The 116,693-nt window shown below is 39.0% G+C and overlaps 8 protein-coding genes across 12 annotated transcripts in view; 3 read left to right on the top strand and 5 right to left on the bottom strand.

Annotated features, from left to right (window-relative positions):
• Positions 1-8,886: 8,886 nt before the first annotated feature.
• Positions 8,887-10,500, top strand: LOC108676610 (THUMP domain-containing protein 1-like). Its single transcript, XM_018164719.2, has 3 exons — positions 8,887-9,196; positions 9,485-9,567; positions 9,680-10,500. Exons 1-3 carry the CDS (start codon positions 9,010-9,012, stop codon positions 10,391-10,393), a joined length of 984 nt encoding a protein of 327 aa, XP_018020208.1. The 5' UTR covers positions 8,887-9,009; the 3' UTR covers positions 10,394-10,500.
• Positions 10,501-13,680: 3,180 nt separating this feature from the next.
• LOC108676613 (stromal interaction molecule 1) lies at positions 13,681-54,973 on the bottom strand. Of its 3 annotated transcripts, none has more exons than XM_018164721.2 (15): positions 54,738-54,973; positions 35,450-35,580; positions 35,112-35,231; positions 34,625-34,737; positions 30,959-31,018; positions 28,990-29,105; positions 28,653-28,768; positions 27,254-27,349; positions 26,754-27,062; positions 25,945-26,042; positions 25,510-25,682; positions 18,218-18,604; positions 17,564-17,945; positions 16,367-16,451; positions 13,681-14,540 (listed from the first exon to the last, which is right to left on the bottom strand). In XM_018164721.2, exons 1-15 carry the CDS (start codon positions 54,880-54,882, stop codon positions 14,325-14,327), a joined length of 2,547 nt encoding a protein of 848 aa, XP_018020210.1. In that variant the 5' UTR covers positions 54,883-54,973; the 3' UTR covers positions 13,681-14,324. The 3 variants fall into 3 exon arrangements, with proteins under 3 accessions (XP_018020210.1, XP_018020213.1, XP_018020211.1); XM_018164724.2 differs by having other exon boundaries at positions 18,218-18,307; XM_018164722.2 differs by lacking the exon at positions 30,959-31,018.
• Positions 54,974-71,948: 16,975 nt separating this feature from the next.
• LOC108676614 (BUB3-interacting and GLEBS motif-containing protein ZNF207) lies at positions 71,949-84,371 on the top strand. Of its 3 annotated transcripts, XM_018164725.2 has the most exons (9): positions 71,949-72,098; positions 76,406-76,532; positions 77,311-77,641; positions 77,971-78,200; positions 78,469-78,666; positions 78,932-79,099; positions 79,660-80,029; positions 80,344-80,428; positions 81,067-83,427. In XM_018164725.2, the coding sequence occupies exons 1-9, from the start codon at positions 72,058-72,060 to the stop codon at positions 81,095-81,097; spliced, it is 1,581 nt and encodes a 526-aa protein (XP_018020214.1). In that variant the 5' UTR covers positions 71,949-72,057; the 3' UTR covers positions 81,098-83,427. The 3 variants fall into 3 exon arrangements, with proteins under 3 accessions (XP_018020214.1, XP_018020215.1, XP_047737635.1); XM_018164726.2 differs by lacking the exons at positions 80,344-80,428; positions 81,067-83,427 and adding an exon at positions 83,954-84,371; XM_047881679.1 differs by having other exon boundaries at positions 80,344-83,427.
• Positions 84,372-86,565: 2,194 nt separating this feature from the next.
• LOC108676621 (abscisic acid and environmental stress-inducible protein) lies at positions 86,566-89,709 on the bottom strand. Its single transcript, XM_018164735.2, has 4 exons — positions 89,671-89,709; positions 88,719-88,794; positions 87,001-87,429; positions 86,566-86,719 (listed from the first exon to the last, which is right to left on the bottom strand). Exons 1-4 carry the CDS (start codon positions 89,671-89,673, stop codon positions 86,679-86,681), a joined length of 549 nt encoding a protein of 182 aa, XP_018020224.1. The 5' UTR covers positions 89,674-89,709; the 3' UTR covers positions 86,566-86,678.
• Positions 89,710-93,546: 3,837 nt separating this feature from the next.
• On the bottom strand, positions 93,547-94,775 carry LOC108676620. The gene is made up of 2 exons (XM_018164734.2): positions 94,449-94,775; positions 93,547-93,738 (listed from the first exon to the last, which is right to left on the bottom strand). The coding sequence occupies exons 1-2, from the start codon at positions 94,659-94,661 to the stop codon at positions 93,592-93,594; spliced, it is 360 nt and encodes a 119-aa protein (XP_018020223.2). The 5' UTR covers positions 94,662-94,775; the 3' UTR covers positions 93,547-93,591.
• Positions 94,698-96,446, bottom strand: LOC125177546 (glycine-rich RNA-binding protein 10-like). Its single transcript, XM_047881677.1, has 5 exons — positions 96,366-96,446; positions 95,545-95,614; positions 94,974-95,015; positions 94,773-94,934; positions 94,698-94,741 (listed from the first exon to the last, which is right to left on the bottom strand). Exons 1-5 carry the CDS (start codon positions 96,366-96,368, stop codon positions 94,698-94,700), a joined length of 321 nt encoding a protein of 106 aa, XP_047737633.1. The 5' UTR covers positions 96,369-96,446.
• A 1,298-nt stretch (positions 96,447-97,744) lies between these two features.
• LOC108676619 (keratin-associated protein 21-1) lies at positions 97,745-100,792 on the bottom strand. The gene is made up of 4 exons (XM_018164733.2): positions 100,725-100,792; positions 99,508-99,583; positions 98,420-98,800; positions 97,745-97,898 (listed from the first exon to the last, which is right to left on the bottom strand). The coding sequence occupies exons 1-4, from the start codon at positions 100,758-100,760 to the stop codon at positions 97,858-97,860; spliced, it is 534 nt and encodes a 177-aa protein (XP_018020222.2). The 5' UTR covers positions 100,761-100,792; the 3' UTR covers positions 97,745-97,857.
• An 11,613-nt stretch (positions 100,793-112,405) lies between these two features.
• The window catches only part of LOC108676608, a 5,101-nt gene continuing 813 nt past the window's right edge, over positions 112,406-116,693 (top strand). The window contains exons 1-3 of the mRNA XM_018164716.2: positions 112,406-112,559; positions 112,997-113,101; positions 115,379-116,693. The exon at positions 115,379-116,693 is cut by the window's right edge and continues 813 nt beyond it. Coding sequence (XP_018020205.2) covers positions 112,406-112,559; positions 112,997-113,101; positions 115,379-116,481 — 1,362 coding nt within the window. The 3' untranslated portion in view covers positions 116,482-116,693. The remainder of the gene's footprint in view (positions 112,560-112,996; positions 113,102-115,378) is intronic.

The raw sequence follows: 116,693 nt of genomic DNA, 5'->3' as shown, positions 1-116,693 counted from the left end.
TTAGGTTAGGTTAGGTTAGGTTGGGTTAGCACTCGCCTGGAGGGGCTGGTCCGGCTGGAGCGTTCGACCCGCGGGCGTTCGACCGAGGGCTGGTTCGACGCACTGCCTAGATACGGACGGCTTGGTGGCGGATATCGCATTCGCTGCAAGGCTCCGGCGCGCTACGTCCGAGTGGTGTACAATTTTTTCGCGGTACGGCGGATGACGCTAGGCCATTCGATCGCCGGCTGTTTCTCCTGAGGGCTGATTGGTCTAATCATAGTGACAAACCAGAGATTTTTTAGAATCAGTTCATTTTTAATTTCCTCATTACCCAAGATTTGAACCAATTTCTTATATATGATGATGCTGGTATCCAGGATACTTTACTGGTCTACTTATAGGACTCAAAAATGAACTTGAGGGAGTGTCTAAAAAACTCTCTGCTTTGCCACTATGGGTCTAATTCAATTGATTCGTTCTGTCTGGTGGCTTTCGGCTGCCTATATGATTTTTCAGAAGTGTTGAACTTTGAAGGCTACGTTCCGGATGGCAGGAGTCATGATAGTCCATTACATCCAGGGCAGTGGTGGTCTTCGGCAGGCTTCCCGGCACTAACCACACTTGGAGGCATCTTAAAATCTTTGTAACGAATTTTGCAGTTAGATGCCAGGAGCATTTATAGGTGTTCACCGTGTTCAGGAGTTAAACTTCACTTTAGCTGGAGCTGGTCGTACCATTCGCCGGCTCAACGCCTCGGAGCGGGACTGGCCGGGACAGCACGGCATTTTCAAAGTTCGAGAAAGATACATAGTTCCAGAAAGATGACGTAGCAGCCGGCCGAAGCGGGCTACTGTCACGGGATCTCAGCACAAAGTACCTCTTGCCTCAACGGTTAGAACAGGTTAGGTACGTCGCGGTCGAGCACCAGGAGAACTTCTCTGGTGGCGAAAAACTAATCTGTGAACTACCGCGGTAAGACGAATTCCGCTAATTTTAAATATAGTATAGTATAGTAGTATAGTAAAGTATCTTCGGCATTAAATAAATAGGCCTGGATAGGCCTGTCGCCGATTCTTGTACTTTTCTTGACTAGACTGGCCTTACGGACGGTAGATTTAAAATCGCTTCTAGATATCAGTTGTTCCGTAGGGTACGAGGCATTTTAAGACTGAACATATGCTCATGCATGGCCTTGTCTAGTCTGTTCTTACGTCTCGTCTCTTCTTGAACGCGTTCATACTCGGAGCGTCAACAATATCTTCAGGGAGGCTGTTCCACATGTCAGTGACTCGAAGCGAGTAGAAGATATCTTCCGTTGATTTACATTCAAATCAGCAATACCGTCCCTTGTCTTACACTTCGAACTAGCATACAAGAAGAAGGCTTTCGGGTTCTTTTTCGAGTTTTTGGCAACGTCTTTTTCAAAATTTTTGACTGCGGTGCGACAAGCCTTTTTAGCTTGATTTCGAGCTCTAGCATACAGGTTATACTCAACATCGCTACGAGTTCGTAAATAACGCTTGTAGGCTTCCTTCTTTGCTTTTAGCTTTGCTTTAACCGTATTGTTCATCCACTGTGTTTTTCTGACTCCGCCGAGCTTTATCTTAGGTATATGGTTAATCTCTATTGGGTTTGCCAAAACATGTTTTCATTTACCTAATTTTATTATATAGATAACATCATGTTGTGCATAATTGTTTAATAAAGGGCTATTCAAGGTTGAGCACTTTTAGCACTGCGCCGTATGGGGCATTGACATGCCAACTACAATCTGGAGGGCCTAAGAACCACATGCGGGAGACTCTTAATGAGACCATTACCCGAGTGAAATTGGACGCCTGCACAAGCATAGTTATGTGGTACCCTGATGCTTCGTGACTGGCGATAGCTGAGACCCTCATTATCATGAGCGAATTTCCAGTTATCTACATCCAAACTACAGGATTCGTTTGAACGCTGATATTATTTTCAGAGTATTTTTATAATAATAATAATAATAACAGAGGTTTCTGCGTTCATTAGGCCGTTGGCCTGTCGCCGATTCTTAACATCGTTGAATATTCACAGCTTGTTATGGTCTCGAACACGCAACTCACTGCTTCAATTCTGCTTTGCTTAACCGCCCGGCCTCCTTGCCGATTCTGACCAGAAACTGGCGCACAGAGGGTCAGATAAGATTTGCAAATTGTAATAGGAGACGTCCTTGATGATGAGAGCCTCCGCTATCGACAGTCTCGAAGCGTCGGGGCACCACATGACGATGCTGGTGCAGGCCTCCAACGTAGCACGGGTGATGGTCTTGTTGTGGGCCTCCCGCATATGATTCTTTTGTCCTCTAGCTTGCAGATGGCATTTGAGTCTGCTGCTCAATGTCGTGCTGGTCAAACAGATGTAATTTACATTTTGGAGAAGTCTACAACGTTCTTTCAATCAAGAGAATTTGTAAATAACATTGGTCTCTTGCAGCGGTCCGGACTTTTTACATGGATTATTTTTCGTGATTAAGTTCTTTATCTTTTTGTTTTTGTAGTAAATCGAAAGTTTTATTTGGTTATTTACTGTTGCGCAGCTGATGTTATTTTTCAGAATTGAATCGAGGACTCGTTCGTCTATCACTCTATCCTATGACCGCTGTTCATTTGGTTTCGATATTAAATTCTGTTGAATCAACCTCGTGATGTGGATTCAACTGTTCGGTTTTGACGTGCGCGAAAATTTGAAATTTCTATAATAATATAATAATAATAATAATAGCGGTTTCAGCGTTTATTAGGCCATAGGCCTGTCGCCGATTCTTAACATCGCAGAACATCCACAGCTTGTTGCGGTCTCGAACTCACAACTCACCGATTCAAACTCTGCTGTGCTTAACCGCCCGGCCTCCTTGCCGATTCTGACCAGAAACTGGCGCACAGAGCTGGGATCGAACCCGCGCCTCTCTGCGCCAATCTTGGTAATCTGAACTTTAACCACTAGGCCACCCTATGTCAATAGTTTAGTTCGCATAACCGTAGTTAACAGGAATCTGCTTGCAGGTCCGGAATTCAGTTTCAAGTCACGAGCAGATGTACAGGTCTTGAACGCTCTATGTATAAGGACGCGTGTGGTGCTGATTTTGTAGCGCTGGGGACATTCGCTTTCATCGTCCAGGATCTTTCCGACGTCTGTAGGTTTCCGATAAACTTTAGTGACCAACGAACTAGTATCGTCTTGCACAAGTATGTCCTGTAAATGAAACGTGTGATTTTGCCCGCATTCATAAGTGAACGGCAAAACGGAATTGCGTTCTAAAGCCGCGTGCAGTTCAATCATGTGATCTTCGTCTCGACTCGATGACAAAGATGTCGTCAAAATATCGACAGTAAGGGTTGGGTTTAATCTGTGAATCCAATAACACACGGTTTTCGAGTTAGCACATGTAGAATTAGGCGAATGTTGGACCAAAGGGACTACCAATTGCTACACCGTTATTTGGTGATATATTTTGTTATCTAGGGTCCGGAAAGGCGATTCTGAAGTACTAAGGCGGAGGAGATCTTCAGAATCGCCTTCCAGAACCTAGCCAGCGTTAACACCAGCCACCTCCTCACCGTCCGCTGCTCCATTCCGAATATAAGGAAGTCACAACCTCAACAATATGTCGTCCCTTTCAGCCAGCAGAACTCAATATTGCCAGATGACATTTTCCCCCAGAACCATATTCAAATAGAATAGAATAGAAGTGTCGGCGTTGAAGATATAGGCCCATGGCCTGTTGCCGATTCTTGAACTTTTCGTGACTTGATTCACAAGGGATCCGGCCTTTGGAACCCGATTTTTCCATAGCTGACGATTGATTGAGACAGCTGCTGAACTTATTGCCGCTGGTCCGTAATTTGGTAGGCATTTTAAGACTGAACATATGCTCCTGCATAGCTTCGTCTACTCTGTTCTTAAAGGCGTTTTTGCAGACGCAGCATCATTACAACACTTCTCTTTAACTTCACTCCTTGTTGTTTAATTGTTTGTTTGTCTGTTATAAATCTTAAAATCGATTTAACACACATCAATCAATCCAATCGATCTGAAATTTGGCACACTTATTCAAAGTCGGAGATAATGCACGAATCAATAAACAGAATAAATAATTTTGAAAATTTAGAATTTTTTATTAAAAAATTATAAATATATTTATTTACTATTTCAAAATGAAGTGAGATCTTCATTGAACATGTGTAACATAGGATACACTGGCCTCCTAAGAAGAGTTGTCTTTAAAAAGTAATTTTTGAACGCAAATTATTTTAATTACTGTTCTTTCTCCTCAAATTTCGGAAACGTCTGATTCTCCGCGACATTCCCTGGATGTATTGTTAGCCATATTGTGACCATTTCAGCGTCTGCTAGGAGCGCTTGTAACGTTCATCGAGTCAACATCATCATGAATTTAAGAAGTCTTTTTTCGTTCATGATTAAGTAAAGTTGCAATTAGAAGAATCAATTAATTTAGCTTCCATCAGCTCGCCGCTTGACTGTACTTCTCAAGTTCTCTATATACTACGTGATTCTAATTTCTACGTCTACGAAGAATAGTATAGGTACGAAAACTACGAACCACGGGGCCGGGGGCACGGCCCAGTGCCCACTGGGTCCGTCAGTCCGTGACTCCGTGTCCGTCTAATTTTAGGTACCCGGATCACAAGTCCCTGCCTACCAGGCCAGCCCACCTTGCTTCTTCGCCCTCTGGACTCTGGAGTGGTGGAGTCTGGCTCAGTGGCTGTGGCTCTGCCCCTGCCTTTGGGCCCTGGCTCTGGCGCTCTGCTGCCTCCTTCTCATCATATACCTAGCCTAACAGGGTAACAGCGGCAGGAGATTGTGTGTTGGCCAAGGTACTACAAAATACAAATTTAGCAGTTGAAACTGAAAGCCTAGCACAGTAGCACTCAACGCTCAACTTCTCAAGCATGATTTTGAAACAGTATTGGCTAATACTCTCCCCACTCCCCAGTCCCCATGGCCCAATCCCCATTGAATTTGTAACTTGTAAGCAATGAGGCTAATATCTAATTAGGGTAAACGCGGTATATTCCGACACATTAAGGACGCATCGAGAAATGAAAAACTATAAAAAAAACGTATGCGTTACTCGAGTTCTGTTTGCTTTAAGTGACTCTCAAAACACCGCACGATGCACCAGCAACAATTGAAACGTCACAAAATGTTGCCATATTTATTTAAAAGCCTTTAGAATGCAAACCTACTGTTGTGAAATAAGTAATACTTGGCAATTCAAGCTTTACTCAAACCATGGTCAGGAAGATGTGCCAGGTGCGCGGGAATTTTTTTTGTCATTTTAACGACCTGCGCGGTGCGCCGTACAATGCTGGTAAAAAAAAATGCGCCGTGCGCCGTACTTTAGAAAGTCGACAATATACGCGAGTATACATAGTGGCAAACCAGAGCTTTTTTAGAATCAGTTCATTTTGAATTTCCTCATTTACTCAAGATTTAAACCAATTTCTTAAGTATGATAATGCTGGTATCCAGGATACTTTACTGGTCTACTTATAGGACTCAAAAATGAACTTGAGGGAGAGTCTAAAAAACTCTCTGCTTTGTCACTATGGATGCTAGTATCCAGGATACTTTACTAGTCTACTTATAGGACTCAAAAATGAACTTGAGGGAGAGTCTAAAAAACTCTCTGCTTTGCCACTATGCGAGTATATTGACTACGCGAGTCGAACTGACGCGAGTCGAACATGTCCAGGTTACTTCTGACTCTTCCGCGTTCCGCTTGCGGATACGGAACGTACAGTAATCGTACGGGATTGCGCGAACTGCAGAAGTCAAGATTAAAGAACCACACCGCAAATCATTCATTCACTAATAAGTGCTAATTGCATCAAAAACACAGGTCACAGGCACCGGAAGAAATCTATCTTAATTATAAATTTTCATTTTTATTGCAACGATGAAGGTTAATTATAGAGGCGAACAACAAACATTAATAAAAATGAAAATAGCTTCAGAGGGACACATCACACTCGAAGATCGTTCAGCGTTACTTGAAATCTACAGACGATGTTGCCATTCCATTCAGATGAAAACTGTGTCTAAATCAGAACTGTGTCGGACGGCTCCGCGGCCCGCGCCGAGTGGAATCGATGACCGTGATTTACGCGAACGCGTGCGCGAACGAAATATAAAAAGCTATATATACGCGAGAAAATTCCCCGTTTATATACATCTTCCTGAGTGTGGTACTCAAACAAATATCCGGTTACCTGAAAAGAGAGTAACCGACATTAAATACTAATCAACATAACAAATATAACAACAACAACAAACAATTAAACGGCAGATTTAAAGTCAGCATGTACGTGGTAGAAAACTTACATTACATTACGGCGGTAGTTAGAACATGTCAGCTCGACGGGTACATTGAGACTGATACGGTATAGGTATTGAAGCCTGACCATGTAACATCAGATAGTCATCTTATTATGAACTTTATTCATATAGAAATCAGGACTATATATTACAACACCTACCAAATCCCTATATTTAATAATATTCCCACACTGTGTGTGACTATATTTGGCACGTGGTGAGACGTATTCCGACCGCACTTCAAATTGTACTAATACGTAATTCCGACATCCACGTGTTTGAATTTCGATCGCTGTGTGAGCTGTATTGGAATACGACACAGCTTTGAATTAGAACACTATTGAATATTGAGCACTACTTAAGTAGGCTTTTAATTAACAGTTATTAAGCTTTTAATTAAGAAAATTTTAATTTTTTAAACGTCTACCTTATCCTTTTGAACAGGCAGTCTGCTGCATGTAGTCTGGTGTGGAAAACGTCTACCTTATCCTTTTGAACAGGCAGTCTGCTGCCTGCAACAAGAGCTTTTCAGACATTTTTAGAATCAGAAGATTCCCACTAGACAAATTAATTATCTTCTATCTAATTTTAACCAAATTGCATGATTTAGCAATAAAATTTCAAATGTGTTTAGAATTAGTTACTTTGGAGCTGCAATATTTCAGTAATGTCACTAATGTGTAGGACATTTTTAATCCTGCTTGCCACACTCAGACACAGCACTTGTCATGTTACATACTTTCTATAAAAATTATCAATTTTATGAATAGAAACTAAACTAGGTACATCTTTCTGCTTTACTATCACAATCAAAACAGTTTGGTAGTTTGTAATCATCTTGACCTCGTGGTTATTAAACATTACAAAACATAGCTTTGACCAGTATTATTCAGCTAGGAGCAGAAAGGTTAGTGCAGTTCATTCAAAGGTTAGTTCAGCAATGAGCCTGGCATTGGCAAGGTTTGCACTTTGCAGTATCTACCAAGTAGCAACTTGTGTGTCATTGATGGTACCTTACTACCTTCTGAGGCTCTGAGCTGCAACTAGAGCCTTTTGTCTATTTATCTTTATTTTTACAGCTGCAACCTGCAAGATTCCTCCATCATCCATGATGGATTACCTCCAGTGCCATCTACCTAATTGCTAATAAAATCTGGCCACAAAATTTTGAATTTATTGAGAATGTAACTATGACAGCAAAATTTTACTAATAAGTTGGAAATTCCTCATTGCAGGCTTGAAGTTAGTTACTTGGACACAAAATTTTCTGTTGTGCAGGCAATATCAATGCTGGTGTTGAAGAGAAAGTTGGATAGCTAAAAATGACCTCAATGAACCACCTCCATGATGATCTCGTCTCCAATCCTCAACTCAATTTTAAGAGCAGTCAGTAATGAATTTATCACATTAGCAGCAGTCAAAACAAATTTCTAGGCATGACTTTGATTTTAAGCAAAGTATTTATTTTCTAAGCCCTGGAAGACAGTATTCAAAATGTAACATGTGCATTCTACTTTCTTAATCAAATATATGTCAGGGTTTAATTATCATTTCAATGTTATTAGCCCACACTCAGGTCTCAGGAAGATGCAAGTTTTTGGAGAAGTTTTCCCATGGCAACCAAGCTTTCTGGAGCTAAATGACTGCACAGTTTACCCAGGATTATATCAATCTGACCAATTGGCACAGATGTTTGTGCAGATCGTTTGGCCTCGTCGGCAGCGGCTGCCAACATTGAACGTATGTACAATCACTATTACGGAAATATAGGTGCATAGATGCGTGGCTCGAGTATACGATTGCTCAGCAGCAGCTGGCACTGAACAGTATGTATGGTCACTATACGCCTAATAGTCTTGTACTGCACAGCCGCGCAGTATGAAGATATGATGTTGCAGCCTCCGCTGACGGCAGCTGCTAGCATTGAGCGTAAATACGGTCATGAATACATGAATGTTCATTCTCGCACTGCGCAAGGATATGTTTGATTGCGATCGCCCATCTGTGTTTATAACAAACATTTATTTCCTTTTCATCCATTTTTGGTACTACATGAATTGTTTCACTGATCCACTGGTATTATAGTAGGTAGTCAAGCTTATATTTGAGAGCATTATTATAGGGCGTTATTGCGTACAGAAGTCTCGTTCTCCTTTTGTAGCTGCATCAAGTGTACAACAGAGAACTTTTCAATTGTTTCTGCTCCTAGTTCGATTTCATGAAAAACCATTGGGTTCAAAGTGAGCTATGTAGAGAGTCTCGTATGAACAATAGGGCATAACTTGACGAATAAATCCAAGCACAAATTGTAGATAAAATAATTATCCTAGACATTCTTATGTACGACCTCACAATCCTACAGTTACGAGTGTAGATGTCATGTGCGCCATCAAGACTTGATTTGTGTATCCATGAAGTTTTATTCCGCCATTCCTATAATTCTCGATTCTAGGGATGTTTTCTTCATCTATTTCCACATGTATGTGCTGTTTCTTGGTTCACTGTTCAAATCCCACTAATTTCGACAGTCGCTAGATAATATTGAGAAAATAATTCATATTTTCTGAATTTTATTCTTCTTGATTTGTTCTTTTACTCTCCTGACTCCAGAAATAATAATTGATTTCAATAAACTGTTACATAAATCTCTCAAATATGGGAAAGTTCTCAAAAAGGAAGAAGAGTTTTTATTTGCCACCAAACAAGAAGCAGCGTTTAGATACCATCATAGGCAGCGTGGGGTACTTGGCTACATGCAACACACACGAGGATGTCTGTGTCAAAGAAGGCTACTCGTTGCTCAACTGCTTCGCTGACAAGTTGTACGGGCCAGAACAGATTGGTTAGTATACAACTTAACTATTTTACATGTTCTTCAACTGTCATAAGTTAATCAATAAATAATCGTGAGTATATATTTCATTTAACCCGCACTTTCTTTCCTTGCCCACAACTGATAGTTCCTTGAAGAAAATTGTTCTGTAAACAGAACGCAAATAGATTCAATTAATAAGAGTTAGGGTTTCATTTAATTATGTATGTATTGGAATTTATTGATTTTTCCTTGTAAGACTTTGGCCATAGCCGATAAAAAATTAATTTTATATTCATTCCATATCAAATTCGACAGCTGGCAGTGAAGCTCCCGAGGCAGATGAAGTACAGGATGCTGAAGTTTCCGATACCGAGGAAGATGCTGATGCCGCTTTACAGGTAGCTTTAAACTATAATGAAAATGTTGATAAATAACTATCGTTCCAATATGAGTGCGTTAATGCTATCTTTACGTGTTCCATTAATTGTTCAATCTATCCCTTCTTTGCAGAAAGAAGTCGCCAGATTGCAAACTGCATCACAGTCTGTAAACCAGAAGGGTAATGCAGTACAACGCCGTTTTCAGTCAATTCGTTGTGGTGCTGCAAACAACGTTTTCTTCCGCACCACATTAGCCGATCCTTTACCTACCCTACTCGCCGCCATGGACGACATCCTACAGACCAAATTGGCACGCACGAAGCATCTTATCCGATTGCTGCCGGTGCATGCGGTATGTAAGGCGTATCTTGACAAGATAGAAAAAGCTCTCGCTGCTCTCTGTACTGAAAAGTTTGACGGTTCACAGAAAAGCTTCTATGCGGTAATCAAAGTGATGAGCAATAGTGCCGTCAAGAAAGAAGAAGTACTGAGCGTTGTTCTGAAAGTCATGGAAGAAAATGCACCGCAATGTAAGCCAGTCTTGACAAAAGATGCTGAGGTTGCCTTAGTTGTAAGCATCATCGTCACCAACTGTTATATCGGCATAGCTCCATCATACTTGGGAGTTTACAAGAAGTATAACTTGAACGAGTTGGCTGCTCCTGCCAGTGCAGATGTTCCTGGCAATACTTCGATAAATGATCCGGTGCAGAAGGACACCTCTGATAAGGTCGTCGAGCAGGAGGGATGCGTGGAGGGCGCAGAAGACTCCGCTCACGCTGGCAATGAAAGCGAAAAAGCGAATGCAGAAAAAGACGATAGCAAGACAGTGGCAGATGAATGATGAATGTGAGAACCTCATCATTAACTCTCATGGCAATCTTCGTTTCTCAGTGTTAGCGATCTCATGTATGACATATATATAGTGTCAAAGAAACAGAATTAAACTTCTAATTGTTTTTTTCTTTCTAGTGTTAGATTGTTGAAACTAGGCGTCAGTTCCGAGTGTACGAACGCTTGTTGAAATTTTTATCCAAGCGTTACTGACGATGCTACTCTAGCATGGTACACTTCGATACCCTTGACTCAGCCATCACGTCACTAGCTGGTCTTTCAGAACTATTTTAATGCTAATCGGGGGTGATCGCACACCATGTGGATTTGAAAGATTTAACGAACGAAAAATTTTGATTTGATTTCAACAATTTGATTTGATTGCAAAGAAAATGACAAAGAAACGAAAAAGTAACTAATGTCATTTTATTTATTGCTCTTCGAAAACTAGGAAGTGACTATGTTCATAAAAACTAAATTTCTCAAGGGTAAAAGAGGCGTATTATTCTTTTCCGGCCTGAGTACTCATCGCACGGAATATCAACGTGAGAACAGTTATCGAAATCTGACAGGAATAACGAAGGCCTCGAGAAATTAAAATTTTAATGCATCATTTTACTATACGAGAGATCAGTTACTGATGTAAAAAGAAGCCAGATGAAAAGAAACATGTGAGTGCTCAACAGTAATTACAATGCGTAATTAATAAGGAGTAGAGAACAAGAACTTACACCCTGGAGCGAGAATACTAGAACTTATCTCACTCGATAGAAAGTTCTATTCCAAAACTACGTATACCAAGCTGATCTCATACATGCTTCTATACATTAGACAGCTAATTATTTCAATCAAAATTTGTGATTATATCCTCCGAATTTCTACATACTAATCCATCCCGTACTAAAGACCGGGATGTATGAATAATTCGAAGAACAATAACTTAGTACAAGAAGTGAAAGAATTAACCTTCCATGGCAAGAAGATATCACTCAAAGAAAAAAAGAAAAGCAGCTAAGGCCTCCAAAATTTAAATATTCTGAACGTACATTATTTATAACAAATTTAAATTAGAAACAAAATCCAAGATAGAGATAATTGCACTGAAACATGTCGCATGATGCATGGTTTACCGCAAAAAAAGCTCCCTAGTCGATTCCTTGCGACCAACGAAGAACATCAAAATGAAATAAGCTAAAGAAATAAATATACACAACGGCACTTTTAACGTACAATCTTAGTGAAGTAAGTTCCAGCTCACTTCCGCTACATCGCTGAAACAATTACTACATTATTTTTAAACGGATTTTTTTCCGTTTTTTATTTATTTATTTTTATTTTTTTATTTATTTTTAAACGGTCAGTTACCCTGGCAGACGTCAATTCGGTAGCGGAAGCCGCTATCCCTATTATCCCATCCACATATTCAATGACTTCTCCAGCAACAAAATAAAACTATACAAGATTCGAATAGTCACGTTTGTAGGTGATGTAGCAAGTTAAAGACAATTTAATGCATTTGCATCGAATCAAAGCATACAAACATAATCAAGCTTAAAGTGAGATTTATAAACAAAAATAGGTCGAATTTTGAGCAGTCACTGCACTTGAAAATTATTTAGACAAAATCTCTAAGAAGGAATACTTGAGAGGCGAAGATAGCGCATGAAAAATTAAATTAGAATTCACGTTTAGAGATAAATAAAAAGGCTAGTCTGTTGACGTGATACTAGATATAAGGTGAAGTATATAATTGCACCTCGTTTATATATACAATTAAGTGGAGACTCGTATTGTGGAATGGTACGGCGAATTATCATTACTTCAATAATGCCTGATTACTGGTAAAATTTGCGAGCCCAGCTAGCTAGCTCATTTTTCCACATGAAGTCTAAGTAGCAACTCCTACGTCCAGTAACTGGGGTGCGAGTTGGCGTGTACATATGATCTACAGAATCAATATATGTACAGAGACGGCCTCTTACGCTTAGTTCGGTACTGAAAAAAGAAGTGATCTACAGTGAACTAAAAAACGTAAGTCGCAGATAATGTAAGTGCAGCAACTCATTTCATTTATCATTATTTAGATTTTTACGAAAACACCATAACATCCACGAAAAAAAACCTTTAACCGCTTATGTTGTAAAATTATTTCCTATTGGGGTTGCCCCTTTTTCTGACGCTTTATTGGGTTACGCTCGTAACAATATGAACTTCACATGAAAAGCTGACGAAGAGCAAAATAACAAAGCAATAATAGTAATAATCTCTGGATCAAGGTAAATTTAAAACAACATCGAACAAATCAACTCTCAACTCTAGATTTTAAATAATGGAGATGAGCTCGTGAGGAATGGTTCGGCCTCACAGCCCTGATTGTACAGGTAGGAACACAGACTGCAACATGAGACAACTCCTGGCAACTTCATCGCATTATTACGACACAACAAAACGAACAAGCAAACGGCGACACCGCATAGGAAGCAATTATAGATCTAGGACAGAAGTAACAAGCTAATTATTTCCTTACAAAATTATATACGCATACCCACATAGCTGCAAAAACGTGATGCACTTTGCACAGCTATGGTGAATGCCAACTATGTTGTTCGACATGAAGGCAAGAAAAGTTGCTCAAGAGAACTGGAATAGCGGGCAGGAAAACTGATGCTGCAATAAAACATGCCGAGTATTAAAAGGGCGTTACAGAAAAGGAAAATGTGATAAAATTAGTGGAGAATTGATCCTACCCTCAGAACGCTTTAAAACCATATCATATTCTATGCTTTAAAATCTGTCATTAATATATTTATATCATCCAATGTTGATAATTTCTTCGCTAGAACTGACGAGGTACTTAAGCTATCAGGTGCAGGATGACTCGCTAATTCTAGAGTTAGTCAGGGGATGGCCCCACAATGGATAGCAAATAAATAATAATACTCAGGTGCATTGCCTCAATAGAGGAGCAGCTATCACCAGGGGAAGGAATGCCAGAGAGGCGGACGCCGTCGCCGCTAACTTAGACTTGCATTTGCTTTAGTGATGACTCTTCATCTCCTCAATCTTACTAAACGTGTAAAAAAAATGAAATATTTAAATAAAGGTCATGTTTTTTTCCACCTTCATTCGATACTCGATTCTAAACCAATAAATCAACTTAGGTATCTGCTCTGAAAATCTAATCTTTCTACGCTCTCTTGAACCCATCGACTTTTCTAGTTAAGTCAGCTGCCTGACGCCATCAAAAAATCAGAAAAAAATATGAGGGTACGCACATTTACACACAATATTTAATTTTTATAATAATGTTAATTTTGCTTTTTTAATTTAAATGAAAATTTTTACAACGTGAAACCCGTCCATTTTGTAGCTCCCACGAAGTCAAATTACGATTCTTCGTCGAGGTTTGCTCTCGAACAGATTTTCCTTCGACTAAATACGGAAAAAAGTGAACGGACTACGTGGAGTCCATTGAGTTATAATTAGCCAACGTAAGCCTTTTACAGATGATATCGGACAAAAGTGGGAACTCGCCTGTGTAGTGGCAGGACTCAAAACTATCTACTGGAGCTACATGACAGGCAACTTATGTGTTCAGGCAATGTTAATTGTGTATAAACATCATACCATAATATATTTAGCAAGGAAATGATAAATAACTGCACCGTTGTAACCTACAAGCTAGAGAACGGCATCCAAACGTGATAGCTCTCCACATTACTTCACAAATAAATAATACCCAACTTAGAGCAAGCGCATCCGGGTGAATAGCATGCATACTAACAGCAACACCTGAGAGCGACGATCGAGCAACGTACATAGTACCTCTGGTATAATAACAACGCTTATATAATGCAACCATAACCGCACCTAAGCCTGGTTGAGTTACATAACCATTATTTCATAATGATATTTACATGCAGGACATAAGCTAGGGCAATTCAGCTTTTTGAGCTCTTAATTTGAAAGCTTTTGCGGGTGCTGGCGAGGCGTTCGAGGAAGGACTTCTTCTTAACCCTTGCTTTAGAGGAGGGGGCGAGTTTAGGGTCTATGGGGGAGGGGAGTTGGGAGAGGGTGCGGTGGTGGGAAGGTAGGGCCCCTGCGCTGCTGAGTGCAGGGTCGCTGCTGCTACCGCTTACACCGCCAAGCTGCACCACCTGTAGCACAGATACCGTACAGTCCAGAAGCGTCTTAGCCAGATTATGTACAGCTCAAATAAAGCATGAATAAATGATCATATTTACTGAAGATTTTAGATGCAAGGAAGCAGGGATTTAAAACGGTAGAGGAGAGTATCTGAGAGTAAATTAGGGCTTAAAGTAAATGGGGGAAGTACGCATAGATAATTAGCCTAGAAAAATTATAATACACTCACCAACTCAAGGCACTTCGCCGACTGCAGAGCGTACAGAGCGGTGGTAGGGAAAACTTAACGCAATATAAAGACAAAATTGAAATTCAGTTACAGTATGAAGAGAAACCATCAAAAATCCACACCAAACCTATAAATCGTAGTGAGCCAAACTCCCATGTGATGCATCTCACGATACGGTAGGACTCGCTACTGTAAGCTACCCCATTGATAGCTGCCATCCGAAATTAGATAGGTTCATTCTTTTGTCTATCTCAGTAACGACGTCACTCACTGAACGAGATATAGCTCTCTGACCAAACGAGAAGCGTCAGTCAAGACCGAGAACTGCCGAGTATAGGTTCTTCGACTCATTCCCCTTCGAGTCGTGAGCGTAGACAAATGTGTTAAACTCACACTTCTATCTGTAATCCCATAAACTGTAAGCTGTGTTACTCTATAAATAAGTACTCTGTTGTTCTTTACTCTGTGCCTCATTTATCCTCTGATCACATAAGAAACCCGAACTAACCTCAGGCCTTTCATATAATTATTATACGTATAAGAGGTGCACCAGAGAAGCAACCTCTTACACTACAAATCCCAGACGATGAAGGCGGAATTGCTACTCTTCGCAACAGAAGCCTTATAGCGAAACGGCGTGCTGCCAAATATATGCATTTATGATGCAAACTTCAATTCTAATCATGCAGTTTATACTGCACTTTATTTTTTAGTCTACAATCCGAGAGTGCATTCTTTAGCAAGTTTTACCGGGATGAAACATTTTGCATTGGCTCGCAAAGTCAAATTTGATTTGAGCATTACGTAAATGGGAAATAGAACATATGGCTTGTTTGAACAATAATTGGCTGCAATGAAGCATTTAGTGATCCAGTCAAGGGATCAATGTTCCGAGGAAATGCAAACTAATTTCTGCGGCCACGCGTTGTGGGCCGCTTGCATGTCTTATTCCTAAATCAATGTTTGCATTTGGGACACAATATTGAATGGTATAAACGGTAAAGATATATAGATTCGACCCTGCAAGGTTGAGATGCATGTATTAGATTTTAGGTAGACAAATTGTACATAAGTTTATATAGAATTGGAATATCACATAACTTAAGACGCATGAATTTTTAATCAATTAATTCTAACGCATTCGTTTTATTTTATGTCGATTTTTTTGTGTAATGTATAAATCTCAAAATTTATGCAAACTCCCGGTGATGGCTAGAGCGGCTTTGGGAGATGTACAGGATTGATGAAAAGCCTGTGACTAAAAATGAATCCCTCCTGAACTAATAAATGCACGATTTCTTGCCCTCCTAGGCGCCCCAGGGATAAAATTTCTTCAATATTTCGCAAATTGCATTTCCTGAGCTCATACTTTCATAATAATTTATATATACATTTAAAGTAATAATTTTCTTAAAACTTTTAAGAGAATGCGCATGGGAGATGCTTTTTGGAACATCTTACTATGAAATCCCTTAAAATTTCAAGTTAAACTCTAACAGAAACATAGATGAAGCCTAAGAATTGATGCGAAGTGCCATGATAAACATGAACTAATAGACCTTTAGAAAAGATACGTAGCACAACGGAAGACATGCCACGAAGACTCACCTGGGCAACGGGGGTTAACAAATCGGACGCCGGAGACTCCTGAAGGGGGGTCGGCGAGGAGCTTGAGGGGGGCATCGTGAGGGGGCTGCAATGAGGAGGTTAGGTTATTTTAAGCAGACGGGATCCAAACAAGCGATTAGGTAACGCATCTAAACCCACCGCAGCGTTCGTGTAAAGTCAATATTTACACGTCACATCACATTAGAAAAACGACAGGATTTTTAAAAGCAGAAATTTTAAGAGGTACTTAATGATAAAAACGATTAATATGTTCATTTAAAACTCATGTTAATTCTTCACGTTCAATTAATAATTTAAGGATGAATCCGAACACGAGCAATAGCCAGGCAGTAACAATCATGAGACGTGCTCAGTTGAGCGGGCGAGCTTCTGGATCAACCAACAAGCGGGAAAATTGCAGTCGTGATTCTAAAGCGAATGCGCAACTGGTTCTCAAACTCGGCACAGTCTTAACAGTGCATAAAGTGGCATAGTTATGCAATTATACAAAACTTTTCGGAAAAAAACAAGCGCAAAGTCGACCTAAAAGTACGATAATCTCGAACCGGAAATAAAACAAACGACGAGTTAAAACTCTGTGCACCGCGGCCCTATACGGAGATTTGAATTCTACTCCCAAAGGGACGAGGCAGCGTGACAGTGGTGAAAAAAGAAGAGGAAGACAGAAACTCTAAATTAGCATGAAGGAAAGAAAAGAGAAGGGATTTCAAGAACCAGGAAAGGTACGAGAAAATAGCACAAGCCGAACCTTTAACTGGCTGAAAAGTTAATTGATTTATGAGTTCGACGAATGCTAAAAGCAAATCAGGCGACAAGTAGTAAAGCGAGCACGCCCGAACACCTTGTATTATAATCCCATTATGTTACGAGCGCAAAATGAGCTGCACACGCTTTACTTTTTGGATGGACATTTACAACACTGGACACATGGACCTTATTGGCAGCCACATTTACCAGTCAAATCACCACTGCACACAAAAGCTTTTGTGACGCACATTTACCAGTGAAACCGATCCCAAAGAAGGCACTTACGTGAGAAAAATTCTTATAGGAGCCTGTAAAAACACATGAATCCTTGGCGCTAGTAGACGCACTATCATTTTGATCAAGGTTCGGGTATGCTAATGAAAGTTCCGAAGAACAATGTGTAAGCTTAATAACCCCTATTGATCTAACCTTCCCCCCATGGAAAAGAGAGCTGTCTGGTGAGAGGGGCACTCAGGGTTATCAGAGACATTGTTGGGCGCCTCAGGTATGGAGGCGACGGGCGGTGGAGTGGTGATGACACTCGCAGCGCTCGGGATGATTCCGTTGCAGGGGGCGAGTTTGACAGAGGAGGCCTTCATGCGACGAGGTTTCCTGAGTGGAGGTCTCGCGACTCCGGCGTGGCCGTATGACGAGGACCCGTGGCTGTACGACGACGATGCGTCAGCGTGCTCGCTGCTCAGGTGCTGGTGTGAAGAGGACGAAGGCAGGCGATTCGCCGTCGTGCTGCCCACACTAGAACTCCGCGGCAGGCTGATGCTGTCTACCTCGTCTTCGCAACGACCGCCCAACTCTGTCACATCAATTCATCACTTCAAAAATCCTGAACCTAACTTTGAAAATATGTCAGATCTGCTTGAAACGCATATGTATTTTCTTTTTGCAGTATATTGGAAATTTAGGGGTAATTATCACGTATTGATATTGGAAAATAAAATTAGCTCATAACGTAGGAGGTTCCCATAAAAACAAATTAAAAATCATCATACCACAAGTATGATGGTGCGTGGTCTCTATGGTAAGCTAACACGGTACGTACAACAGCTGCGGCACTACAGGACCGACCTGTGGAGGCGGTGGCGCTGTGCTGCATCGAGAGGTTGTGTGGGGGGCAGCGCGCCAGAGCGGCCTTAAGAGCGCTGCTCCTGGTCTCTGCTGCAGAGGGAGGAGGGACAGAGTTACATGCGCGCCCCCAGGCCCCTGCACCGCCACACCACAGCTCCTGCTGTAGCTGCTGCAGTGAGGTCATGGTCGAGTAGGGGGATGAGTGTTGTAGGTTTGAGGAAGACGAAGGTGAGGTGACTGTGGTGAACAGGTTGCCCCCAGAAGAGTGAGCCCCTGCACTGCTGGAGCTTGGGGGTGCCGCTCTAGGGTCCCCCGAGCCCAGCAGCGCAGGGTAGCCTCCCATAGTCAGGAACATAAGGGCGGACTGGCTACCTAGCAGCTGGCCAACTGCTTTCGCGGCACCAGGGGGAGAGGAGGGCAGTGGGGATGAGAGGAGAGACGCTATGAAAGTGGGAAGAAATGGTGAGCAGGCAAGGGTGGAACAGAAGTGGGCAGGGCGAGGAGGTTAGGAGAAATTAAATGCAGCAGAGAGAAGAAAAGAGTGGTGGGGCACAGACGTGCAGATGTGAAAGTAGGAAAAAGTGGTGGAACAAAAGAGTGTTATTGTGGTAGTGGAATGTAATGGTTTAGCAGAACGCAATGGTTGTGGCAAGAAGTGGCGGGACGGAAGTGAGCAGGTGTGGTAGTGGATAGAAGAGGTTGAGCACAGGTGAGCGGAAGGTGGGTACACGCGTTACCGATGGTCAGAAAATAATGAAGACGCTCGTGAAGACAGCGAGGAAAGGAAGTAAAATGGATATTATGACCAACATGAAGTTTTGGTTCGGAATCATGATTGATGATGAAAAAAATATTCGATTAGAGAGGTGTCGATGAAATCGGTGTTGGGTCATTAATGTAGTGCAACAGTCCATGGAGGTGAACCGCGAGTGTAAGCAACACAAACGATGATGATATTAAAGGTAGATCGGTAATGGTACAAATCCCAACAAGTCGGTAAGTCAACAGAATGTGTGAGATACGTAAGATACTCATCAATACAGTCAAGGATCAACAATACACGCCCACAGATATCGCAATGTAATTACGTTTGTCAGTAAAATTCCGAATGCAATCAATCAAGGCAATCAAGACCACAAATATCACCCAATATGCACGGTAATACGGGATCAGTTTTAAAGGGGTTACCGATCGAAGGAACATAGTATTGAGGATACGTTGTGCAATTGAGTGAAAATAAATAAGATGAAAGAAATTAATGACAAATAAGTAATTCAGTTTTAAACACAAAAAAATGGTTGAACAGTACACAGAATACATGCCCTTCAAATAATGGAATTTCAGACGACGATGAAAGATATCAAACAAAATAGAAAGGCACAAAAAACAAAACCCAATAGAGAAAAACACAAAATCAGGAAAATATCGGGATTGCGAATGCCATGGCCTCGCGCAGGGAGGCACGACAGAGGGGACAATATGAGGGGACCATGAGGGAGTGCGACGACGTCAAGATGCACGTCATGACGAGGGATCAAGAGGGAGGACGTGTAGGCAGGTAAGTAGAGACGTGATATGAAAGAATGCACCGCAGCACGCGATGGGTCAGGGAATACGGCACCAACGAGAGTGCAGTCAAAATCACGTAGAATGTGGGTTAAGATATTAGTAGTCACACAATACAATGCATTGGATTGTAAGCGTGATAGAAGACCACACAATATAAAAAATTAAACATAATGTAGGGCACAAACGATTAGCGCGATGGGTGCCGCGCAGCAGTCAGTAAGAAGGAGGCAAATTAATTACACACATGTGATATATTGAGGCGCTCCAAATAATGTTAGGAGAAAAAGTCATGTAGTGAATAATAGTAGTGCCCCAGTGAAGCGTAACGTGTTAAGTGTAGCATGAGTGCGACGATCCGTTAAACGTTACAATGAGGAGCAATAGTCAACAAAAAAAGTACATAGACACACCAGTGAGAAGGCGGAGAGCGTGAAGCAGATAATAGGAGTAAAGAAGCCACACCAAAACGATATGTAAGAAAAGCATGCAAGGTTCGTCAGGAACCGAACCAAAAGATAGAGCCAACGAATTAGCGAATAAAAAGTAGACATTTGTACAAAACACTCATTAGAAGTGAGAATGCCATGCAGTGGAGATACCGAAAGAACGTCAAGACCCATAGAGACCAGGACGTGTTGGCAGCAGCAGGAGCGTCATCGTCGCAGACACAGCAGCAGCGGCAGCGGACGATCAGGAAGAGAAGACGACACACGTCAGTTATCAGGACAATGACATGACCACACGAGGCTGCACGACACAATCACGGTAACACAAATGCCCACAATATCAGCAAATGTGAGCGAATGAGAGACGCGCATGTGCATATGAAACGCATCCTGTCTGAGAATGATGGTAGCTCAGTTCTATCTCGTCCTTCGATTTTTGATAAAATCTTCCGTCAATCCGACAACTGCACAATAAAGTTAGTCTTCTTCGAGGCAAGAGTTGAGGTTTGCAGGAGTGCACGCAACGTATTCCACAAACACCAACGCTTGGCATCCTCTTGTCGCGTTGCCCTCTTGTCTACTCATTACGCTAATTCCAGTCCAGCGCTTACAAAAAGCGCCTACCGCCTTTCGGAAAACGCTTCCGGGTATTTTAGTCAAATTAATAAGGTTTAAAATTTGAAGCGTCAGCAGTTAACACAAGTGTGCAGCTTTAGGTGTTTTTTTCCATCATGTGAGATTAATGGCAGAATCCCAAAGATATACCTAAATTATTATGAGATTATGCATGTTTACTGAGAAATCTTTTCGAGAATTTTACATATGTGTTAAAATATATACAATGGCAGGAGACTGCAGTCACAAACCAAAAAGAATAAATAATCATACTAAAAATGATTCCAGATTAAAGCAATGTATACAAAAAATAGATATCTGTATTGACTTACTTGTTATAGTACCTTTAATCAGTGGGTCGAAGAAATTACGCATGAATGCTAAAAACTGAATTTTTTGTAAGTGGAAATAACGATAATAAATATTATTTGCAAATCAAATGAATTTGAATTTAAAAATTTTTAGACAAAGGACATTCATAAGAGCCCACGAAGAAATATCCCGATAATAAAGAAGAAATTCTTCCGATTTCGTCTTCGGCTTTTGGTTTTCAGTAGAAACAGTTGTGAATAAACGATAGGAAGAAATCCAGAGAGCATTTCAGGATAAGCTGAAACTCTAATGAAAACATAAAGAAGCAGGCAAGTGAAATGAACATAAAGCATATAGATCTCCTTGTATGCGGACGTACGAACTCGATCACTGGGAATGCAATGTACTGAACACACAACTGAACGTTACGCCACTGCTACTGCAGATAAAAGCAAAAGCTGCCTGGCCCAAAAAAAACCTGTAAGGCCATGTTTGGATTTTCTTCAAGTACTACACGTACGCCAGCTAATATTATCTGGTGACAGGCTAATCGTCTGGTCCTCGTCTTGACAGGCATGAAGATTAGGGACCGTACTACCAAAACTTGCTAAAATACACGTAGAGGACTAAAGGCCAATTTCTCCTTTGTATATATAATATAAATATAACTCAGTACTCACTGCAGTGAGTGACAGAGAGCGCATTTTATCGTCGACGAAAACGTGAAATCACGGACGGACAGACGGACATGGCGAGCACAATAGTGCATTTTTTCCACAAATGAGAAAATGCGCTAAAAATGTCGATTATTGGCTGACCGAGATACGAACTCGCAACTATTTTTGATTGTACGGCCTAGTGTTGGTATACGCGGTTCCAGTACACACATACGAACCAAAATAGCATACATATCAAAACAGAAATACGCATGTAGATATTATGAAACACAGCTTAAGCTAAATAAGTGGTCTGCAATGGTGGTATATTACACATTTTATGCAATATATGTTATTAATGTGTTCGCCACCAACAGTGCCCTACACAAGCATTGTAAAGCACGCAAGCAGTGCATGAAGCATACATTCAGAACTTTAAATGAAACTTTTTCCAAATAATGATGCACTTTCTTGAACACAGCATGAGCAGTGAGCAGATGTACGTAGAACTGATACACCTTTGTGCCGAGCCGAGCATGATTCATGATGCCCATAGAAGGCAAAAAACAGCATCGCTATTTGTAAAAGTCTAACTCGTTTCTCCTAGTGTAAGTAAAATGCACACTTAACATAAAATGTGCACTCAACACAGCCGTATACTCAAGACTACGGGCATGCAAACACAAGTTAGGAAAATGTTTGGGAAATATGTTTTTCAAGTCAGTAAAAAAAAAATTCATCAGTTTCTTTTTGTTGGACATCGTTTAAACCTGCACGACAATGTGTGTAGATATTTATACCTAAAATGATCATACAAAACCCGAATGAGTTATGGAGAAAAAAGAAAAATTTCAATTGTTTTGAAGCTTCGGACACTTGGAATTAGGGTAGAACTACTAATTGAATCCTCCAGATGCGCTGATAGAGAAAGAATTACACAAAACTGAAGTATTCCACGTGAGGTTAGTTAGAGAATTATACATGCATTCTTTTTAAACCGGCAGCGATGTTCAGTTGTGCTGCTTCTTTGTTATAAAGAAATGATAGCATTTAACCGCTTCTTTATAAGCCAAAATTATACTAACTTTCTAGATTTTTGATTAGGAAACTTTAAACTAGTGAAGACTTGGCTGTAACTTTAAAAGAAAAACAGAGAAGTTTTGTTGTAACTCATGTTAATAAACTTTAGACTACAATGATAAGCAAAAGAATTATTGACTACAACCAACACACAATCCGTGAGAAAAAGCCAAACTCTGATGTGCGCTATGAATAAAAAACAATAAAGATGCAGGTGAATAAAACAGTCGTAAGTTCTATGCGGGTGTATTGTTCAGCTCAAAACTAAAAAAAAAAAAACATTCGCCAAATACAAACAGAACAAAGCATGGATTAAAAAGCGCAGAAGCAATAAAAAGCAAAGAAATAAATTCAACTTAAAATATTCAGCGCAGACCAGATAGAAGGTTACAATAGAAGTTTTGTTGCTTTAGTCCCCCGTCTACCGCCAGCCTGTCTACATATGAAGCAGCAGCAATACACCCGCTCCATGCCACTACACTTGCAAGAGTCGCGATACTGAGAGTCGGTGCAATAAATGTTCGATGGTTATAGTGGTTCTTGGGACATCACTTGACCCGGATAGTGGAATAATTAGGACTACGCAAATGATAATTATGGTTATGATTATCATCAAATAGATATCAGGTTTTTACTAAAAGGAATCACATAATCATTGTTAGAAGAACTAAAACTTAAATGAGTTTGTGCAGCATAACAATCGCTGCTCTCTGATATTCTACAAGCATCTTCTGCGATTGATCTCGTAAAGAATAAAGACTAACTTAAATTAACCATATACAACCTTAAAACATTCGGCAAGAATTTCTACAGTGAGTAAGTTTAACTGTTAACCTAAGGCAAGATCCTTACGCACCAAACGCACAAGAAAACAAGATAAAGCTTGAGAAAGCCACGAAGGAATTTTAAATGTGTGTTTTAGATCATGCAAGTCGTACACAGAAACATAAGTTTCTGCGTGATTTAAAGGTTCAATTTTAGGGGCGAAAAAAAATAGGACTCTCGTCGTAGCCTGACTGTAAGGCGTTCCGAAGCCCAGAGTGTTCTTCATGCCAGCCCTTGTGTAAACTAATTACAAGTAATACTAATAGAGATGTAATTATGAAGTGAAGTAATAACCGCATGTACTAGAACTAGGTACACATACTCGCCAGAAAAGAAAAGTGGTACAGAATGGCCAAGTTAAAACTTTTGCCTCAGTACATAGCACAAAAAATACATATCAAATCAAACTTAACGACTAGATGGGCTTTGTTCGTTCGTTCCAGTTTTTATTTAATAGGAAACAGGCCTATTTAAAGGGCACGAGAAGAGAAACAAATTGTCTTCATCACCGTTACCAAAAGAAATTGTGAGTCGCGCTGGTTCAGGGCCTATACTGCAAAAAAAGTTATGAGATCGTAAGTTCATCAGCCAATCATTGACGGGCTTTCAAGCAAAATCTACCAATAGACAAGAAAATAGAGCGTAAGTACTTACGTTCACTTAGCGAGTTTTGAAAGTATAGCTCCTGGTCAGTATAACAACACATAACTTAGCGGCACTCGGAACGCATACATGCGGCATCACGCATACATGGACGGCACTGACGTGAATGAACAAGTTTCATTCAATGATGTTCCTAGGAGTGAACACAACCAAGAAACACATATGTTCAGTGAGTGATACTACTCTTCAGTGCTGACCTGCGATGGTTTGTATTATTATAACCTATCAGTTTAATCAGAGCGAGCACTCCACGGCGCAACTAATAAAAGCCAAGACATTGATGTTATAAATAATTAAATGAGGCGCGATACAATTCAACCGGACATAATGACTCCGTAAATAAAAAGCACATCGTTTTACAATACGACCACCAAGTCTGAAATTGATGACACAGCGTAACTCAAGAAAGCGGAAGTGTGATATTCCGTGACATTAAAATCTACTTGAGGGCGCCAATCTATTTTTTTGGGTATCTACTCAGCATCGGGAAATTCTTGAAGCACATTGTCAGGAAGAGCATTTGATCGCGATTTCTGCAGCAGGCGACTGCATGGCTTAGCTTTACTGCTGCTCTCAGGCTTGCTCGTTTTTCCTACCACCGGCGCCTTATCGACCGGACTGCTATCATCTGATCGCCTCCCGATGCTCTCACGGAACGAGTGCCCGCGTAGGCCAGCGAGCTTCATTCTCAGTTTTATTTTCTCCTTAGCAGATTTGCTCGAGTCAGAATCAGAGGAGTGTTCAGAGTCAGCGTTTGCAGCCTCCGGCGCACGACTGCCATCAATTTCAGAGGCAGCTGGCAGCTCACTGTCCGTCGTGGTTTTAGCTAAATGATCAGCAGCATTTTCAAAAGATCTACTCGAAGGAAGCATACTTTGGCCATTCTTTACGGGAGGAGCTTTAGAATTGGAAGAAACAACGGTTTTTGGATCTGGGTTCATGAGGCTACTAGTGCGCGAAAACATGCTTTTGCTAGACGGTTTTGCCCCGGACGCGTCAGGGGTGATGAGGGCAGAAGACGACTTGCTACGGGGGAATTCTGACCGCAGTCGAGTGCGCGGGTGCGGCAGAACGCGAGGATGCTGCTGCGTTGAGGAACCTACGGCAGCGGCGGCACAAGACGTACCTATGTTCGAGGCCTCGCCAGGGGCCGTGGCGGTGGTCTGGAGGCTCGTGTACGAGCCCATGACGTTGTGGAGCTCAGCCATGCGTCGGATGTTGCACTCCAGCAGACGCTCGATCTCGGACCAGCGGTCCTGCCGCTCATTCTCGTCACGCTGCACCTCTTGCATCGTCGCTCTGTGAAACATAAACTTCCTTACTACAAAATTGCATGAGAAGATAATAATAATAGTATCACTATCTTATTCAAGTAGCGATACTATGGATAATGCTCTAAGCGATACTTTTTCAATTTGCACATTTACGGAAACTGGTATCAACTTATGCTCGACAAGGTTGAAATGATATAGGATAATAGCAAAAGGAGTTGAAAATTAATCGCATGAAGATGGTTGGTGAAATGAGGCACTGTTTTATCTGACCTGGCTAGAGATCTGACCTGGCTAGAGAAATTGTCTTCTCGACGTTGTCCATCTTGCCGTGCATGAGCGAGAACAGGTTGAGGGGGTTCTTGCCCTGGGCGCGCAGCTTGTTGCACTGCACGCCATGCAATCATCATGAATAACCAAGATACATGTACAGATCATTAGCGATGTTCAGCAACAAGAGGCAAGGGTGAGCGAATGAGAAAATATGCTCAGATTTGAGTAGGTAATGGAAAATGTGAAGAGACGGGCATCAGTATGGGAATAAAGTTGATACTTTAAAATGACTGAAGAAAATTTAGCATTTTACAAATGGCACAATTTGCCCAGGTTTCGTCATTCTATGATTTTTTAATCAATAACAAGCCTGTAAACGGAGTGATATTTTTTCAGCAACAATTGACTACATCAATTAAAATTATTGCAAATTACGCACCATTCGCACATGCAACCACCGCTGAAGTTAAACTTCCTGTACGGTTAATTTTTACGACTTCTCCACGTAAATCTCCAGTAAACCCTCACTATTCCTTACGCCTCGGAGCGGGCTCACGACTCACCCAACTTCCTTCCACAAAACACTCACTATTTCACCGACTCAAGGCTCAACCCACTCCGCTGGCCTTACGCTCACCCCACTTCGTCTCACGAATCACTCACTATTTCACTGGTTCTAGGATTTAGGCTCACCTCTTTCCCGTCACTCCATCACACGAACCATTCACTATTTCACCGACTTTAGGCTCAACTATCTCCGTATGACGAATCACTCACTAATTAACTGTCTTCAGTTACCCACCACTTCGTCTCAGGAACTACTCACAATTTCATTAGCTTTAGCGAACTCTCGCTGCGCCTGCTTCCTCTTGACGTCGAGCACGTGCTTCTCCTTCTGGTACGTGACCTGGAGCCAGTGCACGAGGGAGGCGCGGTCCAGCTCGCTGCCCTGAGGCGGGGTGCCGGAGCCGCCCGTCTGGCTGTAGTCGTCGTCGCAGTATCCGCACGTGTCCACAGAGTCAGGGGCGTCCTCGCTGCTCCCCTGGCGCCCCCCGTCGTACGTGTCGTAGTCTTCCTCGTGCGTCGAACTCAGGTCAGAGATGTCGCCCATTACGCCGCTGTCCGGAGCGTCGTTCTGACATACAAATACACACTGAATTGCCTTCATGTTTTTGTAAAATTGAAAGTAGAATTGAACAAGTTTTTGAATGCGATCAAGGGGTTTTATGGAAGGGAACAGTTGATTGTTATTTTTAAGTCCCTAGCAAGAGGATTGATATTTATGTTGTCTTCAGTTCTACTCATTATTCTGATGCCGCGGCGCACCTGCGAGTCGGAAGTCAGGACCTCGGCGTGCTTGTCGCCGCCCTTAGATGAAGACTGTCTGTATTTTGCCTCCTCCAGCTGCAGCTCCTCTATTTGCTGTCAAGGAAATACAAACTATTTTGTTACACAATTACAAATGCATGGCAGCGGTCTGAACAGTTTCTCATCTCACAAGGTTTACAGACAAAAAAGCAACATTTGAACAAGTAACTGGATCGGGAACCGTTTTGGCTGTTTACAATCCGTCATCTTAGCTACAGACAGACTCAAAATATACAGAATAACCCGTAGATTGCAGGCATATTGAAAATCATTAAGGTAGAGGTATTTCTAAGAGCCCAACAATTCAGCTTCATGTCGTAATGATATTTACGTCCAAAGACTGAAAACTGGTCTGTGTGAGTTGAAGCTATGATAACAGGAGTTAGAAACATCGCTCGTTAAACTCAATTATCGCAGCCAGTTATCTATGACGGTACTACCATCTTATCTTCCTATAAGGGTCTTATCGTCAATGTGCTATAGGTCTTGCAATGATGCTAGACTGCCTCATTACAAGCGTTATTGTGCATTAGGATAAGATAGGGAGTTCAAAATAGCGCAAGTCATAGAGTCGAATATTAGCTGTGTTGCTTATTATTCTTGATCGAACGCAACTTAATATTTTCGCGGCAGAAATTGGCATTTCTCAAACCAGCACAAGAAAGTATGAACTATTATAGGATATATTCACTCCTACAAATTTTTCACAATTTTTCATATAAAAAGTAAAATCTTACCTTTGGAATTTATTAAATACGGTCGCTTTGCGAATTTTTTTTTATAATTTAAATTCAAGCATACAAATTTAAAAGGCAACTATCTAACTTCTATAAGTCCTATAGGTATAGTTTGATTTCAGGTTAAATTAATCAATTAAATTGATATTGTGACATCGATCTTGCAAAAATGCGGAAAATGTGTCAATTTCATGATCAAAATCAAAACTTTCACTTAAAAGCTTATATTTAATTTTTTGGGCACGGTAGGGGGCGATACTACTATGTACGAAACCATGGTCACTGGATTCGTGATTGGCTGAAGCATGAAACGTAACCTCAAAAAAGAACCGAAGGCCGTTTAGGGTATTTTTTGAAGATTTCAAGTGAACATTTATGGTAAGTTGCCCGCGCGAAATTTTTAAATAAATACAATGAGTACAGTGAGCGTAGTGAATGCAGGGAGCCCGCGACAACATACATACAACATACAAACAACATATATACAACAACATACAGACAACAACATAAATACATGCAACAACAGACATACAGACAACAACATACAGACCACAACATACATGCAACATAATACAACATACTGGATCCTTCTCGTGCTGGCGGACCATGTACGAGCTCACCATGATGAGACGTGTGTGGTAGCTGCGCATTTTGTGGTTGCGGTGGATGATGTAACCAAGACCCAGTAAAATGACGGTCACTAGCCCGGCGATCAGAAGGTCTTTGTTGCGGCTCACTGCCCATATAATGAACGCCATATCATTTCTGCAACTACATAGTGCTTCCTATTAGATGTGCCAATAAACGAGTCAGTCAATATCAACATTTGCAACGATACACAATGTGCGTCTCTACCTTTAAAATTTATTTGCCTTGTTGAATTATTCAAGTCTTCAGTACCATGGAGAAACAAATTATTACTAATATTCTAAAGGAAAGTATAATGAGTGAAGAGACCTTTGGGTGGCCCGAAGAGCACGGCATCCATAGCCTTGACGGTAACCTTAGTGCGGTGGGAGAGGCCCTTGATGCCCAGCTCCGTGCCCAGGTAGTTGCCCCTGTTCATCGTCAGCCTGGGGTAATGCGGGGACATTAGGGAACTAGTCTGGACGGGGGATTAGGGGAAAAATTAGTGACGAATTATTGACGGGGGATTAGGGGAAAAATTAGGGAATAGCCCTCGACAGGGAATTAGGGAAGAAAATGGGCAAGAAGTCTGTGGAACGCAAATAAATTTTTTTTTTGGGGTATTATTGACGGGGGACTAGGGGAAAAATTGGGGAATAACCCTCGACGGGAGAATTAGAATTAGGGAAGAAAATAGGCAAGAAGTCTGTGGGGCGCAACATGAAGGGCCAAACGTCCTCCAACAGCAGACGCAACAACTCTCACTAATCGCCAGCTTATAAGAAATGAACGCGAGATTAAACGAGGGGATGAAGCACTCCCCCCCGCCGGGAGACACGCTGACATTCCAGTAGGTAAAGTAAGGGAATTTGTGCACAAGTATTGTTACTTGATCAGAGTTTTAAAAAAATCCTTTTTAGTGTCAAGTTATTTTTTATCATAGTACAGCTGCGACCGAAGCATCAGCAGCTGCGGCGTAGCTCTTATTCCTAACAAACTTAGCAATTTGTATTAGGAATAATCATATTGTATTATAAATATTAGTTCACGACGGCATACAAGAACTGCACAGTAATTATAAAACTAGTATAATATTTTGTTGCTGAGGGTTCCCGCCTGTCGAGAAGTTTATCATCCTACTCACTCATTGTTAAAACGCATTCGAAAAATTAAACAACTCATGTTCAACATATAATGGAGTTATGATTTATTTTAGAGATACGATGAAACACTGCTTACAAGTTAGGTGTTCGGCCAATTAACCTGCAAAGACTTTGCATGAAACATGGATTCTTTCATGGGCACGCGTACAAAGGCGCGATGTAAAATCCGTCTTTGATGTAAAAAGATGTAAGTCAGTTTTAAATGGCAAACGGGGTACATAAAAAATGAAAATTAAAAATAATGATAGCTCAACACGTTGAGGTCTTTGAGGAAGGTTAGTGAAGCAAGCATGTCCAGCAAATCTATGCTAGTGGTGCTGTGTGTAGGATACACCAGCAGCGATGCAAGCAGCAGGGCTCCACTCGAGGTAAACACGGCAAAAAAATTGCAAAATTAATTCAAAAGTAAAATTTATTTCAACGCGGAGTCACACAGAAGTTCTAAAACATTGGTAGCACAGTTTCAAACGTAAATGCAAACACAGCAGAGAGCTTTCCTCTCTCAACCTTCAAAATCATCGTCAGAGATGGGCGATTGTTTGTTGTAAGTAGAAAATAAATCGCCAACGCGAGAGCTTCTTGCAATCGTAGGCCAAAATGAAGCAATAAAAAGAAGCAATTGCGGAGCCAATTTCAAATAGACAATTTAGCGATGCGTTAGCGACAACGCAAACGTGCGAATAAACGCCAAGCACCTCTGGCTAATCGAGACACATTTTCAGTAGAAGAGGTACGAAGCATAGGGATGTCAATAAAATACAACAAATTTCTATATCGGAAGAGCATCGACACTTTTCGAACATTCAGAAAAGCAAGGAGTGAAACTTTGAAGTCTTGATTTTTTTTGGCAAGGAGTGAAACTTTGAAGTCTTTTGACATTCTGTTTACTTCATAGCTTGCCACAATTGGACCAAATTTTGAACCACCTGACCAATGAGTCACAATAAAGCCACAGACAACGAACCAGCAGATGGCGGAGGGCAATTCTTGCAACACGCTTCATAGGGAGAACACAAACGCTTTAAAGCAGCGATTTTTCATTATGTGTGTCCAGCAAGAGGTATCATTAACTGGTAATGATGGGCGAGAAAGAAGGGTTATCAAGCACACGCGAGAAGAAGAGGGAAAAGCTTCACCTGTCCGAGTCACCGTCATGAAGCGCGTGACACTTGCTGAGGGCAAGCAGCTTCATGAGGCTGCACAAGACAATAAAGTGACACAATAAAGTGACTCATCACACCAACGCTCTGCTGCATAAGAAGTGAAGCCAACAACTCAAGCTCGTGAGACTCTCCTCCACAGCACACATCGCTATCACTAACTCAACTATGACAGATTCAAGTCATTAGATTCAATGATATCTGAGAGCCATTGAACTGAGCTAGCGGTAGCGATGCATGGAGTGTGACAGGATATTGTAAAAGTGATAGCTAAGCAAACGATCACGATATTGTCATATAACTAAACATAGTTGAGGATCACAATGAAGATACTGTGTGGCTTTAAGTGTAATGAAGTTTCCCTACACAACATGAACACCAACCCACACAATATTTCAAACTACAGTAGTCTTACAAACAGGAAACTAAACTATTAGGTTGCGATACACTAATAATTATAATGAGTAAAATCTATAAGGGAGTCAACTTTACACGTAAGAAAAGGTACAAGCATCAAAAGTTGCCACAGAACATTTAGATGAGGCATTTAGTTCCTTGAAGCACAGATAAATCAAGCGTAACTGTCCCACAGTCAACCTATGACGGGAAACTAAATGCTATTTTGCAATTAAATAGGAAGTGAATGCAATGAACATAATTCGTGCGACCTTAGTAAGTTAGGGAGATCAATACAAATTTTCCACACATTGATTATGCAAATTTGTCAAGATTTGTACTCGAAGTCGGTAAAACATCCTAAATTTCTGACAGATATATAGGTACCAGAAAAGGCAATCATGAACAGAGAACTAGTCATGCAAAGACGGAACTCAGCTCGTGAACACCACATTGGCCGATCAATTAGGTTATACTTACAAAGAAATGAAGTAATACTGACATTGTGTTACATCACATGACATTATCTGCGCAATGTGGCAATATTGACCGACGAGGCACTGATTCATTCTTTCAACAGCAAGTAAATGGATACGGCAAGCGATGCATGTGGCTAACTTTAAACACAACAAATAAAGATACAAATAATCCCGTAATAGCAAAAACAATACAAATTCATACAAAACCATAAGCAATGTTTGTCCAGAACTTGTACGCTCACGCAATTTTATGAGAACAAAAAGTGGGCTCAGTTAACTAATGAAGCTGAATGATAGGTAACTTCGAGGACAATTTGATAGTAAAAGAAGGTGCAATATCTACGAGCGACATGAGGACAGAATCAAGGTAGCCTATTCTTGAGTATAATGGGAAAAAATGTACAAGATGCAGCCTCAATGCTATTTTTTTCCCTGAATTATGTAAGAAAAATGTAGCGTAATGTTACCGCTACACATACAAACATGGAAGAAGAAATGAGCTGTGTAGAGCCTACTACTGAAGAGCGTCACAATCACCTCAGCAGATACGGTATAGGGTTATCTTTTCTTCAAAGTTAAAACGGTCGAAGTCTTTTACAATGGTCAAATCAATTGTCCAATTTACCCAGTTTTCCATTACTCGAGTTCGCTTTTTACTATAAACCATTTTAAGGTTTAACAAAAAGCACCAGCGCAAGGTTTCTTAGCTCAAGATCATCTTAAGAAAAGTTTCATTGGAGAAGACATGGAAACACAAGATGTGTAGAAATAATGACAGATTGTTCACATTAATCGAACGACAAATTCCCTCACAAAAACATTTATTGACATTATTAAAAAAACATTATTAACAAGAAGAACTATAAACTGATATGAACAGCCGAAATAGTAATATTTAAAACCGAAATAAAAAATAAGTTTTGATACTAGGTAGCAGAGACTTCCTCCCAACCATGAATGGTCATGGTACTATGAATGCATTTCCAATCATTTGTCTACTCTCCCTTTAACGTTCTCATCTAATTTTACTATTTCTATAGAGTATTAAATAATTGCTATCTAACGCCGAATCTAACATGCCAATAGATACAAGCTGATAGCTTCATCGTTATCTGGTCAATAGTCTCATAAAGCCAGACTACAGACGCGTGTCACAAGCCTGCATCGGCACGAATATCAGTTGCTTGTACAGTGCAGCACAATTAAAACAGCTGTGGTTTGAGTGCATAACCCGAGAACCTGAGGCGAATACGCAAGGGAATTTGTCGAGTGAAATAATAAATAGGAAATTGAGATAAGATAAGAACGCTTAGGCTGCCGATAATGGGGCTTGTTACGAGGAAAGTAGTGACGTCGCACGACCAAAATAGGCTCAATGGCACAATAATGTAGCAAGCAAAAAAATTGTATGTCATAAGCGGCAAATGACGAGTAACGAAAAAATATTGTGCGAGAGAGAACGAATTTCAAAAGCTGATAGAGCAGCGATCGAAATTATTTTAGAGCAAAATTTGCGAACCATGCAGAGACCTACACTTGTTTCTTTTCATTAGGAGCTGGTATTAGAAATAGCCTTCCTTTCGAAACTACCGTAGTATTAAGAAATTGCCTTCTTTTTCAAGCCTAAGAGAATAATGAGGATTCAACTACACTGAATGAGTGAACACAAAGCTCCGAGCAGCCAACATGGTGCAGTGAGAGATAACTAACAAGCATACTGACAGGCTCAAATGAAGTAGGAGTGAATTACAAGAATACGATTCATATAAGGTGATGCCAACTAGTCTAACAAAGAACCACATGCAAACGCGCTCATATATAATTTCGTTGGTAAAGCAAAAAAAAGTGCCCTGCACACATCAACCCTATCCTAACTCCCATGCACCAGCTCATCTACACGACGCCATTAGCCCTCGGCGGACTGCATAATATTACGTTATAATGGCACCGAGTGTAGGTACAATTATCCTCATTCAATCTGACAAGGATTATTAATACGAAACAAAAGACACAGCGAGAGATGATATGCAGAGCCATTCATGATGCTCGGCAACAAGTTGTGGTCACGATGACATCTTTACCTCAGCAAGCATCACGAATACTGAGTGCTATCCTAGTGCCACTGTAGTCTCTAGTAGTCCAAGAATATTCGACTTAGAGATGCATGGAGCGCTCTGAAACTTTGTCATTCTCTTAAGCTAATTTATCATCATAAACTACAAGAAATTTGGGCATCTATCAGTTAGTTTATCTAATCGCTACGTGAGATTCTTAAACAGGGAGTAAGAATATGTTTGTGCGCTGATAACCAATGTGCACTCCAGAGTACTCATGTGTAAGATGGAGCCTTACATTTACTCTCAGCATTAAACCAGAAGCCAAGTTATTGCCTGCAAGGAAACACATTAATACAGATGGGCCCATTAGTCACGGCCAAGGCAAATTCCCACCAGGCATCAAAATTTCATTGCTAAAAATGCAGAAACAAAACAGAACAAAATAGTCACGAAAAGTTTACCGCGGCATATGAAGACTTCTGGTCCTGCATAGAATATTAGAGATGTTAAAACCTGACTGGACGATCCATTTCCCTGTTCATGAAGAACAGCGTTAATTGGCTGGTCTTGATGGTTGCCTGGGCAGGTAGGAGCCGTTGATGCCATGAGACACGATGGTTACCTGGGCAGGTAGGAGCCGTTGATGCCATGAGACACGATGGTTACCTGGGCAGGTAGGAGCCGTTGATGCCATGAGACACGATGGTTACCTGGGCAGGTAGGAGCCGTTGATGCCATGAGACACGATGGTGTCAGCATATTGCGGCAGGCCGACCGTCTCGCTCATCCACGTCACCGTCTCCTCCACAGTCCAATTGTGCACCTGCACGCATGGTGAACGTCAGGCGATCCTCAGATCACTATAATGGCGGCGAGAGCGTTGCTAGTAGTGTAAAATTAGACTGATGTCTCATTGCAAGTCATCTTTATACAGCAAACAGCACCATACACAACTGCGATATATTATCCAATATAGGTAAACAACAGGAGTAGGTGAACAAGTGAACTACTCTAAAATTAAAGTGAACTGTCGCAAAATAAATTCCTTAACATGTGATACGTGGACAAATCTGCAGCACAAGTCTATAATAATCTTTAGCGTAAGTCTATAATTATATGTAGCGCAATTATATATTATAGAATCATAATATTATATATTATAGAAGTGCTCAGACCGGGGTGGAGACGAAGGCATACCTCGCTGCGCTTCCAAATGAACCAGAGGTCCTCCACAGAGATGAAGCGGTCGCTGTTGTTGTGCAGGTTCCTCTGACGGCTGTTGTAGCCGTCCGTGATCGTCAGCTCCTCCTTCAGGAACTGCACACGAGATCATACAGTCAACGCTACTCCTTAACACACTTTCATGAACCACCGTCTCCAAAACCACTGCGCACCACCGTCCACATCACTAATTCGGTACCACAAATACCGCCAATATTTGCACGACGACCGCGACAGGATAACTAAACTCTGTACTTTCCTTGTTTTATTATTTTCATCAGCAACCTGAATCGAAATTAGATAAGTGGACTGACCTCGACGGACTCGTTCATGTCGATCTGGCCGCTCTTGTCGTCATCAAGGAGGCGGTGCAGTGACCTGATGGCTTCATAGCTGCTCACGTCCTCCTCGGGCAGACACAAGCTGTCCACCACCACGCAAGGCCCTGCGCACATCACTAACTATTACTACACCACCAATTATTATTATCAAACCCACAACCTATTACTACAACACCAATTATTATTATCAAACCCACAACCTCTTACTATAACACCATACCAATCATTATCAAACATGACTATGATACTGACCAAACAAGCAATGCTAAAGAAATACCTATTATCTAGTAAGCACCAACAACCAAACGAACCATCAACTATATTATCCTCCAGCATTGCTCGTACTTAATATTCGCAAATGTTTTACATTATAACAATACGAACGAACACCATATTCACTAATAAGAGTGGCCTGGTTCATCTTAATTTGCGAGGCAGGCTTCATTTAATTCGCAGATTTCGACTGCTTTTTTTGCTATCTGGCATTTAAAATTATAGTTTGGCGTAACGAATAAGCAACGTTTTTTTATTCTGAGGGGTTGGGAAATTTATTTGAAACCGGAATTTTGGAACACAGTGAAATATAACATGGCGAAGTAGACATGAAGAACAAAAACTATAGATATACGAGTACACGTTTATCTCTCATAGGGAATTGAAATACATGTGCAGAAAGTTGTCTCGACTTCTAATGCTAGTCGGAACTGAGAAGATGGCGAGCCTCGAACATGTGCTTCAGTACAATTTGAACTCAGCAGCAGTGATGAACAACAGCCTACAAAGCTCACAGGAGCACACCGATCATTTCAATAACAAAAGATTCATGACCATCAACAAATCGAGGTTGGAATGTCATATTCGTCTGAACTGCACAAAAATATAAAATAAAGCTCATGAATTTGAATGAAATAAAATTGGCCGGACATTCTTCAAGATACAGAGCTGGTGTCGAGTGCATATAACAAGCCTGGGCGGCATGGCAACGAATGCGCCCCAGCTAATCACGCGCAGCCCAAATGAGAACACGCGTGTATTTCCTACAAGGGAAACCAGTTCATGGAGAACAAGAACTGAGCTGCGATGAGAATAGCAACGACCGTACCGCGAAGCACGTACGTCATCACATTCTTGTTCTGTACTCAAACATATTTTTGGAAGTTATGGTATTATACGTTAATACGTTAATCGATAACATATTTTTTTAGCGCACGCTAATAAATTGACAGAGCTTACTAAATGATCAGGAGTCCTGGCTTGGTACTCGAGAAGTGATATGGAATTTGACAAACCGAAGCGAACCAATAAAATAATTTTATCAAACTACGAGCCGCATGCCAATTTTCTCAATTCCTGCTTCGAAATTTAGTTAATTTAGAATTTAGCCTAAAATTGTATAATGAGTTAGCTCTGTAACTCGTCTTTATCAGTTACCATTCCTTGACTTCAATGACAAACCAAAAAGTCCAGTACAAGTAAGTGGTGCAAATATGCATCACCAGTAAGTTGGATTATAGTTTTGATTGCAAGTACCAGAAGAATTTACTAGTTTGATCCGACACAGCAAGCAGGTACAGCCTCAATTCAAATGCACGGCAGAAACGATGCAGGCTTGCGCAAGCGTGTGCAGCGTCGAACAGTTCAAAAGCAGCACAGAAATTATGGTTCTTGTGGGGCACGTTTTCTGTGACTGCTGATCAAATCCTGCGCGATGTCTTTTATATTGCACGCTCGTGCTGACGTCATACACTCTCGTCGAAATTATTGCTCAGCAATGACAGTAAAAAAATTGTTGCGAAAGACAAACTGGTTCGTCCCTGGAGTATACCACTAAACAGGATTACTAATAGAGAAATGCACCTATAACTTCTGAATATCAATTAAGACGTGTTCAGAACAATAACAGTGTCTTACTGTACAGCAGGAATTTCTGTATTATGTGGTCATTTGAGATATAATGAGATAAATTACAAATACAATATGTAGTTACTATTACGAGTTTGACGAGGTTTATTGTCTATGGAGGAATATATTCCTTGATTCATAACATATATATAAGTATTTTATGCATAAACTTTGAAAAATATTCCCCTGCATATTCAATATATTTTTCTGCATTAATGGCGTAGAATTTGTTCATTTCTATTACGTGGTTGATTATGGGACAAAATTCTGTATACTATTAAAACAAACAACCACCGGTAGAAATCCAACAGATTTCAGATCGAACTCTTCAAATATCGTCCATTAATCTTGTTATATTCTCTTTAATTATTAATTTTTCACATATGAAAATACGACATAACTAAATACATGATGAAACGCGGTACAAACTGTACCAATAGGCTTACAGGCGATAAAAAGCAGTGTACTTGAAAAGCAACAACCAATTCATGAGCTAACACTGATGGCAACAGCAAATCACTGAAATAAGCGCTATTTTCTAGAAAAAGTTTTTCTGTTCGATGTCTGAGACCGTGAATATAAAGGTTCGATTACGTATTCACAAGACATATCGGGTCGGGATATTTTTTAATTATTATACTGCTTTTTAAATATTTTTTTTGCACAAAAAGCATTCGAGCTTCGAAAGGAGTTTAATTTGAATTTTATTTTAAATTTGAATTCCAACGATTTTTTTTCTTTTGTTACAATTCCTTTATATTGAAAAATAGCAGCGGGATTTGAGACCACGAGATTAGGATGTCGCCGACTTCAAATGCTGGTACAGGTTAAAAAGACTGCAAAAATAAGAACATAATCAATGCCAAATGTCTTAAATTTTTTCGTCATTAACTAAGTTCAGGAATTTAGGACTACCTGTACAATCCGAAGTGATTTTTCAAGGAATATTCTTGCAGCCATAGCTGACTAAGAATAGTACGCAAGGTCTGTATGAATTCGATGACACGTTTCTTTGTATTAAAAAGTAGGCCAGTCTAGATTAATAGAGTAATTGATAGTTTTGCCAAGGGCAGTAGATAAAAAAAAGGTTTCTCAACGATGAAAAAGGTAAAGAACTGATAGAGCATGTGACATTTCGTGAGCTTATTAAAACACCTGGCAGACTTACAAATCTGCCTACTAAAGCTTATAATACTGTCAAGAATTAAGCCCGACTATCAAAAATAATTAACCCAACCAAAATATGTTTAATAAAAGGCGAGTCCTGCGAAAAAAACGGGTCTAGTAGCAAAAAGAATCAATTTACTTTACCCGTCGGTCAGTTTGCTGTACATAATCATCATGAAAACAAGCTGATTATCCTCGTAACCTAAAAGCTCAAGTCTCGCTCAGTGGCGATGAAACAAACGCTGAGGCTGAGCGGGACAAGCGAACAGCCTGATAAATGACGATAGACAACAGCGTGGACCATGCCGTGCCAGCGATCTAGTGCCTATAACACCGTTCAGTTTCGTGCACGAGAATTGCCAAGCTGCTAGTACTTAATTGAATGCAAGCTCCAACAGTTGAGTATTAATGAATGAATAAACGGCAAATTCGAGCAAATAGTGAAAGTTAACATCTACAATAAAATATTATTATAATAATCACGTGTTACTACCATCATAAATTTTGATCAGATTGTCAACATGCTTTTATGTAATTAAAGCAAAAGTATAAAGTATTCTCGTGAAATAAATCATTTAGTTCAGTTACACTGTTAAGTATATAACGCTTTCACTGCCATAGATGCGTTCACTCGCCGTTATCTCGCTGCTGATATTGCGGAGACAAAATTATCAGCAAACGCAGCTTTGCTAATTAATGGTGATTTTGCACTGTATGCATCCCTCCACGCAAATAACTTCGGAACAACGTTTAAGCGACGTGTAAATTTTACGTTTGAACGTTCAATCTATATATTCAATCTGTTGGATGACCAACCTAAACCAAAGTTGTTGCGCAGTAGATAAATACAAAACCTAACATTTCTCGAAAACGCTCGTTTTCATCAAAATATGAGTTCCAGTAATGTGTTACTCTGATTTGGCAGCGCTGAATCAAAACAGTTGAAATGTGTCGCGGTGTCGCCACAATTCGATGCTGGGCTCGTGTTTGAACCTCCGGTGCAATTAAATACTCCTAGATTATATTAAATAAAATCATCTCTTGCAACAACCTACTCTCGAGCTCGGAATAAAGAAATGAAAATCAACCGAAAAATACAGAGCACAGAGAACGCTTTTGAGAGGATTTTACTCATTTTACAACACATGAAATTGAAGGTCAGGGAATAGTACAAGCAAATCCTGTACTGATATTATTGACATTTTACAGCTAGCAAGAGTACACATGTGAATGATCTGCAAACGGCGCCTATATATAAGCCGGCCATGTACCGTATACACGCGACAATCTTTCTGCAATGAGGTCAACAGTCTCGATCCCCATGCACGTTTGTTCTCTATTAGCCCAAGCTGTCGCCATCGATTGGGAGCTAATACCGCGATTACTGCTCGGGCAACGGGGCTACACTTCAAACAAAAAATATCAGAATATCAAAATTAATGATAAAAAAACGGGAAATAACTCCCAGACCAACGTGCGCAGGCTTATGGTATTTAATAATGCTTCCATATACGCTCTCAGATCATTTGGGGCTATTCTCAATTAAGTAATAAATAAAATGAGTTATCTTCATATTGTGACAACGGATAAAATTATTTATTCTCCCTATGTGGGTTGCATTCACAACGAAGGCCTCCTTGTAGCAATAATTCCTAATACAAAAGAAAGAACGTGAGTTAATTATAGCCTAGTCTTTCAATCAAATACAAAACTTCCCGTCTTTCGTCACCGTTAATTGAAGAGAACGAATATTACGATTGGGATCTGAGCCACGTAACTGGACGTACGACCAGAGATTCTTTAATTTGGGACGAATGCAGAGCACGGTCCTAGGCATCGGCAGTGAAGACATTCTAAGATAAGGTTATGAGTACGGAGCAAAGCGAAGTATCACGTGGTGGGCTTGTGAACAAGGCAACTGATGAATACCGTAGTCAGGATACATAGGACATGTATATATACATTACCGTGTACTGTACTGCAACTGTAGAGATAGACGCACTCGTAAATCCGCTAACAGTCGACCTAACAATCATGCGGGTGCTGTTAGCCTCGACTTCACACAACCATGCCAGCCAGAGAGAAAGAACATGTGGCGTCGCAGAAAAATCATAACACAAAATCACATTCTTATCTATTTAATAGCTTAATTATTCAAAGCCTAATTCCATTCTAAACAATGGCACACCACGTGTCAGTTACTTTCTAAACATGCAATAATGTACGGATTGATTTCTGTGATGAGGGCAACGACGATGCAGCGGATCCCGATCAAAGCAGCGTAGTACAGCGAGGCGCCGTAGATCTGCAGGGTTGGCGTAGCAGAGTATCGCCCTCAGTATTTAGGGCACGCCTGCATTGTTGCGATCTTCTGAACACATTAATTCTTTAGGGTACGATCAGGTTCCTGCTTGTCCTTTGCCAGTAGATGATTTGATTCCGAAATAATAATTTGCGTACTTTCTTTATCTTTCATGAAGATTTCATAATTAGGAAATATTTGGAATGAATTATCGCACTTGAGTTCCAGAAAGTTGGGAAAATTAACATCGCACTTCGTCACTTACCAGAGAAACGTAGGCGTCAAGAGTTACGTAGAAGCAACATGATTAAGACTAAATTAGATACAATCAAGCGTATTAATTAAAGCAGAGTGAGGAATTGTAGAGGAGATTAGATCGTGGGGAAACGAGTAGTTAGCGTGAGGCGAGTGAGGAAAAGCGTAGCGATAAGTACAGATAAGTGGCGGGGAAAGGGACTGACTACACCGCGGGGGAGAGTGGCTATTGCTGTGCCAAACAGGAGCAGCACTGCAGGCCACTGGGACGACCCCTGCAGTGGCACTGAATCGCACTGCACTGCATAACATTCCACTGAAAAGCACTGCACTGCATAGCACTGAATGGCACCTGACGGCATAGAACTGGCCTGTATATAATTCCACAAAATAGCACTGTACTACATCGTGCAAACTGAATCGAGCTGCAGCGCAGAATAATACAATACATCAGGTTATTCTGAATCGAGCTGCATTGCAGAGCACACTGCACTACATGGAACTACAGTATCGAAATTAACGGCATCGAAGTGCGATGCACGACATGGCACTGCGTCGCACTGCACTGCATATCGCAATTCCACATTGAATGAAGTCGCACTGCACTGAATACCATACCACTGCATAGCACTTCGCTGCATTTGAACACATTGCATTGCACAGCAGCACAGCAAATTAAGACATGGAACGAACTGGCACAGAAATGAACTGCATGGCACAGAAACGAACTGCAGTGCACGATATTACTCTGCATCGCACTGCACTGCATGGAGTAGTAGTGCACAACATTTCATGGTGCCCTCGGTATCAACGAACTGCAAATTTCTAGTCAGGAGCTTTGTACAGGTGGGCAGTTTAAAAATAAAAGATGCTAAAACAATACAACGATACGGCTGTGATGCCAAGCAGGTATACAGATGTGAAGAGCGGTTTTCAGGCCTGAAAACACTCGAAGATGAATGTTAACAACTAATCAGCCGCAATCACTTCTGCACAGACAAGCATTACGGCCGTAAACAGCTGTGTTGTATGGCGCATAATACAGCAATACGGCCAAAAACAGCAGTGTTGTATGGCGCATAATACAGCAATACGGCCAAAAACAGCAGTGTTGTATGGCGTATAATACAGCAATACGGCCAAAAACAGCTGTGTTGTATGGCGCATAATACAGCAATACGGCCGTAAACAGCAGTGTTGTATGGCGTATAATACAGCAATACGGCCAAAAACAGCAGTGTTGTATGGCANAAACACCTGTGTTGTATGGCACACAATACAGCATTACGGCCGTAAACATCTGTGTTGTATGGCACACAATACAGCAATACGGCCGTAAACACCTGTGTTGCATGGCACACAATACAGCATTACGGCCGTAAACACCTGTGCTGTAAACGAAATCCCCAAATACGGCGTCCGCTTCATCATTTCAGGAGGTCTCAACATTGTGTGACCAGTTCTCTAGCATCAAAAAGTCTTAAAAGTAATATTGGTGTCATATCAGACAGAAAAAAAGAGTAGAACTTTATTTTTAATAAATGGAAAATCCTAGAGCCATCCTACTACAAGAATGAGAATTGGATCGCCCATTGCATTTAATGCAAACAAATAGATACGATTTTGTGTTCGAAGTCTCCGGTAAAGTTTTTCAGGGTCTTAAATTTTACGCCATCTCAAAGTACGTAGTAAATATTATGAGTAAATTTATAAAGCAGAATCGGGTCCTGAGGATTCTTTCTATAAATACTAACTACTAAGCTTAGCGTTATTTCGCTACCGAGCATGCGACAGAAAGAGCTATGGCGTAATTTATGCAAGCATTTCGTTTCTGCCAACAATAACTATTAGAGAATTTAAATCGACCTCTAGCGAGAGTTGATAAAGGCATAGCTAATGACCACAGGCCAAACCGTCATATGGAACCCATTTAGAAGTGTTATCTTTATCTCCTGTACTTGCGCTGCTCGCCGAGTGGAGATTATATTCACAGTACTCTCATTAGACAAGCTTAAGTGCATCAAAAATTCGACACGCAGCTTATATTGCGAAATAATAAACGGCCCTTCCGATGCCAAATAACACGCCGGGTAGGATTAATAACGACGATATCTGAAACATATCTGCAGGCTGCATGCCAGAAGAAAACGTAACTCTATTCGAGAGCAACAGGGTAGGGGAGCGAGCCTCATAACGATGTAATAAAGCTTGCTGGTGCTCACTCGTACTAACACAAATTTCAAAACCGTGCATACAGACTTCATGTTTCTGCCAGAAAATACACATGAATAAAATTATACAGTGATAACTCAAGTCGCCAAGTGGCGCAATACTAAAAATGGGCCTGTGCGTCTATGTGACCGACATCGAAATACATTTTTATTAGGGGAAAAGATGGGAATTCCGGATTTAAACTAGAACCTCCGTAATACTAACAGGACTTCAACTCATACAACATGAAAATTTATACAGCACCAAGAGCTAAGCCTTTGTACAATTCCAAGAGACATGCATTGAATCATACATTACAGCATCCAGTCTATAATCGATACGATTTCTCAATGCCAGTGGGGTGGCTTCCGCCTCCATGTCGCATGACATTTATAGACCTGATGTGTAGACCTAATGGTGGCAGCTTGCGCAACAATTATCAATACAACTTAAGATTTAAGAACTAATCTGGATTCCTTCAATTATTATCGAGACTTGAATTGGGGAATAATTGCAGCCAGACAAATCCCCTCGCTAAACTGCAAAGGAAGTCAGCTTGCACCTCACAAAAAAAGTTTTGATGCTCATATTTTGTGAATATCTGCGATGAAGAAACAGAGATCTTATACTCGTACAAATGTAAATCTCGTATGGACGAGCTTTGATCTAACACACACGGCGCTACCAATGCAGGTCCCACGCGCGTAGCATAATACAAGGAGTTTTTGTGCGTAATGGCGATAAATACATTACGTACGTGATATATACAGAGATTATATTCATGCATTGCTTCTTCAAACTTAGGACATGCTTGACATATGACAGTATTTTATAGGGATACGGCAGGTCACACGAGCACGCACGTGATAACATCAACTGAACTTGTCCACATAATACCACGCATTACCTTCCAGTACATGAATAACATTGAAATCATACATTAATTAGGTTTCTTCACAAATAGATCGGTGATTTATTCAAAGCGTCACGCACAAGCCGACTGCCTCGAGCTGAGTCTGGAGCTCTCCAATAGGCCGACAAAGTCTGTTCTTCAGTGGCCTCCGAAAATTCGCTCGTGATGATAAATTTTAAATAAATAAAAAAAAAGCATGCACCGACTCTCGTAATCCATCGAGCAGCCATCACCGCTTTGCGCCAGTTTAGGAAGAAAGTGCAGGGAATTACTCCGGTCACGTTCGTTGTGGACGCCTGGGCATTGTAATTGCGATGCTCGCCGCGTCCACTCCCGCCAATAACTGGACACCGCACCAAAAACTTGATGCACATGGACTTCCCTGCCGTAATTATGCTTATTAAAGAATAGCATTTGAACAGAACATTAAAGAAGCGACTATGAGCTTGGAAAAATAGCCAAGAATACCATATAAAAAACTCACTTAAAACTGACAAAAATAACCCTTTTCGGCGGTCGGCGGCACGGAGCACAAGTATACATATTGCATTAAAATGAACACTTTTTAAAATGAATATCCATAAGTCAGTAGTAAAATAGATTGAAAAAAACATCCAACCATACTCTCCGATTTACTAAAAGTAGAGTAAGTAGCTTGGTTTTACAATGGTACTCGTTTCCGTGGTTCTTGATTCATGAATGCTTGGGTGTTGACTGCCACAGAGAAGGGGGGGGGGGGAGGAATAATGTAGCGATACACACACTATATAAGAGAGCAAACGACACGAAACTTTTACATACCAACAGCAAAGAGTTACCAGTTTTTGCACTGAATTCAGAGAGCGTTGTTTACGGTAAAGTAAGGTTACTGGTAACTTTACTCGCTCCGAAATCACGGCAGTTGTGTAGTATTTTTTTTTTTCTATTTGGGAATGCAGGAAAAAAAGAAACTGGTCTGTCAGTACCACGCGGCTCTAAGCAGTTGTGCGTTGATTAGGCACCGGAGGCGAGAAGGAAAGTGAAGCCGGAGTTTTGCTTTAGATTTATTAAACATATCGTAATGAATTTCTTATTTTCGTCAGAATTGCCTATATATTTTCAATGATAATTGCCATGATTTAATCATATATATTTATTAACACGACGTCATATGCGAATCCACCTTAATTGCACAATTTCCTCGGTACAGTGTTTTTTCGTAATATACGTACGTACAGATTATAGGGTAAGACGAAGTAAGGGAAACGCTTGTCAAATCTACACAATATATTTTAGTATGGTGTAGGTCTACCTTTTACAGGCTCAACAATTCATACAAATTGTGAATTGTTTCCAAAGGAATTTCAACCCATTCTTCATTCAAATTTCCTCCAGCTCTTTTAAAGACGATGACGACGGGAATCTACTTCTGAAGGGCATCTCTAAAATCAACCATAAATGCTCGATAATGTTCAGGTCTGATGATTGCGGTGGCCAAATGAGATGCTCAACTTCATTAGAATGTTACTCGTGCCATTTTTTAACAATTCCAGCTGTATATGAATCGGGGCATTATCAACTTGAAAGATGGTGTTCCCCACCGTAAACAGTGCTTGAACCATTGGATGAACTTGGTCTTTCGAAATTCCTAAATTGTCATGGATGTTGATTCTTCCATAAAGAGAAATCATTGGTCCGCCGGATTTCCAAGAAATAGCACCTCAAATTATCACAGATTCCCCGCCATATTTTACAGTTGGGAGGAGGCAGTCTGGATTAAATGACTCCTTTAGCTGCCTCCAAACGTAAACTCAGCCAGATGTTGGAAATAAGGTCAACAATCATTCATCAGAGAAATTTACATATTCCCGCTGTTCGAGGAACCAATTCTGGAGGATTTTACCACTCTATGAACGCTTTGAAGTATTTCCATTTAAACCAGAGGTTTTCTAATTGCAGCTTTTCTACAGAATCCAGTTCTGTGCAGCACTTGTCGGACAGTCTTCATGGAAACTGGGTTCTGTAGGTGTCCATTAAGGTCTGCGGTAATATCAACAGCCGTGGTCTTTCGATTGTCCCTCACAATTCGATTTAGGTACCGACGGTTTCCCTCAGGCAACTTCGACTTTCAGCCAGACCTGTGCTTTGCTGAGAACGTTTTTCTTTCTCTTTCAAAAGCAGTCATTACTTTTGAGACAGTACCTCTAGAAACGTCAAGCATTCGGGAAGTTTCTGTCACCAACAATTTGGGCTCTTTGAGGCGTTTGCCATTCACAGGTTATAGGTTAGGTTATAGTCACAAAAATTTACCTAAAATATCTGTGCAAGCATAAAATATCAATTATCAGGTACATAAAATAAAAAATTAAAATATGTCACGTTTTCATTGTTCATAACATGTTCAAAAATAACGTTTTCAAAATATCAGGAGTTTCCTTTGTTTTCTCCAACCCCTGTACATTCATGAAGGTTCTCTGGCACCTCATCATAGAAGACATTTCATCATTGACGCATTCCATCATTGGAACATTTCATCATTTCATGCTCTACCAATTTAACCTGACCTAACATACATGTATTTATGATTACAAACTGGACTTTTCGCAATGATCAAATTTTATGGTGAATTTCGATACTACTGATGAAATATCCCCCAATAAGAATTTCTCAAGTGATGAAATGTCTCGTGTGATGAAGTGTCTGGCCAGCATTCATAAGCAATCACGGGACGAAGGCCTGGATGAGAGCTTGTGTCGCATCTCTAAGACACGAGGAAGAAGGAAGCGCTCAGGTGAGAACTGAGTACCGTCACACTGCGGCACCTGACAGAACATTAGACTGATGAGAGTCACGAGACGTGCAAATCGTAGTCGTCATCGTCGGCCGATGATGATACGGCGCGCGGTCATGAGCGATAATTAGAAGGTTGAGCTTATTTATTGAGGTAGTCCTAGAGCAGCAGATCTTGGGCAGGGTTTACCATGCATGCACTGGCGTTAATAACGGGATCGTCGGTAATAGAACTATTTCAAACAAGTAACTAAATATGACTTGAATTAAAAGGAGGTTCGAATAAAAAAAAAACATTTACAAGCTGCTAACACTTCAGATCTCAAGTCAGGCAGATGCACGTCAGGGCGCCATGCAGTACAGTACTCGAGTCAACAGTCAATGTTACCATAGGAACACAGGACTCGTCACACTGTAAGTCCTCTAAAGAATTTAGGCCTCTTAATAATTCAGTGAGAGGTCGTCCACGAACTTGCCACGACCCAATAATTGATATTTGATACTATTGGTCGTTTCTTTGCCGTGTCACGTTACACAGCACTCTTATACCAGCAACCATTAAACATTGAGGCCAGAATACCATATTTAATTTAATTTAACGATTGCACAATATGATATAAATGCACCGCGTATAAAAATGTGCATTTAGTCACACAGAATAAAAATCAATAACTAACAACCCGCAAGCAGCGACAGTTCTTCACTACGGGCAGCCTAGCGACAGTCCTTTACAACAGGCAACCAAGCGAAAGTCCTTCACTAAAGACAACCAAGTTAGCCTCCCGGCCAATGACGATGTCACGGCCAGTCACACTCGCCCTCGGGGCAGGAAAAACGAGCACGGCGCAGGATAATCGCGGGGACGTCGCTGACAGAGCAGCAAGCGGTGGCAGCAGCAGCGTACTTGTTGCCGCTGGCGACTGTTCTTTCCATGGCGTATCCTGCGTACGACCGGAGTGCGTATCAAAGCTAGAGTGGGTGCACGTATTTTTAGCGAATTATCTGATTTATGGAAAAAAAATGCCCTATTGTGCTCGTCATGTCCGTTTGTCTGTCCGTCCGTCCGTGACTTCAAGTTTTCGTCGACGAGAAAATGCGCTCTGTCACTCACTGCAGTGAGTACTGAGTTATATTTTTTCGGACTACGCGGGTATGCGCTTTCAGATTGCGGCGACTCTTCGTATTTGTATAACGGCGATATACGTATCGGTGATGTACAGATTAATTCACTGAAACTTCCTGTTTTATATTTCGTGCCCAGCAGCCAGATGCTGTAGGAAAAGCGCGAGGAGTATTTCATATGAAAGGCAATGTCATGATGTTTCGTGTCCCGCCTAATCAGTTGCCACTATGCATTGGACAAGTGAGCAGCCTGCGTTTGCTGTCGAGACGTACTTTTCTAACGCAATGTTCAATGGATCTTCTGAGACTATTTTGCAGAGCGCCTCATCTCCTTGAGAGGTGACCTTAGACCGGCCCGATCCCCCGATTCGGCTCCATGTGATTTTTTCTATGTGGTTATGTTAAATCAATTCTATACAATGACTGTCAAAGGACCCTACATACGCCAAGCCAACGCCAACATATCCATCAATATTCTTACTTGAGCGACTTGAACAGACTTTCACAAATCGACTAACTGAATGCATTAACAATGAAGGCCGTCATTTGGCCGATGTCTTTCTTAAAACTAAGTGATACAAAAATTCAGTTGCTGTATTTTTCAATGAAATTCATATTGTAATGATATCTTTATTAATTCTTTTTTCACTGAGCTTTCAAACCAGGAAGATTCCGTGGCTCACTCTGTATTACACCAAGTTCTACGCTGACGTATCTTTTGCTCACTCCATCTCGACACACAACAAATGTAGAGGTAATTTTTGGGGTTGCTGCAATTTGTTAAGGTATTTTTTTTATTCTGAGCAGCAGACAAGAGCTCATGGGGGCACGAGCATTACGAATGCCAGCGCGGACGATTGATCAGCTCGTCAAGGCTGCCCCGCACGTCATTTGCAAGAGAAAAATAAGACCATGCAATCCGTATCACTTCGGGATGGGAATTGCAGGAATTCTTCTTCAATAAAACAAGGCATGCGTGACGTCATTGTTGAAGGCATGGCAAGTTTTTACCGACGTAATAATACATCAATTAGACTAAATTTGCAAAGTTTTGTTGCCGGTTTTTTTCATGGCTGGCTGAGAAAACTTCCCAGTCCATCAATTTTTCCCTACTTACCTCTACCTACATACTTTCCCTGCTCAAGTGTTGTGTATGTCTAATAATAAATGACAGGTTACAGTCTCACAGCTATAGTCCGGGGTGCCTCAGTTATAAAAAGAATATTGTAGAAACTATTGGCTGTTTCCCAGTTCATTTCAGTTTTTTTATGCAGAAATATTTCCTTAGTATTGTATGAAATCTCCTACTTATAGCTTCACAGTAAAAACTAAAATTATCTCAGATTTGTGATTGAATATTTTCTGATCATGTCAATCAAATCTAATTTTGCACATAGGCTTTAGATCATTTACAAAAAGTCAATGATATATGCCACAGAGAGAGCATGGAAACAATGCACTGGAAATATATCCATTAAAATTTAAATCTAGGAGTTTAAATTATGGGAACAACAGGAAATGCAAACGCTTCTATGCATTCTAGGCATGCATGTTAGGCCCAGTTTAACTCCTGTCCTATGGTAATGATAATTACAGTCAGAGTTTTAAATGGAAATGCTGATCACCATATAACTCCTTGGACATCAAGTGATCTCTCAAACTTACGTGAATCCAAAACTAAAATTAATACGAAATGATTGGCTTTTGTCATCTTTCACCTCCACATCTCAGGGACCAGCTCATAACTCACGGAAAATTTTTGAAAATTTATCAAGTAATTCATCAGTCACGAAGGACAGAAAATCTTGAGTGGTGAGGTTATTGAAGCCTGCAAGAAATGAGCAGCATAAGCACCTCATAAAGACCAAGCAACAAGGAGGGACCTGGGAGAAGCAACCATAACAAAAACACTCAAAGTGCAGGTTGCTTGAGATGTCTGCTGCCTTCACAGAAGAGACAAAGAAGAGAAATTAAGAGATCCTCCTGGTATGACAATTTAAACCCACAGCTGCCACCAACCACATGACTACTTGTTATGTAGCAGGTCCCACAACTGAAAACTGCTATCATACACTGCAACCTCTTTGGTGAGAAATTCAGAAACTCTGCTCCTAGACATGCTAAATCACATAGGACTTTTCACAATAAAGATTAGAGCAGCGAGGCGCAGGTTTGCTCACAGCTCTGTGCACCAGTTTCTGGTCAAAATCCGCAAGGAGGCCAAGTGGTTAAGCATAAGCAAAATTGAAGCAGTGAGTTGCATGTTCAAGCATAAGTACATATCAGAGGAGCTTCCCAGTTAGACTGAGAAATGATGTAAGTCAAAAAACATGACTGCTAATGAACAAAGTTTGTACAGTATTCAACTAATCAAAGCTAATACAGCCATTGCTGAGTTTGCTGCAATAATAGATTTCCATAGAATATTACAAAAAATAGGTGCTGAAACCAGGATGTCATTCGTCATATTATTAGCAATTTACTCAAACCATTATGCTGATTAATCTAGGTTACTAAGGTATGCTTTTGTTTCACTAGATTAGAAAGAGCAAACTTAATTACAATAAATTCAATGGAGGACAAGAGCCCATGCAATTAAACAAAATAGAAAAACATGAATTGCAATGCTCAGGACAGATGATAAAATTAAAGAGTAGAAACATATTTATCTCAACTTTGCACAACTATATCTCTTTATTCATTGCACAACTAAATGTTCATTGCATTAGATGCAGATATGTTGATCTTGCGGCTGAATATAGAGTATAGTTCTACTTTCTATACCGAATTCTTATAGATTATAGTTCTACTTTTTACTAGTTATAGTTTATAGTTATACTTTCTTCTAGTTATAGTTTATAGTTCTACTTTCTATACAAATTATTTTAGTTTATAGTTCTACTTTTTACTAGTTATAGTTTATAGTTATACTTTCTATACCAAAGTTCTATTTTCTATAGGTACTCAAAGTTTGTATCCTGGGGACTCAGTGTAGTACCTACCTATGGAGCCTAGAGTCCTAGACTGTGCTTCCTGCCATACTTGGAACCATGAAATTTCAGCTAAATGAATTACCTCATCAAATTTTTAATCCAAGTACCTACACAATTGAGTTGCAAGTGATTGTTTACCATAGATTATGAATCAATGGGAAATTTGTCACTTTGGGACTGCAAAATTTCCAAAATAAATAAATTCCAATTCTGGACCTGATATTTACAAGTAAACCTAAATACATGACTTAGTGCAAATTTGGAATACCAGACAGAAGTTTCCTAAATTCAAGGGTAAAATAATCATTTTGCAATCAAGAAAAAAATAGACATTTTTTTCCTGAATTGGAAGAAGGCAACAGAACTGGCTGAAATTGGCTGCATTCATGCTTGTTTTCATCAAATTCAAGGGTGGCTTCTGCCCAATTTTCCAGTTGGGACTTATGCTGCAAAATTACATTCCCACCAAAATTACATTATTTTTGAGGCACAATATAAATATGATTTTTGACTTTTGATAATCTAGTTGCCTACAGAAATATGAAAGTTTTCCACACCAGATTCAATGGTTTAGAAGCAAATAATTCATATTACAGAGAAAATTGCAACAATTTATTAGATTAGGTAGCATGGTGCAATTTAACATTCTTTCTAAATTATCTTAGTCAATATGTGTTTTGTGAACATAGTACTCAAATCAGAGGAATTGTGCTGTCAACACAACCTCTCATACTTGTATCTCAAAGTGCACTGATCATTTGTTTACCAAGACTTAGCTCATTAAATGCTTGGTAAGCAACGTGCAACTTATCATAACCAATATATACTAACTTATACGTATCAACACAAATCAGTCTAATCGTTGAAGATAATTTATAAATAAATAAAAACGGCATTCTGCCAAAACAAATGCTGGTATGTATAGGAAAAATTATGTTGTAAAGTATTTTATCCAAAGTTACACATCATGCTTTTTATGTTTAGTTAAATTTGGTTTTAATCAGTAAATGACTGGCTGGAAAGGAAATGGCAAACACCTTGCACATTTTGATCATTTGCACATGCAACTTTTAGGCCAAACACTCAGCAGTAAAGTTTAGAAATACTTGAATAAAAGCCAACAAGTATAATCAAAATTTGGCAGAAAATGAATGAACTTCACTATAAGGCACAATTCAATAGAATAACATGGAAAAAAAATCAGATTATTGTCACTTCACTGCTTTATAAAACAGACAAGTACTAACTGACCTGTAACTCAAATTGTTACTTCTGAAGTTCTCTTAAAAAATAAATAGAAACAATCATTCATGTAAACATTTTATTGTTCTACTAAACATTTATTATATCTCTGAGTTTCTATATTTATTATTTCTTCACATATTGTAAATATATTCCAAATTACGATTTGACTACATTTATAGTGGAATTGATGTTTAAAACCATATGATATTCTATTATAATCTATAAACAATTATATTTAGGCTTCACTAAGTGTATTCCTTAAAACATAATAGGGACAAATCAATTTTATACATGAGTAAGTACATATTTATTATATATTTATACGTGTGCAATTAACGACCAGAGAATTAGTTGATTTAAATTATCAAGGAGTCGGACAATTCTTCAGAAGACGTTGGTAGATCAAAAGGCATATATCAGGAAGTAGTTTTAGTTTATTAACAACGTTTCGAATGTAACAAACATTCATTTTCAAGTTACAAAGAGCATTAAATATTGAAATTCTGGTGGAAATACAGTAAGTACATAATATATGTAAATAGGATACTATAGTAAAATTTTGAATAAGAAAATCACTCTGAAAACCATTTCAAAGTTCAGAAAAACATTTTGTGGACTACATCGGACACTTTGGATCAACAACCAAGACACCGAGACGCTGTCTCATTAGCTACCTCCAACCCGGAGGGCAAGGGAACCACACGCGTCAATCTCACAACCAGACCGTCACTCGCTTTGTGCTGAAGGAACCCACCAGCATTGTCATCAAGCAGTGGCCTGACATCAATCGACCGAAGATGGCTAGCCTCATCGTCTCTACAAATTGGACGCCTGCTACCTCTTTCTTAACTATATTATATATATATATATATATATAATATAATTCATAAGACATGCCTTTCAATCTATCAATTTCATTTGAAAAATTGTTTGACTTTGACAATTTATTTAAACAAATTCTCTGTTTATTAATTGCATGTGTATAAGATGGACTACATTTCCAATCCTGAAGTAGTCTACTAGAATTTCATTTCCTAAATATGTATATGTATATATTTGTGAATCAAAACTTTAGCACCTCATTTTTGCCATTTTATTCTATTTATAAATATAATTTTATATAATATAATCTATTTTCTAATTGCTGCTATATGCTACATTTATATCAAGAAGCAGCATTTATAAATCAATAACTGGAATGTGTATCTATCAATAATTAATAAATATCAATAATAAGAGATTACTTGTAAATTTGTTTTCAATATGGGGTCAAGAGCCAGTCTGTAGAGTATGGCCTTTTAGCTCGAGATATTGGCGTCTTTTGAAGGACTTTTATTTGCCACCTCGACCTAAAATTGGCGTCCGCATGCTGTCCTTGCCGTCCACTCGCTGCAAACAATGGCGTCCACCGTCCGATTAGATGGTGCCTTGGTGTCTTTTGGGCAGAATAATGGCGTCCTCGACCTATGTTGTGCCATACTCTACAGACTGGGTCAAGAGTTCTGATATGACTGAGAAGGATAATTAAATAACTTCTAATTATATCAATATAATTCATAGTTGTAAACGTGATTACATCATAACTTATTAGTTACTATTTGATTAGTAAATTCTGATCTTACGTCAAAAATTGTCAATCAAACGATCAGGCATTGTTGAAAATGAAAGCAATGAAGACAAATTATTGCTGTTTCAAATGATTAGCGCAACAAATAAAAGTTCACTTGGTACTAATAAAATATTCTCTTCAACTTCTAACTAACAATTATTGTCCATTTCAACATTCAACCAACATATTTTCTCTTTGGTAAATTGTATATGCTGAATTATTTTCAATCTGCCAAGTCAACGTGGTAACATAAGTTTTTAACTAAAATTGTACTTATTATTCATGTATACATCATAATACATGTTACATGTATCATTGACTCATTGTCCCTACAAAGAATTTGCAATTTGAGACTTGAGTCATTGATGATTGATTGAATTGATTGACAGAAATTTCTTCGGAATTTCATAAGTTGATATAATAGATTTAAAATGTGTTAATTCCGAAATTTGGATGGCAAGGCAAAATTTTGTGTGCTGTTTCTTGTAAAAAAAAACGGTATAGACTATAGAGTATAGAGTGGACTTAAATACTAATTCCCTCCCTTGGCCCTCCCAATTTTTTGGAATTTCACTAAACTCGGAACTTCGGAAGAAAAACGAGGTATTGGTAATTGGTATTTGGTATTCATTATAAATATCAGCTACAGTAATAATTGTTTCAGTAAACCTTCAAGATATTACAGCAAGCAAAGGGTCGCATGACCAATTAGATTTCATTTGTAAGCAGAAAAAAATCAACACCCTGATTTTAGATCAAATTCGCGAAGTTACCTTGATCGCCAGTAGCAGTGACTGTTAACAAGCTTTCTTCCTCCACATTTTCGTTAACACCGATAAACTCACAGTAAATGCAAACGCAAATAATGAGTACAAGTATAGTTCTAACGAAATGCATATTAAAATCTAAATATTTCATTTAAATAGATGTTGCAACAGTAACAAACGGGCCACGAAAACAGATGAACAAACAGCGTCACATCACCGTACCCACACTCTCACTTCTCTGTTACAACTACTTCACTGGACTGGGCGAATTGACTTTTAATGGAAAAGCTTGCCCTAAAAGTGTATAATAAATAACTTAACTATTCCAATGATAACAATTATATCCTGATATACCAGCAGGTACATTCAACACTTTTTTCAATTAATTTCACGAATTATGATTTTCTTCATTCATAGCATCAGTATTTTCTTCTGATTGGTATTATCATTTCTATCGGAAATACCATGAACCGACAGGCCTACGGCGAAATAAACACTGAAACCACTATATATATTTGACTCATCTATATTTTAACCGTATTAAGACAACATAAAACCATGATTCTGCAATTTTAATTCAGGTTTTACTTATGATTAGGAAATCTGAGATGAATGTTACAATGTCGCAATTCAAGCACAATGATTCCCGCTAGCGCTGAAAGTGAACACGACAATACGATACCAATTTATATTAAAGATTTCAACCATAATTTACTAATATTAATCAATAATAACTGACCACAATAGCTTCTAAAAGCTAAGTAAAAACTCATAGTTCGACATAGGGGTAAACAGACCCCAAATATTCTAGATCTTGTGTTTACTAGTGAAGAATCAATGATAGAAGAGCTTCGCCACGAGGCTCCGTTGGGCAAAAACCATCGCCAATCATTGTTTTTCAATATTAAGTGTTGTGCAGAAAAGACGCTTCGGAAGCGTGAACGTTTGAACTTTGCGAAAGGCGACTATGATATACCGTTCTGGCCGGCCCATTGACAGTATTCTTTCAAAAAACCTTGAACGAAAGAACTTTGCCGTCCGACTGGAAAGAAGCTCAAGTAACACCATTTTTCAAAAAAGGCGACAAAAGCAGCCCCGGCAACTATCGCCCTAACGTTGCCGGGGCGATAGTTGCCGGTTGTTGTGAGGTTGTAAGCTAATGTATACATTAAACAAGTGTTGTTTGTAAGCTAATGGAATCTGTTGTGAGGGATAGGATTATCCACCACTTGAATGCTCACCATCTCATATCAGATTGACAACATGGTTTTATTGCCGGCAGATCCTGCACCACTAACTTATAATCTACTTTTAGATCTATGAACAAGGCACGAAAAGGAAAAGAATCGGCGACAGGCCACATCAGGCCTACACTTTCAGCGCCGACATCACTATGTTATGTTATGTTATGTTATGTTATGTTATGTTATAAGCTCCAACATGAACATCGAGTTTTTTTATAGTATTTTTGTGAGCTCCAACTAAACAAGGTGCATTAACATATTAATCGTATCTATGCAAAGTTTTGAATCACAGGTTGTGAATTGGCTGCATTGACACTAAATAATAACATGGCATGAATAGTATTTATTCAGCGAAAAATTAGGGTCGCTCCCGTAGACAACAAATTAGATGTTTATCCCAGCCCTGGAGCAAGCACCCTTCTTCTTTTCCAAACCCTCTGATCTCAATTAACCCACCATCTTTCACGCGGTATCTCCAGTGGTAGAATTTTTTCTATACCTTCACATGACTCCAGTCCTAATAAACTCTGGCTACGAACGCACACATCATGCCCTACAATCTTTCGACCACACTGCACAAATTTTCACACCAACAGACACCTGTCAGCTGACCCCCTGCGATGCAGTGAAGCGGCCTGGATCTACACTACCGGTCCCCACCTCACAGACACGAACCTACCGTAGACTCTACTCAACTCACCGAGGCCATTCTTCCTACTCTTATCGACTTAGCATTCACACTATTCACTTTACTCCAGCTAGTATGCTTTCTTTTGAGTTTGAAGTTGAGTGTGGTTCTAAAGGTAATGGAATACTGTATGAACTACTAAACATATCAGGTAAGCTATTGAGAGCTGAGAGGGCTTTGAAGTTCGCACTCGTGTACCGGCTCCCGCTGGGTATAATATAACCGTGAGGATGTTGGAATTTTATGACTGGCGGTACTTGTTGTGGAGAATTCAGAAGATACGAGAAAAGTGGATTTGACATGTACTGACTGTTGTGAGTCAACAAATTTTGGAACGGCACTCTTGCAGGTGCTGATGTTTTGTGGTGTCTAGATGCAGTTTTAATCTCAGAAAGAAGAGGGGGAAAATAAGTAGGATTTTTCCTAATTAGATAATCTAGTGGTTTTAAAGTCCTAAAATTAGCGGTTTGCAATTCCAACTCCGGATTAACATAAGATGGCGACGATTTTTCTCCCCTGTCTGTAGTCGGGGCAGAAGAGAAGACGTCTTTCGGCTCCGGGAGTCTAATAGTTGCTGGCGCGTCGGTGTAGGCGATATTTTCGGTTCCTATTGAAGTTGCAGTGGTTAGTCCTGTTATGAATCCTCCTAATGGAGTAGGTATTACCTCACCGTCAACAATGGGGGGCTTCTGTGAAAGGATTATCTCGTACTCAACAGGACTCTTCGTGGTTTTGTCTTGAAACTTGACTCGGAAACCAGTCTGCTCGTGATTTCTCCGAGCGTCATCTTCGAGGGCTGGATGAACCCGGTGCAGGATATCATAATGATGCTTTTTGGGTGTATTTTTCGGCTCCAACGTCGTATAAATGGGAGGTTTGCTTAGGAGGGGAGGTAAGAAAGTTATGCGTGGCTTATTACGCAAATGAGAATGTGGAGTTGTTGAATAAATGTTTTGGATCTGGGGATGAAATCTTAATTTGCCACTTGGTGCCGCGAAATTTATCTCCGGTGAGTTTTTTTCTCTAAAAGCAAAGTCAGGAATCTTCGGCTTTGTGACGACTGAATCATCAAGTGGGACAGAATTATGTACATGCACATGTATGGCGAAATTTCGGTGAAATTCCGGTGAGTTTTCAGCAGCGGACGTTTTATTGGTCAAGTTAGACAACAAAAAAGTCTCTCCATTCACCAGTTCTGTCAACGGGAATGACACCAAAGTGTTATTAACCTCATCGATGAGTTCGATCTCGGTGGTGGTCGTCTGGACCGTTACCTCTGGTTCTGTACGCTCGGCATCAGGATTTGGAAATTGAGTTACAGTTTCGCTGCCATTATTATTTCCCTGCGATGTGAACATCGTTGGTGTGGTAGGCTTTGGTACAAAATTAGCCGCTGAGATCAATGGTGCTGACATGGATGGGGACCCATTGTTAAGCATCATCAACATTGTTTCGTCAGTTATAACGATGGTAGAATTTGTTAACCTCTGAACAAGAGCTTGCAGAATTTCAGGAGGCATAGCTGGCCTTCGTGTTGTTATGTCTTCAGTCAATTTTTCATTTCTTGCATCTGTGGTGTGGTTTAATTTCATGTTAAAGTTAATTTTTTCCAAAGCCATATCTAATTCATTCATTTCTGAAAATTCTGCATCAGCAGCACTATCAAATTTTTTGTTGAGACGTGACGAGGACGAATTAAACATTTTTCTGTAGCGGTAGGCCGTGGCCTGGCTGTCAACTGTCGAGTTATAGCGTCTATCGTCGAGTGCTAACGATATGCTGGGCCTCGCTGTTGAAGTCTGTTGTGATGGCACCATTATAGTTTGATCCAATGCCTTCACCAAAAGCGACTGCAGAAATAGAGAAGACATTATGTCAGTGGGAGAAAGTCTAGGCACTAAGGTCCCATCATGGTCAGAGTTTGCAGCCGCCAGTAAATCAGCCTTTGACGTCGGGTAAATCGAAGTCGAAGGTCGATGAGGAAATTTTTTCCTCGGACGATGTCCCGCATCGTGCAATCTCTCACGGGATGCGAACTCCTTTTGCGGACGATTTCGATTATATTTAGTAATTTCTTCCGCCGACACGTCAAGATCCGTGTTCTGGGAAAACTCCGGCATATTATGGAGATGTTTGTCATAAATAAAAACATTGTAATTTGGTTTGCTATTTCGGTACTCCTTACCACCGTTTTGTTTCCTTCTTTCTTGTCGATAATACCGCAAAACTTCGTGTATATCACCAAAATATTCATTGCTACTTGTAATGTTCTCAGGCACAAGTAAATCATCAAGCAGTAACAGGACGGTCGCAGGGCTAGTATGTGCCTTACCAGACGGCAGGATTCCGCTATTAGCTTTCTTTTCCGACTTAAAAATGTCATTAAATTTTTTTGTATATTCTAACTCAGAATTGTATTTATCGGCCATAGACTCGAAATATTCGTTATGTTTTCGTTTATATGGTTCCTTGATTTTGAGTTTGTAAATCTTCTTGTTTTCACTTTCTGGTCTAACAGGCAGCTCATGATCGTCGCCTCGGAAGTATATCGGGTCTTCCAGATCGTGAATAGAATCATCGGAATCTTCAGTGTTCACGACAAGGGATAAAGAATCTCTCCTTGAACCATGGTTTAGATTCAACGAAATTTCGCTGTGGTGATGATGATGTTGATGACCATTTACGTGGCTCGTCTTGCTGCCCTGACCCCCGTCCGTGGCATGATTCTTTGGAATAATTGCAAAATTATTATTTATTCAAATTATTTCATCAACAAATATTAGTTAAAACCATAAGTATTCGATCAATAATTGCCATTCCAATGTTGCATATATTAATGAAAGTAAGGATTACGGTATCTCTGTTGCGGAAAGTTTCAACAAACGTGTACATATTATAACAATAAAGAACTTAAGCGTCATTCATGATATTTTCAGAAAAATTATTCACTGTTTACTAATTTAAAACACCCTAAGTAATTTACGCTTGCATGAGGCTGGCAGTCGACGTTGGATTTCCAGTCGCAGGTGGCAATGCGGTCGTGAAAGAGCGTTCCTTTGGGGCAAACGAACGAGTACTGCACGCCGTTCTTGCACAGATGAAACACCTGCAAAACAGGGTCATTATTCCTGGGGAAGAATACGAAAATTTATGCATTCGCTTACCAACAGATAGAAAAAATTAATTCGCGATGAAAATGAAAATTATATTCAGGATACATATAAACGAACAGGTTTGGGAGACCGCACACCATTGGAAGTACAGTAGGTAACATGGGGCAGCGAGCCCACTGCGGGTCATGGGCCCATAGCGGGTTTCTCGCTAAGTATGGCAGATATTGGTCCGTGTTCTCTACCGCCGGTCGACAGTTTCACTGGGATGAAGTGTACGGATTTACGTTTTGCTAAGTGTTTGCGTTATTAAGTTATTTATGAATAACTGTTTTAGCCCAGATAAAAATTTTTTGCTGCTAAATGAAACTGTTTTTGATTACTGTAGAGTGTAGATGAAGCTTTTGAAATTATTGTGAATTATATTTTGAAAGTAATATTTATAGGGATAATTTTGAGATCAAGTTTAGACTATTAGCTTTTAGAATAAAATGTTAACACGATATAAATTGAAATGATACCTAGCGGGGCAACGGGCCCACGCGTGTCACGGGGCAAAGCGCCCATGGTGAAGTCTTGTGTTATACATCATTAGATTTGTCTCAATGACCTTTTCAAAACCATGACTAGCTTTTTGAATTACAAATTACACTTCATATTGCATGATTTTTTTATTTGCCGCCTCAAGGCAGCAGGTTTAGTTTCTAGTTATGCGTATATATATGACCCCTTATCGAGTTATTGACTCTTGCCTTGCCAAAAGTTGATTTCAGTCAACACCAATGAGCCAAAAGTTGATGAGTTTTTATGGTGTTGGCTGAAATCACGATTAGGTACGAATTCTCTGCACATGATATATCTGGATTATGGACGACACTGGAACGAAGTTTTTTTCTGATCAACTAAATATATTTTTTCTAGTCAAGGATAAATTTTTTCATGTCAAGGACGAATTTTTTATCGCAAGGATATATTTTTCAAGTCAAGGATATATATTTTTATGTCAATGAAATATTTTTCTTCGCGTCAGTGATAGATTTTTTAAGCCACGAGTATATTTTTTTCAAGTTAAGGATATGATTTTTTGAGTTGTTAATAAATGAACGAATGTCATATTTTTATTACATTTTTCTTATTTTTAACTGTAAAGTGTTGTTTTATCATTTTTAAACAAAAAATATGCAATTGTGGTAAAGGGACCAAGGGTCGGCGCCTTGCCCTAAGCCCGTGGGCCCATTTCGACACTTTTTACAAATATAGTGTTTCGTTACAAAAATTTAATAACTCTATAGGCGTCTAATTAACATCATACATCCCTCATTAGTTGTACCTTTAAACAAAACAAAGAACCACCGCGGATCAATTAAAACTTCATCAAAAAATTAGTTTAAAAGGGGGGGGGGCTCTGCCCCATGTTGCCCTATCATTAAAACATAGCAGGAACTCGCGATACCTGCCCTATCCAAATTGGACTAAAAATTGGACTGGCTTGACAATTTAATACAGGAATAACCCAATTAATTTTCGAACTTGTTATATGAGTTTAATCAGTGCACGTCGTAGGTTCGATGGAACTCAAAAAGTTGGCCTTTTCATTTTACAAGCCTCCATTTTCATTTGTAAGTTATATAATTGTGAAAGATTGTTTTAAACCTGCTAAAAACTGACGAGACAAATTAGAAATTTTTGTTCAAACGATACTTTTAAATTTTTCTTGGGTATAAATAATAGAAGAAAGTCACAGTTATTCGCTTCCAACATTCACCAAAATTTAGATTTTCTTCGGAAAAATTAAAGAACTTTTTTTTTTGCAGTCAGGATGATGCGACTCAATGACATTAATAATGTCTTCTACAGGTAAAAAAATTAATTTCCTGCAAACATTCAATATTGTTTGATATAACTTCGTTCAAGCATCGAAACAACGTAGCATCGCAGTGATTTCCCGCGCATCTCCAGCGCGCCTCTGATAGACGAGGTATCATCAGGACCAGAACGTTCATTGCATTTCGTGCCGGGCAGTGATGCCGAGAGGGGGCAGTGACATGAGTGACCGGCAGTGACGCCGTGAAGAAGATAGTGACTGTGAGTCAGACTCGGCTGACGTGACTTGCAAACTCTAAAATGAATTCATTTTTCGTGGTAGCATTAGATTCTTGATTGCGCCCGGTAGCGAATGTCGACTCTATTTTGGCGGTTGATATGGTATGGTATTTATGAGTGATTTTTTTTATGCAAGTCGTTACTGATCCGTATTTTTTCTAATTGATCGCGTGTTTAATTGACGTATCAAATAAACATAAATGAATGCGGTGCGTGTCATTTATATATATTTCATGTATGTGCTATTATTTTCTTTTGGAGGGGCTGGAGATGTCCTTCCTCTCCGACCCAACAATGATGACGAATTTTAATGTAATTCCTCAGCTTCTAAATTTCGATTTCATAATTTAGGTAAAAAAAGCTGGAAAACATGCTTAAAAAATTTAGATGCAGAGGAAAATCAATAGTCTCTAATCTGTTTAATATCTATATAATATTTAAACAATCTATTTATGTTTATAAATTATATATTTATACAATATATTTATATATATAATCTATATATTCATATAATCTATACATGTATAACTATATTTTTAGCACCGAATAGCTCCGGGTTCATCCCGGAGCTGCAGATATGTTTATCGAAAAGTCGTACCTGCTGTCGTGGCAATGATAGACTAAAGTGATGCAAGATTTCCCCATTAGTAAATCTGAAGTAAATTTTGCTGTTCTGGAGCAAATAAAGTACAAATCTTTCCATTTAACTCTCACTTGCGATGCTTCATGTTTCAACAGATTTAGTTCCATAATATATCCCCTTTGCTGTTCTGGAGCAAATAAAGTACAAATCTTTCCATTTAACTCTCACTTCGATGCTTCATGTTTCAACAGATTCAGATCCATAATTTATCCCGTAACGTTATAAGCATTGTTGAAACTCACATGATTAAATTCATTTACTGCGTCAGGTTTCAAATGAAGAAAGTTACAAACTTGCTCAAAGATATGATAAATTTCTGAATGTTGTCGCGTCGTTTGCGTCTGGCGCCGAAATAAAAAGCGATATTATAGATTGCGTATCCAGGATGCCACTGATAAGATGGTTCTGAATTTTATTTTTTGTGGTGGAGAAATGAAGCATTCAGAGAGATGGATTAAGTGTAATATTAATATAACGAGAAAATATTTCTCCGGATTTAAATCGTGGTTGAATAGGGTGCTTTGCTGAATAGAAGATCAAAAGAGTTTGATGAAAAATAATAATTTGACTTCATAAATGCAATTTAAAATGTGCAAAATTTTTTCAGATTCTATTATTATTTGTGAATTAATATACGAGATTTCTTATTAATTATTATAATTATTATATTATATTACAAATTAATTAAATTACTATATTATTAATTATTATCATTAACAAGATTAAGGGCTTCAGGATTGAAGGGATTCATCGTAACGGATAACTAAAATTGCACGGTTTATCGAGCCAGGACATGCCGAGCTAACCTGCTGCAACATCAATAACTAAACTCTACTGTTGATTATACGATTAGAAATGTAATAGTTCAGGAAAAAGGTATCGGGACAGATCATGGGCATCGATCTTAATGGTTCGTCTCAATAGGTAATAAAGTATTAATATAGTTGATGGTGCATAATTTTACGAACAGTAATAATATACGTTTAAAAATTACTTTTTAAAGACAACACTTCTAAAGAATCCAGTGTCTGCAATGTTAAAGATGTAAAATGAATTTCTCATTTTATTTTCGAATATTAAAAACATTAATTTTTCAATTTTTTAATATATAAAATTTTGTTTCAAAATTATTTATTCTGTCAATTGATTCATGCATTGCCTCCGACTTCACACAAGTGTGCAAAATTTCAGATCAATTGGACAGGTAAAAGTGTGTCAAATGTCAGTTATAACATTTGTAGCTGACAAAATTATTTTTCAATTTTTTTAATATTAAAAAAATGAATTTTTAAAATAATTTATTTTGTCATTTGATTCATGCATTGTCTCCAACTTTACGCGAGTGCACAAAATTTCAGATCGATAGGATAAGTAGAAGTGTGTCAAATTTTGATTATAAGATTTGTAGCAGACAGACAGACAGACAAACATGAAGTGAAGTTAAAGAGAAGTGTTGTAAACGACGTCACACTTTTCCTTACCATATGTATACATACAGTTTGGTAATTACGTAGAAATAAGATAGAGGTTGCACCACTTGTCAGCGACGTTTACACATTATAAGCAAATGAATGATGATTTTCACTCATTATATGATGCAATAAAGTCTGATGCAATGAAATACCCATTATTCACTGTGCTTTATCAGCATTGCTTGCATTGGTCACCACCACCACCGCTTATCATCACGCATTACTATCTAAAACATGTGATGTAATTCTTCGGAATTTTTCCGCCACTCAATAGCCGAAAGATGAAGCTAGTAGAACTGACAAACCTAAACCACTAAAGATTACTCATTGTTGATGTTGTGATGTTGATGTTGTGATGTTGATGTGATGATGTTGCTGTTGTGATGTTGATGTTGTGATGTTGATGTTGTGATGTTGATGTTGCGATGTTGATGTTGTTGATGTTGTGATGTTGATGTTGTGATGTTGATGTTGTGATGCTGATGTTGTGATGTTGATGTTGTGATGTTGGTGTTGATGTTGTGATATAGAACTCTTTAATGACTCATTCCAAAACATGCTAAAGTCAGGGCTCATTTCACGCCAGCCTTCCATATTATTATTTCTTCCAGAATCCTGATCTTCATTGTACGAGAACAATATAAATTTTGACTGAAAATTTATGCTTTATTACTAGTACAATTTGCAACAATTGTAAAGCATTAAAACATTAGACGCGAACTTGCCCGTCCACAGTGCTTGATCTCAAGGCAAGCAATTTTAACTGCAAGTAAATATTATTATTTAATATTCTAAATAATAAATTTACATAATGTGTTTGCGTTGCATAAGAAATGATATGGACTTCATGGAGTCCCTGGAGTACTTGAAGTGGATCGAACAAAATAACATGATTGGTGAGTCATCTCAGTGCCACATTTCCAGGCAATATCTAATGCATTTTAATCAATTGTCAGCTATAATAGAAATGATTGTGTAGCAGTATGTTCGTTCATTGAAGTACGCGTTTGGTTATCCTGACATCAGTAATAACTCTTAATAATAAGTCTAAAATATATCAGCACGCTTGTTTTCGTTCGGTCCTGTGGTGGAATGTAAAAGTTAATTTAAGTGGCAAGAACAAATGTCATTCAGTAAACGTGCACAACTCAATAATACTAAAATAATGATTGTTTCATTACTATGATGACCAGGCTCTAGATGTTGTTTGATTTATATCGGACATTGTTCAGGTAATAAAGTAACGGGATGAATCGCTCTGAATATTAAAAAGGGACAAATTTAGGTTTGGAAACTTTTCGGAAACAAAACACAATTCTATTTCTGTTTCCGGAACAATTGTCAATGCTGTGATTTTTTTATGCCGCAGATCATCCGCGGACAGGCGTGTGCAGGGCGTGGCTGGAGCGCTTCGCAAGTCTACGGATCCTCCCCTCCCTGGATCCCACTCGTCCCCACTCACGAACACCCCACCAGCAGTCGCACCTACCGACCACTCCATGGGGCCCATAAAAAAACAGCTGTGCACGTCTTAAACCTGCATGAACCCACAGCTGTGCACGTCTTAAACCTACATAATCCAACAGCTGTACACGTCTTGAGTTGTCTCCTAAGACCACGTCCACCTAAGACCACGTGATGACCACGGCCTCCTGACCGGCGAAAGACAGCCCTCGGTCAAGCACTCCTTTACCAGGGCGCTGCGGCTCTGATGTCAATGACTAATGCAAGCAATTACCTAAATTAACTTGTATGATAATTTAGGTTATTTAATGTCATTGGACTGGAAATTAAATATAAATTTTAATAAGATAGCCAGTCTATGTGATTCTAAATAAATCTACATTTTTCTTAATTCTATTTGCATGTTTTATTTTTCAATATATGTAAAATTTAGGCAATAATCGTCGAATACTTTGGAAATTTGTAGTAAGCTGTTCGCGTGTGCCGATGCCAGTCGTTCCTCCGCAACTTTTCCAAGCTGAAGAATCACAGCGAAAATATTTCCCCCTGTGTTCATCGTGGATGTACAGAGTGGTATGAACGTGAATACAAATGTGCAGTCAGCGCGCTGCGAGAACGAAATCAAATGTATGGATATATTTGGGCGTCATTGCTGACGCAGGGAATATCAAGCCACTTTATAATAAACGAAGAAACCGCTACTAGCAGTTCTTGGAACCGTGGCCCAAGTTAACGCTAGTTCGTGGGCTAGCCTAACGACTAAGCCCCTGTAAAAACCATGAGGCAATTTACAATAATGCTCATATCTTTCACTTCTGCATTCAAATAATATTATACGTATTATTATTATTATATTTTATAATCTGGTCTCCGAATCAAAATCTGATATCCCATCAGACAGATACAAATGTGTAGATTTGTTAGTTTAGTATCGCACATTTAAATAAATATGTAGCATTATTCAAATTCCAGACAATTTCCTGATGCTTTAAAACACCAAATATTCAGAGGGCACGCTATAGATATTATACAAGATATCCTAAATTAAGCATCACATCTGTAAGAATTATATCGATACATGAGAAGATTAACGGCATTATCGCAGGCTTGGAGCATTGATTCTTCCACTCCATTTTCAAATAAACGTCGTTGCAAAATGTTTTACTCATTGCCTTCCGGAAATTTACATTGTAGTAAAGCTGAGCCACTATACTTACTTTACAAGCTCAACAAATTGACGGAAGTTTCATTTCTCAAACAAAGCTCGCATTTGACTCGAATTTTCCTATTCGCATTAATAAGTTTAATGAAGAAAATTAGAAATAATTAAGGCCTTCGCTTCCCATGCTGAAATATATATTTTTAATATTAACATGTATTCACATGGTAATTCGAAGGACAGGGCAAACGAACCCACAACATAATTAAGTGGTCGTAAATCTTTTTATCTTGAATTTTGGTGGTCTTAATTACTATCGCTCGTACAGATGCACCTTCATTTAACGTTTATGTCCGACAATTGGTCAGCGCGGTTACGATAGGTAGGTTTGACCGGAGCCTGACTCACCATACTATGGTTGAACTAGTTCAACCATGCACCATACTATGACCGTGGCTTATCAGACACTTCTTCCGCAGTGACATGCATATGATAAATAGAAAGAACTCCACATGGTTCAACCATGGAACTCCACACCCACGATGCAGTGAATAACTCTTGTTTTTCTTGTGAAAAATGTCTGGAATTCAGCTTTTACCGAGCAGTACATGGATGATGAAAGTTCAACAAATAATGACCTATACACTAATTCGTTCAATGTGTAAAATTCCCAATGAACTTTTTGTAACGTGTATTTTTAAACACCATATCAAGAAAAATATCTTTTTTGATGTATCGCTGCTATATATAAGAAGCAATAATACCAAGGGCCCGACATCTGCGGCTTTTTACACTTTTTAAGATAAGATGGGAATCTTTTGATATCAAACATATCTATATACTAATTAGTCAAGCTTCAATTAATGTGAAAACGAAGTGCATGATAATTTGCTTATGTTTTTTGTGTGGTCAACAATGAGCAGCCTAATTATTATAAATAACCAACACTTATTCGATTCGATTAATAATAACCAACATTTTATTCTATTTCAGTTTTACTTGACAAAAACATTCATGGTGTAAACGCCATAAAAATATTTTTGAACGGTGACATACCTTACAGCGCGATGACCTGTCGGCGTAATAACCTTCGTAGCGACCGTCACAAGAGAAGAGAGGCCCCTGCGTGTGGCCGTTAGTACCTGCAGTTACAAGATGAGCGTCAAGTACATAGGCGACATTATTGGTACAGAGGCAGAAACATTAGCACAAAGGGTAAAACCTTGGGAAAAAGGCAACATCAGTAGTAAAAATGCTACAATATTGTTCCAAATAAGAATTTTTAGCACATAAGCAACAAAACAAATAGAAAAGGCACCATGATTCTATTAATAAATCCTCATATCTGATCAACTAATCTGTCTGATAGAACGCTCGAAGAAAAACTATGATGTGGAAGAGCTTTCACTACAGAAAGATAGATCGTGATACAGAACCAACATCGATTCATCACATACATTAATCAATGATGTAATCAGGACCTACAGAAATCGTATACTTCTAAGAAATTTGTTATCTTATCAACTAACAATACGGCAATGCAAGGCGAAAGCAATTGGTATCTCCCTGAAGGCTCGGTCATCGTTCGAACTGGCTTCTAGGTTATGAGCTAGAATAAATCAACAGTGCACTGCTTTAATTAAGTTAAACAATCCCTACGTTGACCGATATGAAAAAAAAAATAAAATAGTAAAGAAAGTAAAATAAAGCAAATAAAATGGTAATGAAAATTTTTTATTCCGCATATATTGTCTTTCGCGACTTCGATCTTTTCTTTTGACGGAGATTCGGGATGCCCAGCTACGACTCTCTCGTTGTTCTCACGAAATTCGGAAAATAACGAACCCTCCATCGAGAGGCTACCGATACAATTAATTTACTTCGGGATCATCCGACAAGACGTTTTTATATGAATTTGTACGTATATGTATAGTTGGCGCCGATTAGAGAAATTTTAGTGCAGCAAACCTTCATGAACGCGTTCATGCGAAAACGTTTGCCGATTCGATAAACATAAAGATAAAATAGAACTTTGTGTCATAGATAGAAGATTATTTTAATTGAAAAGATAAAAGCGGAGTGAAAAATTCAATTATTTGCCATTCATACAGATCGTCCACTTTCACACAAATTTACCAAATTTCTCGCATTATTAATTAAGCAGTGTTGCCTCAAATCGAGCTCAACAAGTTCAAAAAAAATCAATTTCAGGCTAAGATTAGTATTAGTACATTCGTTTGCCTCAACCTATAAAGAAAAGAACATATACTATTGCAAGCGGCATGTAAATGAAAAACAATTAATATATACAGCATCATTTTAACTTGTCTGGCTACACCTAGGATGACGACCTCATTGAAACCAACATTCAAAGTTCCTGTAAAACTGCATTTGTTATTTATTTAATAGTTTGCACAAGAAATCCAAGGTCACAATTCTGTTCAAATGCCAGTCTCCCAATGAGTTGTTAATTACCTGCAATAATTCGGATGAGGGCAACGATGGCCACGACACCAGGCACCAGATATTTCTCATACGGGGCCAACATCGCGCATACAATTAAACTTTCGATGCAATTATTTAGCTTCAAACATCTAACAAATGACGATTAAAAGTCGCTAATTGCATTGAGCTTACAGGGAACTGCAACTAAGTTGATAAATTTGCCAGTAATTTCCCTTGATCTATATCCCGTTACGAATGAATCTTAACTGAGGTAATCAAATTAAATGCTCACATCACATTTAATGTAAGATAATAAGTTTTGTCGATTGCCTATGATTAAATTTCTCAAATCCAGTGCAATTTTATTAAAGCATCACTTTTTTATTTTATATCAGTTGACGAAATTATAATTTTTGTTAATTTTTCTGTTATTTGCATTTTAAGAACGAACTAATGTTTGTGAACTACTACAAGAGGAATAAGATCGTTCCTACACATGTCATACACATGTCCAGTCACTAGGTCCTTAGTGCATCAACTGCCAAAATCTTAGCTCGCGCCTATCTGTTATTTGCATTTTAAGAACGAACTAATGTTTGTGAACTACTACAAGAGGAATAAGATCTGTCATACACATGTCCAGTCACTAGGTCCTTAGTGCATCAACTGCCAAAATCTTAGCTCGCGCCTATCTGTTATTTGCATTTTAAGAACGAACTAATGTTTGTGAACTACTACAAGAGGAATAAGATCGTTCCTACACATGTCATACACATGTCCAGTCACTAGGTCCTTAGTGCATCAACTGCCAAAATCTCAGCTCGCGCCGAAGTGAAAACTGACTTCACTCAACGTGGCGCGTGACATCTGCTGTGCGCTGGTGAAACTGTCTTCTTCATTACCATATTAAACTTCATTAGTCTTGCTGTCTCATACATGATTTGTAAGAAATATTTAGTACTTATACACTTTTGAGACAGCATATCCAAGATTTACTGCTCACAAATATTCACTTCGCTAAGTACTTTAAAAACATACCGGTTGTAATCCAAGCAGTCAATAATTAATTGAAATAATTGTTCAAATGTGATTACCCCGAATGAATTTCAGGATTTTAACACACGACATTCTTAAATGGGTAGTTCCCTGTGTAATAATTGATACCCGAATACAATCGCTCGGTGTAAATACAATAGTTCACACAGGCCACGCCTGAACCCACAACGCCTTCTATCCTTTGATTTAATTTTCGATAAAAATCTACATAGTCCATAAAAATTTACTCATTTCTAATTTAGATAATTCAAATACTACGAGTTCCCAAAAATTGTATAATAGTTTCAACATTAGATAGAATGCTGTAGTAACATTTTTGTTTGGAAATGCTGCGAAAATCTTAAGCAAAACTGATTGGGAAAGTAAAACTTACTACTTCACTCACAAGAAATCTATGTAATCCAAATTATATCAAAAATGCTTTAATTACTAAACAAAATGGACTTTTATTTACTAAAATTACTACAGATGTTTGACCTTGATTACTATGATGTCTGTGGCCAAACAATACCTAATTTTAAAACTTGGACCTGCTTTATTTGAACAAAAAGAATCTTTATAGCAAGTTAAAACATGGTAACGAACCTGCTTGGATTAACTCCAACCAAAATTTTACGCATGTTTCGGTCGTGCGATTTTTTTCGATTGTGTCTTCATCCACAGGTTGTACGTCTGTACGCGTTGAAATTTGAAGTTGTCAAAAAATTTTAAATGTAAACAAAAATTGAAATTTGAAATTTTGAAATTTGAATGACAAATTTCAAAACTTTGAAGTTGTTAGAATTTCAATTTGTCAAATGAACTCCTATAAAAAACGGAGAGTATACGCTGTAAAAGTTTTATGATTTCAATTTCAGTTACACGTTGCGTGCGTATACGGACTAAAATTCAAAGTGGCTTAGAAATTTCCCCAAAAAATTGCTGAACGCCTTAGCACATTGTGACGGTGTTCAGGGTCCTGTGATTTCTCGATTTGGATTTCATCCATATTTGGTGCGGCTTTGCGGTACCTACGATGTAATGATTATTTCGCATATATATGAACGCAGTAAAATAAGTTTTCTTCAGAGTTAATGATAATTATATCTGGTGCTTGGGCCAGGATTTTGGTTCCATACCTCTTGATGAGAACCGTGCGTCAATGAACTAGCCGCATAACTTGTCAATGAATAGAAAACGAATAAAACCCCCGACCCGACGACAAATTAAAGGCTTTTCTGAGTCTTTTTCATGAAGTTCCATCGAAAATCTTACATTATTTAGAGAGATATTCACTACAGTTTTGAAGCCCAGACCGAAAACCGGCTGCGGAGCTATACAACGTTTATATGATGACGTATTTTTCGAATTGTTTTGTGAGTGTTGTCATTTCTAATACAATCCATATGCCTTAGACTAGTCTTTAATTTAAATTTTTGGTCAACTTTAACGAATTTTGAATTTCATTTTCAATTAGGCTCATTAGCTGATGTCAGTTTAGGAGATACAGCACTGTATCTCATTGAAATAGCACGATTACATTATATATATATATATATAATTTTAAAACTGTAAAGTATTGTTAGCACTCTAAGGGAACAAGTTATACAGGGCTCTGTATGTTCGGCGGAATGCTCAAAACGAATCATTTGACAATTTCACCATGTCATGAAATCAGATATTTTGTTGGTTAAGTTTTAAATCCAGAGCAAATGGTTTCCCAGATTTAACTGACTAGACAGATTTTGATCTATTTACCGAGAATAAATTATGACGTTGTTGTTCATTTTGAGCTGACAATCACAACTGCAAATCTTATATAACCGCACCTCTGAGCCTCTAGTATCAACATTTGAGTTCAGGCCCTTTACCCCGACTTGCAAGCCGCCATCTTGTATTGAGTGATCACGGTGTACTGCGTGTTTCATAGTTTCTTCCTTAGCTGAATTTAAAGTCTACTACAATGGGCAGAAAGAAGAAGAAGCAGACAAAACCTTGGTGTTGGTGAGTTGTTGATTTGCTTAAGTGTTTATTTATGCTAGGAGGAGTCGTTAACAGTTCGTAACTTCATTCTTGCATCCTAATTCGTAATCGTGCGACTTGCTTTGCCGTCTTTCATAATTCATAGTCATTTATACAATTTTAATGTGCGAACAAAGCCATTGTTATAAAGTTGGTGTGAATTGAACCCAATCATAATTTTATGCGAAACTAGCGGAAGCACTAAATTGATCAGTATTCAGTACTCAGTAGCTAGTTGACCTACTCAGCCTGGACTAGTCTGGAAAAGTCCTATTTTTGTCTGAAATATCGCGGCTCTAATATCATATAATTTCAGTAGGTATGAAATCTCGCGGCTCGAATGTCATAAATTTTTGTTTGATTAAAAAATCGCGGTTTGCACTTCGCAAACATGTCATTTCATAAAATTTTCAACTTCCGCATCCGCATTGCTTTACCGTTTCCGCCAAAAATATCTTGCAGAAAAAACATAAACATCGTAATGTAAACAAATAAACAAAACGTTTGTTGAAGATCGCGCATAGTTGCGGTCATGTCAAAGCAGTCAGACTGTATATTAACACGTGCTGAACTTACAGTAGAGACAAATTTTATTGTTGCCGTTTGACTGTTTAAGGGTAAAATTAGAGATTTGGGGTAACACGTGCATAAACTTTGTAAATAAATTTGCATTCGCACCTCGTAAATGGCTTTTCATGGCCAAGATATGGAATTCATGGCTCGGTGAAATAGAATCACGGCTCGTAGAAATGGAATCACGGCTGGCAAATCCATAAAACCACGGCTCGAAAAATTCAGTCGCGGCTTGCCAAGTAGATATATTCCATACTAGCTCAGCCATGACTAGGTAGCTAGTTCATTATGCATACCTAATTAAACTTGTTTACATTGAATTCAAAGTGTAACACAATAAACACATTAATTCTTGACAAAGTTTCATGGCATGAAAATTTGCAGCATACCTAGTTGAATCTGAATTTTTATACCTAACTCTGGTGCGGGACTGCGGGGTGCCTCAGTTTTGACTTTTGCCCTTGCATCTTGGTCTTCATTCACCTTTTTGTATCTTCTGTTACTTTGGTCCTAAATTGTACTTATTCTCCAAGTTAATTGAATACCTAGATAAAACTTGTATAAACATAGATTAACCAAAATTGTACCTAGTTTAAAATGGTTGTATCTAGCTCTAGCCTCAAGCCTGCAGAGGAAGTGGAGAGTGGAGACCATCAATGCCATGGTCAGGAAGATGTGACAGGTGCGCGGGAATTTATTTGTCATTTTAACAACCTGCGCAGTGCGCCGTACTATGCTGGTAAAAAAATGCGCCGTGCGCTGTACTTTAGAAAGCTAAAATAGTTCTACTATTTTAGTCGACAATATACGCAAGTATATTGACTACGCAAGTCGAACTGACAATAATAAAATGTAAGACATGTCCGGGTTACTTCTGACTCTTCCGCTTGTCCGCCTTGTCAGATACGGAATGTACGGTAATCGTAAACTGCGGCTGTTATACATACGAAATGTAAACAGACAGTGTTCAGTGTTGCCATATGACTTTGGAGAACATTTCTTCTAAAATAAAGTTCTAGATTTCTCATTCACCAAATTTCAGTATCAAGAAAAATCATATATTATCGAAAGATAATTAAAGGCATACTGTACTGAGTAATAGGAGTATTATGTCTGTTCCTCCACATTCCACAAACTGCTCGTGCGCGGCAGCGCGACGTAGAATTGATGGCCGGGATTGCGCGAACACGTGCGCGAAGATAATCAATTTTCATTACATTGCGCCAACTGTGCACAGCAGTAGCTTAAAAAAAGTGAAAATGCGCGGGAAAATTCATCGAAAACATACATCATCCTGAGTATGGCATCAATGAAACCATTGTTTGAAAACCCTGTTGCAGAAAGCACCCTCAATTATACTATGATTAAGCTCCAAACCACCAATGGGATTTGGATAGGCTAATTGATCAGTTAGGTCTGCCAGGGTGCAGAAGGTGAAAGCAGCATTGCCAATATGTGGGTTTTCAAGGCCAAAGTGTTGCCAACCATTTTAAAGATGCGTCGCCGGCGCCAGGTAATTTTTAATGAAGAGCCATTTACGCTGAGTAATGAAAAACTAATTTACCAGCCACAAACTTATTTAAAATGTTGCATGCATGTGTTACCACAAATAACTAGGGTAAACGCGGTATATTTCGACACAATTCATAGTGGAAGTCTATGAAGAGAGGTACTTATGTTGGTCCACCGCCGTGCGGCGGTCCGCGGTCTTAACCCTTCGCAAGGCCCCATGCCCTTGGCCCTTGGGCCCCTGTTGCAAGTTGCAATGGTCTAAACTCAACTGTCATAAAAAAAACTAGGTGGAAAATGAAAAAAAGGAACGATAGAGTCGATAGATATGGTCTTTACGAATCGAATGATACGTGTCTCGATGTTGTAGGATGATATTTGTGGGGGGAGACAGATTTTCTATAGTACCCGTTATTTGTCCGTTTTCTATGAATATCACGTTTTCTATCAATTTTTTCGAAAAATTCACAGGAGCAAAATGTTTTTCTTTTTACATTTTACGTATGTATGTGAAGTTTCATGTCAATCGGATAATAACTGTAGAAGTTTTCAAAATGCCAGGTCGGTCCCCTTAAAAGTCTCAAACCATAATATTCTTCCTATACAAACAGTTATTCACTATTTGGTAGAGCAAGGTCAACTGTAAAATTTGACACATTTTTCGATCTCACTGGGTAGCGTGCATTGTTTCTCTTTGGATCTCAATATTTTCCCGCTAGATGGCCAAGACCTAGTGTTTTGGCAGTAGTTTGACGCGGCAGACGCGCAAATGTATGACGTCACCATTTCAACCATCAACAAATGCATGGAACTAAAACAAAGCTTAATATAAAGGAAAAACTAGAGAGGTGACGGAATTACCCACGATGTCGGAATATACTGCGTTTACCCTACTGCATTCTGATCCATCCAACATGCTGGCAACCTTAATTTTTTCTAAATAGTTGGCTGAAGACTGACAAATATATTAAATGCAAGAATTTCAATCTAAATGTGTTTTGTTTGGCAAGATCTTCCGAAGGCATAAATTTTGCTACTGAAGCATCGCCAAAGACCTTGCAATATTCATCCACTCTCTGCACAGTGCAATGTCTGAATCAATTAACAATTCTAATTAGGTACTTATTAAGGATTAACTTGTCTTGTTATGTAATGTTATAAAAGATTGAAATTCCTGGAAATAGTCGAAACTCCCATTTCAACTGGGGTCTGGGACCTCTTGTCTTGGTATTGTGACCATTGTCCAAGATCAAAAATTCCCCCAGAGTCCTGAAATTGTCCCAGTTTTTATTGCTAACTGAGACAAACCATGATCTCTCATCTCATCTTGCTTGCAAAAAAGTATCAAATGCAGAAGTCCAATATAGACTTCTAGATTGGTATCTGATGCCAATTTTAATTAGTATTTGTATGGTTTTGCATGCTTATTGTATGGTTTTATTTAGTATAGTTATTGGTTTAAACCACACTATTGTATGGTTTTATTGAGGAGTTAAGTACAGAGTAAAGACTCAAGTCAATTTGTCATGTTTCATCTAATGTTTCATTGATCTAATTTAGCTGCATCTTCTTCTACCTGTATGAATCCTTGCTTCACTTTTTCATTCTCTAATAATTAGCTAGCCAACCTAGCCTGAAGTTTATGAGTGTGACATGAACAATCAGTCATTTCACTGACAGAAATAGATAACCCTGGCGCTAATATTTACCAATTAGTTTGGGCGGAGACATGAAATCATGAATTGTTCCTAAACAGTACCAACTGAAAAGGAGCAGCCACAGTTAAAATGCAGAGTAAAAATTTATTTAATCCTATCCCTGTTTTAGTAGCTCTGACTAAATACCTTAAAATTTACTATGCTATTGCTTTGGCAGCTAATTTGAAAACTTATCCTTAAAAAATGCTGTAATATGATGAGTGCAATAAAAAAGAAAATAGTTAAAGCCAATGAGAACTGTTCTCAAATAAAAATTTTTTATATAAAAATACAATTTTACATTGATTTCTTAAATAACCATGCAATTTAAGATAGCATTGATGGCTCCACCATGCTTGCCATTGTACCAATCACAACCATCTGGTAATTTATCCTTACATTTGTGTTAAGTTTGTGTGCATTTTTTAATCCCTTCTACAAAAGTGTAAATGCTCCAAAATCCTTATTGTAGTTGTGATTTTATAATAACTGATCAATGTTATTTTCTAGGTACTGCAACAGGGAATTTGATGATGAGAAGATTCTGATCCAGCATCAAAAGGCCAAACATTTTAAGTGTCCATCATGCCACAAGAAACTCTATACTGGCCCTGGCTTGTCCATTCACTGCATGCAGGTTAGTTGATCACTTAAAAGTGAAACGGTTGCTTTTGATGTAGCTTTTGAGTAATAGCACAAAGTTAATGAAATTTGTCTGTTTTTGCTGTTGAAATATCAGGAATAATTTCCAGTTTCCAGCAACACTTGCCTGCCTAACTTATAAATAAAAATGCCCTTAATTTCAACTTTAGTGAGAAATTACACAGGCTTGTCTGTTAAGGTAATCCTATGATGAGCTCTGTACTTGGCCTTTGATTATAATTATTTTAATTGACATGGGTAACACTCTCAATAGGTTTCTTGAATAAAGTTGCATGACATTCTGAGCTGAAGTGATGGCAGTCCAACAATGGATAGTTGTGATCAGTATATTAAGTGGTGCTAAATTGAAGCAACCCAATTATTTCGGTTTTCCATTTGTTAAAGACCTTTATCAGTAATCAATCATGCCTTGAAATGCATTTTTTGTGTATAAAACAATTAATTTTAAGGTCCTGCAAAATAATCAGTGTGAGTTAGATTGAAGGAATCTGAAAGTATATTATGAAATGAAGGCTTGAAATCATTAGTCTCAAGCTTGTGAACAGTTTGCTGTCAAGGCAATAAAGATCAATGGTTTTAACTGACAAAAAAAAATCATCTGTTCAGGCGATTGTTATGGCAGGTACAATTGGTGGTTTAAGGCTGTTCTAGAAAAAAATACATATATGCATATGAAATTTTATTGAAGACAAATTTGTAAATTTGTAATCTTAGCCCATCAAGCACATTACCTATCTGATTTTTTTCTTCAGGTACACAAAGAAACAATAGACAAAGTTCCCAATTCTTTACCAAATCGAAACAACATAGAAATAGAGATTTATGGGATGGAAGGAATACCTGAGGATGACATCAAGGAGCACGAAAAGCAAAGGCAAGGTAAAGCATCTGGTGGGCGTGACGACGACGATGATGATGATGACGATGGTTCATCCCCAATGACATCACAAGGAGCCACAACTGTAACAGCTCATCACAGCTTAGCACCACAGCCTGGCCGGCCTCCACACATGCCCCCTGTGCCCACCATGCAACCCATGATGCCCCAGGGACAGCAAGGCCCTCCTCCTCCATGGGCGATGGGTGAGCTCTCTGATATTGTCTGAAGTATATCTCTCTTTGACCTTCTTTATGATGTACTGATCGTCTTATCAACATAAGTATGGTGAGGCTTTAAAGTAATTTACAGTGCAGGTACCTATATACTGCTGTGCTATTCTTTGATGGCATGGTCATGGTTTTCAATCGAGTCATTTATCGATGTAAAAATATTTAATTTTTGCTGTTGAATGAAACTGTTTCCTCATGAAGAAAGGTGATGGATTCTTATCTCCATGAATGGTTTGTTTCTAAATGCCATAATTTATTTCATTGAAGCTTGTGAATCTTACTAATTTTATTTGATGTTACAGGACAACCTATGATGCCAATGATGGGACCAATGGGTCCTATGGGACCTATGGGGCCCATGGGACCATATATGGGGGGACCCATGCGGCATATGGGTGGTCACATGGCAAGGCCACCTATGGGCCCTGCTGGACATCTTGGTCCCCATGGAGGGCCGCCACCCCCCGTTGCTACAGCACCCCCTCCCCCCCAGCCTGGCCCTACCAAGCCCCTCTTCCCGTCTGCTGCTCAGGCAAGTCCACCGCTAGTGCAATCAGGCTTTCTATTAATTACCATCTTGATTATATAAAATAATATCTACAAAAATAATCCTGGAGTCCCGACCTGAATGTATTTGAACTGTTAAGCTGTTCTGAATAATATTATTAATATTTATAATTTTTTAGTATTTAACTCTTTACTAGCTAACACTATTCGATGGAACTCAACACCTCCCAACATTACTATGCTCAATCATTATTCCGTATTGATACATCTTCCTAACACAACTAACCTGACAGGCTGGTGGACCGCCCCCTAAAACTGGCAGTGCCTTCAACCCTCAGTTCAGCTCAGCTGGCAGCTCAGGCCAGCAGCAGAGCAGCAGCGGCGGGTCCTCCAGGAATGGCAGCGACAAGGATGGCTCTGAGAAGAAGACGCTCATCACTGCCATCTCGTCGACTTCCCGCATCGTGCATCCTGACGAGGACGTTTCGCTGGTGGGTGCCAAGTCTCATCATAGGACATCATAACTGATGACACTGACATGCACTGATGCTTTAATATGATGGGTATGCGTGTAACGTGTTCAGTAGTATGTCTTGCAGCCGTGCATCCTTGGAATAAAATTGTGATACTATGAGAGAGGAAGAGTTAGAATGGTCTGGTATGTTTTGATACCAATACTATTCATTGTAGTGCACCTTGATATCATCAGAAACTACCTTTTGTACTCTGCTTGTGATAAAATGACTTGTATTGCAGGAAGAACTACGAGCTCGGTTACCCAAGTACCAGTTCACTAAACCCCGTCCAGCTCAGCAACAACAGCAGCAGCAGCAACAACAACGTGACTCCTCTCCACAGCAGCAGTCATCACGAGGCTCCTCTCCCTCGCACAAACGACCTCATCCCAGCGAGTCTCCTTCACCTGTCAGTATACCTATACCATCAAGAATTACCTACTGCAATATATCAAGGAAACCAGTGAATCAAGGTTTTGATTTTTAGCCCTGTATCATTTTAAATCCTTCACTACTCAATTGTCTTATTAATCCATACAACTTGTGAACTATCGGTGAACGCATCTGCATGAGCAGTTGCGTAATTTAGCTTATTTTTTTATATCTTGGTTGCTATCTGAATGTACATCATACACTATGTCTGATATCCATTACTGACGTGGAAACCAATCCATCCTCGCTTTCTGGGAGAATTCAAAAGACTAGATGTGTGTAAATAATTTTCCCCTCGTTAGATTTAATTGGTTGAAAATTATCTTGTGTTGTGAAAAATACCTCGAATATTTAAAAACAATAATTTTCAAGTACAAAGTTTTGAACTATTTTTTACCCAAATTAAATACATAATATGTGAATATTGCTAGTATCAAAGGTGAAGTAATGGAAAAGAAGTCTTCTCCCTACATAGTAATTGAATGCTATGTAATGAATTTTCCGAGAAAATTTATTACAAGTTTTGGTCTTTTTCAGGACGACCGCCGCAAGCAGCCTCGCGAGCAGCCACCCTCCTCTCAGGCCGCTCCGACCTCGACGGCTGCCGCCATGCCTGGCATGCAGGCCGGCATGATGATGACGAGCCATCCACAGATGGTTAGGCCTCCTGGTATGATGGTGGAGGCCCCAATGACCCACATGGGACCAATCGTGTCAACGATGGGTCCCATGGTATCCCCGATGGGTCCCATGGTGTCTACTATGGTGCCTATGATGCCCCACTCCTTGGGTATTCCCGTGACCCAATGCATGATGAGACCGGCCGTGGGGGCCATGATGCCAGCGATGCAGGGCATGCAGCCGATGGGAGGTCCCCTGCAGTTAGGTGCTATGAACGTCGCTAACGGTGAGTACTTCTCAGCTAACCTTTGTTCTAACGCCAGTCTTTGAGCCCGTGTTTATGGCCTACGGCCCTAACCTCGCCAGTCATAGGTAAAATTAATACGGGAAGTTCAGTGTTGATTCCCTGTAATTCATTTGTCTTATGGTGGTGCACGTCCTTCTTGCTTCCTTTTGTTTACCGATCTTGTTCACCTGCTTGCCTGGCTTGCACTTTATACCGGCCTTGTCATCTGAATAGTTGTGTTATTTTCTCGTGAGATGTTTCCGATACGAGTAATGCCTGCCCTGTTTTCTTATTCTAAGCTATTTCTGGTGCAGGTCCACAGATGGGTCATCCTGGCATCCCAGGGCATATGATGGGCCCTCCAATGATGGGTGCTCCTCAGATGATCCCCCGCTTCAGGTGACTGTAGAGCTACCCTGCGACGCTCTTTTTCTCTTACTGAACACTCGACCAGTGAAGGCGCGGTTCGAAAATAAGACACTGGGCTTAGGTCGCCGCTTCGGTGTTGTTCGCGCTGCAGCCGCTCATGTTAGGCATTGATGCGGCACGCTTATCTCGCTGTTACATCGAGAAAAGCTGGGGAAATGTTATTACAACCCACTGATCGTATTCTTCTACTGATAGGAGAGTGTGCATTTTCTTCTATTGATTTTTACAGATTACTGACTGGTACAGTGAGAATAATATGAAACGTTCAAAAATTCTCGAAAATTGCTGCAAACTATGTGTAGTAAAAGTAACAAACAGCCAAAAGGTCTAATTTTTGTGATCAAATCGTCTGTGTTATCGGAGCAGGAAATGAAATGCCAGAAACAGATTATTTTGAAATAATGAAATAGTGCAAGATTGAAGCAGCATTTGAATTGGTCGACTCGCTTGCGTTAGTTTATTTTCCAATATGTTTTGTTCTATGCAACGGGAGCTAAATCTAATTCTGTATTGCATTTTGTAACAATTATATTTTGACGAGGTTTCATGTAATAGTTTGTGTGCTTATTGTATTTAAAGTATGATTTAATTGTATGATATTTACGTAGTACCTTCTCGACGTGGTCGACCCTGGGCTGAGGGAGCGATCGCCAACCAACCTGCCTGTACTTTGTAAGTCTCGACTTAGCATTACCAATGGGCGCTCTTTGGCAAGAACCGGCGTCGTCCCGACACATTGCTTCTTCAATATCGTTATTAATTAGTTACATATCAACTTGGATTCTCTGCCTTGACGTATTCATTACTCAAATTTTCTTCAAGATATTCTATCTCCTGAAAACCATGAATTGGCAAGCGTCTCTCTTAATTCTTACTTAATACCTTGACGAAATACGAGAAGTAATTCCTCTGCTTCTGAATCTTTTGTTAATCTTCAGATGTAAAAAATAACTAAAACTTCTAATGCTTGCTTCTCTCTTCACTTTCTGGCCTTTTCTTGTTCATTATTTGAAGAGACTGCCTATTTAGCAGTACGCGGTGTTGGGTTGAGGCTCTTACCCTGACTTTTGTACAGTCCCTTAATGGTATCGTTGATGAAATTTGTTCGAAATTGACGCCGGTGGGCTTGAGATAGTAAAGCCTGCTGTCTTGAGGTAAGCCATTACAGTGATTCCATTGCAACTACGTATTGAAAGTGTTGACGATGTATCGGCAAAGGTTAGTCCATTCACTGATGATTCAAAAAGAATAAAGGATTGCAGTTTATTTGTGGGTTAGTGTTTTGCGTGTTTTAGTATGGCATCAATAGGCATAAGTTGCTGTAGGAACTTTTTCATGCAGTGACGCACAGATCTTTTCTCCCTAAGTTATTTCAAAATTTTCAACCACGAGCATTTCAATATTTTGACCATAATCCAATTTTGTTGCATCTCACGGCCTTACTGTCTAAGCTCTTCTGAAAGCATAGCTACCGTAATTAATGAAACCTTCATGAATAGTTGTAGATTCCTGATATCTAGGTTTGATTTCGTTGCATTTAATTTATTGTAATAGCCTCTTGCTCCCGTCTCGGTTGCACCGTCATCCAGTCTGCCACGGCGACTGTCCCTAAACTAATGCGGAATGTCGCACTGTCACACTGTACTGAGCTGACGTTCAAAGTGTCTAGTCCCTGGGATAAGGCTTGAAGTAAGGTTCAAAATGACGTTTGGCGTCTTGCATGACGTGTGGCACGCTGCCGTGAACGTATTTAAGCTTTTGTCGTACTCTTACCGTGTTATTCTTAGAACTTAGTTGAGGTAAGTTGAATAATCTGTAGGAAGGTTTTTATGGTAGTTATACATCTACTTCTTCGCGGTAAAATGTTCAGTTATTATAGAAGTATTTCGAATTTACCTATATTGCGAATTAAAGTAGCGTTGCTTTGAACCTTCTAGACGGAGGGAACTCGCTCGTCTGTTTGCGAATAGAGCGACTCATGTCGCGTGTTTTGGGCATGATGATGTAACGCGTCTCAGACGTTATTGAACCTATTTACTCACATTACAAATTTCGCTTTAGCAATGAGCACCAAAGTTTGCTTAAATATTCTGTCATGATTCATATTTCGAGTGTTGGTCGTGATTGCGGAAACGTTCCAGTGAATGTCCTAGCGTTTGATTTCTTTAAAGTTCGCGAATCCTCGAATTTTTTATGCATTTTTATAGTGCGAAATTACTGAAGTACACCTGAACATTTTACTATTTAGGGAGTTCATACATTGGTTTTGCTAAATTTGCCTAGAAATGACATCATCAGCCAGCGGATTTTAATTTTTCTGGTTGTTTATCTTGCAGCGCTGTTGAATAAGTTATGTTTGATATTTTCGGCAGCGAAGTGACGCCTCATGTCGCGTAGCAGTCAGGTAGGCGTGATACATTCACAGCTCTGGGGAGAGCGAGCAGCTGTTGGGTCCGTTCGGTTCCCCCAACCAGCGATGGTTTGGTGATGTGATCACAGCTGTGCTCTCTTATCCCGTGCTGTTGGACTCTAGGGTCCCCAAGCCCGCACTGCTCGGGCTTGGTGAATTATTATTCTCACTAGAACATCTGTTGCTGCTGCCGCGTCTCTAGTAACTACCACTCTTTATTTTTCTACTACCACAATTACTGATACTCTTGTTAAACGCAAGAATGTGGCATGGCCGGTTGGTGATGTTCATGCTTGTGGCGTTGGGTACATCTTAGCTCATATTGCAAATACTAGCATTAGCCTCATCTCACTGGTGAAAAACTTGGGTGAATAATCTGATCCTTCCACTTGTGGAGCCGACGCAAGGTGGGATTTCTTTATATTATTACAGTAAATTATTGCGTGAATGACGTTTTTATTTCAAGGTAACGTTCGTAGCATTGAATTTCCTTGTTATTCGGTGTTCTGCACCGTGCTTCTCACTTTGATGTAACCCTCAATAAATCGGTTGAATTCGAGTGCTTCTATTTTATTTCCCATTGCAGATAATCCATAATTGCATTGTCCCACCTAATTTCGTCTTGACGTGTTATGTGTTTAGTTTTTTAGCTGTGATGATACAAATCTTATTTATTCTGTCGTTTACGCTGTCACGCGATGATGAATGACTCTTTGCACCTGCAGTGATTTAGTGTACCCGTTAATATTAGTTGGCTCCACTCGTAACTGCATACTTACTACCACGTGTATATAAAATTCATGGTCTAGTCCAGGCGCGCAAGTTCAATAAACTTTGAGTTTTTGCAGACGAAAAACTGAAATTCAGTGGACCAGCATTTTATGGGATTTTTTTCATATTCTGATGATAGATAGTAGACTGATGACAATTTCGTCAATAAATTCAGGTTTCGAGTAATCAACATTCATTCGAATGATTATATAAGATACTTGATACCCCCGTTACTAACCCTTGTACATGCTGACTTCTCTATTTCTTCACAAACGACTTTACCAAAGTCCTCAAAATTTCTTTCTTTCTGCCAGGCTCCCTCATCAATGATACCTGAGGAGGTAAGCTCGAATCTTTCCATTACTTTACACAAGCCGTGCATCTTAAATTCCAAGTTCTGTGCCAGAGAACATTCACTTCAAAAGTCTTCCTCGTGCTGCACGCCTTTGCATCGTTTGTTAGCCATGTTTCTGACTTTTTGTAATAGCATTGCACTGAGTAATACAGAGTGTGGCGAGATGTAATAACCGTTATGATCTTACTGAAGCTCCGCAATAACGCTGACCTCGCGAGTTCTTTTGAGAAGACATCTCTATCCCTCCGAGACCTAAAACTTCAAAGGGCTTTTCAACGAAGTACATAAAACCTTGCTTAACTGTCCCGCTTCTATTTCTTGCTCCTGAAGCTTATACACATATGAAGAAAAACTTAAATAGTAAATTGTTACGGCAATTTATGTTTTGAATTTCCTTATTACGTGCAATAAAAAAATGTATCGTAGTGAATTGCCGGAAATCGTGAACATCGATCTTGTTGATCCTGCTGTTGAAGCAGTACTTGTGCTGCCAGAGAGATAGAAAAAAAAGTTCGTCATGTTTAAAAAAATATAGGTGCAATGTTATGGGACGAGAAGGGAAATGGCTTGCAAGAAAGCGAGACTCAGGTACTGTGGAGTTTGAATATAATTTGACAGATAACTATAGCTAGTGCGCCAACCGCTACCCTCTAAGTGCATCGCGACTAAACCTGCCATTTCACCTCATTTGAAACTAACGCCTCGTTTGCCAAATCTATCGCTGCTTAACCTGGACCTGCTGGAGGTCTATCGTAGACCAATAGAGTAAGGTAACTTACTCTATTGGGCTACGTCAACTGCCTACTAAACAGCTTAAACAAGTAACCTACTATCGTAGGTAACTTGCTGGATAATGCACGTCTGAGTTTCAAATCATTCAAAATGTATTTAGCTGGTGACAGGTGCCAGAAATGTTCTTTGCTGCTAGTGCTGGTGACAGGTGCCAGAAATGTCCTTTGCTGCTAGTTTGAGGCAAGCGTCGCCAACTAAGACCTGCTGGATACACTGGGCCCATTCTTCATCTGGCACGCAGTTAAGTTTTATTTATCGAAAATCAAATTTGTCATGACCAGAGACCGCTATTGGGGTCTGTGCTCACCCAACTCACATACCGTAGTCACTAAGTATGATACCTTGTGATTACGTAACAGCTAGCGGGTTTAATGATATTATGAATGATGAAAACGTTACGCTATAGTCACAACTCGAGTAGCGTTTCCAGGAACCCGACAAGTTCACTGTGCGGCTGCTAGGTGGCGTTGTGTATAGATACTGGATGCTGGGATTTGCATTCAGGGCTGATGAGTGATGAAAATTAGTGATCCACGACTGCGCTCCCACGGTGGTGAACTGGCGGTAATCGCCACCAATTCACTGAGCACAAAACCTTGTTTTAATTCGAAATCAAAACCAAATTGCATGAAACTTTCATTTTCACGTTAAGGAAATTAAAAGCTGCCTAAAAATTCGTGCAATAAGCATGTTTAGGTTGATTTGAGTCTGGCGGAACCTTCTACTCGGAGCTCAGACGAGATTAGGTCGAGACCACGGCTTTGTTTTTATAATTTTAGTTGAAAACGGGATAATGATAGAGAATTTGGACAAAGCACCTCGTGGTGCAATTTAAAGTAAAATATGTTTTTTTTAATAAGGTCGAGATTATGTTTGGAATAATATATAATATAGCGTATTAGCGTGATTAACAACTATCGCATGGATCGCAATTGAAATTTGCTTAAAAAAATGTCCGAATAGTCGTTTCGCCTTCACAAATAGAAATGAAAAGGAAATTTAATTCAACCCACTTACCAAAGGACAATGTTAACAGAAAGCGTTGTTATTGATTGCTGAAAGATCATTATAGATTTGACGAAGTTAGGCGTCTGTTGCTAACATTTAGCGTTTAGTGCACTCAACGAAATTGCGAAGCGAGCGAAATAACGTTTTTAAAGCGAATTGGTATTGATAATAATTTTATGTTGAATACAGCTATATCGGTTCGAAGTCGAGTGAGGCTTCTACGAGCTGCTAAGTGAATTATCCATATAATATATAGATAATTACAAGCAGACGATTTCGACCCTAAACTAGGCCAAATTTCGCGCCAAAAGTATCAAACCGGTAAAAAAATTTTGGACGTTGAACTTACAAATGCGAAGATAACTGCCTTGATTGTTTTCATTTGGCTTGGGAATTGCATACGGAAATTTGGGCACAATTTGTCTAGGTACAACTTAATATCAGATTTAATGCCTTGAATTACTCGAGCTAAAACTGATTAGTGTTTGGAATCAATTTTCATTCCACCAAGACTGATCTGTTTCATTAATGTTACGTCTCCATAGTTACAAAGATAGCTTATGCATTGCTTAATCGCCAAGTTAAATGTTCGTATTGCTGCCGATGAACGTTATTTTTTATGTTCAATCAGTTTTCGCCGAGAATAAAACGATATGTTTTATACAATGAAGCATCATTGGATATCATCGTGCGTCACATTAATTATTCTAGGGATGATCCCGAAATCTGCTCTGGATATTTTCTTCATTTTAAGGAGATGAATAGTCAATCTTTACATTTGTAAAGGTTTATTCAGGTAGGAATAGGTTAGCGTTTGCGCGAGGTTAGTTAATCAGAAGCTGGAGTGGAGAGGTATGGCCGCGGGATGGTCGATCGCCTGCAGTTCAGTAGCTCGTGGAGTAGCTGCTGCCCAGGTAATTTCCTCCTGTGTAGGAAGAAACAAAATCAATGATAATGAAAATGATTAACATGAGCTGGTTGGATACTGCTTGTATGAGAAGTGCGTATAGAACGAGCACGCAATGCACAAAATCATCAGCACCAATGATTCGTGTCGACGTATTATTAATCAAAACAAGTTAATTTTATAACCATGTTAAGAAGTTGCATTTACAATGAAAGAACAGATTGATGTTTTTAAAACTAGGAAACAGATTTTTGGATTCTGATTGTTTTTATTAGCATCATATCGTCATTTAACCGAACCTGATGAGAATCTGGATGATCCCACAATTCCACCGAAGCCTCGGTTGAACCCTCCCCTGCTGAAACCAAATCCACCATCACCGTACGTGCGTTGACCGAAGCTGTCGCCGTAGCCAAATCCATTGTCGAATCCATCGTCAAATAAGCTGTTGAAACCGTTGTTAAATCCACCTCCGAAACCATCAAAGCCGTATCCTCCGCGAGTGATGGATGATCCAAGGAAAATTGGTCGACCTCTCACGATTGTGGTGCTGTATCCATTGTCAAAGCCTCCGTTGCCGTAACCACCTCTTCCAAATCCACCGCTGTTGAATCCTCCGTTGTGAAATCCACCGAATCCTCCGTTGAATCCTCTGTTATGAAATCCGCCGGATCCTCTGCTGAATCCACCACTCCCATAACTACTTCCGCTGAAGCCACCATGTGATCCTGAACGCAATTTGACAACAGAATCACATTAAAAAATAGGAAACCGAAATGTACACGATGTGTCATTTTGTCGACAACTAGCATTGAAGTATAAAAGTGAGACAAGTGGACTCTTCCGGTTTTCGTGCGAATATGCGAGATCTGCCTTATTTCTATAGCTATCGTCAAAAATGACTGCTAGCTCAGGTTATAATTATCGAAACAAATCTGACGTGCGCTCACTGGTCATTTCAGTCAGAAATATTTCAGGTTTCTTGTACTCAACCTTCTTCTCAATTATAGCTGGTAAAACAAATTTAATCGCAAATTGGACAGCTTTGCATTTCTCTTTCTGTAGTGTTAGAAAATCTAGTGTTAGTGTTAGAAAATCTATATGATGCAGAAACGATGAAGCAGTTGTTTGTTGCCGTCGTACGCCCGAGTCTAGAGTTTGGAAACGTTGTGTGGTCACCGAGATTCGAAAAGGACAGAAATTTAATAGAGAATGTTCAAAGACGTGCAACAAGGATAATTCCAGGCTTGAAGGGCAAGTCCTATGAAGAAAGATTGAAGATTATGAAGCTTCCAAGCCTCAGTTATCGACGTCTGCGTGGGGACCTCATTGAAGTATACAAGTATACTCATGGTCTATACAAGGTCCCTGAAGGGTTACTAGAATTTGAAACAAGAACCAACACCAGGGGCCACGGCTATAAGCTAAAAAAAATTGCGCTGCAACTTCTCCACGCGACAAAATTTCTTCTCGCTTCGAATCACCGACATGTGGAACAGCCTTCCCGATGACATCGTTGGAGCTCCAAGTATGAACGCGTTCAAGAACAGACTAGATAAAGCTATGGAAAAATATATGTTCAGATTTGAAATGCCTAGCTCCTTATCGAACCCGGTGGAAGTCTAGTAGCTTCTTCAAACTATCGCCAGTCATGAAAAGATCCGGTCAAATGACACGAGTTTAGATCTATGAACAAGGCACGAAATGGAAAAGAATCGGCGACAGGCCACATCAGGCCTATACTTCAGAGCCGACATCACTATGTTATGTTATGTTATGTTATGTTATGACGGTGACAAGAAATCCCCCGAAATCCAAACACAAGATAAAAAATCCCACAGCGAGCAATCAAGTAAACTCATTTGCTTGAATTTTCGTAGCGCTTCTATGCAAATTTGAACATTATTATAGATTGATATAAATAGATAGATTATACATCTAGCCGATAGATTATACATATATTCTTAAAAGCTTCCTAGTCTTTCATTCCCCTTTCATGAGACTCGTCGAATCTCACCGATGGAAGAGCTCGAATAGCTGGCCGCTGCCACAGCCACCGTCAGCGCCACCACAGCAAAAGTCAGCATACGAGCCTGCACATACAAACATTGTTTAGTCGCAGTTTTTTCTATGACACTTGCTTAGTTTGTTTAGTCATATTAATTTCTTCGTCGCAGAACTCGTGATCGCAATGAAAACTTTGAAGAAAGCAGTCCCACATCCTAAAGTATTACGAGAATGTGAAGAAGGCAATCAAGGTGTTTTTAGTTAACATCCCCAAAATAAAAATATTCTAAAAAGCATAACTAAATGTCAGTAACGGTAACTGATTGATGAAAATCTACTTCAAATCTCCATGTTAATGTACAAAACATGAGTTATTGCATGAGTAATTTTTCTTAAAGTCAGATATAGACGTTGTATTTGCACGGCCACCATAACCTTTCTCCATGAAGCCGAGAGATGAAGCTGAAGTTTCTCATTAATAACCGATTAGCTTAAATGGTTAGTCAAGACTATCGGAATAATTCTATTCTATTTCACTGACGCAACAGAGATGAACAGTTTTTTTTACGGACTGTCATTTTCAAAATCTGGAACAAATTAATAAGATTGGATGAAAAAATACAAGATAATGCGATTGGATGAAGAAAGGTTCATTTCAAGATTCAGTATCAATTTCAACGCAAGTTCGCGAGATCCAGTGAAGTTGAACTCCAACAGCTAAGCTTCGTCAATGAGGCAAGTCCTCTAATCTTATTTCGTGTCATGTCCTGCCTTTTTCTTATAATACCAAACGATATTACAGAGAAAAAGTAAGGATTTAACTGAAAAGACCTCGCAGTGATCAAGAAAACATAAACTTTTTGTCGAGAGACAAGTTTTAGAGCGGGTGAGCTAGAAATGAACTTCCCATGTGTTAGAAAGTTGAGGGTATGAAAATGCTGCAATTTGAGAGCAAATCTCACCATGTTTTCCAATCTTGAGATGAGAAGTGAATGCGTACTGTTGATGGTTGGCCATTCGTTTATATAGCTACATGTTGATGACGTCAGTGCTACACCCATGTCAACCAAGTGATATAATTGCACTGACCTCAGGCCGAGTATGGCCTCAATTAAAGCAGATTTACTCAGCATATTCTCACCGAGCGGCTCACGAGCGTCTGACGTACATACTAAGTACAGGTAGACAACGCGAGCAATGGAAATAGGAGGCGTTAGTGCAATAAACTCTTTGATTTGTGTATGGGTCAACCTTGTGATGTGAAAGTTTTCTTCATGGACGTTTATATTACTTATTCAATTGTGTTTGCGTAGTTAAAACAGTATGCCAATGTTGATTAGAATCGAGTTATCAACTACTAAGAACTGCAGTTTAAGACTTTCCATGAATAATTTAAAAGGAAACAAACTTTTTATGCCCAATTGTAGATCAAAAATGATTCGTTATCGCCAAAAGGACAGCGTGAGTCGTTTCTAGTTTGTGAGACAATTCAATGCAGGCAAGAATTCCGTATTATTTAAATACTTTGGAAGCAATTCCAATGTGTCTCTGAGAGGATACATATAAGGTTAAAATTTCTCTGAACACGGGATCAATGATTCGTTTTATTTTAAGTCCGTCAGTCTTCATGTGCGAGAGCATTCAGCTGATAGGGTCGATCGTGAGCTAAGGAGGAGAGGTCAACAATTTTGTTCTCCTCCACACTTCGTTATAGGAATACATTCCCCGCCATATATGCTATCATATATGTATATAGTTTATGAGGATCTCGTGAGTTAGTTACGGCGCAAAAAGGGTAGAGGAATTGATCAAATAGTCGATAGTGACCGACTTGCTCGCATTCTTGAGACGATTTTTCAAAAACGATCTAAAAAACGCGCTTACGTCGCTCTTGGCCTATATGTATATAGCTCCCTAATCATTATTCAAGCTTTGCTTGCCTACACTTTTTCAACGTGCGGTGACCTGACCAAACATAAGGCAGATTTTTTTGCGTAAAAATAGGTTGTAGTCTTCACGGTTGAACAACTTTTGAGTCGCAGAGTTGCCTTTGATTCAAGTCCTTTTGAGTTGATCTCTCGCCGTCTTTTCAAGTCCTTGCAAAGGAACATTGCACGAGTGATGGCCGCATTCCTCCTTTTTCTAGCACCGATCACCTGTAGTTCAGCTTCTTAAGTAGATTCATAAATGGCAGAGCTATCATTATTTTTAGGTTTGCTTAACTTGCTTGTTATCTTGCTGTTTGTGTCCAAAATACACATTACACAGATATCGCACATTAAACCGCAACGAGAATATGAGATCGCATGGCTCATTACCTGTACACTGAACAACAAATTCCAGCATTTTTTCGTGGAAATGTGTTAAGTGATCTAGACTAATTCGGGTCCACTGATTTAAAAAATCATAACTGATTTGCTCTGTCACGGCAGGATTTTTAGTCGCAATAATACTTATTGGCCTATAAGTGATCATTTCAATGAAATAAAATACTTCAAGAAGAGCAGTAGGCCGATGTATCTGGTTGACACAGCGTGAAGCATGTGGCCCTTGTCGACCCAGCCAAGATTATCCTTAAATTAACCAAACCCAAAACGGCTTGGTTGATGAAAAAATGTTCGGGCAAAGGACCTGAATGATCGAGCGTTTGTTGTTATACATGAAGGAGAAGTTTGGCATCATTATGTTGGAGGCCATGATCGAGGCTGAGGTCTTTCTGGACCTCAAATCCGAAATCAACAAATCTATAGACAAAAGAGTCGATAGCGTGGATGATCTTCTAAGTTGTGGCTGACAATTTCTTAGGAAACGAGCGCGCGGACAACAATGCAGAAATAGGTAGTGCAAACGCTGCTAGAGTCATTCAGGATATTTGAATCCAGGTTGTCCCTCAAAATCCATCTTCTACACCCGCACCTGAATTTCTACCCTATAGCACTATGGGTGCGTCTCTGACGAGCAAGGCGAGCGATTCCAGCGTGAGATTTCACTCGCGGAGACATGTCATGGTTCAACCATAGAGACGCGTTACCAAGGGCGGCACAACTAGAACGTGATACGCGACATCTAGCTGCTGGTTCCTGCAGCGTGCATGCAGCAAAATTACCCATATAACAGAGAGCAGCACAAACGCAAAGCCATGTGAATGCCTAAATTATTTTTATTTACATTCCAGGGGCATTGCCGCGTTTGTCCGATTTTGGGCATTCGTGGTGAAAAATATATATATATATATAAATACAATTTTCTACCTTTCGTAGAAATATAACCTTTGCAAAAAGAGACTCAATAACTAAAAATCTTAACGTGATACAGTGAAACGGTTATGATTTTTAAATCAGCTACTCAAATTAGTCCAATTATGTTCCCAAATATTCGGTTAATAAATTATTGTTGTTCAGTGCTATGAAGCAAGCTTTGACGCATCATGCGAGTTCTTGGCTTAAGTTTTAGCGGCTGCACTCTAATTGAACAACACGGTGTTCTCGGAAATTCATATCCCAAGTTATTGTTAATACCGCCACGGGATGAATAAAATGTTAGTGTGAACGCGGCATGGCGCTGCAGAGGTGATTTATCTGCACTTTGATATTCTGCTCCGTGCCTCACTTTCTCAAATAACTCTCAATAAATTGGTTGAATTCGTGTTCTTCTATTTTATTTCCCATTGCAGATAATCTTTTATCTCATTGTCCGACTTCATTTCGTCTTGACGTGTTATGTGTTTCGATTTGTAGCTGGGATGATAAAAAAAGCGTGTTTATACAGCTGTTTACGCTAATACTCAGAAGATGATTAACAATTTTGTCTCTGAAGTGATTATGCAGTCTGAATCAACTCTCCCTGTATACCAAGTGTTTATAAATTTAACAATCCAGTTTTGACTGCAGGCGTACAAGTTCAATTAATATAAACTTTAAGCTTGTAGAGACGAAACGAGTATGTAAACAAAGTTGTTAGTTAATTTATTATTGTTAAATTAATAATATTTTAATTACAAATTTTCATGCGAACAATATATAATATTCTCATGCGATGAAAGGGAATTGCGTCAATTAAGTCAAGCTTCGAGTTATGAACATTCATTTGAATTACTATCTAAGCTACTTGACACACCTATCGTTAACCGCTTGTTCATGCTAACTTCTCTGTTTCATCACAAACGACTTTACCAAAGTCCTCAAAATTTCTCTCTTTCTGCCAGGCTCCCTCATCAATGATACCTGAGGAGGTAAGCTCGAATCTTTCCATTACTTTACACAAGCCGTGCATCTTAAATTCCAAGTTCTGTGCCAGAGAACATTCACTTCAAAAGTCTTCCTCGTGCTGCACGCCTTTGCATCGTTTGTTAGCCATGTTTCTGACTTTTTGTAATAGCATTGCACTGAGTAATACAGAGTGTGGCGAGATGAAATAAACATCCCATGTGCTCCTCAGCGAAGAACATTTACTCGTGCTTAATTTAACTGCGTCTCGCTCCTATTTCTTGTTCGCAAATCATTAAATTCATGAATTGCTTCAACCAATATTGTCATTTAATTTTCCGTGTGAAGATCGCTGATCACAACGCATTGGAAAGGATTCCGCTCGCATCGATATCTACTTTTATGAAGATCAAAGCACTGCTCGTATCCGTATGGGAGTTTCATTGAATCGGATTTTTTGGGTATATGCTCAAAATTGCAATCATACATCGCAGTACCATTCAAATCTTTACAGGAGGAAATGAGATTGCAGTATCGAGAGATAAGGATCTATTTGCAGTGAATTTTCAATTGCTTTCTTTCTGAGATCGAGTTTCCAATATTTCGAGCTGATGAGTGAAGTGAAACTCAAAGAGAATTTAAGTTTTATTTTTCTTGTCCTATCAGAAACCTTAAGCTTTATCTTTCGGATCTTTGTAACATACAAAACTGTGATATCAAAACGTTTGAAGTTGTAGCAAGACCGGTGGCTTTTGAGTTGAATGATTGTCTAGGAGATCGCAGTTCAGTAGCTCCTGCGGAAACCGCCGCCCTTGCCACCTCCTCCTGACAAACGGACAGAGTATATCAATTGAAGACTACGACAAAACAATTAAAGACTGAGACAAAATAATTAAAGAAAACGACAAAACAATAGAAAACTGACTCAAAATAAATAAAGACTGCGACAAAATTATTAAAGAGTGAGACAAAACAATTAAAGACTAAAACAAAATAATTAAAGACTGCGACAAAACAATTAAAGACTGAAAGAAAATAATTAAAGACTGTGACAAAACAATCAAAGACTGCAACAAAACAATTGAAGCCTACGATGCTTCACGGTGGACACAATTGAACGTCTTTAGATTTGATACATAAAAATCAAGAGAAATTTCACAGCATTTTTTGTTTTAAAATTAAATTAGAATGAACAATCTGAGATATAATGCATAGAGAGGGGATTCACAAAATCTTTATAGTTGAAATCATTATACAATCCTGACGTGTGCACCATTTAATTAAATTAATTAACATATTTAACATGTTCATTGATAAAACATTAGTATCGATAATGAAGCATTGACTAGTTAATGACTACTCATGCCTATAGAACTGTTTCCGAAAGGTGACGGTTTTTCGTGTCGAATATAATATGCAAACAAAAAGTAAAAATTGACGAGCCACGCATGCTCCAATTCCGGACATTGACGCCTGAAAGGTTCTGCAAAATTCTATAAATAATTTTTTTTCAAAACCTTGCCTCATTTCCTTACCTGATGCGAATCCAACAGAGCCACCGTAGCTTCCGTATCCACCACCACCGCGTCCTCCACCGAAGCCTCCTCCTCCCTTGCTGAATCCACCTCCTCCATGGCTGATGCCACCGCCGCCATGGCTGAAGCCACCTCCACCAAAACCTCCCTTGCCTCCAAATCCTCCACCACCAAAGCCACCACCACCTCCACCGTATCCACCACCTCCACCATGAGAAGTTGATGACCCAAGGAATACGCCTTGACCTTTCACGATTGAAACTCCGCCTCCTTTACCATAACCACCGCCGCCGCTGAATCCACCTCCGCCAAATCCACCACCACCAAATCCACCACCACCAAATCCACCACCACCAAATCCACCACCGCCAAATCCACCACCTCCTTTACTAAATCCACCGCCGCTGCTAAATCCACCGCCGCTGCTAAATCCACCACCGCTGCTAAATCCACCACCACCAAATCCACCGCCTCCAAATCCACCACCACCGAACCCACCACCTCCTTTACCAAATCCACCACCACCACCCCCGCCATAGCCTCGTCCACCACCGCCATATCCACCACCTGTAGGACAACACAATGGCAATTACCTTGTCATATGAAGAGGAACACTCGTGCCATTTATTTTTCCGAAGCAGCAATCTCATTATCTTGGATACCAGCCAGAGAGATCTATTGTAAGTTATAGTAATTTTAATATTTCTTATAGTGCTTCAGATTTACATTGAATTTGGCAGCATAAAAAAATTGTATAATGTAAATGATATCAAAATATCGTACGGGATTGATCAAATGTCATATAAGGGGATTGATCAAATTAGGGCTGTGATCCAGTAGCATAATGCGACTTTTTGGAATGCAACAAGTAATGATATATCAAATTACGAGATTAACAAAAATATACGACACCCTGAGTTATAATAACTTTCATCATTAGTCTGCTTAAAGCACAAATTCAACAAGAATTTAAATGCAAAGAAGACGTCAAGGTAATTCACCATATCAAATTCACGTTTTCATCGAAGTTATGGTAAACTTGCTAGGCGTTATCTTTGCTTTTAAACGCTGAGTTATGCGATGCTACAAGTCTCACCGCCAGAGCCGCCCCAGCCTGCGACCACGGCCACCGTCAGCGCCACCACAGCAAGCGTCAGCAATCGAGCCTGCAGGTACAGTTTTGAATCATTACGATCATATCACGTGGCTCCTTTAATATTTTATTAAAAATAATATATCGATTTTGAAGTTATGGTAAATTATAACGATACAGCATAGTTTTCAAATACTTGAGCTGTGATGAAAATTACTTATCAGGTTCGTGATACCTGAGGATTGCGTCCATTACACCCAAAATGTGTTATTTAATACCTAATATGAAGCAAGAAAATTTACTGTTCTTACGTTTTTGGGAATGTAACTAAATATGCTAGCTTTTTCTCACTTCATATGTAGAGTTGAGGCAGACTCTAGCATTTTGTACATGGATGCAAAATCATCATGGTAAGTAATATTGTAGATATGATTGTCGTGTGAGGTTCAGAGGCGAGTATCCTATAATACGCATGAACGGACTTTCAGCAAGGAACGCATAGAGCTATTGACAGCTCGAAACTATCAAGGGAATGTGCTTTATGTATAATATTTTTTATTTTATGAAGTTTTCCTCGACAACGAAAAATTCTGTTTCTACTTCTCGTTCACTGCAAATATTTAGGCGATAGCTGAGCTGAGCAAACTCTGTATAAACACGAACTCTGCAACTACCTGTGAAGTACAGGATTAGAAAATTACCAGACAAAAATGAAATTTTATTGTCGGAAATGTCCAGCAAAGAATAAAAATTAAAAATTCCGAACACTGGAAAGAACCTGCAATTACGTTTTCCTTGATCAGAGCGGCCTGTCGAAGTCTTACCATGTTTCCCAGTTGGATGCTCGAGTTGACTATGACTTGAACTGCGGACGCTTCCTTTTATAGCTGCCGGCCGGCGGCGCTGCAGCGATGATACGGCAGGCAAAACTGATCACCGGCACCTAAGCTGGCGGACCTTCAACAGAGTGACCCTGAGCTTCAGTTTATGCTGACTCTAATGGATTATTCTTTTAGGTTCTAAAGCTTAAATCGTTGTCAGTCTGTTCTCTCGTCACGGAAAACGTTCGTATTCACTAAGACCTATTAGACATGAAAGATTTATAAGAATTTATAAGAAATAAATCTAGTTTTTATAATCAATTATAGTTAGCCCTGGAATTACTGAAACATTATTTCCAGTTACATACATTCTCACTGTTGGTGTACCAGAAACGATTATGCATTCTGCTGTCTTCTACACTTTAAAACAAACTGTTTTCTCAGATTCATCAGACATTTTATGAAATATTATATTTACTGTAATAATTTCAGTCTTGGATGAGACTGAAAGACCTCGCTTCAACGCAAATGCCTTGATTTCCATAATTTTTGAGGTCTTACATATTTAAATATAATTTAAATTCACGACGCCCAGTTTCTCAATGTCATGCCCGCAGCATGAAACAATCACGATATCTTAGTAGCAATTTGTTCTTGTTGTTCTTTGCACTATATATTACTTGCTGTAACTGTAAACTATTTTTGTGCTGCGTATAGTATGGAAAATAAGTATGCTATCGAGGATGAATATAGGAATAATTTAACCGACTGCTAGCACAGCCATCCAGAGCAATGAAGCCGACAAGCTCGTGCTCTGTTAGCTCTGGTATAACGACAATATGTGAAATTCAACGTATATTTCTTTTTAAGTAGAATGCTTCATCTCATGTCGAAATGATTCATGTACTTCCAATCTCTTGCATAAATGATAATAATCGAAATGAATTACACGTTGACGTGTTGATTTTGATGTTCACATATGACGGTCGTGTTGGCATACATCAATGACTTTTGACGATAAATTCACTGATTAAAGTTGAAATTACGCTTGTTAAAGTATTACTTCTTCGCAGCCTCTGCATCAAAGAGCAAGTGAAATCGTCAAGTTATTGGTAACCTTCGGCCGATCGGCTCCTCGCAGTATCTCTTCAATACATCAAAAATACGTAAACTAATTAAGAAATTACGGTGGACTATTTCCAAGTCACTTGGAAATAATTAGTGAATTAGACTTTCGAATTGCCGAATTTTTTTCAACGCTTAATCTAATATTTATATTGTTGGTCTATCAATAACTGAATTTTTCTTGTTCGCTGCTCTCTATAATGATCCCTGGGCTCCCTTCAATGATTCCAAAATTTTAGGGAGATTAAGAGTCAATCTTTACACTTGTAAAGGTTTATTCAGGTAGGAGTAGGTTAGCGTTTGCGCGAGGTTAGTTAATCAGAAGCTGGAGTGGAGAGGTATGGCCGCGGGATGGTCGATCGCCTGCAGTTCAGTAGCTCGTGGAGTAGCTGCTGCCCAGGTAATTTCCTCCTGCGTAGGAAGAAACAAAATTAAATTAATGATAATAAAAACGATTTACATGAGTGGATTGAATTCTGTACCCGACACAAAGGAAAAACTTTATTATGAAAAAACCTTAACTTTTACGAAATTGCAATTATCAAGTCAACATTCAATGATATTGTTGTTTTGATATGATATTTGTATTTCACATGTAAACTTACATTAAATAAGTGTTTGTGTTATTTTGTTGGATAAGCATTAATTAAATAAAGTTTTTACTTTGTGTCGGATACTTTTTGTACCCACTATAATTAAATCCGCGGTTATGTTAAAGCACGCGCTTATTTGATTCGCAATATTGAAGTAGCGTTGAAAGAAGCTTCCAGCAATATATATAAGCATTCGCACACATAGTATTTTAAGTATGAATAAAATCTGCTCTCTCTGCTTTTGGTGCAAATATTTTTTAAAATTGATCGAATTTTAAAAATCACAGAAAAAATTCTCTGAAGCGAAATGGCCGTAGATGAACCTCTATATAAACCCACCGAAACCACCGAAGCCTCGGTTAAATCCATTATTGAAGCCAATTCCACCATAACCGTAGCCTCCTGGGATGTAGCTTCCACCAAATCCATTGCCGAATCCATTACCATATCCAATTCCGTAGCCACTTCCGTAGCCACTGCCGAATCCATTTCCGTAGAGACTTCCGAATCCATTTCCGTATCCATTTCCATATAGATTTCCGTATCCATGTCCAAATCCGTTTCCAAATCCACCTAGATCATATCCATGAGAGATGGATGATCCGAGGTGGATTGGTTGACCTCTAGTGATGTAGCTTAAACCGCTGCCCAATCTGTTGCCGAAACCTCCGCTTCCGTAGCCGCCGGTGCTGTAACTAGTGCTGACGAGTCCGCCATGTCCTGAACGCAATGTCGTAATAAAATCAATATTCATAGTTTAAAAAAGACTGAAAATGCACCTAATTCTTTTTCTTGTCATCATTTATCATCTAAGTTTTGACGTAGAGTAGCAAACTTCAATAATATCAATTATATAAATTTTTGTAAACGGATTTCATACACACAAATATTGAAGCCGTTCGTGCAAATTTTGATGTTTATGTGACTTTTTTATCAGTGAAGAATGCCCGATATATTTTTATTATTTTTTATAACATGAGATGAGTTTGTAAGAACTTTCTATAATCTGCACGTGGCTATTACGAGTAGGTACATCAAAATCAATCAAATATGAAATGAAGCGCTTCTTAAGTATCCTCAAAGTACCTGCAGAACCTTTGATTAAAATGTAATTCAATTTGAATCACTAAAACGGAAGCCAATTATGTGACCTCATATGCAGACTGCGTAACGGACCGTCCGTAACAACGATGACATCATCCTGCATCCTTCAGAATAACATCACTGAATTCTTCGAAACCTTGGAGGTAAAGTTTTGAATGGGGGATGGCGGTTTGATTGAATGATTTTTAGTGCAGCTATTTATTTTTTTTACCATCAATGTTAACGTAAAATTTTATATCACAGCCTTAGTGTGATATTACGTATAGTTTGACGACTCCAATAAACTTTTATTCTAAATTTACGAGACTAGCAGAATTTCTCACCGACTGAGGAGCTGTCATATGTGGCCGCTGCTACGACCACTGTCAGCGCCACCACAGCCAAACTCAGCATACGAGCCTGCACATAAAATTCATTTTTCTATGGTAATTATGCATTTTCATAGAAGACTTTATATGAATTAAGTATTCTGTCCTCTTGCAAACTATTTCTGCTAAATTCAATCATTGATGTCAAATGAATTCTATCATCTTGTATAAACTTACCGTAATTTTGGGGAAGATTATGGAAAAGAAACGCAAAAATGCAGTTAATACGTAATGAAATATTCGTGGAGTTATTGTTAAACAAGAGGTATATATATACTGTCATTAATGGTTACCTCGAATAATTTACTGCCAATGCTCTTAAATAGACTACTTTTTTGACATGTCCCGTAATAAGGCACTTCAGAATTCAAAGTAGGTAATCAAAAAATTATTCAAAGCTTACTCCTTGGTTTTGACCGAGAAAGCTGCATTAATTTTCTTCATCTCATTTGATATTGAATGTTCATAATTCAAATGCTCTTTTCTAGCGTGAAAATAATACTAACATGAGTCAACCCATGGAACCAAAGCTAACTTATTGAAGAAATGTACTGAAGAAAGAATTTGTAGCCCATGTGCTGAGAATATGAGTTCGAGTAACTCTTCCAAATGTCGAAGCTAGACGGCGTCATGATTAGCCGCCGCAGTAGTCGATGATTCTACAGTCCCTTATCAGACAGAATAGACGACAAAAACAATGAAAATTACTTGATTTCTGTCTTTTCTGATATATCAACTTCGTGTTGTCGCTTAATTATTAACGAATTTGAACTAAGACCGCATTTGATTATACAGGAGAAACTGTACTTGGCAATACAATTAAGTTAGCAGTTGTTATATTTTGAGCCCCCGTAAGTTACGTGGACATGTCACATGAGGCAGGCATTGTTGCCCGAATATTTTGGACACATCTGTCTTGGACTTCAGTGACTCGCGTTCGTCCTGACTCTAGTTCCCTGGTTAAATTTGAAATGTGTTCGTGCCCTGGTCCAGCCAATCAAATGATGTAAGTTTAAACGAGATCCAATTAAACTGAATAGACTTTTGGTGATCAATCTAACACACGCTTAATGTCAATGAAGATGCTGTGAAGCGTCTGAGCTAGGAATGAGCTATCCAAGCTGTGAATAGTCGAGAATGGGTTACGCCTGTAATTTTAGAGCAATTCTCACCATGTTTTCCAATCTGCAGACTAGATGTGAATGCATACTGTTGCTTGTTGGTTATCCGTATATATAGCCACAGGTTGATTTCGTCAGGACTACATACATGTTAACTAAGTGATTTTATTTTCCAAGTCTGGCCTCAATTAAAGCAGATTTACTGAGCATATTCTCAACAAACGGCACTCGACCGTCTGACGTACATACCAAGTAATAGTGGACAAAGCGAAGAATGGAAACGGGAGGGGTGCTTTTAATAAGATTGTTCGTATGTGACTGGATTAACCTTGGAAGTAAAAATTTAGCGCTGAAATTGCCCTGACTATCGCGTTTCTTTAAGAAATGTCCGTTTGGATCAGCATCATGCTACTTTCTCTACTGAACTCTGGGGGCAAGTTGATGGCGTTTAAAAAAAAATTCGAATGAAAATGAGACCATGAAACAAATTTAATATGCCTTTCCTACAAAGTGGAGTGGTTCCATGATAATGTACATTAAAATTAACATGGAATCCATTCGCGTCATGATTCCATGGAGAAAAGGTTTTTTATTATCGCATTTTACTGATCTGTGATTAGCAAGGCCAATTGAACTAATTTGCATGCTACAGTATTTACTAGTTGTTAAAATTTGCCGAAGAGTTAATCATTACTTCAACCGATGAGTAGCCACAATCGAACCATCGCACCTAAAATGGCCGTCAGTGGAAACTGGGCAAGTCCCATAATTTTTATCACAGTACATTAAGTCTCGTGGTCACTGTTCACCGTGGCATTGTGGACCATCAAGAACTTATGACAAACAGTCAAACACGATAGCGATGACATAATCGTAATATTACGAGAGACCAAATCAAGCAGTATATGCTTACAGATTCAGAGAAACCTCGCTTATTTTAAAACGTACCATTGATTAATTGGTGCTTCTTGCGTGGTTGGCTAAGCTCGTTTTCAGGTTCAATGTTTAAACCGTCCTTAGTCGGGCCGGACCTCAGCGACGAAAAGTAACCTCTGGACTGACACCGTAAGTTTCACGTTAAGAATTCCAATTAGGAACCGAGAATAATTTTTTGGAAACATTTTGAAGAACTTTTGTAAGAAAACTATCACTTTGTGGGATAATTTTGTTCTGCGTATACTCACCAGCTCGTCACTGTGATTCTCGTCTAATCAATGTACAAGAAGCTAGTTTGGACATCTCGCGGTTCTTTCAAGGTTCATAAATTGTACACCGGATACGCTTAGTAATTCGTCCTCAAAGGCAATAGATTGCAAGTTAAAGGCCGATATCCATTTGAACTTCCATTGTTTTCTGGCTGGAGCTGGTTCAGGAATATAAATTGAGGTGAATTGATTGCTTCCTTTGTGGTTAGTTGACCAGCCTGTCACTGAATGATTATTTCAGACCAATTTCTCACGACTATATATTCACACATCCTTGTAGCGGGGAAAAAAATTAATGAGATTTGCCAAGATCTACAGCGAATTTTTCTCGCTTCTATAAATAACGAATAAGATCCACTTCACATTCTGAGAATTTCCCAGATGAGAGATTTCCGCGAGAAAAACTCGTAATATATTCTCTTGGAATTATAATTTTTGCTTTTGTAAGTAGGAACGCCTTCAAGTTCCTAATTTCAGTGACTAAAATTTGTACTTTATTTCGTGTTTACTTTCAAGCGTCGTCACGACTCGAACTTATACTGGAGTTGTTTTACATGAATGAACATTAATTGGCAACCCATGGAGGTTTCGAGTAACTATTGTCCAATACGTAATTACGGCACAAAACAAAAAACATACGATTATTTACTTTATTAATTACCATTGAAGCTACACAAATACTTATTCGAGCTGCAGTGTGGACGTAATGTTGGTTAACATCGCCAGCACTCGCCTTGGCTGAGACGGAGGTTGAGGGACTCACGCCGGCAAAGTTTGGGATATAACATAACATAACATAACATAACATAACATAACATAACATAACATAACATAACATAACATAACATAACATAACATAACATATTGATCTCGGCGCTGAAGTGTAGGCCTGATGTAGCATGTCGCCGATTCTTTTCCTTTCCGTGCCTTGTTCACAGAAGATCTAATATCGTTTCATTTGACCGGATAACTTCATGACTGACGATAGTTTCAAGTAGCTACTAGACTTCCACCGGGTTCGATATGGTGCTAGGCATTTCAAATCTGAACATACATTTTTCCATAGCTTTATCTAGTCTGTTCTTGAACGCGTTCATACTTGGAGCGCCAACGATGTCATCGGGGAGGCTGTTCCACATGTCGGTGATTCGAAGCGAGAAGAAATTTTGTCGCGTGGATTTTTCGATGTTCATCCGAGGGATAAAATAGACGACGGATGGACTGGCTTAGAAGATGAAACTTGATGCCTGCGCAACTTCCAAGTAAAAATATATATAAATAGAATAAATATTTATTTATTGTTTAATTTTTGCCTGGTTTTTCAATTGCAGGAAGAATTTGATCAGCGTCCACGCAAATATTTATTTTAGTTAAACCTTATTGTTCTGTAAAATCTTTTATTAATTTAGAGCGGGGTGGTGACGCCCTTTGTTGCTTATACAAGCCACACACACACACAATATACAGCAGTGTTTTGTATGACACTATAATGTCGTGCATCTTTTTATGAGAAGCCGGCATTTCGCAATTTCAGCTATGAATGGGCAGGGTCGGTCTGGCATAATAGATTAATTTAATACTGAAAAAACGCTTAGAAGTTAACTCTGTGAGGTCCTTCCTGGACACTTGAGATGGATTATCTTCCTGGGCTTGAAAAGATACGTTTTATTCTTAAATAATTCACTGCGGAGGCCTCCGAACGACTCGTGAGGCTTCAAGGTCAACACGGCGATTTGCGACGATGTGACCTTGAACGATCGTGAACGAATTGCTGCTCGTCGAGGGTCTCGGTCACGTTATATTCAACTTACCTCTTGATCGGCCTTACACTGTACACGGGGAAATAAGTTCCATATCGAACACGGGAAATCTGCCGTCTTACTTAGACGGCACTGTTACAAAAACCAAATACTGTTGCAATAACCTTACTAATACTGTTTAATAATCAAATACTGTTACAATAACCTTACTATATTACTATACTTACTGTTACAATAACCAAATGTTATTATAACATTTAATTCAGCAATAGAAGAATTGAACATTTAATTAACGTCAATAATTCGTAAATAAAAATTAAAGGATATCTCAACGCAGTGTATATATCTAGTGATCTCCACATATAAAGAATGAAAACAAGAAATCACTCGAATCGTGAATTTCACGCCTACTGCTTACATCTAATTATTAGAAAAATAAAACTCTGGGGATTGAAGTTTCGTAACAATTTCTGCCGCTTCTAGTCATTGATGTCTGGGTTATAGTGCACATGTCGTTGAAATGCACCTTACCCTCGAGTTTACCTAGGCAACGATCAATAAATAAGTTTCTCTGTTCTTCACCGAACTTCCAAGCTTTCATGGCTCATGCATACCAAGCTCATTGGTCATGAGCAACTAATAAGAGCCTCAAATCACACAATCACGTTGTTAACTTCACGGTTGTTGACATAGCAACTAGACTTTTAATACCGTGACGACCCGTGCGTCTCACGTAGGCTGCAAAGCACTTCATGCATCCACGACTGAAAATTGAAGAGATCGCTCGTCCATTATTCTCGTTCACAAGCTCATAAAATCTAGTGAAATTTGTTTGACATAAAGTTCTCAGTCTAAAGTGTGAGGTAACATTACGGTTAGTGTGTTCATTGGTATTCAAAACTTAGCTCATTTAAAAAAATTAGTTGGTTTTGTGTTTGATTGTAGGAGGTCGGAGTGAGGAATTGATGGCGATGCCACACTGTGATGATGCCCATCAATGTAAAGGAGAAGAATAAAATTTATCATAGCATTAGGTGTGAGAGCAACATATTGAAATTGTATAATGATGCCAAACACGAGTTTATAATTCAAATGCGAAGATCAGGAATGAGGGAATAACACTACAAAATTTTTAATAAATTTTGGTCTTTGCAGGAGCAAATACTTTGAATTCTGTCAAATTATTTCATGTAGAACTTCAGTATTTGATTAATTATTGCCGTCATGAAAAATTTACTCTTCTTAGTAGGAAGCTTGGTCTCACGATTCATTGTAAATATCAGTAAACATTTGTCTGCACTTCCTTTTAAATTTGCTACCCGAACGTAGAAAACACGCGTCAGTGCCTCAATTTTGTTAAATAATCAGCAAAAACTTAATCAGATTTTAATTTAATTCATAAAAAGTAAATATCTTGAGAGATGATGAATCAACCCACGAAAATCAGAGTGGAATAATTTGCAGCATTTTTTACATGAAAATGTTGTCAGAGCATCAAGTGAAGTGTGCGTTGATTTGTTGATGATGTTCTTTTGTTGATGAATTGGAACATCGAGCGCCGTCCCGTCAGGAGCGAATTGAGTGCCTTGCGTAATTTCGGTCTTTTCCGTTCTGGATTTTCCGAATGGCGTTAGATTTGGCTTTAATAAAAATGCAAAAAAAAAAATTCTCGACGTTTATTGAAGATTCATGTGGTAAGATAAGCTGAAAAAATACATTTGTTCAGCTTAATTGAATATATTTTTAATTTCTTATCTTGCTCTGTTATAACAACAGGTAGTTATCTATATAGAGAGGATAATTTATTTCGCTTCATTTTCATTTGTTGCACGGAAAAATATAATTTGCAGTAGAACATTCGATAAATTTGTTTATTTCATTAATTTGTATTAAATTAGAGCATTTGTATTCGTAAAGAAAATAAAAAAGCATACTACAGAACCATTTTCAACTTTTCATCCGACAATGCTTGAAACTAAGTAAATGTTTGTAAGCACTTGCTTTATTTACTGAGAAATTCCACAGTAAATCCTGATTTCAAATTTACGTGAGTTCACTATAGCGGATCTTAAAGATCCATATCGCTCAGTGACTGAGTATAGAGAATATTGCAGTGCATTAAGATTGACTGCATCACTCATTATTTCGACTGTTTATGAAGGTTGGAAGCATCCCGACAGCCCTCATGCAAGTTCACGAAAGCAGCAATGCTTAACAATATTTTGTCTCTGAAATAATATGGTTGTATCTTCAGCACGTAAGGTGCCGGAAATAAATAGGTATTAAATTATTATTCCAGTACATTTAACAGCGTCAGCGACTTAGGCGGGCGTATCCATCGCACGCTTTCCTCTTACATGGACCTGCCATCAAAGCTCTCCCGAACTCCAGGCTCGATCATCCATCCATCCATCCAGGGTCGCATTTGGACGAATGCTTCGTGCACCAGCTTCTGTTTGTTAGTATATACTTTCTAGGGACATTTGACTGCCGTTACAATGTCCGAAAACGACATAGAAGTGTCAAAGTTTCTTTGATATTAGTATTACATATCTCAAAATATATGTAACATCAAGTGCATGAATGAGCTCGATTAAAGTTTACTAGTGTATTTTAAAGCATACTATCTATCCGAAAAACTGCAACACTAAAGTTGACGTAGGTCAGGCTACGGTCCTCAGTTTTTATTCAATTGTTCGATGATCCACAACAAAATTTTCGTAAATGATGACTTTTAGGTTCGTAAATATAAAATGATCTCATCCGTTCATCTCATACATTGGTCAGCAGGAAACCAGGTAGCCTTCAACATCATAAATATTTTTCACTTATTAATCTCACAAAATTCTGAAGTGAAGGTCAATTGAAGGTTTTTTACATCAAAGAATTCCTCAGAAACTAAGCGAAATGAAGGGATTGTACTATGTTTACATCTAATGCGTGACTTGCATTTTGCTTTTAATCTTCTAAACAACTTGTCGACCGCTCGCTCGTGGGTTTCATATATTGCCGCCCTTCTCCTGAACCTCTTATTCCATTGAAAATCAAATGCGAATCAGAATCAAATGAACCAGAAACAAAATTTGAATGAAAAGAAGAATTTCAGAAATGAAAATCAAATGAATCAGAAACAAATTACAACGAAGATTTCTTGCGAAGGAGAAAAACACACTTACGCACACATTTTGATCCCAGGGCAAATCTAGAGCAAATTAAATATTTTTACTAATCAAAATTTGAAGGCTTTATTTGGATGAAAAAAAATTTTAATCTAAGACTACTGGTACACGACTATATGCTATTTTAAAAAATTAAAACGCAAGATATTATCAATCAAGTTTGCCTTCCAACTCAAAAAAAAAAAAGATAATTCGAAGCTACCCGACCATAATTGCGAAGTCAGCCATATTTTTTCCAGACCTTGAGGTTGGGAATTCAAACCAGTCTTGCCGCGCAACAAGAACGTGAACTGAGCGACGTAATGCGCGTTTTTGGTCCGTACGAATTGATATGCATTTAAGCAATGTGTTTCATTCAAGGCTGATAGGGCGGAGATTTAAATGGAAAGACCAAGTAGAATTAGGTTTATTTTTGCCAACCTCAATTTTTATGTGAAGTGATACATTTAAGGCCTTTTTCTTAGAGTCGATATCAAAAATTAATTATCAACATAAAATGCTAGAATCCTGCAATATGTTTTCAGTTTGGTGCATCATCGAAAAATGCTAACACAATTGTAATCTAAACAATAACTTTCATAATGATGTCTACATTAATATTATTCATGCAAATTTGACTGCAGGCATGCAGAGAATGATTTTAATTAAAGTTTTTCATTTTTTTTCAATAAGTCGAATAAAATATCTAGCTGGCGCTAGAAGAACGAAAAAAAGGTTACGAAATGACATTTCAGTAGAATACCACGCTTCGAATATACAACCTTCATTTTCACGTATCAACATCATATATCTAGAACACAGGTCCGTGAGGCGTATCTGTGCACAAAGAGCTCATTTGCAGCGGGCATGTCGAGCTCACGACCTGCAACCGACGCTGCGCCCTCGTCAAGTCAGGCTCCCGGGAATACCGCAGACCGCGATTTTCTTGCCGGGAACTTCGATGCACAAGTCGGGAGAGCCGGAATTGCGTCCGGGTAAGATACATTATTGCCAACGGGGAAAATTCACTAGGTCTGCACATCCTCCGAAGGGAAAAACCTAATCTGGAGTTCACACAAAATGACCACGCGTGGTGCAAAAATGACCACGCAGGGTGCAGTGGTTCGTCGTATAGCGATGCGTATCGATGAGATCATAATGATTGTAGAAACTTAATTTGAGTGCTCTACAGGCTGTTTACCATATATGATAAATATCGCATGATATTAGTCTTGCAACTTAAATTTACAATTACGTTTGGTTGACAGAGGGTTTTTTTATAATTCATTAATGTCACCAACGCGATAGAGTGAAAAAACCCTGTGACAAATAATGAACATCTGTGACTTCACAAGTAAATGAACGGATCGAACTATAATGCAGGGCACGTGCAGCCATGGTTGTATTAATTCAACCATGCGTGCAGCCTTCTACTTCTTCCGCGTATGTTGATGCAAGTCTTATTTGCATGTATAGGCGTGGTATTTGAAAATGCTGCATTGATCTAACTCTGCAACAGACAATGGCCCCACTTTCATTTAAATAACTCACTATTGTCTTCTAAATAGAATATAGTCATAGAGAACACTCTCCCTGGTCATGTTAGACGATTTGGGTTCATTAACTTAAGCTTCTATCTACTATTTGCAAATAACAAAATCCCGTATTATCCAAATTATTCTGTTCGGCTGCCAATCGTAAACTGACAATGACTTATAAATATGCAGATTTTCCAGACTCACTCTTCACAAGAATAGTTTTGATACATTTCATGCTATATAGCTCACAAGATCCATTCCAAGCATATTGAGCCTTCCAGGATCGCACCTCTAACTTACCACTCGAAATTCGAATACAAATTTCATATGAAATGCCTGTCCATAGCGGCCTTAATTTGCACTGAGCCAACTTATTACAGCCACTTTATTGATATCATCGTTGCAATGAAGTTACACTTTTGCTGCCGAGTCATTTTAGCGAGCAGTGAATTGCAAGTTCACATTCAACGCGCCTTGCAGGTCCCTCCTGCAAAATGTTACCGCATTCCAAACAAAGTATTTCTGAGACAGACATGTTACCCGTAGAAGCTGCCCGGACGAGCAAACTGACTCTGGCATTTAAACACTTCACAGATATTATTTGTACTTAAACCAAACGTGAGCTATTATTTCACGAAGGTATCATAATTATTTCGTGCAGCTAGCTGATTGTAGGGCGAGTAAAATATTCCTCTATACAGGAAGAAGTATTGTGCAACAACGAACTTTTTGAGAATAACCAATAAATACACGTGTCTATTTAACTGTATTGCTTTAGCTTCGTTAGTTTACATTGCATCATTTAAATGTTATTTATTATTTGGCCATATACATTGCAATTTTTAGCAGCAATGAAAATATCCCAATAAATAAAGCCTAAATTACTTCCATCTGTTTTTAGCAAGGTTGTGTATTTTTATGAACTGCAGATAAGAAACTGGTTATTCGAAGGCAAGCGACCGCAGGTTCGTTTGTTAAACCTTTTGATGACGCCCGTGAGCGCTGCACAGAATACAATTAAAATTATGTTTTAATAAAGTTCACGTACAGGAAAGTCTTGCAGTTGACGGTACTATATGAGCCTGAGAGAAAAATTACTATAACGTCGAGCCCTTTGGCTGATACTGATTTCCATTAAACAGTAAATGATCCTATCATTCATTCGGAAAAATAACTCAGATTAAATGAAAAATACCAATTATTATTCAGCAAATTGTGTGCGTAAAATGGGTTTCTCGTAAATGATGCTTAAATGTTTTCCGACCTAACCATCAATTATAGTCACCACATTGAAAATACATTGAAGGAGATTTCATTTTCATTTCAACTCCATTTCATTATTACAGGACTCGGTCATTTACGTGTAAAAATTTTTTACATTAAATACGCCAGCAATGTTGTAAATTTGTTTCCGTACTCTGGGACATAGATCAAAAGCCTTTTCTCGAATTTCTCCAACCACGACTTCAAGAAGCTGCATTAATATTTGAAGCATGACTTGATCTTCATTGAAGATTTACCATTAAGTTTAGCCATGTGCAACCCGTAACGAGGAATAGTTCAGCTGTAATGGGACGTCGAGGGATTCTGAGCTGTTAGAGCCGCGGCGTTTGGCATTGAGCAAAGCTTGCTGTGTCACGGCTCGTGGGAGCCGCAGCCCTGCGGTGTCCGGCCAGCAATTACATTGCCATTACTCTCAATGGTCTTCTAACGACCAGAAAAAATTGATTTTCAGTTAAATTGTCTTACTTGGGTGCTGAGCTTCCACGAATGATTTTGAGGACGAGTGTCTGAATAGTACATTTTTGAAAAATGACCATAGCCGCGTACGTGTATGAGTTTCCGGGTCCAGCAAGTAATGAACTCCTGATCGCGCTCCTGAAATTTCTGAAATCTCTGTCACCGTTGCTAAGCAAGATGCAGAAATTGACTACCATAAGATTTTTAAGGAAGAGCGTCCGTTGAAAAAAAATTTCACAGTGATCCAGTTTCCATTGTGCAATAATGGAATATACAAAACTTAATTTGATACATAGTTTATTAAGTACAGTTCTTTTCTACGTAGTTAGGCTATAACATAATTGATCTATATTAATGCTGGTATTACGTGGATATTCAATAAAAGGATCTAGAAATTCAACAGGATAATTTTATCTCTTTCCATCAATGAGTATATTCTGCGTAAGTTAACCATCGAGCACAAGTCCAGGGGCCATACTTTCAAAACTCGCTAAGTGAACGTAAGTACTTACGCCTTATTTTCTTGTCTATGATTGGTGGATTTTGCTCAAAAGGCCGTCAATGATTGGCTGATGAACTTACGATCTCTTAACTTTTTTTGAGAGTATAGGCCCTGCAGGCATTTAACCTGCAGTCCTTACGAGCGTATGCCAGAAATATATCCCTCAGTTCAACAGCCGTAATAAATATTCTTATGAACAAGCAAAGAAAATAGCAACAAGAATGTGCATTGCGGAGGCCATATAGCATTTACGTATTCTCAGTGTTTTACTGATTAACATATGTCGGATTGCTTAGGTACAATTGTACTGAAACTCAATGCGATTATAACCTTGTATAATTATGCCGTCGGACGAGGGTTAAATATATTGTACTCACATAGAAAGATAATTAAAAACTTTAACTAAATTAAACTTATTCACTTTATGAACATTACGCTGCATTACGCAATAATTTATGCCATTTACACATATAGTAAAAACGCGAATATAAATAGAGCTGACTCATTCTTCTTGCTCATTAACGGTAATACAATTATTATGTGATAACTTCATGCACGCGATGCTATTGGAATACGCTTAACTTGTGTACGTGGGAGAAAAGTAATGGAGCAATTTCACCGACGACCTTCAGCGCTGTGAATCCTTCACTAGCGAAAAGTTGCTTGTTCTCATAACAAGATACAGGCGAGGACCATTTAATCTCATTATTGAAATTAATTCATTAAGATGCGTTGCATAAGAAGGCGGTAATATACAAGCAGCGCAATTCCATAGCTGAACCTTGAACGCCCAACAATTGTCGGCATGAAAATTCGTTTCCTTTTCTGGACGTAAATATAGGATTCATTAAGCATCGATATTTACAATAACAACTTTAGTCATATTATTGAAAATAATTCATCGTATTAATCAACTGAGCAGAATGCAATAATAAACGACTTATCTATTGAGCTTCTTGTAGTACCTGCAGGTGAATGAGGTAACCATGTAGGTGCTTCATTTCGTCAGAGAACAATGCCCTGAAATTCTTTTGTCAGAAACAAGCTCGTCGACTTCTCAGTAAAAGTACATACACTAATATTTACACATGCAATGTAATGAGACCCTCACACCATCTTAGTTAAGCATGCAGAGTGCATTCCACTATAAGAATAGAGATAGTTTCGTGACGCATTGCGTGACCATCGCTCATCAACTGCATATTGCCTCTATACGGTGTGTTCGACTGGTCCTCGTTGCGAGGTGACGCTCCCTGGATACATACAGAACTACGTATTTATTTCGAATGTTGGCTAAGCTGTACAGGGATAAACCTTCGGTGTTTCGTCTGCCAAGATATCTTATATAATACTTCATACAAATTATGAATTGTGAAAAATAAGTTTTGTTCTTCAGCAAATTCGTCCAGAAATTCACGCTAATCGTGCCTGTTGGTTGCTTTCCTAAAGCATAGAATTAGCTCAATTAAGATAATATCAATAATTCAAACGTAGTAATATCATTAAACATTTCTAAGCATACTAACCCTTATCAAAATAACGTCCCTAAGCAAAATGTTATCGCTCAGTTAGAAAAACGTGCATTATTCGTTTGAGTCTCAATTCCAGTTTAACGATTGATGCGTCGGCTGGATTGTTACCGTTTAATAACTGGCCACATAAGCCACTTCTAGTTATGAGTAATTAATTGTTCAATCCGTACAGATGAACTAAATACTCAGCACATTTAAAGAGGACATCCACCTTGAAACTAGCAAAGGGATTTCAGCAGACCAAGCAACACTCGTGCTTAAATGCGAGTCTGATGCAATTGTTGTCGCATGCAACCGATGCAACATAAGCTTAGACTGAAGGTTGTACAGCAAAGCTGTTCACATTACGTATGCTTCTTGGGGACAGACGATGGACAATTATTGGTTCTTAAAAGAGACGAAGAGGAGCTACAGATCGACATTAAGATCGATCAGCTGACGAACAACACAGGTGAGCACTTGAGCTGCCTCGCTTGCACTCCCTGCTGATTCTGCGCGTATTGTAAATTCCACGTGTATAATGGACATTCCTGTGAACACTATAGTGCCGATTGATTGATCTAATTAAGACATGCAATTATATTTATTTAACAACTTTCAATTGTTATATATTTAAAATTTAACGATTAAAAGACTATTATTTTACTCATTTTTTTAAAATAACCTACAGGTCATTGAAAAGAAATCTGAGTCAGGCTGCAATTGTTATAAACTTTTTATCTTGCTGGGTTGGTCCAACGTACTGAACCCCAACGCTTTGTACATCGATTTACTTAAAACTCTGACTGAAAAAGAGCCACCTTCTTCTCATTTCAATTTCTCCGAAGCTAGTCTCACGATGTCTAAATGTCTTGTTTCTTCATGCCCTGAAATTGTTGTAACTCTCAGGCAGGGCAGCGATGACTCAGAGCCTTCAACGATACGACTTCTACCTTCTTCAATTCGGACTTCTTCTCGCGGCATCCATGACGGCGCACTCCATGGCCATCAAGCGTGAGTTATACACGCAAGAATTGTCGCTGCATTAGATAATCTTTATCAAGTTTTGGCTTTATTAATATCAGTTTATACAGGTATTCTTTTTTTTAATTTGAAGAAGTTAATTTTGTTGCACAGAGTGGAGGAAAGAGATTTAGACGCTTTTTTTCATTTACTTAATGCAAGAGTAAACGAATTTATTATTAGTAACCTTTCTGACCTGGTTAAATAAGGCTTCTGATTTCTAGTAATAAAACAAAATTCTTCTTCAAACAATACTTTATTTCCGAAATAAAATTGTGCACCGAAGTTTTATTCATCAGTGGACTCTAGACAAATGTTATGTGGAAGTACTTTTATCGTGGAATTGTTCATCATTTTCAAAACAATTCTATGATAAAATTATAATTCTATATGGAGTTTAATAAATATATAAACGCTGAAACCGCTATCATTACTATTATTATTATTATTATTATTATTATTATTATTATTATTATTATTATTATTATTTTTATTATTATTACTATTATTATTATTATTATTAAATGATTTGGCAAATTTTGTCAAACGCTTTGGCAAACACTGCATCCACTGGCTCCCTTTCTTCCAGCATGCGAATCCAATCATTAACTATAGACCAGAGGTTAGTGGTGCAGGATCTACAAGCAATAAAGCCATGTTGACAGTCTTATTGGACATGGTTAACAGACAAGTGACGATAATCCTACCTCTCTTATCAGATTCAGTTACCTTACAGACAACACTTGTTAGACTGACAGGACGATATTATAGTTACCGGGGCTACTCCAATACCAATGTTTCTGGGGACTACTTTTTTGAACATTGGTATTTCAAAACCTGAACAATGGTATTACAAAACGCTGTAGAACCTTTAGGATGCTTTTGGGGACATTTTTTTGCATTTTTGGCAATATTTTTTCAAAGTTTTTACACTGCGGTGCGACTTCACTTAATTTCGAGCTCCTGCACACAGGTTATAATTACCATCGCTGCGAGTTCGTAAATAACGCTTGTATGCTTTCTTCTTGGTCGTCGGGTTAGCTATAACTGTACGTACTGTTCATCCACTGTGACTTGTTGACTTCACCGAGCTTAATTTTAGGTACACGTGCATCAACTGCGGATATGACCGTGTCTTTGAGAAATGACCATGAATCAGCCACATTCATGTCTTAATACAGTCCGAAATATTCACTGCACTCTGAGCATCATGGTGTTAACTCACTCTCTGCGAGTGAGTTTTGCACCCACTCGCCTCTCGCAAAGTTTAAACAATCGCGTCTTTTCTGTATAGTACTTAATACTGAAAAACGGTGATTGGTGATGGCTTTTGCCCAACGAAGCTCATGTAAAAATAGTGGCGAAGCTCATCTAAAAATTGATTTTTCGCTGGTAAACGCAAAATCTAGATATTTGGGATCTGTTCATCCCTAAACTGGGTTGGTTTTGTGGTGTTCTGGATTAAAAATGAATCTCGCACAGACTCCAAAAACACGATGCTAGGTGATTCCCACCCCCTGGAGAGGATTCATCTGCCCATTTCATTTCTGGATACTTAAAGTCACCATGCATGATCAACGTAGGCGACCTACTGAAAGCCATGCTGGGTAAAATGCTGTTTAGTACTTTTTCATTATCAAAAGAACTTTTTGGTGATATATACACTACCCTATTCTTGCCTTTTAAAGAAAGTTCGCACTACGCTGATTCTCTAGCTGATTGGTGCTCTGGAGATAACTTGCTAAGCCCCACAAAAGGTTCTAACCCACAGAGCTACACCTCTCCTGCACTGCTCTTCATTTAAGTTATGAAAATAATCAAAACCTTGCAACCGAAATTGAACAGGTACAATTCCCCCCGTAATTTTTAGGGAGCGTTTTTTTGATACAAACGATGTTTATACACTCGTTACTATACACTTTTTTCGTTCAAAACGGAATCCGAGTTCGTGTAAAAATATTTTAAAACTTTCTGTGCACTTTCAATTCGATGTACGAAGTTACTTCTTACATTATTTACAGGACTGGACATGACTCATACTGTTTATTCGTCCTTCAGATCCTCTGACTGACCGTGTGCTGTTGGTGTTGTTTTGAAATCTTGAGAATGGTTTCCGTGTTTTTCCTGATTTTACGTGCTTTTCCGCTTAATTGTCTCATGTACTGGAGTACGGAATTACTCCATTAAAACATATAGTTGTATTACTTTCTGAAAATTGTTTTTGAAACAAACTAATCTATCAAAATTTAACTCAATTTTGAAAAATAGGTACTGCTGCGCTTTCTTCGTTTTCATCTGCCAACGAGGTGCCCAGTAGCGGACAGCCATGGCTGCAGCAGCCCAACTTTCCGGCGGTTGCGACTCTTACCACGTTCCGGAATTTTCATCCCGACCCAAACCGAGGCGGAAAATCGTCCCAGCATAGTTTTTCCCGAACCTTAGCAACGCCTTTTGAGATTCAGCTTCCTCGCTCAAGCTCGACCTTCCCTGCAACTTCTAACTTTCTTCCTGTATATCTTAATAAGAATTTGATATCGAATAGGAGAAATGGTTTGGGCTCGAACAGACTGTCAGAAAACCCGATGTTTCATAAATTTCCCGGTAATCCCGCCTTCAGCAGAACAGGAAGATTCATTGTAGGTACAAGTGTTGGAGGCAGCGATGTTAGATCAGAAGTTGATGCCATGAGTTCCAGATCTCGTAATCTACCAAAATCTCCCGGGGTTTTCAATGCCTTTCCGACACCAGTCAATCAAAAATTAAAGAATCAGAACAGTATATTTCCAGCTCCTTCAAAGTATAGACACAGAAAACATAACTTGGGTTCTCATAGGTCAGGTTTTGACGAACCGAATTGGATTAGTAATGAGGGAATAGTGAAAAATTCATTCTCATTATTCGGTGGTCGCCCGCATGAAAACATTAACCGCCCGAGATCGGTTTCGTTTGTTGCCCCCGGTACCTCTTCCTTTTCCGAAAGAACATTGAATACACATGGCTCATCCAGAGCCCACACATCAAAAAATTTGCGCCATAATTGGTCATCATTCAAGACTGACATGAAAGATCATCAAAATTCTTTGTCCCGAGATCAAGCTTTCCCTGGACGCGGATTAATTTCCAGGAATAAAGAAACTACCAAGCGTGCAGCACCGAATTACGGGCAAACATTTTCACGGATAAATTTGGGTGATGGAAGATTATATGTGGATTCTGATGATTTTGGACATGAATATGGAAGACCGGAAAAAACTCAAAAAAGACACCAGATCAGCAGTACTACATCGTATTTTAGAAGACCAGACGAGAATAAATATCCGCTTCTGAGAGGTAACTTTGTGGGCGATAGAAAGTTTCTTAGAAGATTTTAAGTGAAAGATAATGTGCGCTTTGCAGTCTACTTCACAAGTTATTAGTGAAAATATAGACAAATAAAAAATATTTAATTGGAATCGATAATTGTACAGTGCAGTTTATATTAAAATGTGATTGCTTTCATGATAGTGAAATCATACCGTGTTTGGCTTTATTAAGCCTGCAGTATATTAAGAAATAATTAGGATCTGGAAAAAAATAATAAAGA

This window comes from Hyalella azteca, unplaced genomic scaffold, assembly GCF_000764305.2.
Source record: "Hyalella azteca isolate HAZT.00-mixed unplaced genomic scaffold, Hazt_2.0.2 contig8570, whole genome shotgun sequence".
Lineage (NCBI taxonomy): Eukaryota > Metazoa > Arthropoda > Malacostraca > Amphipoda > Hyalellidae > Hyalella > Hyalella azteca.
Note: the sequence above shows the minus strand (reverse complement) of the source record. Positions and strands in the feature narration are given on the sequence as shown.

What these genes read in the sequence shown, in the direction of transcription:
- LOC108676620 (XM_018164734.2), bottom strand. Translation starts at nt 94,661, where the DNA reads ATGGTGGAGGTGGTGGATACGGTGGAGGTGGTGGTGGCTTTGGTGGTG. An exon ending in CTCTGTTGGATTCGCATCAG is followed by an intron (nt 93,739 to 94,448) that starts GTAAGGAAATGA and finishes TCCGTTTGTCAG; the next exon opens with GAGGAGGTGGCAAGGGCGGC.
- LOC108676614 (XM_018164725.2), top strand. Translation starts at nt 72,058, where the DNA reads ATGGGCAGAAAGAAGAAGAAGCAGACAAAACCTTGGTGTTG. An exon ending in CTGACGAGGACGTTTCGCTG is followed by an intron (nt 78,667 to 78,931) that starts GTGGGTGCCAAG and finishes CTTGTATTGCAG; the next exon opens with GAAGAACTACGAGCTCGGTT. An exon ending in TGCTATGAACGTCGCTAACG is followed by an intron (nt 80,030 to 80,343) that starts GTGAGTACTTCT and finishes TTTCTGGTGCAG; the next exon opens with GTCCACAGATGGGTCATCCT.
- LOC108676619 (XM_018164733.2), bottom strand. Translation starts at nt 100,760, where the DNA reads ATGCATTCACATCTAGTCTGCAGATTGGAAAACATG. An exon ending in TCTGCAGATTGGAAAACATG is followed by an intron (nt 99,584 to 100,724) that starts GTGAGAATTGCT and finishes TTTTATGTGCAG; the next exon opens with GCTCGTATGCTGAGTTTGGC. An exon ending in CCGAGGCTTCGGTGGTTTCG is followed by an intron (nt 97,899 to 98,419) that starts GTGGGTTTATAT and finishes CTTCCTACGCAG; the next exon opens with GAGGAAATTACCTGGGCAGC.
- LOC108676610 (XM_018164719.2), top strand. Translation starts at nt 9,010, where the DNA reads ATGGGAAAGTTCTCAAAAAGGAAGAAGAGTTTTTATTTGCCACCAAAC. An exon ending in GTACGGGCCAGAACAGATTG is followed by an intron (nt 9,197 to 9,484) that starts GTTAGTATACAA and finishes CAAATTCGACAG; the next exon opens with CTGGCAGTGAAGCTCCCGAG. An exon ending in ATGCTGATGCCGCTTTACAG is followed by an intron (nt 9,568 to 9,679) that starts GTAGCTTTAAAC and finishes CCTTCTTTGCAG; the next exon opens with AAAGAAGTCGCCAGATTGCA.
- LOC108676621 (XM_018164735.2), bottom strand. An exon ending in CTATTCGAGCTCTTCCATCG is followed by an intron (nt 87,430 to 88,718) that starts GTGAGATTCGAC and finishes AATTGCGTTCAG; the next exon opens with GATCACATGGTGGCTTCAGC. An exon ending in ATCATCCAGATTCTCATCAG is followed by an intron (nt 86,720 to 87,000) that starts GTTCGGTTAAAT and finishes CTTCCTACACAG; the next exon opens with GAGGAAATTACCTGGGCAGC.
- LOC125177546 (XM_047881677.1), bottom strand. An exon ending in ACGAGGCTATGGCGGGGGTG is followed by an intron (nt 94,935 to 94,973) that starts GTGGTGGTGGAT and finishes GTGGGTTCGGTG; the next exon opens with GTGGTGGATTTGGAGGCGGT. An exon ending in ATTTGGTGGTGGTGGATTTG is followed by an intron (nt 94,742 to 94,772) that starts GTGGTGGTGGAT and finishes AGGTGGATTCAG; the next exon opens with CGGCGGCGGTGGTTATGGTA.
- LOC108676613 (XM_018164721.2), bottom strand. Translation starts at nt 54,882, where the DNA reads ATGAAATATTTAGATTTTAATATGCATTTCGTTAGAACTATACTTGTA. An exon ending in CATGACGGTGACTCGGACAG is followed by an intron (nt 29,106 to 30,958) that starts GTGAAGCTTTTC and finishes GCATTACCCCAG; the next exon opens with GCTGACGATGAACAGGGGCA. An exon ending in AAGACAATTTCTCTAGCCAG is followed by an intron (nt 25,683 to 25,944) that starts GTCAGATCTCTA and finishes TATGTTTCACAG; the next exon opens with AGCGACGATGCAAGAGGTGC.